This window comes from Schistocerca nitens, chromosome 4 (genome assembly GCF_023898315.1).
Source record: "Schistocerca nitens isolate TAMUIC-IGC-003100 chromosome 4, iqSchNite1.1, whole genome shotgun sequence".
In the NCBI taxonomy this organism is placed as follows: Eukaryota; Metazoa; Arthropoda; class Insecta; order Orthoptera; family Acrididae; genus Schistocerca; species Schistocerca nitens.
The window spans coordinates 108,034,878-108,165,738 of NC_064617.1; the positions used below are offsets into that span (position 1 = coordinate 108,034,878).

General features: G+C 41.3%; 1 protein-coding gene across 4 annotated transcripts; it reads right to left on the bottom strand.

Moving 5' to 3' along the window:
* Positions 1-572: 572 nt before the first annotated feature.
* Positions 573-100,672, bottom strand: LOC126251357 (trifunctional purine biosynthetic protein adenosine-3). Of its 4 annotated transcripts, none has more exons than XM_049951731.1 (18): positions 100,506-100,672; positions 99,908-100,012; positions 90,826-90,915; positions 88,039-88,286; positions 87,118-87,298; positions 81,301-81,514; positions 76,687-76,817; positions 76,441-76,564; positions 73,211-73,436; positions 51,666-51,888; positions 45,363-45,561; positions 44,212-44,463; positions 30,348-30,551; positions 23,326-23,478; positions 7,590-7,732; positions 5,696-5,818; positions 4,567-4,824; positions 573-956 (listed from the first exon to the last, which is right to left on the bottom strand). In XM_049951731.1, the coding sequence occupies exons 2-18, from the start codon at positions 99,983-99,985 to the stop codon at positions 771-773; spliced, it is 3,033 nt and encodes a 1,010-aa protein (XP_049807688.1). In that variant the 5' UTR covers positions 99,986-100,012; positions 100,506-100,672; the 3' UTR covers positions 573-770. The 4 variants fall into 4 exon arrangements, with proteins under 4 accessions (XP_049807688.1, XP_049807687.1, XP_049807689.1 ...); XM_049951730.1 differs by having other exon boundaries at positions 100,488-100,672; XM_049951732.1 differs by having other exon boundaries at positions 100,521-100,656.
* Between the last annotated feature and the right edge of the window lie 30,189 nt (positions 100,673-130,861).

The following is a 130,861-nucleotide window of genomic DNA, read 5'->3' on the forward strand; positions in this document are numbered from 1 at the left end:
ACGATCAAGCTTTTGGGGGATTCATATATAAGTTTCCTTATGTTCAAGAGACATATTTCTTCATTTTTAGGAAACATGTGGGCCAATGACAACGTATACATGTCAAACAATTGGGGAAAGGGTGGTGGTGGGGGGGGGGGGGGGGAGGAGGCTATGGTTATGATATGCTGTTCAAAGTGTGTTGAAAGAAAAAATTTAAAAAAAATAATGAAGATATATATTGTTGGCTTGGGGACGGGGGGGGGGGGGGGGGGAGGGGGGGGGGCCGTAATGAATATGGTTTATGGTTTTTGTATTACAGTTCAAAATTCACAAAGGTAAAAAGGACAACAACAAGCACAGAAATGTTTGGGTGCACATTTATGACGTGTATGTCTTTCAGCTGTGCTGCCCATCATATGTATGACAAGTATCATGATCTATGAACTGATTCAGAAATCACTTGACATTTTCGCATTCTTTGTGCTCATCACTTGTACTTTATGTTCCACAAAAAATTCCTTATATTTCAGATGTCTAGAGAGAAAAGGAATAGAAAAATGAACCACGGAACTTAGGAATAACAAAAAAGATTAGGCAAGAATAACAGAATTCTTTTTTAAATTTTCATTATTTTTTCAATTATTGAGATTCTTGTAAACAAGTTATTTCTTAAAAAAGTAAAAAGCTATTTCAGTCATGTTTGAGCATTGAGATTAATTCTCTCTCTCTCTCTCTCTCTCTCTCTCTCTCTCTCTCTCTCTCTCTCTCTCTCTAACTTTACTAAATTCTTAATGCTTCCAAACAATCTTCCCATTTTCATCCAAATGCACTTGTTCTGTGGCAACAAGTTTCAGAGCTTTAGGGAAAACTTTGTGTTCTACTAATTTAACTCGTTCTTGCAATGTTTCTTCAGTGTCATCTATCTCAATCTGTACTGCTTCTTGTGCTAATATAGCCCCAGCATCAATATCCTCCTGCAACAAAAAATATAATAATAAAAGATTATATCAATGACTAATCTATGATGTGTGTTTATAAATCATAAAGTAAGGTTAATAATTATTGAAAATATATTTTCTTAAGCCATCGAAAAGAGCCCTTACTACCCTGCAGAACCACATGCCCGATTTACGGTCATTGATGATTTACATTTACATGTATAGAACATAAAAATGGTGTACACAGTTGGCATCTTGTACGATAGCTAATCATTCCTTTTAGTGTTCCACTCACAAATGGGAGAAATGACTATCTGTATACCTCTATACGAGTCATAAGTTCTCTTATCTTGTCTTTGTGGTCCTTACACAAGATGTACATTGGTGACAGCAGGATTGTCTGGCATTCAGTTGCAAATCCCGGTTCTCCAAACTTTCTCGAGAGTGTTTCAGCAAAGAACCATCATCCTCTCCCCAAGAATTCCCATTTCCATAACACTCACATGTTGATTGAACCTGTTGGTAACAAATGTAGCAAATCGTCTCTGAACTACTTTGATGTTTTCCATTAAGTCAACGTATTGGGGATCCCATAAACTTGAGTAGGACTCAAGAATGGGCTGCATAGGTGTTCTATACTCAGTTCCCTTTATAGACAAGCTATAATTTCCCAGAATTCACCCAGTAAACCAAAGTTGTCAGCACTCTTACAACCAATGTTATGAGCTCATTTATGTCATGTTATTTTGCAACATTACACCAAGATATATTGATGTGACTGTGTCAAGCAGCACACCACTTATACTTTATTCTAACATTACAGGATCCTTTCTCCTATTCATCTGCATTGAAAATTTGAGCTAGCTGCTGTTCATCACAACATTTAAAAATTCTGTTCAAGTCATCCTGGGTGCTGTTACACTCACTTAAAGATGACACTGCCCTGTAAACTTTGGGTTAGTCAGCAAACAGCTGCAGTTTGCTGCTCACACTGTCTGTCAGATCATTTATGTGTGTAGTGGACAACAGCAGTCCTATCACCCTTCCCTGGGGCACTCCTGATGACACCTTTGCCTTCAGGAAGATTTGCTGTCACTGACAATGTACTGGATTCTATTACTTGCAGTGTCTTCAAGTCACCCACATACTTTTCCACATGCTACGACCTTCGTTAGCAATTCACAGAAGGGCACTCTCCATACACCTTGGCCTCATGGCATTTCTTCGGACTTTATCGCTGATCCATTTAGCTTTCTTTCCTTTGCTCAATAAGTCACCTTCCATGATTTTCCCTTCACCTCTCTAACAGCACCCTAAAATATCCAATCACATCTACACGGCCTCTGATTGCTGCCTACTTTCCCCTACCCACCCCCTCTGTGCCCTCTGTTCCTCAAATGCCAAAAATGTCACTCCTCTACAGTCTCAACTACTCAACAACCAAATTTCGTATGCCATATCTTCTAATTTCCTACACAAAGTATTATTTCCTTCATCTTCCAGGAACAACGAAACTTTAACATATCAACTACAATCCCTGTCAGGGCCTTGGCTACTTTTCTTGTTAAATAAGGGCTAGCCTTACCCCAAATCAAAATTGGTATTTTGCACATAATTATACAAGGATATTAATAACTTTATCTCTGCTTGATGTCTAATCTGCCACAAAGTGTAGCACTTACTTCATGCATCTGAATACTGATTCATACTTTTGGCTTAAAAGAGGCATTTTATTCACAATTGTAGGAAGAGAAATTCGAAAAAGCAGTAATATCATTGTATAACCACTCCTCATTTTTGGTGACATGACAATCAAACCAGCTGTTTAGCTGGATGAATGGCAACCAACAACCAAGATCAAAAATTTCGGAGCACATTACTCACCACAACAGAGTTGACCTCAGAAGCTGCTTTATTAATTACACCGATTATCCTCATCGAAATCAAAGAGTACTATACAGGACATGAGTGACTTTGAATGGGGGTAGAATGATTGATCTCCAGGAAATGGAACTATCATACTGTGACATTTCAGTTCCTACAGGAAATGTTACCCTGACCATAATAAATGTGTGGAACCACTGGATAGAAGAGGGTTTTTCATTAGCAATGAGTGAGTACTGGGACACACAGTGCAGTGAGACCATCATCTTGCTGCTGTAGCTGTAACAGGCTATACAGCTTGGTTCACAATACTGCAACAGGCATGGACCATTCAATATATGTCAATAGTACAAAACCATCAACTTTACACCAGGCCAATATCAACTGTGCTACTGTTTCTTATTTCCATTTTATAATAACCACAAGCACATTGGAGAATTTGAATGCCATCACTGTCTTTATGAGTGGCAAAATGTATTTTTAGGTATCTTCCTCTACTAACAATATTATATTGGTCCCCACATGTTCATTTACATTTTGAGAGAAAACTGAAAACAGATCTTACATAACGAAGGCATTTAAAAACCAGAGGTTCTGCTCCTCCCCCAGAAAACTCCATGTGCCATATTTCAGCTGGACAATGTCCACCCACAAGCAGTCAGATATGTGCAAGACAAAATGCTTCTACAGTGGATGGAACAGTTTGGTGGCAGACTATCAATCAAAGGTAGCTTAGGAAAGACACAATTAATCAACACATTTGACTGATACCAGATCATGGGCACAACATCTCCGAGGCCATATGGTCACTGGGCTTCTCAGAGCCACGAGTACCTTAATTTAGGTCCCTATGCTCACCATCCATCACCAGGTGCGGAGGACGCCATCACTGAACATTTGAATTGTGGAGAAAGGTTACTTAGACTGAGTTATAGCACACAATGGAACACACTACTGCCAGAGTACATGTATGTAAAAAACAACACAAGGCAATGCATCTCACTTACCATCAGGGCAACATTCAGTTAGGTAGTGGGGGTATTCACACATGGAGGACGTAATGGGGCTCTTTATATGACTGGCACTGTCTCTCGCTAAGAGTCAACACAGCTATCTATTGTCTGGTTGCACTGAACCATTTGTTTGCTATAACGCTCTGTTGGTGACCTGTGCCTTTAGCAAAACAGTGCACTATTCCATTCCTTCCGAAATGGTTCAGAATGGTTTGAGGAACATGCCACACATTTGATGTACTTGTGAAGGCCATCCCAAGGCACTTTGACCTTTAAAAACTATGGAGCAAATCTTGGATGCCACTGAGCAAGATGTGTTCACCTAGGACCCAACTGCAACCAATCACCAGGAGTAATGAGTGACATTTGAACAGACATGGCTCATAATCACACTCTAACATTTTCATTGTCTTGCACTGCCATCATCAAGACGGTAGCAGGTCTACATACTATATGGGAGGTATCTATAACTAAGCTGGTCACAAGTGTACATGGAATAGGTTTATTATTCCTAGAGAGAAACATATTCTGTGTCCAAAGAGACGTGTACTGATAAATAATTACACAATTGTTAATATCTGTCTTCCAATATAGGTACACTTTTGCTTAAGTTGCAAAAAATTTCATAAAGTACAGCTCAATCTGGTCTCAAATAAACTCTGAAAACTTGTATGTTGTATGTAAAAGTACGAAATGAGCACTGCCCATCAGGACACTGTTTAATTAGCAGCTTAAGACGAAATACATACCTCTACAAAGTGTGCAGTGCACCCAGTAACCCTTACACCAGCCTGTAGAGCCTGGCGGTGAGCATGAGTACCCTTGAATAATGGCAGCAGTGCCGGATGTATGTTTATCAGGCGTCCACGCCACAATCTGACAAAATCTCCTGTAAGTACTCGCATAAATCCCGCTAGACACACAATGTCGACACGAGCTTCTTTAAGAGCTGCATGCACTGCCATATCAAATTCTAATCTAGATCCATATGCTGTATGGGGTATCACCTGTAGAATATAAAATACAGAGAATAAAACTTCTGCCATTACTTTTTAAATGATATTTTTTTAGTCATCTGAATTTTTGTGATAGTTGTCCTGTGTCATATTACACCATTTCTCATGACACATTTCTTTCAGATTCAATGTTTGAGTGATAAAAATACCTTATATTTAACTAGAATAATATGAAACTTTAAATAATCACTGATTACTCAATTACTTACCAAACCAAAGAATGGCACTGAATGACTTCCATGTGTAGACCAGTTAAAGAATGTCAGACTTTCAAGAATCAAAAACTCCTTCGTTTATTGGAAAAGGGTAAATGGTCTAAGTGAAAAGAAACTTTGTAAAAAATTATACACCCAGCATTCTAAGCCTACAGACACTTAGTAGTGATGTGCAAGAGGAAATGAGCTATGGATTTGATTTTCTCCTTCCTCTCCTGTTGCATCATTATCTGTTTCTGCTTAGCTATTTCTTTTTCCCTGTCATTTCTTAGCAGGTTATCACTGTATTTTAATTAACTTCATTCATTATCACTGTTACTGCCATCTTTAAACTCGCTTTAATTGATTTTTTTTTTCATCCTGCATCCATTTTCTGATTTCCTTATATTTACATCTTACCGGTAGCAGTCTTTCAATTCTTTGTTAATGCAAGATCCACCAAAATGTTCAATTAATTTTGGACAGTTATGCAAGCACCTCACCAGTTTCCAGAAAACAGTGCCCCAAAACAGACAAAGCGTAAAACTGTAAATAAAATATGTCTATCTCCTTGTCTTCTCACCAACTTTAGCTTATTTTCTATGACAACTATTCTAACTAATTGCAAACTGAGTAATGAAATAATTACAATAATTTTTCAGCATTACCTTTGTGTGAATGTTTGCTCTTGTTGCTCTTTCAAGCCCTTGGACACCAGCCTTATTTGAAATAACGATCACAATTTCTGCCCCAACCCCTTGTGAACGATCCATGGTGGCGTCAATGAGGGACTGAATAAACAGAAAAAACATGAAACTAAGCTTACATACTTTTTGACATAAATATCAATGGCATGTGTATACACAACAAAAATTCTTCACAAAAAAACTTGGAGAATTCTTATAAGAGTTAGTGACGGATTAGAACATGACTCTGTGATCAGATACATTTTTCAGCACATTTTAAGGAACAAATGGATGAAACCAATGATTTTTTTCTCAAGATTTTCAATCTGATGAAACATTCTATGCTAGATGGTAACAGAGAGAACAACAACTTCATCCATGGGCATATATGCCATAGTAATTTACATAAAACCAAATCAATACCATTTAAAATAGCAGAAAATATGTAAATGAATTCATTCAATCTTTCTTATTTTCCTAAGGATGTCAATAAATGTACATATTATTAATATTTCAATAATTCTAGCCCTCTTACACTGCTGCAGTCCAATGAATTCAAACTGTCACCGAGCGAGGTGGCGCAGTGGTTAGCACACTGGACTCGCATTCGGGAGGACGACGGTTCAATCCCGTCTCCGGCCATCCTGATTTAGGTTTTCCGTGATTTCCCTAAATCGCTTCAGGCAAATGCCGGGATGGTTCCTTTGAAAGGGCACGGCCGATTTCCTTCCCCATCCTTTCCTCACCCGAGCTTGCGCTCCGTCTCTAATGACCTCATTGTCGACGGGACGTTAAACACTAATATCCTCCTCCTCCTCCTCCTCCTCCTCCTCAAACTGTCATTTTGCCTCACTAAGAAACAATCCAAAACTGGATAATCTAAAGTTATGCAACATAGAGTAACTAGTTCCATTTGATTCAAAACTAATCAAATCATGTTGGAAAGCGAGAGAATGATCCCATGAGATTTTTTCTAAAACCAATGACTGCCATGAATTGTGTCAGGTTCTGTGAAAATTGAGCAATTTATCCCAAAAATAATATAGAATGTAAGACTCAGCCTTGAAAGAAGGCCACTGTGACCCTTTTACTTCACAACTGCACGTGAAAACCCTTTTTCAACAACATAACATCAAAATACAGTAGCAAATCAAAACAACTCAATATAACTGTGTGTGTCCAGAAATGCCTTCCTTATGAATCCAACCCCATTTTCAGCAACAGTACATTACTAATTGTATTAAATTACAACCATTTTAAACAACAAGACAGCGTTTCTAGCCAAGTAAAAGAACTGATACATAAACCAGTATGATATCCAACAATAACATTTGTCCACTCTTCCCCATCATATTTTTATGTTCTTCTATTACAGAAAGCACTTGCACACTACAGTCAGTACATGTAAATACTACTTTGGTCATTATATGGTGTCCTATCTAACTGTGGCATTCACAAGAACTTCGTTTATTCTGCTCTTCAGACAAAAATTGATTAGTTTCAACAGCCCTGTTTACTTACATTACCAAATATTACTTTACTAAAATATAGTATAAAACATAATTGTCTGTGGTATTTTTAAAATGGGAGTACGGTAGTGTTTGTATCAGAACAGCATTCTGTGTGAGATAAACTCCATGCATTGGTAACTATTTTGTGGAGATTTTTGCAGCCATTTAAATGGTGTGTCACTTGGAAGTTTATCTCACTCCACATGGAAAATAGTGCTGCCGAGGCAAATGAAACATGACGTCCACAACAGTATTGATGGAGATTTGGTTCAACATATGACAAGATAGTGTAAGTGACTTATCACCACAAACAAAGCAGTAATTTTAACAGTTATGCATGCAGTATAAAATGGAGAGCAAGAAACCTGCAAGTTTGTTCCACTTCCAGAAATTAGAACTCCAACTCTTTTCCTTGGAGGTTCTTTGGCAGCAACCACTGATTCAACAAATGGTCTCATAATTCTTTCCATTTCAGGAACAAAGTTCTCTACATGTACACGTGGGACACCTGATGCAAAATGAAATGTAATGACAGTAACAAGAACAAATTATGCTTCATAACAAAAACACTACACAGTTCAGCAGCAGTATGTTTACGTTAAACAACATAAAAATGTAAGATGTTGACAAATGATAATGTTTACTTGCCTGCATATCAATACTTCTCAACAGTTAGTTCAAAGGATAAAGTGTTTTAAACAGCTTAAGCATTTCACTTTATGTATGAGGGCATTTCAAAAAGTGTCTGACTTTTATTTATAGAATAAATCTTCATTTAGATACAACTGTTTTTCCTAATGCTGCTGCACTGCTGGTATTGTGCGTAGCTGCTCCATCGAATTCTGCCTAGTATCTTTCCTATTTTGAAAGTTTCGGAATCTAGTCCATTTCAGAGTATTTTTCAGTTTGGGGAAAAACAGTGGAGCTAGATTGGGGGCACAGGCAGGCTGGCAAACCACAGCCATATCATGTTTGGCCAAAAAACTGTGAATTAATTGAGAATGATGAGCAGGTGCCTTATCGTGGTGAAGTGCCAAATGCCCACTGCCCAAAAGTCTGGCCATCTCACTGCTTCATGAAGGTGACACACAACCTCTTGGTAGTACTCCTTATTGACATTAGTGCCTTCTGGCGCATAGTGGCGATGGACCGTGCCATTGGAGTCAAAGAGGACAGCCAGAATAACTTTCACACCACTGTGGACCTGGCTCACTTTTTGGGTTTCAGGGATGATTGGTGCTTCCACTGCAATAACTGGAACTTCTTTTCTGGGTCTTGCCCATAAACCCAGGACTCATCACCAGTAATCACTGTGTAAATAAAGTTGGGATTACTGTTCACAGTATACAGCATGGCCTAGTGTGATCTCCGAATGAAGTTGCTTCTACTCATTTGGTAGCAACTTTGGCACAAATCCTCCTGAGGTGCAAATTTTATGTTAAAATGAAATGAATGGAGCCAATTTAATTTTTACCTCATCTGAAAGTTCTCTGAATGTGATCCGTCTAACCTGCATCATCAGGATTCTCATATGATCAATGGTTCAATCTTCACTGGCATGCGGCCATCTTCGAAATGGTGGAATCAGTGCTTTATCTGTGGGGTACCCTTTACTTCATCCCCTAACACTCATCGTACCTTGCGGATTGTTTCAACTTGAGACTCGCCAAGCTTAAAACAAAATTTGATGCAATAATGTTGTTCGACTTTTTCTGTCATTTTGCCCACAACACTAAATTCAATTATTACAACTTACACGTATTCATTTGTCAGCAACAGGTTGTTTCCACAGCTGTGGGAAAAAACAGGCATGCACATTATGTATGTCTACAACATACAGAGAGCATGTGTGCATCCCAATACCTTTCTTGGTTTCAACAATAACAAATAAGGTTTGTTTGCTAGTCATCTGCAAGCTCGAAATCACTAATCTGAAATAAGAAATACAGAGATAAAGGACAGGATGCCTTAGGAATGGAAGGTCTATGAATTATTACTAAACAAAGGGAGTGGGTATGTCAGGGCATTGAGTTATGGAAAATTCATGTGGTGAATTATGGTAGTCTGATAAGCAGCAGACTGGATATTTCTAGGAGAAGAAAGCCATTCAGATATTTGAAGAACTTACATATCAACCACTACTTTTTGCTAGCATTAAATACTAGGGAACTTGTCATAGCTGCGGATGAAGTTAGTTTGCACTGGATATGGTGGTATATTCTGTATTCATCCAACCACTAGGTCAGATATAGGTGATGTGATACTAAGGTTCCTGTGCCTTTCAGTGTGGTCACATTGGGACACATGTAGCTGACTGACAGTCAGTAAGCTAGGTGTCTTAGATAATGGTTCCATACCCAGACATGCCATGACAGCATTAGTGAAGATTCTTAATGGAGAAAATCAATTTAAGAATGAACAAAAGCACCTACATGAATATAAGTCAGTATCACATTAGTGTAGGAATAACCTGAGGAAAGAGAGAGTAGCTACATGCACAAAAAGTGGAATATAGTCCAGGCTGTAGACCTCTGTGAATACCGTATTGAACACCTATTAGGTGCCGTACTTCAGCAATAGACTTGCAACATACAAGACAACATTCCTGACAGCCTACAGAACCCTCTACAGGAAATGTTTTAAACTTCGTTAAGCAACTGGTGGGGGTACTAATAAGATTTAGTAGAAATAACTGGGAAGTGTTATACTTGAAGATTTCAAAGTAGATTTCATCTCTGGTAAGTCTTATCAAGGGCACAGAGAATTAATTATTTGCAGCCTCCATCTAACCCTCATAGTAACATTTCCACCAAGAATCGAAGACACAGTGCACCACAATCACGTCTAAGTAACGAAAAATAAATTTTTACAGAATTGTAAATGCTGATTCAGTTACACTTCTCAGAGAGAAGTTACAGGATGAAAAATGGGAAGAAGTTTACAAGGGACACATGGTAGATGAGAAACTTAATTCTTTCCCAAAAATATTCTTACAACATAATGAACCCACTTTTGTTTACAATGGGTCAGGGTCATTAATGGTGGAAGCTGATAAAAAGAATGGCTAACACCTGGGATCAAAAAATCTTATGCTAGGAAGGGAGAAGCTTTATTTAATGCAAAGAACTAGCTCTAATCAAGACTTAAAAATACACTAAAAGCAGAAGTGCAAAATTTTTGTGTCAGCAAAAAAGCAAAAAATATGTACTATGCACAAAAGATCAAATTTCCGGGAAGAAGACAGGGACAATTTGGGGCATTATTTGGCATGATGCAAAAACTATATACTATGCACAAAAGATACAAATTCCAGAAACAAGGCAAGGACAATTTGGGGCATTATCAGGTATGATGCAGATAAAATTTGGCAAAACAAATTATGTTGAATGTCAAGGTGGCTTGAGCACAAAAATAGGTGACATGAAATTAAAATCGATGGCTACTAATTTCAATAAATTCATTCTTTCTAACAGCAGCTGAAAAGATGGTGACAAAAAACCTCTCATCAAAAGCAGGTCCAATAGCCTTATTTAGAAAGGTAACAAGTATGAAACTTCCTGGCAGATTACAACTGTGTGCCGTACTGAGACTCGAACTCAGGACCTTTGCCTTTCACGGGCAAATGCTCTAGAGCACGTGCCCGCGAAAGGCAAAGGTCCCGAGTTCGAGTCTTGGTCCAGCACACAGTTTTAATCTGTGAGGAAGTTTGATATCAGCGCACAATCTGCTGCAGAGTGAAGATCTCATTATGGCAACATCCCCTAGGCTGTGGCTAAGCCACGTCTCCGCAATATCCTTTCTTTCAGGAGTGCTAGTTCTGCAAGGTTCACAGGAGAGCTTTTGTGAAGTTTGGAAGGTAGGAGATGAGGTACTGGCAGAAGTAAAGCTGTGAAGACAGGGTGTGAGTCGTGCTTGAGTAGCTCAGGCGGTAGAGCACTTGCCCACGAAAGGCAAAGGCGCCGAGTTCGAGTCTCGGTCCAGCACACAGTTTTAATGTGCCAGGAAGTTTCATATCAGTGCACACTCCGCTGCAGAGTAAAGATCTCATTCAGGTAACAAGTCCTCCATCACCAGACATCAGTTTTGCCAACTCATGTGATAGATAAATTACAAAAATCATTACATCACTGGCTATGAGGGCATCTCATCCAAAATGATAAAATCTTATGCTGACTTGGTATTGTCATCGCAGAGTACCTTTATAATCAGTACATTGAGGAGTAAATGCTGAAAGACTGAAAGTCTGTAGTGGTAACACCAGTATACAAAAGTGGAGATACGCAACTGACTTCTAATTACAGACTGATGTCCTTCATCCAGAGCTATACTCTGCAAATCACATCCCATTGTACCAGTTATTATAGTTTCTTCTCATTCCATTCATGTATGGAGTGCAGGAAGAATGATTGTTCGAATGCCTCTGTTCATGCTGCAATTATTCTAATTGTATCCTCACGATCCCTGTGTGAGCAAGATGTAGGGGGTTGTAGTATATTCCTACAGCCAGAATTTAAAGCCATTTCTTGAACCTTTGTTAGTAGACTTTCTCGGGATAGTTCACATCTGTCTTCAAGAGTCTGTCACTTCACCTTCTTCAGTATCTCTGTGGCACTTTCCCATAGATCAACAAATCTGTAACCATTCGTGGTTCCCAGTTAGTTCTACTTAGTAAACACTTGAGCGATATTCAAGAACCAGTCACTTGAGTGATTTGTAAGCAATCTCCTTTGTAGACTAATTGCACGTCCCCAATATTCTACCAGTAAGACAAAGTCTACCACCTGCTCTACCAACTGAGCCTGTGTGATCATTCCACTTCATATCCCTACAAAGTGTTACACTGTGGTATTTGTGTGAATTGGCCAATTCCAACAGTGACTCATTGATATTACAGTCACAGGATACTACAATTTTTTCATTTTGTGAAGTGTACAATTTTACATTTTTGAACATTTAAAGCAAGTTGCCAATCTTTTCACCACTTTGAAATTTTATCAAGATCTAAATGAATATTTATGCAGCTTCTTTTAGACAATACTTCATTATACATAACTGCATCATCTGCAAAAGTCTGAGGTTACAGTTGATATTGTCTGCAAGATCATTAACATACAACATGAACAGCAAAGCTCCCAACATACTTCCCTGGAGCACTTCTACTTCTGATGATGACTCTACATCTAAGATAACATGCTCAATCCAGTCACAAATTTCACTTGACATCCCAAATGATCGTACTTTGACAATAAGTGTAGGGGTGGTACTGAGTCAAATGCTTTTCAGAAATCAATAAATACTGCACCTACCTGACTGCCTTGACCCAAAGCTACAAAATGTCATGTGAGAAAAGTGCAAGTTAGGTTTACTCAATCAGCGTCTTCAGAATTCATGCTGGTTAGCATTTAGGAGGTCATTCTGTTCGAGACACCTCACTATGTTAGAGCTCAAAATATGTTTCAAGATTCAACAACAAACTGATGTCAAGGATATTGGATGGTAGTTTTGTTGATGACTTCTACTATCCTTCATGTAGACAGATGCGACCTCTGCTTTTTCCCAAGAACTGGGCACAGCTTTTTGTTCAAGGAATCTATGATGGATTATAGGTAGAAGAAGGGCTAATTCAGCTGCAAATTCAGTATAGAATCTGACAAGGAGTCCATCACGTCCTGGAGCTTTTTTCAATTTTAACAATTTCAGCTGTTTCTCAACACCACTGACACTAATACCTATTTTGCTCATCTTTTTAGTGGTACAAGGATTAAATTGGGGCAATTTTCCTGGGATTTCCTTTGTAAAGGAACATTTGAAAATGGAGTTAAGCATTTCAGCTTTCAGCTTTCGCTTTCCTACCCTCAATTTCAGTTCCTGTCTCGTTTCCTAGGGACCAGACACTAACTGTGATGCCACTAACAGCCTTAACATATGACCAGAATTTCTTTGGATTTTGTGAAAGATAGCCAAAAACATTTCATTCAGCATCTCTATGTCTACAGCCCTTAGCTTTTCTTTACACCTATTACGTAGTAATCGCTGTTTTTTTAGAAGTTTCTTTATAGTGACTGTATACCATGGAGGGTCCCTTCCATTATAAACTGTTCTACTAGGTACATACCTATCCAGTGCATGCTCAATTAGTCTTTTAAACTTGAGCCACTAGTTTACTGCAAGATATATATCTTTCTGCTTGTTTTAGTTGTCCTTTGTATTTTATTAATCATTCACAAGCACTTCGTGGCCACTGGTACCAGTTTCGATGTGGACATCCTCAAAAAGATCTGATCTATTTGTTACCGTTAGATCCAATATATTGCCATAATGAGTGGGGTTTTGTACTATATGTTCTAGATAGTTTTCAGATAAGGTGTTCAGTAATTTTTCACAGGATACCTTATCACATCCACCACTAACAAAACTGTAATATTCTCAATTGTTTGTTGGATGATTAAAGTCTCCACCGATGATTACAGCATGACTGGGGAACTTATGTACAAGTGAACTGACATTTTCTCTAAAGTTTCCTGTTACATCAGGAGATGAGTCTGGTGGGCGATAGAAGGAGCCAGTCATCATTTTATGGCCACCCTGATACTGAGTTTTTCCCAAAAACAATCACACGTGCAGCTTCAGTGTCTATCTCAGTGTATTTAAGTGTCTTGTCTACTGTGACAAAGACGTCACCTCCATCTCCCATTTGCCTATCCTTTTGATATACACTTAAATTTTCCTCAAAAATCTCACCACTATCAATTTCAGGATTCAACCCACTTTCTGTGCCTAGGTCCACTGCTTTTCATGAGTGCTTCAAACTCTGGCACTTTGTTGCAAATGCTTTGGCAGTTAACCATTAGGCTTTTAATATTATCACCTGTGGTAGTTATCTCTTTTGATCTTACACTGATACTTCTAGGTTGCCTACAGATATCACCACCTGGATTGGATGGAGAGTTGCCCAGTCTATGTATGCGCTCCACACAGTCAGTTACTTTAGTAGCAGTGTCTGATGTGTGGTGCACACCTGACCCATTTAAGGGGACTCTACAGTTCTCAAACCTACTGCACAAGTCCACGAAGTTGCAACCTAGCTTGTCTCTGTTTTCAAAGTCTCTGGTTCAGTCCTTCCACTTGACTCAGAACCGAAGGGCCATTATCAATTCTGGGGACAATGCTGCAAATTGTGAGCTAACTTCAAACTCCATGTGCAAGGCTGGTCTTCTCAACCTTTTCTGCCAGTCACTGGAATAACCAAAGTATGACCTCAGAGTCCAGACAACAGGTATCATTTGACCCAACGTGCACTACAATCAGCAGTTGCTTGAACATTGTTCCTGCAATGGCTGCCACAATAGCCTACACAACATGTTGAATGATGCCCCCAGGCACACACACTGAGTGCACCTGGTGTCCTTCCCTATCACTTGTTGCTATTTCCTAATGGGTACAATCATTTGTCACTGATTTCAACAACCAATGATTAATAGGTCCCCACAATTTTGTGTTTGCCTCCTCTTGACACAGGAAAAAAAAACAGGTTTCCCCAAAACAGGTGACACGAGTCCCATCCACCATGTACAGAACGCCTTGCTCTACAATGGAAATGCCATGCTCAGTCAAGTGGACGAGTAACGACGGATCCCGTACTTTCAGCATACGAGACAAGATAGACAGGAGTAGTACCTGAAGTACCTACAGTACCAGTACTACAGGTACAAGACTCTTGGGAGCTCTTTCAATACAACTCGCAGCAGCTGCCAATTGTTTGACAGTAGTCAGGGTGATTTCTAGGTGCTTAGGAATGTCAACCAACTCGTTCTGTGTTTGAGAACAGCATTCACAGTGGGGCTGTATTTTAGCTGGTGCGAAGTACAACAAAAAAGTGAACACATAACTTTAAATTAAGCCCACTGATCATAACTTAATCTCTTGAGCTATGAAGCTGCTAATGTTCTATAAGAATCTAAGCAAATGCATAAAATGAAATTTCTATTGTGGCAACAGAAAAACCTAAGGTAAAAATTACTAATTTCTGAAAACTTTTTTAGGTTAATCATAGATATTAGCAAGCTCGAAAATAGAGTTAATTTATGATAAATATATATAATATATCCTTCTCTTTAAGGGAAGACTAAATGTAACACAACATGTCAGTTGGAATATCTGCTACAGTAACTACACTACTGGCCATTAAAATTGCTACACCACGAAGGTGACGTGCTACAGACGCGAAACTTAACCGACAGGAAGAAGATGCTGTGATATGCAAATGATTAGCTTTTCAGAGCATTCACACAAGTTTGGCGCTGGTGGCGACACCTACAACATGCTGACATCAGGAAAGTTTCCAACCGATTTCTCATACACAAACAGCAGTTGACCGGCGTTGCCTGGGAAACATTGTTGTGATGCCTCGTCTAAGGAGGAGAAATGCGTACCATCACGTTTCCGACTTTGATAAAGGTCAGATTGTAGCCTATTGCGATTGCGGTTTATGGTATCGCGACATTACTGCTCACATTGCTCGAGATCCAATGACTGTTAGAAGAATATGGAATCTGTGGGTTCAGGAGGGTAATACGGAACACCATGCTGGATCCCAACAGCCACGTATCACTAGCAGTTGGGATGACAGGCATCTTATCTGCATGGCTGTAACACATCGTGCAGCCGCATCTCGATCCCTGAGTCAACAGATTGGGACATTTGCAAGACAACAACCATCTGCACGAACAGTTTGATGACATTTGCAGCAGCATGGACTATCAGCTCGGAGACCATGGCTGCGGTTACCCTTGACGCTGCACCACAGACAGGAACGCCTGCGATGGTGTACTCAATGATGAACCTGGGTACACGAATGGCAAAACGTCATTTTTTCGGATGAATCCAGGTTCTGTTTAGAGCATCATGATGGTCGCATCCGTGTTTGGCGACATCGCAGTGAACGCAAATTGGAAGCTTGTATTCGTCATCGCCATACTGGCGTATCACCTGGGGTGATGATATGGGGTGCCATTGGTTACACGTCTTGGTCACCTCTTGTTTGTATTGACGGCACTTTGAACAGTGGACGTTACATTTCAGATGTGTTACGACCTGTGGCTCTACCCTTCATTCGATCCCTGCGAAACCCTACATTTCAGCAGGATAATGCACGACCAAATGTTGCAGGTCCTGTACGGACCTTTCTGGATACAGAAAATGTTTGACTGCTGCCCTGGCCAGCACATTCTCCAGATCTCTTAGCAATTGAAAACATCTGGTCAATGGTGGCCGAGCAACTGGCTCGTCACAATACGCCAGTCACTGCTCTTAATGAACTGTGGTATGGTGTTGAAGCTGCCTGGGCAGCTGTACCTGTACACGCCATCCAAGTTCTGTTTGACTCAATGCCCAAGCGTATGAAGGCCGTTATTACGGCCAGAGGTGGTTGTTCTGGGTACTGATTTATCAGGATCTATGCACCCAAATTGCGTGAAAATGTAATCACATGTTAGTTCTAGTATAATATATTTTTCCAATGAATACCCATTTATCATCTAAATTTCTTCTTGGTGTAGCAATTTTAATGGCCAGTAATGTAAATAACAAATGCTGATTAACTAAAAATTAAGAAACTTCCTGGCAGATTAAAACTGTGTGCCCGACCGAGACTCGAACTCAGGACCTTTGCCTTTCGCGGGCAAGTGCTCTACCAACTGAGCTACCGAAGCACGACTCACGCCCGGTACTCACAGCTTTACTTCTGCCAGTCTCATTCTGGGAACTAAAAATTAGTTTATGCACAGGACAATGATAGCTTCTGAAAAGTCTCAAAATGGCACATGATACAATCAATGAAAGATTATTCAGAAGCAATGCGAACAGTAAAGTATATGAATCTAGAACTGCAAATCAGAACAACTTTTATACATAAATAATGTGCTAAATTACAAGGATTTTTTACTTAGCTGTTTCTGTGCCAACTCCTAGTCTGACATGCCAAAGAAGAACACTACAGTGCGAGTCTGTCTCAATCAAAATCACTAAGATGTGCAGCACCAACAAAGCATGTCTTCTGCCTGTTGCAGCTAACAATGATGCCTTCCCATTTTTTCCTAAATGTTTGAAAAAAATAGCTTACAACAGAATACTGAACCATCCTCCCGTGAATAATCTTTTAATAACTGCTCAGTTTGGCTTGTGTAAAGGTTTCTCTATTGAGAATGCAATATATGATCTCTCAGACTCAATTCGAGTAGAACAGCAAAAATTAGCGTATTCACATTTCCTGTGACCTGCCAAAGCCTTTGACAGTTACAATATATAACTGTGCCAGGGAAACCAGAAAACAAAGGGTCGCACTAGCAAAGGAGTAAGATTAATTCAGAGAGGGGAACATTAAATATGGTGTGGCACAAGTTTGGTGCTTGGCCCACTCCTATTTTTGGTCTAGATAAACGATTTACCAGGTAAATTTGAGGAATCTTCAAATACAGCCTTCCAAACAAATAAAAATGACTTACAGGTACCAGAAGTAGAGATCAATAGGCATAACTGGATGTTTGAAGTCTCTGGGTATCCAGATGGATAGCAGACTGAGATGGTACCAGCATGTGGACAAGTTTATCAAAAAGGTCAGTTCTCCCTGCTTTGCACTCAAAAATCACACATTTGGTGGACCTGTAGACAAGATTGCTAGCATACTTTCACTCAATTCTTTTCTGCGTCAAAATCTTCTGGAACATTGCAGCTACAGTGAAAAAAAGTGTTTGTTCAATAGAAGTGTCAAATAAGAAAATAGTGCAAAGTTGCTAAAAATTTACTCACCAAGTATTGGCAGGAGGAAACACTTATGAAGGTTAAAGAAACATGCAGACTTTTGTAGGCAGTGGCTCATTATTCTGGCAGAGAGGTTGAAGGGGAAGGAAGAAGGGCAAAGGAAAAGCCTTTCCTTCTCATCCCGCCTGGTAGGTCTCCCCTGACCCAGGTATCTGGGCGCCTTTTCCAAACTCTCCCCATTACGTAAACCTCACTGGTTCTTTTGCTTCATCCCTCTTCCTTCCTCTTCAACACTTCTGCCAGAAGAAGGAGACACTGGCTCCCAAGAGTGTCATTGTTCACTCTATGTTCTTAGTAGCAACCTACTCTGGATGCTGCTTAAACTGATTTAGTGTGGTGATACACACATGGGTAGATTGGTAATGTAACTTAATGCAATTAACACAAGGCTTTTTGATGTTTGTGATAACACACAAAGATTTTCAAAGCCTACATTATCAATAGAAGATGCTTATTAACAGTTCTCTAGAAAAGGACGTCTGTCAAGTGGAATTCAAATAACAAGATACTGCACACAAGGCAGACAATCATTTATGATTTTACATATGACACGTCAGACTGGCCGTCAGAAGAAACACCTTTCTAATTAACACATTTATAGAATGCCATACAGAGATAGTATCTTCTTTCAAAATAATTCTGTACATGAATCTAATATAAAAATATTACATATCATTGAATCACATAATCAAAGTTTCTAATGTAACTACAAGGTTTATCACTTGTGCACAGAATAATCCACAGCTAGCTTTCTGTTATCAGCTTTTAAATACCAGATATCCTTTTAACTAAAAAAACCAAAGATATTCATCCCTAATATTTGTAATATACTTCTGGAATTATATTCAAATATATCTATTTCCAGCTTCCACGGCCATTATATCTAAAGAAAACATTATAAGAGGGAGAGGTCATATTTATCCCACTGGTAGCAGCATAAATAATATTGCAAATAACTTGCTCCTGCTGCTAGCAGACAAATAGAGAAACAATTCATATCTGTCTCCAGTTGCCCAAAAATGTGGCCCTTGACTATCTAATCATAAATGATGTGATAAGCTCCATGCTATGCATTGTTAACAGCACCTGATCACAACACCACAGGACTTCAACAAAGCTGACTTTTGTGTGATTAGTGACTGCTATTTTGACCAGGTGTCAAATAATACTATAGTAGATGCCATTTTCCCCAGGCTGCTCCAACTACTGCCACATGATTGTATTTGCTTTTTGTCCTGGGCATTGAGTCAAACAGAACTTGTATGGCGTGTACAGGTACAGCTGCCCAGGCAGCTTCAACACGATACCACAGTTCATTAAGAGTAGTGCCTAGCGTATTGTGACGAGCCAGTTTCTCGGCCACCATTGACCAGATGTTTTCAATTGCTGAGAGATCTGGAGAATGTGCTGGCCAGGGCAGTCAGTTGCGTATCTCCACTTTTGTATATTGGTGTTACCACTACAGACATTCAGTCTTTCAGCATTTACTCCTCAATGTACTGATTATAAAGGTACTCAACGATGACAATACCAAGTCAGCATAAGATTTTATCATTTTGGATGAGATGCCCTCATAGCCAGTGATGTAATGATTTTTGTAATTTATCTATCACATGAGTTGGCAAAACTGATGTCTGGTGATGTTACCTGACTGAGATCTTTACTCTGCAGCGGAGTGTGCACTGATATGAAACTTCCTGGCACATTAAAGCTGTGTGCTGGACCGAGACTCGAACTCGGGACCTTTGCCTTTCGTGGGCAAGTGCTCTACCGCCTGAGCTACTCAAGCACAACTCACACCCTGTCTTCACAGCTTTACTTCTGCCAGTACCTCGTCTCCTACCTTCCAAACTTTACAAAAGCTCTCCTGTGAACCTTGCAGAACTAGCACTCCTGAAAGAAAGGATATTGCGGAGACATGGCTTGGCCACAGCCTAGGGGATGTTACCATAATGAGATCTTCACTCTGCAGCAGATTGTGCGCTGATATCAAACTTCCTCGCAGATTAAAACTGTGTGCTGGACCAAGACTCGAACTCGGGACCTTTGCCTTTTGCGGGCACGTGCTCTAGAGCATTTGCCCGTGAAAGGCAAAGGTCCTGAGTTCGAGTCTCAGTACGGCACACAGTTGTAATCTGCCAGGAAGTTTCATACTTGTTACCTTTCTAAATAAGGCTATTGGACCTGCTTTTGATGAGAGGTTTTTTGTCACCATCTTTTCAGCTGCTGTTAGAAAGAATGAATTTATTGAAATTAGTAGCCATCGATTTTAATTTCATGTCACCTATTTTTGTGCTCAAGCCACCTTGACGTTCAACATAATTTGTTTTGCCAAATTTTATCTGCATCATACCTGATAATGCCCCAAATTGTCCTTGCCTTGTTTCTGGAATTTGTATCTTTTGTGCATAGTATATAGTTTTTGCATCATGCCAAATAATGCCCCAAATTGTCCTTGTCTTCTTCCAGGAAATTTGATCTTTTGTGCATAGTACATATTTTTTGCTTTTTTGCTGACACAAAAATTTTGCACTTCTGCTTTTAGTGTATTTTTAAGTCTTGATTAGAGCTAGTTCTTTGCATTAAATAAAGCTTCTCCCTTCCTAGCATAAGATTTTTTGATCCCAGGTGTTAGCCATTCTTTTTATCAGCTTCCACCATTAATGACCCTGACTCATGGTAAACAAAAGTGGGTTCATTATGTTGTAAGAATATTTTTGGGAAAGAATTAAGTTTCATATCAGCACACACTCCGCTGCAGAGTGAAAATCTCATTCTGGAAACATCCCCCAGGCTGTGGCTAAGCCATGTCTCCGCAGTATCCTTTCTTTCAGGAGTGCTAGTTCTGCAAGGTTCGCAGGAGAGCTTCTGTAAAGTTTGGAAGGTAGGAGACGAGATACTGGCAGAAGTAAAGCTGTGAGTACTGGGCGTGAGTCGTGCTTCGGTAGCTCAGTTGGTAGAGCACTTGCCCGCGAAAGGCAAAGGTCCCGAGTTCGAGTCTTGGTCGGGCACACAGTTTTAATCTGCCAGGAAGTTTCATATCAGCGCACACTCCACTGCAGAGTGAAAATCTCATTCTAAGTATTCTGTTAGCAGGCTAAGACTGTCATTTACTATCACAAAACTTTAGACCTCGTACACAAAAAACTAATTTTTCCTGTAGCTGCTCATGCTACAGCCCTTCCGTGATTTATCATTTCTCAGAACTCTTTTTTACTATTGTTTTCTTCTCAACTCATCTACAAGGTCTCTAGCCTGTTCTGCAGCATTCTATGTTACTTTACGTGTGAGTTCATCCTCCTCTAGTTCACTTAATAGGTCAAATCTGTTGGTCAAATCATGTTTACTATCTTTTACCGTAGTCTTATCTCTCTTTCCCAAATTCTCCATCTATCTGATGGACATAAGTCATCTTCTCATTTAGCGATTTTTCTGTCCCCTTCTGTCATTATCTACATTGGATTGCGAGGTCTGTCTAGGTATTTTAAGAAATAGGAGAGAAAGGGGGGGGGGGGATGTTATAAATGACATTCACTTTGGTGTGAGGAGAATATTAGGTATTATGAACCTTGTTTCATGCTGTGAGTTCAGAAAATCAAAGATCTGCTGAAGAAGTTGTATAATGCATTGTAGAAGAAGATCATACTGGCTAATGGGACATAGACTACTTTATAGTTTGAGAGAAATCATCAGTACCAGAGATTTCTGAGATTGCCTAGGGCACCTGTTTCTGAACAGTATGACCTGTACACTGAAGAGTGTGCAGAAGAATCCCCACTCTCTCTACCCAGTCATATCACAAGGAGCACTTTCAGGCTGTTTCCCAATGTTATGCCAACCCTTCCATAGTGACAACATAGTGCTCAGATACATATGGGAGTGTTTACTCTCCACAAAATGCATTAACAGTATACGAAACACAGATATTAATAATAAACATAATTAGTGCAAAAAAAACATACCCAAACAGAATTAATGTCAATCACCACACACTAAACTTCTAGATAGGGAACTGACAGTTAGTGTGCCCTGTACAGCAGGTAAGGTGTTGCTGTGGGAGAGTGAAAAGTTCTTATCGCTCATCCAACTGCTCCAGTGGACCCAGCTCTCATTTACAGAAAAAAAAGAAATAAAGCGACAAAGGATTTTGGGGGGCAATGTAGAGGAGGGGAGGGAATAAGGGGAAAATATTTGCTCCTTCTACCTTCTTACAATGAATTCAAGGAACTAGACAGTTACTGTTGAATCAGAGCTGATGTACGAAAGTTAAGGCTGGGGTAAAACTAAGTGAAATACATGCATTTGAGTCCCTGAAGTGGTACATGAGATAATCTCTCTTCCCTCCTTTTGGGTGACAATTATAATGAAGGGCAGGAAAATTTCTGCATTTTTGCATTCAATGGTAATGATAACAATGTGCTACTCACCATGCCACGCTGTTCCAGCACAAGTGACTGGCCATGGGTAGTTGTGTACCCATGGTCAGAGATGGGCAGGACTGGACAAACAGCTGATATCTGGGTAATCAGGGAGCTGGGACATAGCTTGTGCTAGGTATTGAGAGCCCACAGGGAGGGATGGCCAAATGGCTTGTGCACACACAGAATACAAGAAACAGGTTGCCTGGTTGGTAGCCTACACTACCTTCGCATGCATATGGGTAAGCTGGTCGGTGCATACAGGTGTGAGACAGTGTTGGAATGGTCTGCACTACACTATGTCATTCCTCCCCTAATAATTACTGCAGTAAGCAGCACGCTCAGTATGTCATACCACTTTATAAAAAGATCAATAGTAATTTCACTGCAAGTTTAAAAAGCTATTTTCCATAACCAAAGCACACTTTACAGAGTGCTTGTGGAAATAGGAAATAATTTCATCAGACATGGAATCATATTTACCTGTAGATGTTTACTTCTAGGAAGTGACATAACTATTATGATACAAGACATGGAAACTTTTAGCATGAGAACTACAGTACTAACATTATATTGCTACAGTCACAGTTTGAATGAATCTTCTCATGGAAATCGCTTTTTAAGTAGCCATAAAATATCCCCAAACCAACAATCATTGTAAATAATCCAACCCTTACTGGGGACCAAACAACCCAGCAAAAGCTCCAATAGAGTTGATTGCAAATCTTCAATAAAAATGACAGTTAAAAAGACTTAATACCACTGCTAAGTAAAGCATGTTAATATACTGTGATAACTACTTAAGCACTGAAACAATTTTAGTTATTGATTATTTGTCTTCAACATTATATCATAAAAAAATTACCTGTGGAACTAAGTTTTTCTACTTGGCCAATGACTTTTGCATCTTCTTCAGTAATAAGTTTTTGCACATCTGCTACATCATTCGGATTCACTATTAAAACAACACCTATGCCACAATTGAAGGTTCTTAACATCTCTGTTTCACTTACTCCACCTGCAACAGCAATACAGTTTTCATTTCAGCCCAAGATCTATAGCATGACCTTAATAAGTATTGGGGCAATTGGTGTTCCCTACAAGAAAAGCAAAGGAGGAGGATTATAGTTTAGTTTCCCCATTACTGGTAATGATTGATGTAGTTATGCCTCAGGCTCAAAATAATTAATATAAGACAGAAGATATATTTGAAGCAGCTTAATTGAAAAGTTTGCATTTCAAGCATACTTGCCCCTAACTAGGACAACATTTTGTACTGAAATCAGTGGAAGCTCTAACTATACATTCAGATAATTTCACCAATTGCTTGTTTGTGGACCCATGTTTGCTTCAGTTATCACATACTTTTGCCTATGTCAGTTTTTTCTGTTATTTATTATATAGGATTAAAATTCAAGAGAAAGGATATCAATTATAAGATTTGCTGACAACATCGCTATCCTCCGTGAAAGTGAGGAAGTGTTACAGAACCTGTTGAACAAATTAAGAGCCTCAGAAATGAAATATGTGAAAAACTTTACATCGTCAAAACTGGAGGCAATGAAATAAATGAAATGAAGGATTTATAAAACCTTGGAAGCAAAGTCTGCATGATGGACACAACAACAAACTTAACATCAAATTTACGGACCACATAGTAAATGAAATCCAGAAAGATGTAAGAAGCAGATTACCACAGTCAATGAGAATATTCCTCACCAAAAGAATATAGGTTTCTGCTGCAACTACCAATTTTGTGTGTGCCGCTTCATAGTTCTTGCGTAAAGTGTGTGCTTGATTCAGCCTACTAATATGACAGCAGCCTGCCGACTGCACCCCCTGTTGAAACTAATGAATACAGGGGCTGGAGTGGTAAGTTCCACTAGCCACTTGTGTGTAGCTAATTGTATTGTACCTTATCTTCCATGTGTGTGTACTGCTCAAGCAATAAATTAGAGTGTTCAATACTTCCAATGTTGCCTGCATACCATGATGCACAAGAAAACTGGGACACTTACAAAAAATATCTGTGGTAACATTTCTAGGCATTTGGGGTAACAGATGTAAGCTTGTGCAATGCCCTTTTTTTGCCATGCATTTCACCTCATGGGTATCAGTTGTTGTGTCAGCTTGCCCCCCTTCGAAGACTCTCAAGTCTTTCTTTTGATCAGATGTTTGAGTTATGTTCTACCTATCACTGTAAACATACTTATATTTTTGCTGCTTGTGTGGAGTTTTACCATTGCCAAAGCAGTCATACAGGGCATGGGTAGCAGAACTACATGGACTTAGCTGTCATCATAATTTTGTGACAAATGTTCATAAGGAATCCGATGCAGATCAAATGGTTCAAGACACAATCATACATCTTTCTCCTAATAGGGAAGTTCAAGAGCAAGCTTTACAGTGTGCAACTCCTATGCTTACATAAGTATTAAACTTAGCTCCCACATTTGAAGTTTCATGAGCAGCAGGTAGTAAGATAGAGGCCTGGTGCAAAGCTTCAGAAATCAGTTCCTCCTACCCCTCCAAGCATTCAGTCAGTCTGCAATGAAATGGGGAAGCTTTTGTAACGGCACAACAGACATCTCAGCTCCATATAGGTAAACGGCATTTGTGACAACAAGAGTCCAGTCACAACAGTGACAGCTTCGTGCTCTGTTGCCTTCATTTAACCCGAATAGACCATGCGTCCCAAGCGATGGGCAACATGTAACAGGTGCTATAAGAAAGCAGACATTGCTTCTGTATGTAACTTCTCTCCAACAGTACGAGGTGCATTCAAGTTCTAAGGCCTCCGATTTTTTTTCTAATTAACTACTCACCCGAAATCGATGAAACTGGCGTTACTTCTTGACGTAATCGCCCTGCAGACGTACACATTTTTCACAACGCTGACACCATGATTCCATGGCAGCGGCGAAGGCTTCTTTAGGAGTCTGTTTTGACCACTGGAAAATCGCTGAGGCAATAGCAGCACGGCTGGTGAATGTGCGGCCACGGAGAGTGTCTTTCATTGTTGGAAAAAGCCAAAAGTCACTAGGAGCCAGGTCAGGTGAGTAGGGAGCATGAGGAATCACTTCAAAGTTGTTATCACGAAGAAACTGTTGCGTAACGTTAGCTCGATGTGCGGGTGCGTTGTCTTGGTGAAACAGCACACGCGCAGCCCTTCACGGACATTTTTATTGGAGTGCAGGAAGGAATTTGTTCTTCAAAACATTTTTGTAGGATGCACCTGTTACCGTAGTGCCCTTCGGAACGCAATGGGTAAGGATTACGCCCTCGCTGTCCCAGAACATAGACACCATCATTTTTTCAGCACTGGCGGTTACCCGAAATTTTTTTGGTGGCGGTGAATCTGTGTGCTTCCATTGAGCTGACTGGCGCTTTGTTTCTGGATTGAAAAACGGCATCCACGTCTCATCCGTTGTCACAACCGGCGAAAAGAAAGTCCCATTCATGCTGTCGTTGCGCGTCAACATTGCTTGGCAACATGCCACACGGGCTGCCATGTGGTCGTCCGTCAGCATTCGTGGCACCCACCTGGATGACACTTTTTGCATTTTCAGGTTGTCATGCAGGATTGTGTACACGGAACCCACAGAAATGCCAACTCTGGAGGCGATCTGTTCAACAGTCATTCAGCGATTCCCCAAAACAATTCTCTCCACTTTCTCGATCATGTCGTCAGACCGGCTTGTGCGAGCCCGAGGTTGTTTCGGTTTGTTGTCACACGATGTTCTGCCTTCATTAAACTGTCACACCCACGAACGCACTTTCGACACATCGATAACTCCATCACCACATGTCTCCTTCAACTGTCGATGAATTTCAATTGGTTTCACACCACGCAAATTCAGAAAACGAATGATTGCACGCTGTTCAAGTAAGGAAAACGTCGCCATTTTAAGTATTTAAAACAGTTCTCATTCTCGCCGCTGGCGGTAAAATTCCATCTGCCGTACGGTGCTGCCATCTCTGGGACGTATTGACAATGAACGCGGCCTCATTTTAAAACAATGCTCATGTTTCTATCTCTTTCCAGTCCGGAGAAAAAAAATCGGAGGCCTTAGAACTTGAATGCACCTCGTATGTCAGCAGTAATGGTGTCTCCAAGCAAGCTATACACTGAAGTGTGGCTGAGACTGCAGATGGACACAGGTGCAGCTGCTAAATTTGTGAATTCTTAGACTCATGTGGACTTGGGCTCTCCCCCTCTGACTCCTGTGTAATGGAGGCTGGTGAGTTATAACAAACAACAGATCCCAAATTCTTGGACAGTTTTTGCACATGCGACTCACAAGGCTGTGGTTCATTCATTAGCATCACTAGTTGTGAACAATGCTGACACTGGAAATTTGTTTCGTTTGGACATTTTTAAACTGTTTCAATTCTCCATCGATGATGAAGTGCTTTAGGTTTCTGATCAAGTTCCATAGCAACAGTCAGATGCTCTCTGTGCCAAATTTTCCTCTCTATTTTCTCCATGACAGGGTTGTGCAACACAATTTCAGGCTAACATTATCATGAAACAGCATGACCAACTACATTTTTCCTGGGCCCACTCGATACCGGTAACTTTACCGGATCAAGTAAAAGCAGAATTAGATTGTCTTTAATCCCTTGATGTTATCCATCCTCTTTCTCCAGTCAACGGTCAGCACCATTGGCGATAATCAAAAAACCTATCAGTAAATTATGCCTCTCCGGTGATTTTAAAAAACTATTAACACACAGTCAAGAACTGATACCTATATTTTGTCATGCCCTGATGAGTTGCTAGCAAAATTATTGGGGGCCATTATTTTTCAGGGACTGACTTGGCAGAGGCATATTTACAGCTACTGTTCGACAAGGAATCTAAATGCCTTCTAGTAATCAATGCCCCCTTTGGGCTTTATCAATACCAATCTTTGCCTTTTGGTGTGGCAAACGCCACCAGCTATTTTTCATTACTTTTCAGATCAACTTATTCCATCAGTTCCAGGCTGCATCAACTATGTACATGACATAGTAATGCCTGGTGCCTTACAGAACCTTCATGCTCTATTTTCTGTTTTACAGTCTGCAGGGTCAAAGTGTAATTCAATCAAGTCACAGTTTTTCAACCATCCATTACTTATTTGTGTTTCGAAGTGTCGCATGCTGAAATCAAACCATTGCACCAGCACAACGGTGCTATTGCCGCGCTGCAACAGCCCACGTCCATCAAGGAATTACAGGCATTTTTAGACAAAATTGCATACTAACACAAATTCATGCCTGATGCTGCTCCTGTGGCACAACCACTCCATGCAATATTATATAAAGATGTTCCTTTCCACTGGTCTCTGGCTTGTGTCTGGGCACTAAAGTTTTTGAAATTTAAGCTGTAGGTCACTTTTCAGCTGGGCCAGCACCTTGTGTTAGTGATAGACAGGTCTCAGTTTGCCATTGGCACTTTCCTTGCTCATAAGTACGTGGACAGCTCTGAACACCCTATTGCATATGGCTCTAAATCCTTAAATATAGTGCAACAGCGCTATTTTGAGATGGAGAAAGAGGCTTTGGCAATTGTGTATGTTCTAAAAACATTTCATATTTTTCTTTACGGGTCTAAGTTTTGCCTTCAGTCTTTGCCAGATAAAGCCGCACATCACTTACAGTGGTGGGCTCTTTTCCTTTCATGATATGATTATGAGATATATTTCAACCTACGGTGCAACATTAGGATGCAGACATGTTTTTGGACCAGGCAGTCAGCCCACAGTGTGCCACCAATAATGCAGCTTTTTGTGCTTCTTTGTCACAGTGGCCAGATCCATAGCCTTGAGAATGAGTTCATATAGATTTTGTGGGATCTTTCTTAAATTTCTACTCAGTTGTTGCAACTAATGCTTATTCTAAGTTTCCCTGTGTTGTATGTTGTCTGTCTACTTTTTCGGTGGCAATAATCTCTGCTTTGTCAAAAATTTTTGCAACGTATACATTAGTTTCTGAAAAAAAAAAAAAAAAGAAAGAAAGAAAGAAAGAAAAAAAGAAAGAAAAGATGCTATATCTGACACGACACAGCTTCTCCTTTCCACCTCAATTGAATGGGGAAGCAGAATGACTAGTACAAACATTTAAGACTCAGATTATAAAGTACGTTTTGGATGTGTCACCAGAAGTAGCTCTTGACTGGTTCCTCACTACTTACGAGTTCACACATGTTGGAGATAAGTGTCTGGAAGAGTTTTCGCATGGCCATCAGCCCCAGTCTCTGTTACATCTTCTTTGGCTGACACCAAGCTGTCTGCCAGTGCCGGCACCAGCACCACATTTCCAGCCTATCACAGCTGTTTGTGCTCACGGGTTTGGCCGCCGACCGAACAGGTGTCACCAGTAATTGAGAGTATTCGTGGATGATGCATCTGCATTGTTGGCACGGCTGAGGGATGGGTGTCAGGAATATCGACCTGCTACAACCTTGTGTGGGCAGCTGTGCATTGGGTGCACTTCTGCCTTCGCTGCATTCCCGTCTGCCCAGCCATCTCCTGAATCACAGCCGGTACCCTCACTTTCTCTGCTGCTGCTTCCGCCATTTCTGCAACTGTCTCCTCTGCTGTGAGTGCCCCCTTCAGCTGCTGGGGACCACAGCCACCTCAATCGCAGCCGGCACCGAATATTCCGCTGCCTTTGCCACAATCTCCTTCCCTGGGGTTGGACTCAGATGTGGAAGGGGATCCTGCACCAGTGTCGCCTGTTGTTCCATACAGCCTCTCACAAAGGGAGGGGAGGGAGAGGGTGGAGAGCAGGCACCGCACCCGACCCTACGCGGCGATGGCAATGCATTGAGTGGCTCAACAACCTACGCTGACCACACAAGAAATGCATGTGAGCACAGTGGTCACTTCTTCAGAAAGGAAAGGGAGTGCTGTAACTACCAATTCTGTGTGTGCACCACTTCACTGTTCGCATGTGAACTTTGTGCTTCACTCAGCGACTAGTGGCCACTCGGTCTGCTAATACGACAGCAGTTGCACATTCAGTTGTGCCCCCTGCTGGATCTAATGAATATATAGGCCAGAGTGCAAGCCTCCACCCGCCACTTGTGTATACCTAATTGTGTTGTACGTTGTCTTCCACATGTGTGTACTGTACGAGCAGTAAATTGCAGTGTTCTTGGGTTAGAACAGTTTCAACTTCGTGAAGATGTATTTGAGACTGTAGTCTGGAACACAGAATTGTGTGTAAGTGAATTATCGATTGTAGGAAAACCAGAAAAGGAAAGGTCAAACCATTTGAAATGTGGTATTACAGAAGTATGTTGAAAATTAAGTGGACTGATAAGGTAGGAAATGAGGTAGTTTTCCAAAGAACTTGCAAGAAAAGAAATATGTAGTAAACAAACTAAATGATGGTATAGGATTGCAGGACATGGATGATTAAGTATGACTACAATGAAAATGAAAGAGAGGTGGTTTGGACATGAATCCACATAAAAGAATGGCAAGCATACCAATGACATACTTTGCGATATCAAGAGACGAAAGAAGATTGAGATACCAACCTAGTGGAAAGTGGGTGATGACACCAGAAAACACACTGGAGCAACATGAATGCTTATAGCTGAAGACTAGATGAGGCCTTTTCATCCAGAACTGAATGTTGAATATATAGTTCAAACTAAGCCCACCAAAATTAATTGCAGTAGCCAGATATCAAGAAAAATATAAGCAGCCAATGAATGTTTTAAAAACAGAACCTATTAACTAATTTTACCAACAAATTACCTTATCATTTGATGAGCAAATTTCAACTCATTCATAATTATGAAACTATCAGTTTAAAAAAATGTAACAGCACAATTCCTAGGTAAATATAGTTTTGATTAATTGTGAAGTAAGACTGAAAATCACTGCCTACCTGCTGCTGCTATCCAACCGAAGACAGGAGGTATTTCCCAAGAAGCAGCATCCAATCTTACTCCAGTGCCATCAGGCAATACACGGGGTATATTTTCAATCAGCCCACCACCTGTTATATGAGCCAGAGCTTTGACTTTTCCACTCTGTAGTACTTTCAGCAAGCCCTTCACATAAATTTTTGTTGGTGTTAAGAATTCTTCACCTATAATGAGACAATGACATTCACTAAAATTTTCTGTCATACCTTGCTACCAGTTTGATATAGAACTGCAGTTGATCATTAAACATTGGAATGGGTTCTATCAAATATTACAAGTTTAAGTTAAGTCTTTCAGGGCAAGGCTACTGTTGTAACATTGTACAGACACAATATCAGAAGTAACACCAAACAAGTTTTATTCTGTTCCACATGGAGAGATTGATTGTAACACTGAACAAAGTATAGAACAGCACAAAGTATCATAACTATACATCACACCAATAAAAAGTCTCTTAGGTAAATCTGCAATAAGCAAGTAAACATAGGTGAGGCTGAGGGCCCAGGATGCCAGGCTTATACTGGGCTGTTGTGCACTTGGTATGGCACTTGCTGTGCCGCTTGTCCAGGTTGTGAGGCGACCTCTCAACACCAGCCGTTGAGGCACTTAGATCGCACACTATTTGGTTACATGAACTCACACTATAGGATTACAACAGCAACCAATTGTGTACTGTGGATTTGGATGAAATTTTTCACACGTCAGACCTTTGCTGCACCGAATGTTGTAAAAAAAAATGACCAACTTTAGTAGTTCTTCCACATAAAATGAATAAAATTATTTATATTAAAATGCTGATAGTTTTGTCAAAAGGATATTTTATCTAATGAAGGAAGTTTTCGCAAGATGAACAGATAGACTTAACCTTTCAGAGCATTGTGCACTCACCACTAGTCTATGAGACTAGATCACCAAGCAAGTGTAGTTATTGGGATTTATATACCACATAAAACTATATCAGTTTTCTTAAAAACTTTTGAGAGTTTAATCAAAAGCTGAAATACAGGTCTATTTTTTTAAAAAATGAAACAATGGAAAATCCAAGATGGAATAATGACAATATTACGAAAAGATAGTTGCTACTCACCATGTAACAGAGATGCTGAGTCACAGATAGGTACAACAAAAAGACTGTAAAACAAGTTAAATTTGTTAAATGATTAAAGCCTGTGCAAAATTTCATCCAAATCTGCAATTCACAGTTCGTATCCCTCCCTTGTCAGTTACAAATGAAGATAAAATGTGTAGAGTAAAAACAAAGAAATGGCAGCAGTTGAGTTTAAGATGTTGACAATTCAATTCATGCAGTCATACAACAATTGTTACCAGAAAAAAAACCATGAACGGGCATGACAACATGAGAAGAAGAGAGGCATACAGTTTAAAAACATTGCAAGAAGGAAACTCGCTACATTATTATTAAACACATTGAAGCATTTATGAGGAAGTAATGATACTAAAAGTAATCTCATGAAGAGACACACTGATTTGAGAAAATTTTAAAATAGCAGATAGACACAATGGCTGACCAGTACTTATCTCCAGGTGTTGCAGATAAACAAATTCAAATGTTGAGCAAACTGTAGCTAGATTTGAGAACTGTTAGTGCCTCTCTCTGGGAGGAAAGAAGTGTAGGTTTGTGAAGGAACAAACAATAAATCGGTTCCCTCTAACCCTGTGGTCTGTCTGATCCATTTTCCTTTCAAACCTTTCCTCATCTATCCCTCTTTCCTTACCAAGGAAGAAACTAATGATTGCGAAAGTCAGGTATAGTTACTTTTCCTGCTGAATACGTTTATGGCGTGTGTTATAACACAGAAAACGCCATTTACTTTCACTACGTAATATTTTATTGGCACACGATAAATCAAATAACAAAGAAATAGATTTTGACTATCACGGTAACAGTCATGACGAATATCTCACACCAACTAGTCAACAACCAAAGTAAGTAAAAACAAACTACAAAAAAGCAAAGATATTAATATTTTCTGGCAGTTCTGCCACAGAGCGTCCCCCCCCCCACCCCCACCCCCACCCCGAGGAGTGCGGAGCGCATAGGAGGAGTGATGAGGAGTAAGTGATAAAGGGAAGGTAAACATTTAAGGCATGACGTAATCTTGAAGTCTGAGAGGTGGCCGTACGGTGCGGCCAGCACGGGTGATGGCAATAGGGGTAGGAGGATTCGGGGAAGATGAAGGAGAAGGGGGGGTTACTCTTATAAATAAAACATTATTGGAGTCTACATAGGCTGAAATGTCATTTTGTGAAGTACCAGGAGCCACATTGAAGCGCTGTAATAGCTTAATGTCTTTCTGGTCAGATGGCACAGAATTGTTTTGAATTTCAAATAAAAAAAGAAAAGTGTCCACAAGTTGTATTTTTATAGAGTCCACATCATAGTCACTCAAGTTCACTTGAAACACTAGTTCATTACTGCTGGCACTCGGAGGCGTGAAGTACAGAAGAGGGGGGCCTTGACTTGCAGATAGTGTTTGATTAGCTTGTGGAGAAGGGTTAGGACAGGCCTCTGAAGTTTCTTGCAAAACAGATTCATTATCGTGTGTGTTGGTGTCGTTAAGGATCCTTGCTGGTTTCAATTGCTCAATGGACACGACAGATGGTTTGTTCTTAAAGAGGATCGTATAAGTATTTTCAAAGCGTGACAGGACCCGGTATGGGCCAGTGTAGGGTGGAGCAAGGGGTGGATGCACAGCGTCTTCTCTAAGCATCACAAGAACTGAGGTGTGGGTGAATGAAAACCGGAGGGGTAGCATGTGATCGAGGTTGCGGAAAATGTAACTTGGTGATATGCTGTCGAACCTGTCGTACCAACTCGGGAAGTTGATCCTCGGGAAGTAGAGGAGGATCATCAAGAAAATCCGCCGGAAGTGCGAGGTTTTCTCCGTATACCATCTCAGCAACTGACGCTTTAAGGTCTTCTTTGAAAACCGTCCTCAACCCTAAAAGGACCCAGGGGAGTGCCTTAGTCCAAGAGGAAGAATGACACATGAGAGCGACCTTCACGGTACAGTGCCATCGTTCTATTAGGCCGTTAGACTGCGGGTGATAGGCTGTAGTTCTGAATTTGTTGATGCCACACACTTGACAGAGGCGATTAAACAGATTAGATTCAAATTATCTCCCCTGGTCTGTGGTAAGTAAAGTAGGGCAACCAAAACGAGAAAGCCAATGGTGGACAAAAGCGTTAGCTACAGTGTCGGCCGTAATGTCCGCGATGGGGATAGGCTCAGCCCAACGTGTGGTACGATCTATCATGGTCAGTAAGTAACGGAAATTGTTAGATATTGGTAATGGACCTACAATGTCCAAGTGGACATGACGGAATCTACCTGAGGGCACAGTAAATTTGCCTAATGGGGGCTTAGTGTGTTTGTGTATTTTGGCTCTCTGGCAAGGTATGCATGCTCTCGCCCACCGAGTACAATCTCTTTTTACATAGGTCAAACGTATCTCTCTGTAATGAGGCGCGTAGTTGCGCGAATGCTCGGGTGAGCGAGATTGTGGATTGTGTCGAAAACATCTTTCCTAAGAGCTTTAGGGACTATAGGATGAGGATGACCTGTTTTAATGTCACAATACAAAGAGCAATCATCATTAGGGAAGGGAAGTAGGGCAATTTGTAAGGAAGTATCAGAGTCAGAGAGAAGGTGCTGTATCTCTGGGTCGGATAGCTGGAGCTCGTGTAAGCGGTGAGGATCAATAGCTGTCTTCAGGGAGGACAGGCGTGACAGGTAGTCTGCTGCAACATTGTCATTACCCCTGATATATTGAAAGTCTGAAACATATTGTAATACTAGAACCATAGGGCGGAACCTTCTGGGTAGTACATCTAATGCTGGTTTGCGGAGGGCCTCGACAAGGGGCTTGTGAACTGTGTAAACTGTCACAAGTCGGGCTTCAATATCTGTACGAAAGTACTTTACGGCCTCATAAATGGCGTAAAGTTCACGATCAAATGCGGACCACTTTCTTAGCATTTCGGTGAGCTTTTTTGAAAAGAAACGCAAGGGTGTAGTGCCTGTTGGTAGGGTCTGTTGCAAAACTGCACCAATGGCATTATCGCTAGCGTCTGTGGTTATTGTCAGGGGGGCGTCAGGGTGAGGGTGAAACAGGGTAATAGCGTTCACTAAGGCGTACTTAAGCGAGTCGAAGGCTAGCTGCATGGTCTGATCCCATTCTATGTGTCTGTCACCTGTGGTATTCTTTCCCTTTAAGGCCTCAGTGAGAGGGGCTTGAAGAGATGCCGCATGTGGAATGTGGAGTCTAAAAAAATTTACCATTCCGAGGTATCTACGTAACTCTTTATAGGTTTGAGGGAGGGGAAGGTCAAGTATTTGTTGTACTCTATCTGAGGTGGGACGAATGCCCTCATTATTGACCAAATGTCCCAGGAAAATAACCTCTGGCTTCTCCAGTTGGGATTTGTCATGATTAATCTCAACTCCGTGTCGTGCCAATCTATCAAAAACCTGTTGGAGGTGTTGTTTGTGTTCCTCTGCAGTTGTGGAGAAAATAATAATGTCGTCTAGGTAGGCATAGCAAAAATTAAGGCCACGTAGAATGGTGTCAATGAATCTTTGCCACGTCTGAGCGGCATTCTTCAATCCATAAGTAATAAACAAATATTCATATAGTCCAAATGGGGTGATGATAGCGGTTTTGGGGATATCTTCTGGGTGCATCGGAATCTGATGGTATGCCTTTTTGCAGTCTAACACAGAGAAAAAGTTGGCACCGAACGTGGATTGTGAAAAGTCGTGGAGGTGTGGGACAGGGTAGTTATCAAGTATTGTTCTAGCTTTAAAACGCCTATAGTCTCCACAGAGTCGAAAGGAATTGTCCTTTTTGGGAACGACATGTATTCGGGAAGACCACGCACTGTCCGAGGGGCGGACTATACCCAAGCGTAAAAGTTCATTAATACATTCTTTGGCAGCGGTAAGTTTTTTTGCATTGAGGCGACGGGGGCGAGAACGGACAGGCGGTCCCTCAGTTGTGTTAAGCCGGTGACAGACGCCCGTAGTAATGGCCTTGATTTTGTGAATAGGTGTGGCCGAAATACGTGGAGGGACGCAGGAAGGCGCGACGTTATCGTAGGTGCGCGGTAAGTATGAAAGGTAACTAACCTGAAACACATTATCATTGAACGGTAGTTCAGTGAAAGCTGCACTGTTGTCCGCGGAGCTGCGCAACAGCCGGCAGGGTTCCATTGACTATGGTGTCACTGCACGAAGGAATCATTGAGCGGCGTCGCCTGTAACAGCTGTCGCCTCTGTGTTTTGATGAGAGGCGGATGGTGAAACGCAGGGTGGGGGGTTGCTGGGTGGTTTGCCGTCTTCGTTGTCCGGGTCGTGGCAGGCGCTACTGTGGCTGCGTATAAATAGCGGTGCGGTATGCAGGTCCCGTGTAGTTTCATGCGTGTTATTACTTTTAATCTTGATCTCCTCTCTAAACCCACACAATTCATCAGTCAGGGCATCACAACGTTGAAGTAGCATTGCATTGTCTTCAGACAGTTGGTCGATTTCAAGGCGTTGCGTAACTAAGTTCACTACGGCAGTTTTTAACTCCTCAGATAGAATAGAAACTGTCTCTTTGTCTTGTTGACAGGATGTATTTGAGCTGCATTTTGTCGGCGTGGATGGGGAAAATCTCGCCGAAAATTTTTGTTTAAAATCCACTGAGCAGAGGGCAGGTGTAATTAAGTCCAAAGAAAACTTATGAGCAGTTAAGAAGTCCAATCCTAATACTGGCTAGTCGATTTCTACTACTGAAAATGTTCATTCATAATTATGTGTATCATCGAAGTAAATGCGAAGTTGCGTTATACCATAAACCTTTAATGAGGAATTGTTGGCTCCTCTGATTTGGTGAGGCGAATGCTTGATTGTAGAAGTGACCATTGAACGTGGAATGACGCTCACATCGGCACCAGTGTCAACTAAAAACCATTTCTGGGAAGCTATATCCTGGATATACAAATGTCCGAGAGAATAATTCGGAAGTACTAGCCTGCGATCTGTTAGGCGACTTGACGTCACAGTGTGGACCGGTTCACCTATAGCGGCCCGCCGTGCATGTTTGGGCGCATTGCACAAGGTGAGTGGCAATTCCTGGCCGTATTACCGTAAACGGAGTGATATCAGCAGAGAGGATAAACCTGCTGATCCTGTGTTGTTACCGGGTAAAGGATGTCACTTGAAGCTGTGGTATGGGATGGTGAAGGACGGTGTGGAATCTGGTGCTCAGCCAGTGTTCTCTGTCTGTTGTTTTGGAAAGATCAGCGTCTGCCACATGGGGGAGGCGTAATATCGAGGGGGACACACGTAGATAACTTTCTTCTGTTGATTATCTTATACGCGGCGTCGGCCAGCAATAATTTCACTTGTAGAGGTTCCCGGTCGTGTGATAGGAGCTGCAGTTGGATAGCTTGCGGCAGCTTTGCAACCCAGAAAGAAAGTAAAGCTTCATCTGGCATAGTTTTGCTATCGAAGACTGCTCTGATACGTCGCCACCGTTGTGAAGGAGTCGAGTCTTTGAGATGTACATCTCGCAATATGTATAAAACAGACTCTTGCGTAGCCTTAGCTAGACATTCGCAGATCTGTTGTTTTGCCAATGCGTAACGATTTGCGGGGACCGCCGACAGCACTAAGTCCTGTACCCGTCCAGCGTGGTCCTCTAGGGCATTAATAAGTGCAATAAATTTAGTACTGTCTGAATCAATGTTTAGGGCGGTGAATATAGTCTCTGCCAAAATAAACCACGTATGCGGATTGTCCATCGTGAACCTTGGTAATTTAGGAATATTCTCACTCTTGTGTTGTGGATGTAACAGATATGATAGCACAGCGGACGGGAGTGGCAGAGTGTTTATGAAGCTGTCACTCGCGGCGTTCGCGACAGCTGGTGTAAACAAGGCTGGCGTGGGAAGCGCGGCAGGCGCAGCCGGGGCTGTGGAAACAATCGGGGTGGGACGACTGTCCAACCAGTAATTGTTGTCACTGAAATTTGTACCCATCTGTTTTGGTAGTGAGAATGTGTCCAAAACCGATTTATCAGCAATATATGGGGAGTTCCAAGTGATCTGCGGGCTCGAAAAGTCTGTGAGGTTCATAGTGTTGGGGCACTGTTGCACACTACATGTCACAGGAGGTTGTAAATACGACGCACTGTGAGTCACAAATTTAGGCACAGCACTCATGATTGGTTTGTTATAGACGAACATAGAAAAAGATTTCATAGCAGGTGATATCACTGACAATGTTGAACGAGTCCACAACGGCATTGTTGATGACGGAGGAAACTCCACGGCGTTGTACTTATCTTCCAATTTTATCCCAGTTGTTGGTGGCGTTGTGTGTAGGAAACCGTGGAAAGGCAGTGAAGAGGCACCATTAGTATCATATTGTAGTCCGAAAGGAGCGGAAGGTGAGCAATGTGGAGATATCGAAGTAAACGGCCACATTGTCGAATGTTGCACGTCGGAGTCACCAGTATGGCGTGTGATAAACTTATAACACAGAAAACGCCATTTACTTTCACTACGTAATATTTTATTGGCACACGATAAATCAAAACACAAAGAAATAGATTTCGACAATCACGGTAACAGTCATGACGAATGTCTCACACCAACTAGTCAACAACCAAAGTAAGTAAAAACGAAGTACAAAAAAGCAAAGATATTAATATTTTCTGGAAGTTCTGCCACACATTTAACGTCAGTAATTGGAATTACACTTCCTGAAGGGATGTACTGGCCAGACATTGTTTCCTTGTAACAAATGCAATCTTACATAAAATTTAAAAAAATGATATTGAATGAAAAAGAAAAATATATGTCAACATCAGAAGAATGTAAAGTGTTAATATTCTGAAAATATCTTTAAAGAAACAATGGCCATTGACAAAAAGGTAAAGCTCAAACTACATCACTAAAAGAAAAGGCATTGACAGAACAATACAATAAAGGGGGAAAGTAACAAAATAATGAATGCAACAATCATAAAAATCTAGTTAGAGTTAGGAGCACAGATGGTTTAAAAGAAAGTGGAGATTGTAACTTTACTTTAACTTGAGACTATATGGAGAATGAATAATAAGAATGGAATACCGAGAGAAAATTTCTAAAAGTAAAAAAGGTATAAAGTAGGAATTCAAACTTTCTTCTGTATTGTCAACCCACATATCAAAGAAGCAAAAAAGGAAATAAAATAAAGATTTAGGAGATGGATTACAATTCAGGGTGAAAGGATATCATGACACAATTAACACAGAGTTGCAGGGCCTGTTTAACAGAACGAAGAGTCTAAGGAGCACAGAAAATGGATCAAGAATAAACTAAAGAATGACAATAATACTGAGGATCAAGAGGGATGAGAAATTGTTGGCCCATGGACACTTCACATACGAGGGTTGTTTTTTAAGTAAGGGCCGTTCGCGCGTATAGTCCCGTAGTTCGCGCGGACGCCGCAACAAGCCACTGCGCCACTTGCCGGCATCCTTCCTGTTCACACTAATGCAAGTTGCAGCTCTGTAGCTGACATGTACACATCGCTGTGCTACCTTATAATGTTTACGATTATTGAATCGCCCGCCGCGTGTGAGATACGGTCAGTGATACGTTTTTTGACCACGAGAAGCCTATCAGCTGCAGAAATTCATCGTCAGTTAACAGAAGTTTATGGCTTGAATGCAATGAGTGAAGGTAACGTGCGTCAATGGGTTAGAGAGTTTAAAAATGGCCGTCAAAACGTCCTGACGAAGAACGCTCAGGCCGGCCCTCTGTGATCACTGATGATTTGGTGGCTGCAGTCGAAACAAAGATTGGTGAGGACAGAAGATTCACAATTTCCACTCTTTCTTTGGAATTTCCACAAGTTTCAAGATAGGTTTTGTACAAAATTGTGTCTGAAAACCTAAACTTTAAGAAACTGTGTTCTCGGTGGGTACCCAGACTCCTCACAGAGGACCACAAAGGGAAGAGATTTGCCACTTCATTGGACTTTTTGATTTGTTACGAGGAAGAAGGGGTGACATGTTGAGTCAAATTGTCACTGGAGATGAAACATGGGTATCCCATATCACTCCTGAAAGCAAGCGACAATCGATGGAATGGCGACACACAACCTCACCCGTCAAGGTCAAAGCCAAACAGACGCTGTCAAAGCGCAAGATTATGGCAACTGTGTTCTGGGACCGGCGCGGTGTTTTGCTAGTGGACTTTATGGCACGAGGAACGACAATCAACTCAGATGCCTACTGTGCAACTCTAAAGAAGCTCCGCAGAGCAATTCGAAACAAAAGGCGCGGCATGCTGACAAAAGGAGTTTTGCTCCTGCTCGATAACACTAGGCCTCACACCTCTCAAAAGACTCGGGATTTGATTGATTCTTTTGCCTGGGAAGTTTTGGACCATGCACCATACAGCCCCGACCTTGCTCCTAGCGATTTTCACCTTTTCCAGTACCTGAAACACCATCTTGGCGGACAGCGCTTCAATGACGACGATGAAGTGAAAGCGGCCGTGAACTCTTGGCTGTCGGAGCAGGCGGCCGAATTCCTTGAAGAGGGAATTAAAAACTTAGTTGTACGGTATGACAAGTGCTTAAATAAACAAGGCAACTATGTAGAAAAATAGGTAAAAGTGTGTAGAATCGGAAAATAAAAGTTTTTTTACAAAAGTATTTGTATCTTTTTTAAAAAATAAAAACGGCCCCTACTTAAAAAACAACCCTCGTACAAAACTGTTCATAATGACCTCATTCTGTTCATCCAGACTTTCTATCCCCTTTCCAAATTATACATAAACAACAATCCCAATGTCCTACAGCAGCTGGCTTCAAGGTTTCTGCTGAACAAATCTCAGCCATGGTTGACCAGCACTTCCAATCCATCACACACAGCCCATAATTCACACAAAAGAAATCAACCACTTCCTGGAACATCTCAGTATCATTCTCAGCCCCCTTCCACATGGAACCCTTCTTAACACTATCGATGCGATCTCACTCTAGACAAATGTACTGCATACAAATGGCCTCTCAGTGCTAGAACACTATTGCTCCCAACATCCTCCTGAAAGTCTTCCAAAAACATTGTTTATTTTGAAATTAATTCACTTCATTCTTACCCATAAATACTTCACCTTTGAACTCACAAATGAATAAGGGGAGAAGCCTTTATGGGAACCGGTTTGCCAACCTTTTCAAGCACCACATGAAAGAGGCATTCCTCAAGACACAAAAGGTGGTGCTGCTGGGTCAGAAAAGATTTAATAACAATACATTTGCGGTCTGCATGCATGGTGAAGAACTCCACCACTTTGTGCAACAGCTTTATTGCTTTTCCCAACTCAAGTAATATGATCCTTTTCCAAATCCAAAGTCACCATTTTTGATGTTGACTTCCACCTTACAGCTGCCCACATCCAAACCTCCATCCACACAAAACTCGTCAATAAACTACAATACCTATACTTTGGCACTTGACACCCTTTCAATATCAAACACTTCCTTTCAGGCTCAGCACCCAAGACAGAGTTACCTGCTCCAACACTGAATCATTCAACACTCTCAAGATTGATGGAGTTTTACAGAAGCTCAAAATGTATCACAAATTTCAATGCAAGATGACTTTAATACTTTCCACAAAGAAACTCTGTCTCAAAATCTGGCAGAAAATCCAAAGAGATTCTGGCTGTATGTAAAGTACACCAATGGAAAGACACAGTCAATACCTTCACAGCACGAACAATGGTGATGATACTGATGACTGTGCCACTAAAGCAGAGTTACTAAATATGGTTTACAATTACGAATAACTTAACTTGGAAAGATGACATACTGTTGTGGGTAAAGCGAACGAAAAACTACGATTTATTGCCAGAACACAGAGAAAATGCAACAGTTCTACTGAAGAGACTGCCTAGACTACGCTCGTACATCCTCTTCTGGAGTATTGCTGTGCAGTGTGGGATCTGCATCAGATAGAATCGACAGAGGACATCAGAAAAGTTCAAAGAAGGGCAGCTCTTTTTGCACTATTACAAAATAGGGGAGTACTGCCATGGATATGATACACGAATTGGGAGTGGCAATCATTGAAACAAAAGTGTTTTTTATTATGGCAGGATCTTTTCATGAAATTTCGATCATCAACTTTCTCCTCAGAGTGTGAAAATATTTTGTTGGTGCCCACCTACACAGGAGGGGAGTGATCATCATCAGAAAATAAGAGAAATCAGAGCTCACACAGAAAGATTTAAGTGTTTGTTTTTCCCATGCACTCTTTGAGAGTGGCACACTAGAGAAATAGCTTGAAGGTGGTTTTATGAATTTTTTGCCAGGCACTTAATTGTGAACTGCAGAGTAATCACATAGATGTAGAACACTTTCACTTCCAAACTTTCCTCTCTCACAAACACCTCACAGATTTTATTTGTAAACTCACTCATCCTCTGATAATACAGTTCCTGCTTTTCTTTTTCTTTTTAAGAGATTCATGCCTCTTGATGTCATACCACACATGGCTTGAATGACTCAACTAAAACAAGGCTATGACTTCCTCACACCAAGTGCTCTCTCCCAGACCAATATCTCTACATCAAGGTTTCTACAACAACAACAACAACAAAAAACAGAGTTTTCAAGGTTTATATGCTTAGAAATGCTCCTGTTGTAAAATCTATATCATGTACTCATCCACCAACACTTACTCCAGCCCCACTACTGGTAAATCCTACAATATCGAATGTAAAGCAACTTGCAAAACCACAGTAATGTTTATTGACTAATGCATGTCCACTGCACAGTGTTTTAGAGAGAAAAGACCACTTTAAACTGGCTGAGATCAAGAGTGGGCATAGAAGAACTGTAAGGCTTGGGGACACCCAGCACATTGTTGCTGAACATACTCTACAGCATTAAAAGGGGTCTGAGTGCCTGGCATATCATAAGGGTATTTGGACTCTTTCACATGATATTAGTTTTGCTGAACTCCAGAGATGGGTACTTGACACCTAACATATCTTTGTTCCACAACAACCTCCTGAACATAAAATCCCCCCTCTTTTTCATCACCATCACCATCATCATAATAATATTTATTTGTTTTATATCTTATTTAATTATCTTTTATTTCTTTAATCCCATGTCCTTTTCTATCTACTTCTTAACTCCACTACTCTGTATGGACTGTATCCGGTGATGCCTAAGGGCTGAGAAATGACATGACTGCCTGTCAGTAACGTTGGGCCTTTAAGGCATGTTCAGATGGTTTTTGTCTTTGTATGGACTGCACCTGTGTGGAGGCAGCCTGTGTCAATGGTGTGAGAGGGAGGTGACAGAAGGGAGGTGAATTAAAACTAACTTTTCACCATATTCTGGCATTAGGGTGTACATTGTCCAGGCTGGACTCCAGGGGCTTCCACCAGTTTCAGTTTTCACGAAATACGGGACCAGGCAGAAGAGAGAAAGGTGATTCAATCTGAACTAGTTGGTGGCTGGTCAGAGACAGTAAACATGGAGACTGATAGCAGGAGGTCATTTGCCCTGTCAGAAAGTTAGACACCAAGAGTGCAACTTCACTTTCTTCTGCTCCCCAAGACACAACCAGTAGCAACCAAATGACTCCTTCCTCAGACCTCACTATTGGCTAGTCAGTGATGTGGGCACTTTAGTGCATTCAACAGGGCACTGAAAGCATAAGCTGTCAGTAGCTTTTACCACAAAGAACTGCTGCTTTCCTGAAAGGCAGGCATTTGTGTCACATAGGAAGTGCAATAACTCATGCTGGAAACCTATGTCTGTAGCTTCTTGCAGTTACACACATGAAAGAAAATTTTTAACTCTCAATAACGTGTTGATGAATTACTCCCGATAGCTCAAACTGGCTAGGTCCACTGTACAGTTCATTTCATTTTTTTTCCTTCTTAATCCATCTTCACTTTTCGCTCTTTCATCAACTTTGAACTGAAGCTAACACAGTGCTTTACTATTTTTGACTTTCTCCTGTCTCTGAAGCCTACCCCTTTCATCTTTGTCTGCCCTCATCCTCACTACAGGCGGGTCCCTCTCATTCTGGGACCAGAATAAATTAAATTTCCTTTCCAATGTTTCCCAAACTACCCCTTTCCCAAAATTAGGAACAAATACTTCTTAAAGTTACAATTATTTCTTGAACATTTATATTAATAATTTTGCCACCTGAGGTTAATTCTGTCCTCATAATTTTATAGTTTTATGAACTGAATTTTCTTCTGATAAAACCCTTATCTTCTGTAAGCATTTTATATTATAATTCTCACATTATTGATCATGTCTGCTCTATGCTCTATGATCCTGTAAGTCAACATCACTGTCACCAAAAACATGGCAGTTGCCATCTGCTTTATCTTTGTTTCACCTTTCTTCACTCAAACTGCAAATATTCTCTATCGAGTTACATTCCATCCTGGATTTTCCACTGTTTGATCTCTATCAAGTTTCATATCTGTAGCATCTCTTCCTTTTTTTATTTCTAGTTCTAAATGGCAAAGAAGTAGAATGCTATTTAATGACTCATATTTAACATTATTTTACTTCTATAGTTGTCCATAAGGCATCCTTCACGATATGTCAACAAGTTGAAGTGTTAAATCAAAATGAACATTGTGGAAGTGTTGACTCATAGTCACAATGTGAAACAAAAGACAAGATTTAAAAAATGAAAAAAAATCCTAAGTTAGTACAGAATTTTAGATTCTGAAAGAAAAGACACAAACAGGCATAAGACTTTCTATTTCACCATGACACATACCATAACTCTTCCCTGTCTTGCTGAATGGTGCTTTGCTACTATATTTCACACCAAATCTTTCAACAACTTTCCTCACAAGACTGAATCCATTGCTATGAATTCCACTGGATGACAATCCAAGAACAATGTCACCAGGAATAATGGAATCCATCACTGGTAACAACTTTTTACGTTCGACTGCTCCTACAGCAAAGCCTGCCAGGTCATAATCACCTTCAGCATAAAGCCCCGGCATTTCAGCTGTTTCACCACCTGTGGACAACAACCAATGAATTGCTAACTGAAAGCTATTATTTATTTATTTATTTATTAAAAAGTCCATAGAAAGAATGAATTCAGTACACAGTGGCAGTCCTGATTTTTTTAAAAAAATTACACAATTTATGGACAAACATATAAATTTTGTGAGCTGCTTTATGATTATAATCAAAGAGCAGCTCTGCTATAATTATACAAGTCTTCAGAGTCCAGAATGGTTACTAGACGAGGATCCTTGAGATTTTAATGTGTAACAATTGGTATGGGCATAGTGTGAGTTTATGAGATACATGAAAATATTATGAAAGTTAATGCAAATGGTCAAGTACAAAAATATGTAAATTGATGAGATACCTGTCATTCTTGTTCCACAGCAGCAGGAATATCGTAACTTCACATATTTTTGCACTTTGACCATTTTCTGTAATTTAACTTTCAAATAACAGGTCTATCATTCTCTTAAGGACCAAAGCTCCTACATATTAAAATCTTGATCAGTTCTCTATAATAATCACCATCAATCCTGAAGATGGAATATTCATATCAAAACAAGCATTTCACATAAAAAAAGCAATAATAAATTTTGATGGTAAAATTTTGCAAGTTGTTATGCTATTTTACATTCCTCTTCAAAACTCTACCATACTTGATGTTTTCGGTCCCAGCAGAGGGACCTAAACATTCAGTATTCAAGAATTCTGAAGAGGAGTATGACATGACCAAACAACTCTAAAGATTATGACAATGGCCGCTAAAGCTTGCAAACATATACAACAGATTTTATTGTTACATTCAATTTAAACAATTACATAAATATGGCAAAGATATGTATCATAATAATCTTAAGATCTTTGAAAACTTTGCAGTTGGAAAAAATATTTTCTATTAATTACCAATGAGAGCACAATTTGCAAGGCGACAACCTTCAGCTACACCAGAAACCACTTGCGAAGCTACATCAACGTTCAGATTACCAGTTGCAAAATAATCCAGAAAGAAAAGTGGTTCTGCTCCTTGTGCAAGAATGTCATTTACACACATTGCAACTAGATCAATTCCAACTGTTGAGTGGATGCCACACTGCTGAGCAACCTGCACATGTAGTGGTGAATCACATTTGTTAATATCAAGCAATGTAATACATCCAATACATGCAAGTAACAGACCGAGATCCATCTACTCTAGAATACAATAAACAATAATTTTTTATTAAGTAACTGTATATTTACAGCCATGGCTTGACTTTTAGCTTACAATAATCATTATTTAATGAAGTTGGATATAATTTACAATGTAAAATACTGTAATGGAAGTTTTGTGCAGGTCTTTTAAAAACCTGCCTCCATAGACGTGTGTTAGCAAATCACTTCCCAGATTTTGGGAGGCCCCACATCAAATCTGCCTAGCAGATTACACGCGAGGGGTGGAGTGTGATCAGCCTGGATATGGTTTTCATCTGGTTTCCTGCAATCCAGTTAGGTGAATATAGGGCAGGCACCCACGTCCCACACCAGCAACGCATTTCACCAAGATTTAGAAAACATTCAAACACTTTTACGTGGAATAACACTAGACACCGACAGCTGGAGTACATAAGGTCTGTCTTGGCGAAGGGGGTACCAACAGGAAGGCTATCTGGCAGCCTTCTAACTACAATTTCCAAGCCCAATAATTAACATGTTGACCCTGTGAAGATATGAGGCAAAGGCTATGGAAAAAAATTGTTCAAAATGTAAACAGTTAATTCATTTCTGGTGTTCAGTGTCACTTGGAACACTTTTCTTTATAAGATGATAAAGCTTTAGTATGATAGAGATATGCCATTTGAGTAACAGCTATTGAAGGGAATTGGCGTGTATTTATATCTAATGAAAATTTACATATTTCAATATTATTTGTTGAAAATATTATTTTTTAAATTTAGCATTGGAAAACTTTTTATGTAAAAATGTTTGTGTTTTCTGCTAACCATTTCTGTCATGTGTAAATCCATCTGCACAAGTTTTTGTTCACTGTAAATCAGATAAATATTGATTATAATAATACTGAAAATATGATGCATTGTCATTTATTTAAGAGCCTATGTTAGGGCAAAGAAGAGAGCTTTTTGCTATTGGTAAATCTGTTGTGGTTGTAGATAGTTGAAGGTACAATTATGTCAATTAATGAACCAATTATTTATGAATAAATGAATAATTTAATAAAATTTGATTGTAAAAAGATTATTTGTTAAACTAAAATCTCTGTGTTCCAGTAAGAATACGAAATAACCCAAAAAAATCACCACAGCTTCTACAGTGAATAAGAATGATGTACAAATATAACAAATTAATCAAAATTAACATCCTAAATAATTAGTTATGTACTGTTTCCTGCTTAAAACCTTTTATCATTTGCAAGAAGCACAATATTATGGTGTGGATATTACAAATTACTACTAAACTAAATTTTTGCATTGATTTTCATCCAAACTGTTAGAAGTAGTATTACAGGTACGTAACAAAGTGTGTATACAATTTTCACACTAGAATATGATAAAGTAATTATACAGGGTGTATCATAATTAATGTGAAAAATGCATACTGTTGAAAGTACATGATACTAGACACAAACATAGGTCTGCAAATGAACCGTTTGTGAAATAATTGCGACTTTGTGTTTACCATTCTGTGTAAACGTCATTCTGTGTACAAATCAAATGCTGCTCTATAGTGTGATCTTTGTTTACATTTTCAAGAGGTGGAGTTGTAAGCAGAATGAATATGACAGTAGAGTATACAGTCAGAGTATCACTCATGTCAGCTGTTTGCAGAGCATCAGTTGTGTTGGTAACATGGAACATTACAGAAATGAGGAGTACACCTTTGAGAAACTGGAAACTTTGCACATGCTGTTAGGTGCAGGAAGGTCTGCACAAATTATATTTGTGCTTGAAGATGTAATGCTGCAAACAGTCGAATACTCTCCAGGAATGTAGACATGCAGACTTGCAACATAATTTCCTGGAATGAGCCATAGTAGTGGTTGGAAAATAATGCATTGCAATGCAATCTACCTGTATCACCTCCAATTAGCTCAGGGTCTTACTGAGGTGGACTATGGTCCTAGATTAAATTCTGTCAGTGGATGTAACAACAAGCTGTAAGCAACCTTATGTTTGACAAACATTTTATTTACAGATGAAGCAGGGTTCACCTGTGATGGTGTGTTTAATTATCACATTTGTGATCATCCAGGCTCCAATCCACATGCTGTGCACGAGTGTCCACATCAGTGACCTTTCTCACTGAGTCGATGGCTAGGAGTACTAGATGATCATCTTATTGGGCCACGTATGTTACCAAACACACTCAATGGACAGAATTACTTTCAGTTTCTGCGGCATTATCTTGCAGGGTTGCTCGAGGAAGTTACTTTAGAGCAATACCAGAGGACACACCACATACAAGATGGAGCACTGGCAAATGTTGCTTCTATGGTGAGATGACATCTAATACGCTGATATGGACAAAAGATAAATTGGGCCAAGAGTACCTGTACCTGGCCTCAAAGATCATCTGATCTGAATCATAGGGATTTCTGTGTTTGAGGCCAATTTAAATGTGTAGTGTACGCCATTCCCGTTAACACATTTGATGAAATGAAACAGAGTCTTGTCACTGCTTATAAGACTTTTGAAATGCTCCGTGCATGTTTAAAAGGATTTGAAACTCATTGCAGTGATGGGTACAGGCCTGCATCGGGTACAAGGACAACACTTTGAACACCTCCTTTAACTATGAGTACAGTTGTGCACTGTTGTGTTAATTCAAAATACCTGCACTCCCATCAAGGCATCTATAATACCTTTTTTTAAATGGTGTACAGAATAGTTACCTTTTCATAACACAGAATCAAGTCAGTGGTGGCCGGTAACCACAAAGTCACAATTATTTTGGACACAGTTCATTAGCTAACGTATGTTTACTGAGATATATGCATTTATGCTAGTAGTCACGATACACACTGTTACATATGTACCTGAAAACAGAACTAAACATATGCAGATGTTACGTATATAAATTGCATAAAATTATAATTTGTATGTACAATATTTCTTCTCCTTTTCCCAAGGAGTAGACGATTCACAAAGAAGTTCATGGTAACATTTCCCTGATCTATATGTCATTTTTATCATTTGATCAAACTTGTTTTGGTACACATGTAAAGTATCTATTACTCAAAAAAGGAAACAAACAAACAAACTCTGATTTCTATTAAATGGAGTCAAACAGTGGAATACATGCAATAGTATGGAGGAAAGCCAAGTAATTTACACACAAAAGAAGCAATGGACAGTAGATATAAGTATAAATCATTTACCAATAGCTCAAAGACGCACAATGTTTGTAATATAGTCTCATTTATAGTCTTATTTACATTAAATGCATAATACAAGCTTTCTGTCTCTGTCAGCCAATATATTTCAGTTTGATTTACCAATGGTTCTACATTTTCCTAAATTGGAAACTAATATAATTTTCTTATATTTTTTTCTAACTTAATGTCTCTGATGTCTCCATTTGACATTTTTTCTCATGAAAATTATGTGAAACAAGGAGAAGTCTTAGACTCAGCTGTAGGTAGGATACGAAACTGCCTAAAATAAAGCTGTTATTGCAACAGCTAATCTCTGGGCAGTAAGACACCCTTTTCCTTGTGCTTTAGTTTACTATTCCCTTCTAATTTTTCAGGAACTCCAATAATACCATAACATGTCCTTTGGCCAGCAGCGTTGATAATTTAAAATTTGTACTGTTGTGTGCTATATAACAACCTATAGTGTAGCCTTCATAATGCGTCAATGGAAAAATTTCAATAGACTGGGCAACAGAAACATTTTAAGTGGAAAAATGAGTAGTGAGACAATACAGTAAGCAGAAAAAAACAGCACAAAAAAAGTTAAATTCAGAAGAATGATAAATAGTGCTTCATTCAAAGTATGCTCCATCATTATTACACATTTTCCCCATCTTTTGGGCATTTTGTGAATTCCACGCCAGTAAAATTTTCCCCCTTTGCTGCAAACCATTCAGCGAGCCATTTTCTCGCATCTCTGTGTGAACCGAAGCACTGCTCTGGCAAGTGCACAACCCATCGATGCAATCAAGTGGTAATCATAAGGAAATAAGACTGGTGAGTAAGCTGCATGGGGTAGAACTACCCAGCTGAGTCTTCCAACGCGTTGCAAACCTGTTTTGCTGTATGTGAAGGAGCAATGTCATGAAGAAAAATGACTTTGTGTTGCCTCTTTTGGTATTGTGGCCTTTCTTCAAGCAGCAAATAGTTCAAATCAGTTAATTCTTGTTGGTAACGATTAGTATTAACCATTTCCCCAGGTTTTAACAGCTCATAATAGACCATGCCCCCCTGGTCCCACCAAACACAGAGCATTGTCTTTCTGCCAAAGTGATTCAGTCTTACAGTCAATGTGGATGGTGTGGCTGGGTCTACTCATGATTTTTTGCACTTGGGATTCTCAAAATAAAATGACTTCCTTTTGTACATGGCAAGCAAAATCTCACGAGTTTTTGCACTTTTCCATTTGCCTGTCATTCAACTCATGTGGTACCCACCTACCGGTCTTATGAACTTTTTCCATCTCTTGTAGCCAATTGGAAACAGCTTGTTGTCTAGTGCCCAACTGCTTGGTGAGTTGTTTTTGTGTTTGCAAATCATCTTCATTCAACAATGCTTCCAATTCCACATCTTTGTATTTTTTTTATAGTTTTCCATGTTCGTTGTTTGCAACATGGAAGTCACCATTTTTGAAATGCTGAAACCATCATTCACACATATCTTGCGACAGAGTACGTTCACCATAAACTTCTCGAAGTAACTGGTATGATTCAGCAGCAGTTTTATTCGAATGAAAACAGATAATTAATGCTCCCTGTGAATGCTCTTTGTTCGGTATAAATTTTGACATATTGAACACAACAACACAACTCTATTCACACACTTTTCCAATTTATCACTTGTGGGCATTTGTAACTTGTTAATGACACAACAAAATGGTGCAGTGTCAAATCTTTATAGCGCAAACTGCATTGGTGCAACATCTGTTGTCTGAAATCTGCATTTCATACTTGTACACCGGGTAGCTGTAGTTTTTGTATGCATACATGTTAACACATGAAGATAGGAGCCAATTCCAGGAGCATGTATTTATTATACTGGGCAAGAAACCAGTCACATTAAAATGTTAAGTGTTATGTTTCACACTTTACAAACAACATTTAAAATTATAACACAACTGCTACTGTTCTGCATACCAAAATATGTAATGATGTCAATTAGCGTTCATTAGGAATACAAAAAGTGCGAACTACTATGCTACACAAGAAAATTTTCAGTTCAGAGTGCTTCGTTTTAGTCACTCATCTTAACTCAAATATTGTAAAAAAATTATTAAAATGAGTGAGATAGAAAGAGTGATGATATTTTCAACTAAGAGAGAGCCACAATATTAAAACTCAGCATAACATTGTCAATTACATCAAGATGACAAATCTCTAAGTGGTAATGTCACTACATGCAGGGAGTTAAAAAACAGAACTCACCCCACATTCACCAATGTATTTTCTGTGAAAAGAAGTAAATGGAAGAAATGAAAGTCCATAACTACTTGTATTTTATTTACAGTTAGAAAATTAGCAAAGCTACTAAATCTGTAATGGAAATTAAACAAACATGAGGAGCAGAAATATTTTTCTTATCATACAAGCAACGTACTTAGCAACAAACCACGCCACATACAATTAACTGAGATTTTTCTTGAAAATGCTGGAACTGTCTGACAAAAGACCACAGTTTTCAAATATCTAAGACAGTGGATAACTGCACCAAAGCTACCTTATAAGAATGATGACAAAAACAACTATATTGTGTTATACAATTTCTAAATATAATCAGATAATGGAAAACATCAATATGAATTAAGCTGGGTTGCTGTTTACCACACTGAGATGGCAGTGAGCAGCAGAGAGGCACGGTCTACTTTTAAATGTTACTGTCTGCTGCTTAACACCTCCTCTGTGTGGTGAGTTAGTTTCTAAATACAAAGTAGCATATGCTGAATCCTCATAATTACTGCTACACCATACTGTACAAACGATGAATATTTAAGAAAAAAGATACATTGGTGATGAAATTACCTTTAATTTTGTGCCAACTCCATCAGTACCAGACACAAGAAGAGGATCACTATAACCAGTAGCAGGAACATCAAAAACACCTCCAAATCCTCCAATGGAGCCTAGGACACCAGTCCTGTTGGTTTTTTTTACATACAATTTTATTTGATTTACTAGTGAGTCCCCTGCATTGATATCAACACCACTTTCTTTATATGTGAGGAGACCTTTCTGCAACAATGATCTGTACAGAAAACAAATACCAATTTAGTTGATCTGTTGGCCGAAGTACACATTAAGACAACCACCAATCACTCTCTCTCTCTCTCTCTCTCTCTCTCTCTCTCTCTCTGTGTGTGTGTGTGTGTGTGTGTGTGTGTGTGTGTGTGTGTTTTTGTTTCTGACAATACTTGTGACTGTGAAACAGTCACATGTTTACTGAACACCCCTAATTACATATTTACTGTCCCCCACCATCATTCAAGACAGGCAAATGCTCATCAACACACAATAACAGCACTTCCAGACAAACACATGAGTGATTTTGCTTTTTAGGTGATGAAAGGCATAAATTTCACTAAACAGCTCAGACACTAAGTCATTGACAACAATCAAAATTTGACAATAAGATGTAATTGAATGGATAAGAACTCTTCACACCAAGCAACAGCACAGCACGCACATAAAAGAAGGTTATTATTACGCATGCTTTCAAAGTCAGCGACTCCTTCTACCGACAGAAGGGTTGAAGGGGAAGGAAGAGGAGTCAAGGAAAAGGACTAGAGAGGTCTAGAAAAAGGGGTAGACTTTGGGAAAGGCACCCAGAACTGTGGGTCAGGGGAGACTTACCAGATGGGATGAGAAGGAAAGACTGATTGTTGGGGACTGCACCAAACTATATTTCAAAACCTGAGAGCTTAAAGATGGAAGACGGGGAATATGCAAGACAGAGATTACTGGGCATTGTACATAACAGAGGAAGGGTGGGGAGGGGGGGGGCCGCAAAAATGCGGGTAAAAAATGATAGATATAGAAAACTAAAATGGAGTGAAGAAAGGAGTAATTCCTGTGAAGAAAGGAGTAGTTATTGTGAAGAAATGCTGAGGCAAAAGAAATGAACATAAATTAAGGTCAGATGAATGGCGAAAACCAAGGACATGTAGTAACACTAGCTCCCACTTGCGGAGTTCTGAGAAACTGATATCTGGGCGAAGAATCCAGATGGCGCGTGTGGTGAAACAGCACTGAGGACACAATTGTCACATTGTAGAGCTCTTGTAGAGCTCAGTAACAGGATATTGCATGTTGCCAGTACTCACCCTCTGCCTATGTCCATTCATCCTAACTCATAATTTGGTTGTAGGCATGCCAATGTAGAAGGCTGAATATTGTGTACATAACAGTTGGTATATGATGTGTCGTTTCACATGAGGCTCTACGTTTGATAGTACAGGGCTATTACAAATGATTGGAGCGATTTCATAAATTCACTGTAGCTCCATTCATTGACATATGGTCACAACACACTACAGATACATAGAAAAACTCATAAAGTTTTGTTCGGCTGAAGCCGCACTTCAGGTTTCTGCCGCCAGAGCGCTCGAGAGCGAAGTGAGACAAAATGGTGACAGGAGACGAGAAAGCGTATGTCGTGCTTGAAATGCACTCACATCCGTCAGTCATAACAGTGAAACGACACTTCAGGACGAAGTTCAACAAAGATCCACCAACTTCTAACTCCATTCGGCGATGGTATGCGCAGTTTAAAGCTTCTGGATGCCTCTGTAAGGGGAAATCAACGGGTCGGCCTGCAGTGAGCGAAGAAACGGTTGAACGCGTGCGGGCAAGTTTCACGCGTAGCCTGCGGAAGTCAACGAATAAAGCAAGCAGGGAGCTAAACGTACCACAGCCGATGGTTTGGAAAATCTTACGGAAAAGGCTAAAGCAGAAGCCTTACCGTTTACAATTGCTACAAGCCCTGACACCCGATGACAAAGTCAAACGCTTTGAATTTTCGGCGCGGTTGCAACAGCTCATGGAAGAGGATGTGTTCAGTGCGAAACTTGTTTTCAGTGATGAAGCAACATTTTTGCTTAATGGTGAAGTGAACAGACACAATGTGCGAATCTGGGCGGTAGAGAATTCTCACGCATTCGTGCAGAAAATTCGCAATTCACCAAAAGTTAACGTGTTTTGTGCAATCTCATGGTTTAAAGTTTACGGGCACTTTTTCTTCTGCAAAAAAAAACGTTACAGGACACGTGTATCTGGACATGCTGGAAAATTGGCTCATGCCACAACTGGAGACCGACAGCGCCGACTTCATCTTTCAACAGGATGGTGCTCCACCACACTTCCATCATGATGTTCGGCATTTCTTAAACAGGAGATTGGAAAACTGATGGATCAGTCGTGGTGGAGATCATGAGCAGCAATTCATGTCAGGGCCTCCACACTCTCCCGACTTAAACCCATGCGATTTCTTTCTGTGCGGTTATGTGAAAGATTCAGTGTTTAAACCTCCTCTACCAAGAAACGTGCCAGAACTGCGAGCTCGCATCAACGATGCTTTCGAACTCATTGATGGGGACATGCTGCGCCAAGTGTGGGAGGAACTTGATTATCGGCTTGATGTCTGCCGAATCACTAAAGGGGCACATATCGAACATTTGTGAATGCCTAAAAAACCTTTTTGAGTTTTTGTATGTGTGTGCAAAGCATTGTGAAAATATCTCAAATAATAAAGTTATTGTAGAGCTGTGAAATCGCTTCAGTCATTTGTAATAACCCTGTATATGTATTGCCAGTTACAGGGCTGGTATAGGTGGTGGTGGGAGGCTGCATACGACAAATCTTGCAGTGGGGACAGTCACAGGGGTAGGAGCCATAGGGTAGGGAGATGGGTGCAAAATGAGCATAGGAGCTGACAAGAATATTACGGAGATTGGGAGGGCGACAAAAAGCTGTTCTAGGTGTGGTGAGCAAAATCTCAGACAGAATGGATCTCATTTCAGGGCATGATTTTAGGGTTGGGTTGCTTGGGGGAGGAGACCAAACAGCGAGGTCATCTGTCTCATTAGATTGAGGAAGGATGGGGAAGGAAGTTAGCCGTGCCCTTTCAAAGGAACCATCTGCCTGGAGCGATTCAGGTAAATCACGGAAAACCTAAATCAGGATGGCCGGACACGGGATTGAACCGTCGTTCTCCCGAATGAGAGTCCAGTGTGCTAACCACTGTGCCACCTCGCTCGGTCATGATTTTAGGAAGTCATGGCCCTGTCAGAGTAACTGATTAACACATTACAGACCAGGATAATATTGAGTGACAAGTGGTGTGCTCATAAGTTATTTTTTGGAGGGATCAGCAGTACCAGGATTGGATGTGATGGACTGGAAAATATACTTTTGAACTAGACTGGTGGAGTAATTATGCGCAGTGAAGACTGAGGTGAGAATGGTGGTGTATTTCTGCAAGAGGTCTGCATCCAAACAAATATGTCTGCCTTGAATGTCAAAGCTGTATGGGAGGGAACGTCTGACGTGGGACAGATGGCAACTGTCAGAAAGTAAGTAGTGTTGTTTGATAGTAGGTTTAATGTGAAGTGAAGTGTGTAGCCGGCTTTCGATGAGAATGAGATCAACATCGAGGAAGATGGCATGGGATTTGGAATAGGACTATGTGAATTTCAATTGAGAAAAGGTATTTAGAGATTGCAGGAATTTTAACAGGTCAGTCTCACCACGAGTCCATATGGCAAAGATGTCATCAACATATCTAAACCAAACCAGGGGCCGAAGACTTATGGACTCCGGGAAAGCCCCCTCCAAGTGACCCATGAAAAGTTTGGCATAGGAAGGAGCCATCCTGGTTCCCATGGTCGTACCCCTGATCGCTTTGTATATCTGCCCCTCAAAGATCAAGTCAGTGACAGGTGCTTAAACAAGTGTGGGAACATTGCTAACTTTTGGATGAGTCGTCCCTCCTTCACAGCTATAGAGCACGCGCACGCCCCCCCCCCCCCCCCTCCCACAAACACAAACACACACACATGCATGGCTACAGGATCCCAGCACCCCAGCTGACTACTTTTATGCTGGCTGCTGGAACTGCAGCTCAACTGGGATGAGAAGTTGTGTAGGGAGGAGAGCAGTAGGGGAGAAATGGGAGAAAAGACATGGGGAGTGAAAAATATGGTTGGGCAAGGGTGGCTGGTTCCTGGGACAGAGAGGCAGTGGGCCTACAGGATAGGGTACACTGGTGAGATCATTCTAGCCACAGAGTGGATTGGACACAGTGTACAATGAAGTAGATAGAACAAGTTAAAAGAGTGACTCCATGTAGGAGGCTGTGAATATAGAATGTATGAAACTAGGGGTGCGCAAGAGCAGAAGTGAGTGTGGGTGAGAGTACCAGCCAGAAGATTGAGGCCAAGAGAATTATTGGATCGAAGTATTGTTGTGTTATAAGTTCAGTTCCCAGCTATGTAATTCACAGGAGCTGGTTTCGAATGGAAGGATCCAGATGTCAGAGCTGTGAAGCAGCCACTGAAATCAAACATGTTGCGCTCAGCAGAATGTTCTGTCAATGGGTTGCCAACTCTGCTATTGACCACAGTTTGGCAATGGCCATTTATTCCGCTGGTGGTTATATCCACATAAAAAGATGTGCAGAAGTTATAGCAGAACTGGTATATATTTATGCCCTTCATTGGACCACTCTAGTCCTCTATACAAAGGTTTAAACAAAGAGTTATTATTATTCAGTAACACAAAGCAATTAAAAAAAACAATGATTATACAAAGGATTATTACAATTTAACTAGTATATAAAAGGTTTTTTGCACCATGTCTGCCCAGTATTGTTTCATTCTTTCAGAAACGTTTTTTTCTTTCTTCACTTGACATCACCTTTCCTGTATCTCCTTTATTGATCTTTGTTTGTCATGTGGTTTGTGTGTCTTTCAGTATTTGGGTTTCACTTGTTTGTTTCTTAATGTCATCTACTGTCGCTTGCAGTTATCTTACATTTTCCTTAATCTCTATAAGCCGTTCAGTGTTGCTCTTAATATTCCACAGTTTTTCTATTATTCTCTTACTAATTCTAATTATTAACAATGAAAACAACCAATTATTGACAGAATTATTTAATTGGATAGATAAATAATCTACTCACCAAGCAGTGGCAGACCACACACATAAAAGACGGTTCCAGTTATAATTGGCAAGCCTTTGGAGCCAGTGGCTCCTTCTTCAGACAGAAGGGTTGAGGGGGAAGGAAGAAGGGTGAAGCAAAAGGAGTGTAGAGGTCTAGGAAAAGGGGAAGATGAGAAGGAAAGACTGATTGTTGGGGACTGCACCAGACGAGATTTGAAAACCTAAGAGCTGAAAGGTGGATGACAGGGTAATATTAAGACAGAGAGTACTGTTTAAACATCATGCATGAGTTAATTAGAGTGAAAAGTTAAGTGCATTGTATGTAACAGAGGTGGGAGGAAAGACAGAGTGAAATATAGATGGGAAAGACAATGAAAGATGTAGAAAATTGAAATGGAATTAAGCAAGGAGTAGTTACAGTGAAGAAATGCTGAGACAGAAGAAATTAATGTAAATTAAGGCCAGGTGGGTGGCGAGAACTGTTCTTAACTCCTCTGAAGATTTTTCATTTAGACATCTCATTTCCCACGCCTCATATGTACCTTGTGAACTGTGCATTTTCAGTATTTCAATTGTCTAGCAAAGATGATCAGAGAGGTGAGGTTTTGTTACATCAATTCTACAGTTAATGTAAAAGTGATCTTTCAGCTTGAGGAACCTTGACTTACTCTGGTTGGCCCATCAACTCTGTCTGACAAATTATAACTACACAGAATAGCATTTATGTTTTTACTATCTTTAGTGTACTTTCAGGAATCTATGTTAAAATCACCAGCTAAAACAATACCAATATTCTTGCACTTCTTACATACAATGTCAATCATTTTTTCCATGTTTTGTATGCAGTCATCAACTATGCTACTAGAAGATCCCTACAGCACTATAACACTCAGGGGAACTTTGTTTACCACTAACTTTATTGCTGAAATTTCATGTCATTTCCACTCTAAGTTCTGTGATCAAATCCAGGTTTTGGACCTGTAGCTGGTCTTTACAATATATGGCAGCTTTTATGTTCTAATCTACTGAAATTACGGGACAGAATCTTCTGTCGGTTCTTGGTAGAACAACATTATAATAAATGAAAAGCACCAGTTTGCTTTTGTTCTACAGAGTATAGCTGTTTAAATTAGTCATAGTAATTAAATTATTGGGCAAACCATGTTCTGTAAGAATGATCACACCAACATTCTCCCACTCAGCGCTTGCTTTAATTTTATACATTTGTTGCTTAGGTACTGCATGTTTTGATGTAGCACTTTGAGATCTGTTTTGATTTTTTGTCTTTTCAGCTTTTCTGTGATATATTAGGCTTCGATGCTACAGAAATGTTAACATTTTTCATTTACTATATTGTTTACCCCGCCCATTAGGCTATTTTAGTGTCCATTATTTGTGATTTTGCAGACATCTGATTTCACTTAAAGTTGCAGAGCCTAGCCTATTCAAATGAAAACCATCCCTCCCCAAATCAATTGTGATTTAAAAATTCATTCTGATTGATGAAAATTGCTCCAAGCCTGTTGCGTTGATTTCTCGCACCACTGTTTATTTCGCAGATGTACTTTTCACGTAGCGACCTCCTACTTATGAAGGCCCTAATAATTAATTTAAATGATGACTAAACACTTTTTACTAAATGAATCAAGTTTCTAGCTGCATTGATAAGTTCTTCCTCGCTGCTGTTTCATACAGAATTTGTCCTAACACGGATGATTACTCCTTTGCGATCTCATATGGATTCCACTGCATTTGCTGCCACATCCTTTTTTGATGTCAAAATGTTTTTAATATGTTTACCGAGTTGATTAGTTCTAACTCCGGAAGAACATCGATTTTGCTGTCTAGAACTATTACATTTGTTAACAGAGACTTGCCCATTATCAAATATTTCTTGGGTAACATGATTTCACCATATAGTTTTCTCTCTTCATTATCAACCGTGTTTTTATTTTTATTATACTTCACTGTCTTCCATTTGTATTTCAAAACTGATTTCCCAAGTACTTTATTTGTTGTATCTTCGGTGGATACACAGTCTACCATTCGTTTGTCATCATAAGCACACGAGTTTGGTTCTAGTTTTTAACAAACACACAACTAATTCAGTTACTAGCTTAGCATTTTTTTCTTGAGTGCCAATATTTGGATTTTTAGTGTCGCTATGTTACTCCGCAGTAATTTAAAAACTCTGTCTTTTGAATTCGGTGCACTTCGTAATTCTGCTATTGCTATATGTAAATAGTCACGGTATATTCAAAGGACAGTTGTCGACTATGACTTCAGTGTCATTTCTACACATTTGTCATGTAGTCAAAAATTACAGTTAACACAAGATGCCTTTGGTAAAATGTTTGTTGCATTTCTTACACAACAGACTGCTGACCTTTTGATATGTGCATGAGAGCACTGTGTCGTTGCACTGTTTCCTTGATGCCATTTTCCACTGTGCCAGTACTGCAACTCAGCTGGGTTGAGGGATTGAGATGGGTAGAATATGTGAGAGGAGAAACAGGCAGTGTACATTAGGGAGAATAGGGGAAGGATAGCTGATACTAAGGTGGGAGAGGCAGCAGCAAGTGCATACGGTAAGAATGTGGTGCCAACACAATTTTTGTGTGTGTGTGTGTGTGTGTGTGTGTGTGTGTGTGTGTGTGTGTGTGTGTGTGTGTGTGTGTGTGCGGGCACGAGGGGGAAAGGGAGGGGGGAAAGGGAGGGGGGAACGGGAGGGGGGGAAAGAGAGGGGGAAAGAGAAGGGAAGGGGGAGGGGGTGTGGGGAAAGGGGAGGGGAAGGGAGAGGGAGCGTAGGAGGGGGGCAGAGGAGGAGGTAAGGGGGAGAGGAGAGGGAGAGGGGGTGGTAAGGGGGGAGAGGAGAGGGAGAGGGGGAGGTAGGGAGAGGGGGAGGTAAGGAGAGGGAGGGGAGGGAGAGGGGATGTAAGGAGAGGGAGGGGAGAGGGAGAGGGGAGGTAAGGAGATGAAGGGGAGAGGGGGAGGTAAGGAGAGGGAGCGGAGAGGGGGAGGGGGGAGGGGGGAGGGGAGAGAGAGAGAGGGAGGAGAGATTGGTAGGGTGAGACAGGGGGAGGGGGGAGAGGGGTTAGGGGAAATGGGGAGGGGGAGGGGGTAGGGTGGGGGGAGTGAGAGAGGGGTATGTGCAGGAGAGAGAGTGAGAGAGGGTGGGGGAGTGAGAGAGGGGTGTGTGGTGGAGAGGGATGGGCGTGTGGGAGAGGGAGTTAGGGCGGAGAGGGAGTTAGGGCAGAGAGGGAGTTAGGGCAGAGAGGCAGTTAGGGCGGAGAGGCAGTCAGGGCAGAGAGGCAGTTAGGGCGGAGAGGCAGTCAGGGCGGAGAGGCAGTCAGGGCGGAGAGGCAGGCAGGGCGGAGAGGCAGGCAGGGCGGAGAGGCAGGCAGGGCGGAGAGGCAGGCAGGGCGGAGAGGCAGGCAGGGCGGAGAGGCAGGCAGGGCGGAGAGGCAGGCAGGGCGGAGAGGCAGGCAGGGCGGAGAGGCAGGCAGGGCGGAGAGGCAGGCAGGGCGGAGAGGCAGGCAGGGCGGAGAGGCAGGCAGGGCGGAGAGGCAGGCAGGGCGGAGAGGCAGGCAGGGCGGAGAGGCAGGCAGGGCGGAGAGGCAGGCAGGGCGGAGAGGCAGGCAGGGCGGAGAGGCAGGCAGGGCGGAGAGGCAGGCAGGGCGGAGAGGCAGGCAGGGCGGAGAGGCAGGCAGGGCGGAGAGGCAGGCAGGGCGGAGAGGCAGGCAGGGCGGAGAGGCAGGCAGGGCGGAGAGGCAGGCAGGGCGGAGAGGCAGGCAGGGCGGAGAGGCAGGCAGGGCGGAGAGGCAGGCAGGGCGGAGAGGCAGGCAGGGCGGAGAGGCAGGCAGGGCGGAGAGGCAGGCAGGGCGGAGAGGCAGGCAGGGCGGAGAGGCAGGCAGGGCGGAGAGGCAGGCAGGGCGGAGAGGCAGGCAGGGCGGAGAGGCAGGCAGGGCGGAGAGGCAGGCAGGGCGGAGAGGCAGGCAGGGCGGAGAGGCAGGCAGGGCGGAGAGGCAGGCAGGGCGGAGAGGCAGGCAGGGCGGAGAGGCAGGCAGGGCGGAGAGGCAGGCAGGGCGGAGAGGCAGGCAGGGCGGAGAGGCAGGCAGGGCGGAGAGGCAGGCAGGGCGGAGAGGCAGGCAGGGCGGAGAGGCAGGCAGGGCGGAGAGGCAGGCAGGGCGGAGAGGCAGGCAGGGCGGAGAGGCAGGCAGGGCGGAGAGGCAGGCAGGGCGGAGAGGCAGGCAGGGCGGAGAGGCAGGCAGGGCGGAGAGGCAGGCAGGGCGGAGAGGCAGGCAGGGCGGAGAGGCAGGCAGGGCGGAGAGGCAGGCAGGGCGGAGAGGCAGGCAGGGCGGAGAGGCAGGCAGGGCGGAGAGGCAGGCAGGGCGGAGAGGCAGGCAGGGCGGAGAGGCAGGCAGGGCGGAGAGGCAGGCAGGGCGGAGAGGCAGGCAGGGCGGAGAGGCAGGCAGGGCGGAGAGGCAGGCAGGGCGGAGAGGCAGGCAGGGCGGAGAGGCAGGCAGGGCGGAGAGGCAGGCAGGGCGGAGAGGCAGGCAGGGCGGAGAGGCAGGCAGGGCGGAGAGGCAGGCAGGGCGGAGAGGCAGGCAGGGCGGAGAGGCAGGCAGGGCGGAGAGGCAGGCAGGGCGGAGAGGCAGGCAGGGCGGAGAGGCAGGCAGGGCGGAGAGGCAGGCAGGGCGGAGAGGCAGGCAGGGCGGAGAGGCAGGCAGGGCGGAGAGGCAGGCAGGGCGGAGAGGCAGGCAGGGCGGAGAGGCAGGCAGGGCGGAGAGGCAGGCAGGGCGGAGAGGCAGGCAGGGCGGAGAGGCAGGCAGGGCGGAGAGGCAGGCAGGGCGGAGAGGCAGGCAGGGCGGAGAGGCAGGCAGGGCGGAGAGGCAGGCAGGGCGGAGAGGCAGGCAGGGCGGAGAGGCAGGCAGGGCGGAGAGGCAGGCAGGGCGGAGAGGCAGGCAGGGCGGAGAGGCAGGCAGGGCGGAGAGGCAGGCAGGGCGGAGAGGCAGGCAGGGCGGAGAGGCAGGCAGGGCGGAGAGGCAGGCAGGGCGGAGAGGCAGGCAGGGCGGAGAGGCAGGCAGGGCGGAGAGGCAGGCAGGGCGGAGAGGCAGGCAGGGCGGAGAGGCAGGCAGGGCGGAGAGGCAGGCAGGGCGGAGAGGCAGGCAGGGCGGAGAGGCAGGCAGGGCGGAGAGGCAGGCAGGGCGGAGAGGCAGGCAGGGCGGAGAGGCAGGCAGGGCGGAGAGGCAGGCAGGGCGGAGAGGCAGGCAGGGCGGAGAGGCAGGCAGGGCGGAGAGGCAGGCAGGGCGGAGAGGCAGGCAGGGCGGAGAGGCAGGCAGGGCGGAGAGGCAGGCAGGGCGGAGAGGCAGGCAGGGCGGAGAGGCAGGCAGGGCGGAGAGGCAGGCAGGGCGGAGAGGCAGGCAGGGCGGAGAGGCAGGCAGGGCGGAGAGGCAGGCAGGGCGGAGAGGCAGGCAGGGCGGAGAGGCAGGCAGGGCGGAGAGGCAGGCAGGGCGGAGAGGCAGGCAGGGCGGAGAGGCAGGCAGGGCGGAGAGGCAGGCAGGGCGGAGAGGCAGGCAGGGCGGAGAGGCAGGCAGGGCGGAGAGGCAGGCAGGGCGGAGAGGCAGGCAGGGCGGAGAGGCAGGCAGGGCGGAGAGGCAGGCAGGGCGGAGAGGCAGGCAGGGCGGAGAGGCAGGCAGGGCGGAGAGGCAGGCAGGGCGGAGAGGCAGGCAGGGCGGAGAGGCAGGCAGGGCGGAGAGGCAGGCAGGGCGGAGAGGCAGGCAGGGCGGAGAGGCAGGCAGGGCGGAGAGGCAGGCAGGGCGGAGAGGCAGGCAGGGCGGAGAGGCAGGCAGGGCGGAGAGGCAGGCAGGGCGGAGAGGCAGGCAGGGCGGAGAGGCAGGCAGGGCGGAGAGGCAGGCAGGGCGGAGAGGCAGGCAGGGCGGAGAGGCAGGCAGGGCGGAGAGGCAGGCAGGGCGGAGAGGCAGGCAGGGCGGAGAGGCAGGCAGGGCGGAGAGGCAGGCAGGGCGGAGAGGCAGGCAGGGCGGAGAGGCAGGCAGGGCGGAGAGGCAGGCAGGGCGGAGAGGCAGGCAGGGCGGAGAGGCAGGCAGGGCGGAGAGGCAGGCAGGGCGGAGAGGCAGGCAGGGCGGAGAGGCAGGCAGGGCGGAGAGGCAGGCAGGGCGGAGAGGCAGGCAGGGCGGAGAGGCAGGCAGGGCGGAGAGGCAGGCAGGGCGGAGAGGCAGGCAGGGCGGAGAGGCAGGCAGGGCGGAGAGGCAGGCAGGGCGGAGAGGCAGGCAGGGCGGAGAGGCAGGCAGGGCGGAGAGGCAGGCAGGGCGGAGAGGCAGGCAGGGCGGAGAGGCAGGCAGGGCGGAGAGGCAGGCAGGGCGGAGAGGCAGGCAGGGCGGAGAGGCAGGCAGGGCGGAGAGGCAGGCAGGGCGGAGAGGCAGGCAGGGCGGAGAGGCAGGCAGGGCGGAGAGGCAGGCAGGGCGGAGAGGCAGGCAGGGCGGAGAGGCAGGCAGGGCGGAGAGGCAGGCAGGGCGGAGAGGCAGGCAGGGCGGAGAGGCAGGCAGGGCGGAGAGGCAGGCAGGGCGGAGAGGCAGGCAGGGCGGAGAGGCAGGCAGGGCGGAGAGGCAGGCAGGGCGGAGAGGCAGGCAGGGCGGAGAGGCAGGCAGGGCGGAGAGGCAGGCAGGGCGGAGAGGCAGGCAGGGCGGAGAGGCAGGCAGGGCGGAGAGGCAGGCAGGGCGGAGAGGCAGGCAGGGCGGAGAGGCAGGCAGGGCGGAGAGGCAGGCAGGGCGGAGAGGCAGGCAGGGCGGAGAGGCAGGCAGGGCGGAGAGGCAGGCAGGGCGGAGAGGCAGGCAGGGCGGAGAGGCAGGCAGGGCGGAGAGGCAGGCAGGGCGGAGAGGCAGGCAGGGCGGAGAGGCAGGCAGGGCGGAGAGGGAGGCAGGGCGGAGAGGGAGGCAGGGCGGAGAGGGAGGCAGGGCGGAGAGGGAGTGAGGGCGGAGAGGGAGTGAGGGCGGAGAGGGAGTGAGGGCGGAGAGGGAGTTAGGGCGGAGAGGGAGTTAGGGCGGAGAGGGAGTTAGGGCGGAGAGGGAGTTAGGGCGGAGAGGGAGTTAGGGCGGAGAGGGAGTTAGGGCGGAGAGGGAGTTAGGGCGGAGAGGGAGTTAGGGCGGAGAGGGAGTTAGGGCGGAGAGGGAGTTAGGGCGGAGAGGGAGTTAGGGCGGAGAGGGAGTTAGGGCGGAGAGGGAGTTAGGGCGGAGAGGGAGTTAGGGCGGAGAGGGAGTTAGGGCGGAGAGGGAGTTAGGGCGGAGAGGGAGTTAGGGCGGAGAGGGAGTTAGGGCGGAGAGGGAGTTAGGGCGGAGAGGGAGTTAGGGCGGAGAGGGAGTTAGGGCGGAGAGGGAGTTAGGGCGGAGAGGGAGTTAGGGCGGAGAGGGAGTTAGGGCGGAGAGGGAGTTAGGGCGGAGAGGGAGTTAGGGCGGAGAGGGAGTTAGGGCGGAGAGGGAGTTAGGGCGGAGAGGGAGTTAGGGCGGAGAGGGAGTTAGGGCGGAGAGGGAGTTAGGGCGGAGAGGGAGTTAGGGCGGAGAGGGAGTTAGGGCGGAGAGGGAGTTAGGGCGGAGAGGGAGTTAGGGCGGAGAGGGAGTTAGGGCGGAGAGGGAGTTAGGGCGGAGAGGGAGTTAGGGCGGAGAGGGAGTTAGGGCGGAGAGGGAGTTAGGGCGGAGAGGGAGTTAGGGCGGAGAGGGAGTTAGGGCGGAGAGGGAGTTAGGGCGGAGAGGGAGTTAGGGCGGAGAGGGAGTTAGGGCGGAGAGGGAGTTAGGGCGGAGAGGGAGTTAGGGCGGAGAGGGAGTTAGGGCGGAGAGGGAGTTAGGGCGGAGAGGGAGTTAGGGCGGAGAGGGAGTTAGGGCGGAGAGGGAGTTAGGGCGGAGAGGGAGTTAGGGCGGAGAGGGAGTTAGGGCGGAGAGGGAGTTAGGGCGGAGAGGGAGTTAGGGCGGAGAGGGAGTTAGGGCGGAGAGGGAGTTAGGGCGGAGAGGGAGTTAGGGCGGAGAGGGAGTTAGGGCGGAGAGGGAGTTAGGGCGGAGAGGGAGTTAGGGCGGAGAGGGAGTTAGGGCGGAGAGGGAGTTAGGGCGGAGAGGGAGTTAGGGCGGAGAGGGAGTTAGGGCGGAGAGGGAGTTAGGGCGGAGAGGGAGTTAGGGCGGAGAGGGAGTTAGGGCGGAGAGGGAGTTAGGGCGGAGAGGGAGTTAGGGCGGAGAGGGAGTTAGGGCGGAGAGGGAGTTAGGGCGGAGAGGGAGTTAGGGCGGAGAGGGAGTTAGGGCGGAGAGGGAGTTAGGGCGGAGAGGGAGTTAGGGCGGAGAGGGAGTTAGGGCGGAGAGGGAGTTAGGGCGGAGAGGGAGTTAGGGCGGAGAGGGAGTTAGGGCGGAGAGGGAGGTAGGGAGGAGAGGGAGGTAGGGCGGAGAGGGAGGTAGGGAGGAGAGGGAGGTAGGGAGGAGAGGGAGGTAGGGAAGGAGAGGGAGGTAGGGAGGAGAGGGAGTTACGGAGGAGAGGGAGGAGAGGGAAGAAGGGAGGAGAGGGAGGTAGGGAGGAGAGGGAGGTAGGGAGGAGAGGGAGGTAGGGAGGAGAGGGAGGTAGGGAGGAGAGGGAGGTAGGGAGGAGAGGGAGGTAGGGAGGAGAGGGAGGTAGGGAGGAGAGGGAGGTAGGGAGGAGAGGGAGGTAGGGAGGAGAGTGAGTTATGGAGGAGAGGGAGTTATGGAGGAGAGGGAGTTATGGAGGAGAGGGAGTTATGGAGGAGAGGGAGTTATGGAGGAGAGGGAGTTATGGAGGAGAGGGAGGAAGGGAGGAGAGGGAGGTAGATAGGAGAGGGAGGTAGATAGGAGAGGGAGGTAGATAGGAGAGGGAGGTAGGGAGGAGAGAGAGGTAGGGAGGAGAGAGAGGTAGGGAGGAGAGAGAGGTAGGGAGGAGAGAGAGGTAGGGAGGAGAGAGAGGTAGGGAGGAGAGAGAGGTAGGGAGGAGAGAGAGGTAGGGAGGAGAGAGAGGTAGGGAGGAGAGAGAGGTAGGGAGGAGAGAGAGGTAGGGAGGAGAGAGAGGTAGGGAGGAGAGAGAGGTAGGGAGGAGAGAGAGGTAGGGAGGAGAGAGAGGTAGGGAGGAGAGAGAGGCAGGGAGGAGAGAGAGGCAGGGAGGAGAGAGAGGCAGGGAGGAGAGAGAGGCAGGGAGGAGAGAGAGGCAGGGAGGAGAGAGAGGCAGGGAGGAGAGAGAGGCAGGGAGGAGAGAGAGGTAGGGAGGAGAGAGAGGTAGGGAGGAGAGAGAGGTAGGGAGGAGAGAGAGGTAGGGAGGAGAGAGAGGTAGGGAGGAGAGAGAGGTAGGGAGGAGAGAGAGGTAGGGAGGAGAGAGAGGTAGGGAGGAGAGAGAGGTAGGGAGGAGAGAGAGGTAGGGAGGAGAGAGAGGCAGGGAGGAGAGAGAGGCAGGGAGGAGAGAGAGGCAGGGAGGAGAGAGAGGCAGGGAGGAGAGAGAGGTAGGGAGGAGAGAGAGGCAGGGAGGAGAGAGAGGCAGGGAGGAGAGAGAGGCAGGGAGGAGAGAGAGGCAGGGAGGAGAGAGAGGCAGGGAGGAGAGAGAGGCAGGGAGGAGAGAGAGGTAGGGAGGAGAGAGAGGTAGGGAGGAGAGAGAGGTAGGGAGGAGAGAGAGATAGGGAGGAGAGAGAGGTAGGGAGGAGAGAGAGGTAGGGAGGAGAGAGAGGTAGGGAGGAGAGAGAGGTAGGGAGGAGAGAGAGGTAGGGAGGAGAGAGAGGTAGGGAGGAGAGAGAGGTAGGGAGGAGAGAGAGGTAGGGAGGAGAGAGAGGTAGGGAGGAGAGAGAGGTAGGGAGGAGAGAGAGGCAGGGAGGAGAGAGAGGCAGGGAGGAGAGAGAGGTAGGGAGGAGAGAGAGGTAGGGAGGAGAGGGAGGTAGGGAGGAGAGAGAGGTAGGGAGGAGAGAGAGGTAGGGAGGAGAGAGAGATAGGGAGGAGAGAGAGGTAGGGAGGAGAGAGAGGTAGGGAGGAGAGAGAGGTAGGGAGGAGAGAGAGGTAGGGAGGAGAGAGAGGTAGGGAGGAGAGAGAGGTAGGGAGGAGAGAGAGGTAGGGAGGAGAGAGAGGTAGGGAGGAGAGAGAGGTAGGGAGGTGGGAGGGGTAGGGAGGTGGGATGGGTAGGGAGGTGGGAGGGGTAGGGAGGTGGGAGGGGTAGGGAGGTGGGAGGGGGAGGGTTGGGAGGTGGAGAGAGATGGAGGATGGGAGGGGGAGAGAGAGAGGGAGGGTGGGTGGGAGAGAGAGAGGGAGGGTGGGAGGGGGGAGAGAGGGAGGGGGGAGTGACGGAAGGTGGGAGGGAGGGAGGGGAGGGAGGGGGCAGGAGAGGGGAGGGGCAGAGAGGGAGTGGTGGGGAAGAGAAGGGGAGGGGAGGGGAGTCGGGGGAGAGTGAGAGATGGGGGAGAGAGAGGGGGGAGGGGGGTGTACATACATACATACACACACACACACACACACACACACACACACACACACACACACACACACACACACACACTTGCATGTGCATGTACGTGCTATACAAGGTGTCCCAGTGGGATATAACAGAAAAATCTAGTAAATATGGGTTCTAAAATGCGTACCTTAACAGCTATGAGCACTTGTACATCACTGCTACTGTGAAACCTCTCTCTTCAAATGAAGAAGTGGTCATAGCTCTTAAGGTATGCATTTTAGAGTCCTTGTTTACTACACTCTTTTGCTTCAAATGATTGTTCTTATCATGTCCCTGAATACTCATCCTCAGACACCCTGTACAGCTAGGAAGAAGGAATAGTACAAACGTTCTTAATGTTGTTTACATGCCTTTCGTTCACTCAATTACTTGATGAGCTATTACCTTCACTCCTTCCATTATTTATATTCCACCAAAGACTTTCTGCTACTGCTCGGATTTAGCCATTTCTGGTTCTCTCCTCTTTTCTTATCACCTGATTTATTTTTGCTCAAGGACACAATTGTTGCTTGACGCAGGATCTCTTTAAATATTATGTTGCTGTTTTTGAAATAATGCTGATCTTCATTTTCTGTTCTTGAATGTAATATCTGTTTCCAAACATGATTCTTATTTGCAGTCTCCCGTAAACCTGCTTTTACACATACATGATATTATCAGGAATAGAAAGAAGTCTGGAAAGTCTCATAATTGGATTTCAAAGTTGTATAGTATAGAAAACATTATAAATATAGTACGAAATGCAGTGACTCTGCTACTGACAGTTAAAAGTTAACTCTTGGCTGCAGTATTTTAAATTTGGGATACAGTGTTCACTTATTTCAAGTTTTTTGTATTGTACTGGTTCTATTTTTTGTTCTCTAAGTGAGCCTATGTTTCACCTGTTGTATTTGTATTATCAAATTAATTAACAATAAATGAAAATATAACTTTTGCTAAGGGTAAAATGGATGTTCCACTTGTGGACATCAAGGCCATTACAGCCTGCAGACTGTAAAATGCATAATTTTATGAATTTATTTACATCCCTCATCCACTGAATATAATCAACTGTCACAGAGAAGGAAACAAGAGAAAAGAGAAGCTGTGGTACTGTCATGCTGGGAACTGTACAGTAAATCACGTACAGTAAATCAAATCCTATGGGCAAATATTTAGGCAATATAAGATATGTGATAAAAAATAAAAAGGAAGAAAAGAAGTGCATATTCTAAAGCAGCAAGTCATCTGGAACACTGAATCTATTGGACTTGTCAGGTGCACTAGCAAGCAATTTGTGACAATGGATTGTTAGTCGTTATCATGAGCACACGAAAAGCTGTCATATTTAGCAGATGTATGAAATGTTTGTCAAGCCTGACAATGAAAAAAATACTTTTATGAGAACAACAAATGTGGGATATTGTTGAGAATTTGGGAGGAAAGGAAGAGTAGTTTATTTCTAACATCTCATTTGCCATAAAATCATTAGAGGGAAGCAGCAAAGCAACTGGACAAGGATTTGGAGGAAGACAAGGTTTGCTGCAGGAACCATTTTCATAACTACCAGAAGCAATTTAAGGAAATCACAGAAAAAGAAATGTTTCTGGATGGATAGGGATTTGTACAGAATAAAACAGTCCAATGTTTAACCACAGCACCACCTCAATGAGTGGAGAAAAAAAAAACTGCAGGATCATTTCAGCTTCTTACCTGTGTACACAGACACGATGGTCAGACCCATACACAGAGATATGGATGGCTCAGACATTCAAATAGCGTAAATACAAGTTGATCAAGATGATGATCTATATTAGTGTTCAGCCACCATAGTAAATTTGTGTACCTACCAAATACATTGACTTAGTGTGATAGTCACTTTTCTAATACCCCACCACTCCAGGGTTATGGAAAACACTAGTGAGAGTGGTGACAATATTATTTGTGTGGCAAATAGTTCAGCTTTCAGCTGCAGTGACTCCAAGTGTTGCAGTTAACACAGCTGTTATTTTGCTTTTCTGGACCTGGGATTTGGTTTGGGATTCTGAGTGATTTTGTGTTATTGTGTAAGACTATTCTGCCCTGTCTATTAGTGCTGATTTAAGCTCATGTTACTTGCAGTCATAACATACACTCTATACTTTGGTTTGGCCATCAGCTTGGCATTAATCTCAATTTACACATGCAATATGGTTCATGGCAGTGCACTGCTTAGTTTGTATCCAGCAGCAACACAAAAACTTTAAAAAATGACTCATCTGAGTTAACACAGACCTGCAGTTGTTTCTTCCTCAGTTCAAAAAAGTTCTCCATATTACTGCTCATGAGGCAGCACAGCAGCTCAACCATTCTTTCCTACCAACAGAGTGTAAGGACACATCTGCAATAAATTGCTCATCCAGTCCCTCCAAATTGATTATTTAGTATCTCACTGAGTATGAAAGAGTATAGTTGTAGCAAAAGTCTGTGTCGCACACAGTAAAATTGCAATCAGGTGGGCATCCTTGATGACACCAGACAGAAGCCTCGAGAAACGTCTTTGTCCAATCTGTGAGCCTGGTCAAATCCAACATCATGAGCCAAAATGTCATGTATTCACCATAACTATTCCAAAATGTATCTAAAGAATAGAGCGACAGACTAGTCTGGTGCGTTAAAAAACAGCTTTGTGACAGTAAGCAAACTGCTTGTCCATAGCTGCACAATTCTACTTCAACCATCCAGGTGCACTTACAGCTTTGCAAATCAGATATGTTTACACAACACCCTTGAACAGCTTGTAAACAAATGTTGTAACTTTGTACTCTAACACAGTACATGCTACTTCTGCTGATATTGTCTTCTGGTGGTGATACAAGACTGACTATAATGAAGCTTGGTATAAGGGAAGAAAAAAATTCTAGGTCAAAACATAGTTCTGCAGCAACACATCGTGAGAAATAGTGCTTTAGTAATGCAAAGTGTTTCATTTCTATATTTATTTTTTACTTTTTTTTTACTGCATTCTGCACTACTTATCCTTTACATTTCATAGTCATTCAATATTTTTCTGATCGTCATTCAATATTTTTCTGAATCTAATACACACACACACACACACACACACACACACACACACACAAACAAAAAAGGAGTTGCAGTTTTAGGTGCTTGCATCACCTCCTTTTATGTAATGAACAAAAAAATATGTGATTATGTTTATCACAGATGATGGTTCATACATACGTGGGCCAGCACACTGTTGTACTTTCTCTGTGTACGAATGCACATATCCAAATTCCCCTTTCCATCACCTCTTTCCCACCCATCATTTTTTTACTCTATAGCTGTCAAATCAAACTGTCAAAGCTTCAAATTATAGATAATTAGTTCTACTTTCATTTACATCCTTTCACACAGCTTATACTTTTCTTATAAAATTCCACGAGGCAGAATGTTTGGCCAGTATTTTTTGCCTTCAGGCAGTGAAATTGCAAGTATTTGTCAACCACAATATTATTGCACCTGGGAGTGAGGGTGCTTTGGTCAGCTTATTGTAAGTTTTTATCATGATATTTCATGAGAACATGCTGAATCACTTGATAGTACATGCACAACTCTCCTGAAATAATTAACAATGTGATGTGTTTTTTTTTAGCCACCACTGTACTTGTTTACTGTAATGTCACCACATATTTCCAATAACAGCCATGAGAGGCCAAGTGCAATAATATTGTGGTCAGGTAATACTGATGACAGACACATATAAAACTAGAAAACACTGATTCAGCTTTCAGAACTGTTAGTGCTTTTCTCAAGGAGGAAAAGGAGTAGGTTGGTAAAGGTTGGAATGAAGGACAGGTCACTCACACCCAAGTCTGATAATGAGGGAAGACAAAGATAAAGGGGAAGGCATCAGAGAGAGTTGGAGATCAGAGTTCCATATTCATTATGCACCATACAACTGATTGTATAATGTAAATGGATATATAAAAAAATCTACTCACCAAGGAGCAGCTTATCTATCTATTTTTGATCTATCCATTTGTCTAGCCATTATCAATAATTGATTATTTTCATTGTTATACAACTGATTGTGTCACATAGCCGAGTGAGATTCTAGCCTTAGAAGCTTTCCATCCTTAGTTTTTGTTCTCCAGAATTTTGTTTTGACATAGAGACTGTAGGCTACATTCAACTGGTCATAATAGTAAATATAATATCTAGTGTGGCTTTAAAAATATTTCTGGTATGAGAATAACAATAGTAATTCGAATAATGAAAACTATAGATGTCTTCCACGCTTAAGCTCTCTGTAAGGAAACATAGTTAATAAAGATGAATAGAACCAAACTGCACACAAATATAATCACATAATGGGCCAGCAGATTACAAGAAAAGCAGACAAGAAATGTGAGAAATGACATATAAACAGTAAAGAGACACTGCTTGCATTTACGAGGCATGTTTTTCAAGTAAGTACCGTTTTGAAATTTAAAAAAGGTATGCTAATATATCTCAATAATTTCATTTTTACATGAAAGCCTGTACCTTAATCTACTCTTATACATAATTTCCGTCAATATTGAGGCACTTGTCATAACGTTGTACCAGTTTTTGAAACCCTCCTCGTAGAAGTCTGCCGACTTGTTAACCACTGTAGCATCACTGTTTTGACTTCGTCATCATCTTGAAGACGCTGATCACCCAGGTGTTTCATCAAGTGCAGGAACAGATGTTAGTCACTGGGCACAAGATCAGGGCTGTAAGGAGGATGATATAGAGTTTCCCCTCGAAAAGATGTGATGCGATCTTTGTATTGATTCGCCACATGCAGGCGGGCATTGTCTTGCAGCAAAATGATGCCCTTGCTCAACTTCCATGGACTGTTGCTTTGATTCTGGTGTGACGTAGGCCACCCACATTTCATCACCCATAACAATTTGGCTTAAGAAATCATCACCATTGTTGTGGTACCGCTCAAGGAAAGTCAATGCACTGTCTAAAAATTTGGTTTTGTGCACATCTGTCAACATTTTCGGTACCTAATGTGCGTACAATTTTCAGTAATTCAAGTGCTTGGTCACAATGTCATACAAAACACTATGAGAAACATTAGGAAAGTCATCCCGCAAGGAGGAATTTGTAAAGCGTCTGTTTTCTCTCACCTTATTTTCCACTTCCTGCACCAAACTTTCATTGACGACCGAAGGACGCCCACTTTGTTCTTCATCATGCACATTTGTGCGGCCATCTTTAAATGCTCTCACCCACTTTCTTACCATTCCATCACTCATAATGTTTTCTCCGTAAACTGCACAGCTCACACGATGAATATCGATCGCTTTTAGTCCTTTAGCACTAAGAACTCTTATAACAGCCCATACTTCACAGTAAGTGGGACTCATGATTATCGGTGGCATCTTAAACACTCAGTACACAATGTAAACAAGGAAGAAGCAGACTGTAATGGCATCAGTGCATAGATTAAGGTACAGGCTTTCACGTAAAAATAAAATTATTAAGATATCTTAGCACATCCTTTTTTTATTTCAAAATGGTACTTACTTAAAAAACACGATTCGTACAAGGACTCTTTTAATACAGGCTTGTTAAAGAAGGCAAAAATAAGCACATGAGCCAATCTGGAGAATTGACAGGTGAAAGCACTGTAAATAATGGATACAGATGTCTCAAACTACAGTCATGATATTTCTAAATTAAAGCTGATCTTATTTCTTCGCCAACTAATAAGAAACATCAAAAGATAGGAAGAAAATTTTAATTTTGCTGGATGAATAACGAAGTCTAGAAATGTTTTCTAGTCAAACCAAAATAGTATATAACTCTTATGTATTAAGAAATTAATTTATTCATAACATATTCATCCACCATGAGTGAAATGTTACACACATAAGCATTGTACAGATTTCTGAGACAAACTAAATTATGTGCTACATTACCTTGCTATTCCTTTGTGAGCTATGTCTGTGCGGTACTGTGCACCATCAAATTTTATAGTGCTAACACACATCTTCCTTGCCCTTGCTGCAGCAACAGTTAAGTCATGAGCTAGAGCAACTGATATTAGCACTCGACCCCCATTAGTGACAAGCTCGCCTGATGCATTTTGTGCTGTACCACTGTGAAACACGAGATTATTGGGTATTTGCGTTGCTTCCTCAATCCCTGAAACAGATTTCAAGGTTTACATTTAGTTATATTGTTCCCATCAATACCAAATTGACAGAAATGAAAAATTCTGTAAGAAGTAATAAGTGTATAAAACTCAATCACACCCAAAGCTACATGACTGGGATACAACATTACATTTCTGAAATGAATGGGAAAAATGCTGATCCAGTATGTGCAATGTCTCACACCTAAGGACAGTACATTTTTGTGTTGTTTTAAATGGACAATCTTTTCTCTTAAAGAGCCAGTAAAACTTAGATCTTCTTCACCTACTGTCAACAAACAGAACTGGCAAGGATGTTGAGAAGTCATAGGTTCAGGCCGTACAATACACCAATGATTAAGTATAAGACTAAAAAGATGATTTTGTACATAAAAGATCACTACACTGAATTAAAAATATTATATCTTTTGTTTAAGGATTATGTCTGGAAAATGGAATCAACTTGTGCGAAGAGTGGTGAGCAATATTGCACCCACAACTGAGGGCACCTATGGTTCGTTAAACATATGTATGGAGAAAAGGGTCCAAACATGTAATAAAACAATTCTGTCAAAATTTTCAATTATTATTTACTAGTTTTCAAGCATAAACAGGTGCAGATATACTTATACAGCTTTCAACGTGGCAGATCACCTGGCCACAGGGAACTGGTGCAAGAATATAAAGGCTATCTATGTATTGGCTGTTTTGAGAGAACAATAGCCAATAAATAGGAAATTGTTCATGATTCACAGGGAGACTACGATAATGTAAAAGAGGGTAACAGTGACCTGAAATCAATCCTCAATAATTAGGATTCCCAAACATTATAGAGGAGAGCCACAAACAACCACCTGGATAATGCAACAATTATGACACCACTCAACTATCATCTCATACAATCAAAAATAATCAGTTATTGATAATATAATGTAAATGGATAAATAAAATTAGATTTTTTTATCTATCATTTTACATTATATTATCTCATACAATCAGTTTCTGTCAGGAGCTGTACAGATTAAATCCCTACAATCTGGTGAGAATTTCCTAATCTTCAGCTGCTGTCACAGCAAATTAGCACAATGCATATGTTGTCAAGTCCATGCAACAAGTTTCTAAACTGCCTGAGAATAGAAGCATCTAAAAGGGGAAAAGGAAGTAAAATGAAATTTGTGTTGGGAGGGTATGTAATGTTATTTCAGTGATCATGGTATAGAGTCAAATTTTCAAAGAACTTTGATGTACTAGTTCACTTATCAGTATGGAATTGCAGCTCCTCTGGCCTGGATGCTTACAATAATTTGGTTCAAAAGGGTGTCATAAAGCCGATGTACCCTTCTGAGGTAAGATGGCCCACAACTGTTGTAATTAGTCCTTGAGGATACTGGCACTGCGAAGGAGTTGACATCCCATGCATGTTCTGTTAAGAACATATTTGGGCTGGCCATTGTAGTCTCACTGTCATGCAAACAGTTCATAGATGTGTAGATGCACGCGGTAAGTGTGGATGAGAATTGTTCAGCTGAAAAAAGGCACCACAATACTGCTGCACAAGAGGTAACACATGAGGACGCAGGATGCCTCTATGGTTGTACAATTAAGTGCTCCCTCAATCACTACCATCAGTTAACTGAAGTCGTACATGAGGGCTCCCCATACCTTGAGTCAGGAGTAACACTGCTGTTCCTCTCCAAAACATTGGAAGAATGCGATCTCTCCCCAAGTCACCACTGTAAAGAATCGTGTTTCATTGCTGAACTCAATACAATGCCATTCATCAATGGTCTATGCTTCCTGGTCACAGCACCACTTCAAATGCAGCCACTTCTGAAGTGGTATTAATGACAGCACACACACGGGATGTTAATTCCCTAGTCCGGCTATTGCTAGTCTTTGATCAATGGCACAGGATGACACACAATGTTACTTGTTCTTGGATGGCTGGTCCAGATACAAAGGTGTTACAATGTGCTCGGTCACAATCAGATGTGGTCGACTGGAACCTCGATGATGAGTACCCCCGTCCTCACATTCCCCTGTAGTCCAGCATCAGGCAGCTATCATGTCCGAATGCTCCACCAGTCTGGATAGTGCACAATTCAACCAGCTGGCCAAGTAGAGACCTACAATGAGGCCCCTTTCAAACCCTGTGAGGGGCCGATAATGCACTCTAAGAAGAGTTCACAGCATCTACATGTACTTCACAGTGATCACTAAACATCTGACTTGGTTCACACTCCCAATATACCCCCACGGGACCTTGTAATAATACTGAATACCTACAACACTAATGCGCTATGGTGGCCGTTATACCTGTCACAGAGAAATTTAACTATCAATCATTTACACACCCATCAATGGTGTGTACATGCACAAAGTTACACTGAATTTCGACCTTGTCTTCTGTGTGCTTCACTTGTTTTGTCAGGCAGTGTATAGTGACTGAAATGAGGCATGCTTCAACTTGTTTCCAAAAAGATGGGTTATGTCTGGCAGGAGCACAGTGTGCTAATATACAGTTGCTGTAAACTAAGAAGATCAGTAAAGATCATAATACCCCATTTACATTCATTGATTTAAACATTTTGAAAACTCTTGCAGTAAATACAATCAAATGATCTGAACATTACCAATCAATGGTGGAAAATTTTTAGATGGGAGGATCCTATGCAAATCTACTGCTTTATTATTGCTGATAGAACTGAGTGTTGTGCATTCCAAATAGAAAATTCCTGACATAACAATTAATTAGTTGTAAAACATATTAGATTGCAGTGATATGACAAGTCAAAGGTAGTAAAACACTATATCCATTACGTTCATTCATTGTTTTGGTAATATGCTGCAAACTGTTCATTTAGTTAAATAACATCCTTGGCTCTTGTTACATACAGACTGCAGTAACTTGTTTACCTAATATTATGAATGTGTAAATACATCACCATATGCAAAGAAAATTAGTATATTGCATCCTTACGTATAAGAATAATAAGTAGTGCATTGAATAATTACCAGTAATAACTTTGCCTTTGGTAGATGACTCAGGATATTTCTGACTTGCCATTACAACTCCAACTGCATAGAAATCTCTTTTCCATTTCAGATTCACATTTGCCAGCAAATTACTGCAGCATGCCTGTATGAAACACATTAAAAAAAATTAATATTCCTGTCATCATCCAATTCTTAACACTCCAAAAATAATAGTTTTCAGTGAAAAACGTTGCAGTAACTGCAGTTCATAATTATGGTACATACCCTCATGACCTGATACAGGTCTGAGTCAAGCAGAGGAAGAATCACTTGAGTTTCCGGATCACCAAATCGACAATTGAATTCCAGTACCTTAGGGCCATCGTTTGTAAGCATCAGTCCAGCATATAACACACCTGGAAAAAATCATATACCAGAGGAGAGGAGTTAAGTTGTGCAGAACCCTTACTTAAGTGAGATACTGACTGTGCATACAAGAAGTTTGATAACCAAATAAAAAAGAGTGACAGTGTCAAATTTTTCAGTCATAGTGTCCTTGTCACTGACCATATAAGAAAGTATTCACCTACTGATGTATTATTTTCTGGAGCACCACCCACGTAAAACTAAAAAAATAAAAATAAAATCTCTCAGAGTTGTATATGATAACTCAGTTACAATATTCAGAAAGAATTTACAGAGTGAAAAATGGGAAGAAGTTTACCAAGAACATACGAGGAATTTTAATTTTTTTCATAATAATACTCTTACAACATAACAAATCCAGTTTTCCTTTGCAACCCATCAATGAAATTTACAGTGGAAGCTGAGAAAAACTGGCAACTATCTGGAATCAGAAAATCTAGTGCTGAGAAGAGGGAGCTTTATTTTTTCAGGGAAGTCATTGTTCTGCATTTAGTTTTGAAATATGGGTCCACAGCTCATCCAAATTTCTCTGTAGAAGTTATTGTCCTACATAGGCTGTTTTTATTTTTGAAATAAACACTTTAGTTTATGATTTTGCAACATTAAATATTTTTTCTCTGTTGGGCATTTTCAAGATACCTCCATCACAGTGAAAAACTACAATCACATATCTTACTTTCCACACATTAATGTGGAGAAAGCTCCTTCTAATGATTTTTAAGGTTACCTATAATAAAGGTTGCTTTTGAATGTGGTGGTAATGAGCACAACTTCCACAAATGTCAATTCCATATGTAGAATAGTAAAAGTCAGCCCTTATGTGAGTCTTTTTCACTATGCCAGCATCAGCCGCACTAAATCTATTGGTTCACATTTAAAATTAAATTGCAAATGATGTGCTTAACATTTTAACGTAAATGTGAACCAACGGATTCAATGTAGCTAACACTGGCACAATGACAAAGGACATAAGGGTTGCATTTTATATTTTAAATACAGAATTGACATGTGTGTGAGTTGTGTCCATTACCACCATGTTCATAAGCAACCTTTATTAGAGGTACCATTAGATGGAGCTTCCTCCACACAAATGAGTTTAAAATAAGACATGAGTAAACTTTTTCACTGTGATGGAGATAGTTTGAGAATGCCCAAGGGGGTGAAATTAGCTAATAGAGCAAAATCATGAAATAAAGTATTTATTTCAAAAACAAAAACAGCCTATACAGGACAATGACTTCCGTGAAGAAATTTGCAGCTGCAGTTGATATATACAGAAGACCACTGAGAGCTTTATTTAATGCAAAGGAATAACTCTAGTCAAGACTTAAAAACACACCACAAGCAGTATTGCAAAATTCTTCAATGTGTCATCAAAAAGGCAAAAACCATGTACTATGCACAAAAAACTCAATATTCCATGAACTAGGCAAGAGCAATTTGGAGCATTATTAAGCATGAAGTGAATAAAGTCAGCAAGGCAAATATATTGAACTCCCAGATGACATTGGCATCAAGGCAGCTAATACAAATTTCTGCTTGTGTCTGTGTATGTGCGGATGGATATGTGTGTGTGTGTGTGAGTGTATACCTGTCCTTTTTTCCTTTTTTCCCCCTAAGGTAAGTCTGTCCGCTGGGATTGGAATGACTCCTTACCCTCTCCCTAGGGTTGCCATAATCTCGGAATCCAAAACCAGGACAAACCTTACGGTCACCGTAGCCGATCGAAGGAGATAAGAGGAATAAGGAGTCCTCATGCCCATAAGCTAAGGGAAATGTGCATTTAATTAATGATCCAGAGTTTAGGAAGGACTGCTTCATTAAGAAAGCATTTATTACAAAAAATAAGAATATGCATTACATTATTCAGTACACGAAGTTCTATTGTTATCATTTGAGCTTTTCTTATACCAATCGTATTTCTCAGAACCTTGATTAGAGCCTGACTGCCCATTGTTTCCATATCTCGAAAGCTGTTCTGTTCTGTTTGGATTTTATATAATGTGAAGGCAAAGAGATAACATATTGATGCTTCTTTGACAGCAATTTTTGAAATTACCGGAAGTTGACTTCAAATCCAGCAAATATCGCGGACATTTGCCTTTTCGGCCCGGACGTTTTCATTTACCCTAAAATCGCGGACTGTCTGTGAAATCCGTGGCGTATGGCAACCCTACCTCTCCCTTAAAACCCACATCCTTTCGTCTTTCCCTCTCCTTCCCTCTTTCCTGATGAGGCAACAGTTTGTTGCGAAAGCTTGAATTTTGTGTGTATGTTTGTGTTTGTTTGTGTGTCTATCGACCTGCCAGCGCTTTCGTTCGGTAAGTCACATCGTCTTTGTTTTTAGATATATAAGTAACTTTTTGGCTACAATGGTATCTCAGCCAACATACTAATCTCTTTTGCTGACTTTATAGTGTCACTCATACATTATCTTCATGATCAGGTGATAAGTAATGGAGTATTTCCTGAGGGAGGAAGCATGCAGTGGCAACACCTATATACAAAAGTTGAGATACGCAACTGATGTCTAATTGTAGACCAATCTCCTTCCTTCCCATGTTCTCAAAAATATTTGAGAAAACAGCTTACAACAGAATACCCAACCAACTTTCTGAGAATAACCATTTAACAGTCTCTCAGTTTGACTTCCGTAAAGGCTTCTCTACTAAGAATGCAATCTTCCATTTCACAAACTCAGTTCCGGCAGAACTAAACAACGAAAATTGCCCTGCTGGTGTTTTATGTGATCCTGCCAAGACGTATGACTGTAGATACCATAAAATTCTGCTACGGAAACTGGCATGGTATGGCAATTAAGGCCTTCCCCTCACTTTAATGAAGTCATATGTTAACAACAGAAAACAGTGTCATATTAATAATGATACAACATGTAAATTCTGCATAACTCTAATATTTGTCCTTAGACTTTGTTTTGCCTAGTACAGAGGTAGTTGGATGTGGACTTGACTAGTGTGTTGCATCCATAAGTAGTTTTACACTAGCAATTTGAGGTTATGTTGTCTGTTGTTGCCTGAGTGAATAGAATGTACAGAACAGTATTTTTTTTCTCCAGCATAATGGTAACACAGCCATAATTACGGTGATATTTGTGATTTGTTTGTGGAACATTTCCCAAACATCCAACCTCCATCTTGATGAGGTATCTGCAAATTAAATTTAAGATTTGAAGAGACTGGCTTGATAGCAGATCATCTTTATTCAGGTGGGCCAAAGCCTGTTGTTACAGAAGAGAGTCTTAATGTTGATGTGCAATGTTCTGTGCAATCACCAACTAAATCTCAATGAAAAATGTTCTAGGAGAATGAACTAGCAAGAACAAGCCTACATAAGATCCAAAAGAAGCGAAATTGAGATCACAGAGACATGCTTTACTTCAAGGCCTCAATGAAGATGATCCAGGCAGGCATCTGGAATTCTTTGAGACGCACACAGTTCAATAAGCAGCTGATCCCAAGTTTTACAAAAGCATTCTTTGAAGCGATGTAGCAACTTTTATGGTGAATGGCAGAGTCTCTAATGAGATTATACGAATCCCTATGTGGCGATGAAGACAGAGTTAAATGTTCCTGGTATGATGGGCTTATCGGACCTTATTTTTGCTAAGGATAATATCAGTTCTGTAAATTATCTTGATATGCTTCAAGAAGTGTTGTTAGAAACAGAAAATAGCCCACACCACTTTTTTTTTTTTTTTTTTTTAACATCTGCAGCTGCCTAAGGAAAAGATTATATGGCAACAAGATGGAGCACTCCTGCACTAAGGAGTTATTGAGACTTCCTGAATGAAAACTTTGATGAATGGATTGGCAGATGGGGTTAATGAATGGCCTCCAAGGTCCAAGGTATCACACACATAGATTTTTCAGTGTAGGAAATGCAAAAAAAATTAGGTCTATTCCGTCAAGATTTGTAATCTTGAGTATCTGAAGGAACAAATCCAATCAGAACTGGATAACCTACAGTCACGAAAGACTTGTGACAATATTTGTAAATCAGTGTTGAAAAGATGCAATGTTTGCTAAGAATAGTGTGACAACCACTTTAAGCATCTTTTGCACGTTCACTGAACTCTTCATATATTTCTGTGATGATGATAAATTTGTATTTTCATTTCTTTAGAACTATTGCACCAAATGCACTCTTGGCAACTAACTTATGGTCTACTTGAATACATTAGCACCTGTCATAACTTCTTGTTAGCATACTTTAGAAAAGTACCCAGCAGTGGTTGCCTCTGTCTGTTAACATATAACTTGTCTCTCCACATCCCTGAAGATTCTCCTTGGTGATATATGAATGAATGAATGCCATTGCTAATCTCAAATCTTATTGCATTGTTACTCTGTCACAATTTAATATCTTAATTAGAGTAATTACTGAGGCAACTCTTTTTTCAAGTGTCATCAGGATGAATATCTATGCGTACTGACCACTTAAGTCTGAACATACCTACAAAAGGTGTATTCTCCTTTCGCAGCGCGTCAACTGCTCTCTGCAATACTTTCTCTTCAACCATCTGCAGCTCCTTTGCTGATATTAGAGGACATGGACAATATGCACCCATTCCACCTGTGTTAGGACCTTCATCATTATTTTTTAATCTTTTGTGATCTTGGGAAGGTAACATGGCTCGTACTGTGTTACCATCTGAAAATGCTAATACCTGTTAAGTGGGAAGAAAGAAATATTTGAAAATTTTTTTCGCCTGCAAAGTGTGTCTACATACAAAAATAATAACTTTAATGTCTTAAAATGTTCAAAGTCAATGGTGCTCTTGAAACAATATATATGACTAATAAAGATATATCCAGTACTTTCAAGATTTTTTGTTCTATAGCTTTGTAATATCAAATATGTTTAAAATGTAGCAATTAAATATGATGTCATTCTTCAAATATTTAAAATGTCATATGTAGCAGAAAAATGAAAGTAATGTAAGCTTATAAACTATTGATGATAGATGTACTAATTATGGTACATTCAGCAGATCTTACTGGAGCTATATTCTGCTTAGATAATGTTTGACTCTTCTTCATGTAGCATTCATGTTCATTTTTAAGTGTAATTACTTGATGTACATGGCCGTGAAGAAGTGTTTAAGGAATGTGGTCTTATATTCATCTTGTTTATATTTCTGAGAAAAGGAAATGAGTTAAAGATGTAGGGTTATCTACTTTGTATGGTATTTTTACAACTCACTTTTGCTGAAAGAATATCATATTTACTACAGTGGCATTGATCAGAAGATATCTTAAGAGAATGGAGTGGAAGTTCCCAAAATAAGCTGATACATTTGTCTTTAAATCAACATAATGAGATATACCTGTAACAGTAACACATACTGAAATGAGTTTCTTGATTAGCATACCTGTGTGTTGCCTCCAGTTTAGCTTGCAATCCAGCTAGACTCCAAGGTCTTTTTCAGATAGTGCTTTATTTATTGAAGGAGTGTTAATGCCTATTTCTGGCACCAGCAAGTAATTTTTGTAAAAGTCATCATATTTACGCCAGTGACTGTAACACATTCTTTATTTCATGATTGCAATTTTGGCCTTAGGCCATTATCAAGTGAAGATGTTATGGCTAAAAGGGCATGTCAACCTAAAATGAACTGACACATTTATATGTCGTTGTCATTACTATTAAATACACAGGCGACGCCGTTACATGGTGCAAGCATCATAGCCTAATAGCCATAACATCTTCACTTGATAATGGCCTAAGGCCAAAATTGCAATCGTGAAATAAGATGATGATGATGATTATTAGTGTTTTAGGGCGCACAACAGCGAGGTTATCAGCGCCCGTTCCCAAAAGTTCAATTCAGAGCCGAATTGTGAGAGAATTGACAATCGTGAAATAAAGAAAGTGTTACAGTCACTGGCATAAATATAATTAAGTTCTACATGACTGTGAATCCCAGGTATAAAAAGTTAAGTAATTTTTGTTTTTTATTTTTCTAAATTGCGTAATATGACTCTTTGTGAGAGTAAAATTTTAACTGTTTGCTGTGCTGTTCCACTACAATTTGGACTGATTGTGGGGCTGTTGGCCCTTGATTAGTATGCTGTGTCATTGATAAATGTTTAACAGGTCTTTAAAGCTATTGGAAAATCAGTAATATAGGTTCAGAACAGGAGTGGGCCCAGTACTGAACTATATTTGGCATTTTATATACTCCGATTCTGATTTTCAGTTTACTAGTGCATTGCAGCTTGCCTCTTAAGAATGTTCAGTTTCCTTTCATGCAAGTAGGATGGCCAGAGCAGGAACAGTTTACCATACAATATTTTGTGGATTGCACAATAAAGTAACTTGGAAAGGTTAGAAAACACACCAACACAATAATTTTTCTTGTTTAACTCTGCCAGGACTTTGAGAGATCATGTCATTTCTGTTGGAGTTTTGTTTTACAGTATTCACTGTTGATAATATAATGTAAATGTATAGATAAAAATGTCTATTCACCAAGCGGCGGCAGGGGAACACATACACAGAAAAGGATTTAACTTTTACAAGCCACTGGCTCCTTTTTCTCGCAGAAGCATTGAAGGGGAAGGAAGGGGGGGGGGGGGGAGGAAAAGCACTGGAGAGGTTTAGGGAAAGGGGTACCGTTCAAAAACATTACATAGAACCCTGAGTCAGAGGTATTCACTGTTGGTGTTGTAATTGTCTGCTGGAGGAGGTCCAGTGCACCCATATTTTGCTGTTTATTAGCAAGCACAAAGTATGTTTAGATAAATTTGGTGACTAATGATTGCAATGTGCATTCATTTTTCACACACTCATTACCTGTGATCTCAATTTCAATCACTTCACTGATTTTATTTATTTATTTATATGTTTTTTGTTTAATAATGTGCAGACTGTAAAGGTTTTTTTTGTGTGTGTGGGGGGGGGGGCGGTGGGGGGGGGGGGAAGTTCCTACTTTTGTGCATAGTACATGTGTGTTGATGTGTTTGATAAAGGAGTACATGATAATACAATTTTTACAATTATGGAGTATCAACACTCGGCTACAGACTCCAATGAATTGGCTACACGGGATCCTTTACTATAGTGCTACAGACAGAAACATATAAAAGTAAAACACTACTTAGTTTTTGTAACTAACAGTTCATTTCTCGGGAAGATGAAAGCGATATAATGGAAAAGTTAAAAAGGAAGAGAAGGTTACTCAACAACCATGTTAAGAGAGACCACCTGCAGTGAGGATCGAAGTAGACAAGAGAAGAATCTACATCTATAAAACACCTGTGATGTGGATGGCATTGGGTTTCTTTTTCCAACTGTTTTTGCAAATGGAGTGCAGAAAGAATTACTGCTTGAATGCCTGCGTGCACACTGCAATTAGTCTGATCTTGCCTCTATGATCCCAGCAAGAGCAACACATAAGAGACTGAAGTATATTCCTAGATTCTTAATACTTGTCCTAGAATCTTTGGAGGTAATCTTCCACAGTTTAATTGGCACATCTGTTCCAATATATCTAACAGTTCAGGTTTTTCAGCATTTGCTTGATTCTGTCCTCTAACTGAAACAAGCCTGAGATCACTCATGCTGCCCTTCTTTGTATACATTCAATATCCCCTTTTAGTCCTATTTTTTTATTGTTCCCACACATTACAAAAATATTCTAAGAAGGGACCACATGTACGTATATTGTATGCAGTCCCCCTGACTGCATTTTCCCAATATCCCACCAATGAACTGACATTGCCACCTGCTTTACTATGATTGATCCCATGCGATTACTCCATTTGATATCCATACAAACTGTTACATCCAAGTATTTGTATGAGTTGACTGGTTCTACCTGAGAATCATTGCTATTACAATCATAGGATCCTACTTTCCTGTGTTTTGTGAAATATAGTGTTTTATAGCTATGGGCATTTAAAGCAAATTCCCAATATTCACACCACTTTGATATCAAATCAAGATCTGACTGGATATCTGTGCAGTTCTCTTTGGGTAGCACTTCATTATACACAACTGCAAATCTGCAAAACATGTGAGGTTACAATAAACATTGTCAGTCAGATCATTACTATACAACATGAAGTGTTACATTAAGCTTTCCAGGCACATGCCTAAAGTTACTTCTACTTCAGTTGATACTCCATCCAAGGTAAGCCCAATGGTCAGTGGATTGTCCAACCATGATGATCAAATGTTAAGAATAAAATTTGCTGGTGAGTTTGGTTAAGATCTTAGAAGAAAAGAAATGCACCACAGACTCATAAACAATGACTCCATCACAGTGTTTAAGGCTAAGGAGAAATTTGTAAGACAGACATTGTTAATGTAAAATTTAACTCTTTCCTTAAACATATTCCTGGAACACAGAGAGACTTGTCACTCCTTAAAATAAATAAGGGCACATATCAACAAACGCAAGGATAAGGGGTAGATAACTCGTGGAATTAAAGTTATCTTATGCTAGGAAGAAAGAGCACAATGTAATTCAGATAATAAGCAGTAGTCCAGATTTGAATTCCATCAACTCCACTGTCATTAGTATTATACAATCCTCCATTCTGACATTTAAAAAAAAATGAAACTCATGTACTATGCTTAAAAAATAAAATACTCCGAGAACAAGGCACAAACTATTTGAAACATTATTAAATAACAAACAAAACTTGTAATGCAAATGAAATCGAGACTCCAGAAATCAGCTCTGCCAGAAATGGTGACATGTGGAAAACACTGGCCACCAAATTCAATGATTACCTCCTCACTGTGGCTGCAAACACTGATTCACTAATAAACAACCAAGTACACATGTGTTAGATGTGCTTGGGCTGGCACTCTGTGCATCAACCACATACAACCCAATGGAGATTACAGAATTCATTATGTCACTAAAAAGTGGTAATTCCACTGGCTAAGGTGGAGTTTCTAGCAGAATATTGAAATCTTGTACTGACATATTAGGATTACCATTAAGGTATTTTTGTAATCAATCAATGACGTGAAGCATATTTCCTGATGCTTGAATGAACTACATTAACACTCCTCCACAAAACTGGAGATAAGCAAACCACATCTAATTACAGATCCATAACACTCCTTCCTGTCTTTCTAAAAGTACTTCAGGAGGTAGCCTATGAGAGAATAATAACTCATTTAACTGAGAAGAACTTATTAACAGTCTCTTAGTTTGGCTTTCCTAAAGGATCCTCCATGCAGAAAGCAAAATGAGATCTCAGAAATGAAGTCATGGCAGAGCTAAACAAGAAAAAAAATTCTGATGGTATATTCTATGACCTGTCCAGAGCCTTCGATTGTGTGGATCACAAAATTCTACTTAGCAAACTAAAGTGTTAGGACATTAATGACATCCCTCTTGTATGGATGAAATCTCACCTCCATGATAAACTATCTCATTAACTGACTGTATCTCTGGCATCAAAAGAAACTCGGAATGGAGACACATAACATGCAATGAACTGGACACACTCTGGTTTCTAACCCACATAAATGACTGTATGGCTTTAAAGAGCATTTCAAAAACTGTAACGTTTGTTGATGACATAAGGATACTAATCAAGTCTTCAAACTCAATCCTAGCAGTCACATCTCAGATGAGAAATGAACAGGCCTTCCAATGGTTCACAGCTAACAGTGTAAGTTTTAGTCTCACAAAGGTTCATATTATGCAATTTCAAAGATGTAAGAATGACGTTTTAGGACCAGGAGTAGACATTTATGATCATATGATGGATGAAGCACAGAGAGTAAATTTCCTTGAGGTTCAGCTTGATAAGTTCAAATGGAGTCAACACGTGCGTAAACTAATCAAGAAGCTCAATTCATCATATTATTACTTTACATCCAATTGTTTTGATCTAAAGACACGAGTGCTGGTTTATTTTGCGTATTTTCACTCCGCCTTTTCTTGTGGAGTTATCTTCTGTGTCATGTACCTAAACAATAGTGTAAAATGGATAATCTTACATCTTGCAGCGGATGTCTTTTTCATCATCTTAGAATTCTTACACATTCTTTCCAACTGATTTACTCCTTTCAAAATTTGCAGCACAAGTACACACAATTTCACTAATAAATTAACATGTTTGGCCATCACCCTCTATTCGTTACATGAAATGAAACTTGACAACTGAGCAAAAGCAGTGGAAGGGAGGCAGGACGTCTGACAACAACTATGACTTAACAACAGCTACAAAAGCAACATATAGCAATTTACCATAGTGGTTTATCAAATGAGTGCGATTAAGCGTTGTCAACAAAAATACATACTGAAACTTCCTCTCCAATAAGCAGTTCTTCTACAACAATTTTGTTTCCAGCATCACCAAAGCAACGATCATTAAGCATATTGTCAACAGTTTGACAGGCATGTTCCTGTGACTTTGCCACAACAACTCCTTTCCCTGCAGCAAGTCCACTAGCCTTCACCACAAGAGCAGGGAAAGTTGCACTGAGAACAAGCAACAGAAATAGCACATAAAGATTATACACATAAGTCATTTGCTGAATTTGTATGGCATATTATTAGTGCTAAAAATTGAGTTAAGGGATTTATTGAAGATAACAGAGAGAAACTTCAAGAAGCATTAAAACAAAATCAACTACTTTAAGACAGATTAATTTAAAATAGTAGTCTAAGAAGAGAGTTTTAATGTCATACTGAAAGGTTCATATGGATGTGAATAATATGTGATAAGTGATTTTGAAATTAAATTCTGTTGATGAATGCATACACATGCCATGCAAAGGTTGCTATGACAAACAATACACACCATTTGCTGCTAGATGAGAGCTTTATATGAGTAGAAAAAAAAGTGTTTGCAAAGATGAAAATTTTTAGAAGTCATTAAAATCTTTTATGCATTTACAATGACTACAGACAATGTAAAATCTATGAGATTTACAAGATCACTCACACAAATGATATGGCAAACTCATCACTAGTTCCATTCTGATTCACAATATTCCCTAATAGCAGTCGTGTGTGTGCGGTGTGCATTTCTCTTTTCCGAAGAAGACTTTGGCCAAAAGCTTATAAGTAACAGTCTTTTCATAGTGCCTATCTACAACTCAATGGTCATCTTTACGGTGAGCAGCAATCTAACCATTTCATAATATTATTGATATTCCAACCTGGACTTTCCATTGTTTGAAACATTAGTATAACACTTTCTGTAACTATGGAAATACCTCTTTATGAATTTTTTTGCTTCTTGGGCATCAGAGAAGGCACCCCACTGAGCTGTTGGTATTTCATGTCGCTTCATGAATTCTTTTGCCCAACTTTTATCAGACTCAATCCGAGATGCTTCCCGAGATGGTCCAAAGCAAGGGATACCAGCTGACAGCAGCTCGTTTGCAATGCCTCCAGCCAATGGATCCTCTGGGCCCACCACAACAAGCCCAACATTGTTCTGCTGGCACCATTTGGAAACCACCTGCAACAGTGAATAAAATAATCAGGGTAAGCGGATAAAGAAGTTACCTAATGAACATTCACATTTGTAAAAAACTGTTCCAAAGAAATACTATAGATACTACAGAACATGTTCTTAGTTTTTCATTTCCTTTGCAAATCCAGCTTTCTCATTTCCTGATTCTTTCTGTCAGTAATTCCATAAAAATAGTTAAATCGCTGACAAACAGAATTCTTCCTGGTTACGAAAGTGTATCAAGCAAAGTATGTAAAGCCTGTCCAGATTTTCATCTATCTTTATTAGTCAATACCATTGTGTGGGCAGAGGGCGGCAAGGGGTGGGGAGCATATACTCTGTAAAGGTGGGAGGGGGGGGGGGGGTAGCCCATCACACAAATTCTGAAAAACCTGAATTGGTAGATATCTAAAAACAAAGATGATGTGACTTACCGAACGAAAATGCTGGCAGGTCGATAGACACACAAACAAACACAAACATACACACGAAATTCAAGCTTTCGCAACAAACTGTTGCTTCATCAGGAAAGAGGGAAGGAGAGGGAAAGACGAAAGGATGTGGGTTTTAAGGGAGAGGGTAAGGAGTCATTCCAATCCCGGGAGCGGAAAGATTGAGATGCCCAAACTCTTTGCCTTTACAAATGTCTGCTTGTGTCTGTGTATGTGCGGATGGACATGTGTGTGTGTGCGCGAGTGTATACCTGTCCCTTTTTCCCCCAAGGTAAGTCTTTCCGCTCCCAGGATTGGAATGACTCCTTACCCTCTCTCTTAAAACCCACATCCTTTCATCTTTCCCTCTCCTTCCCTCTTTCCTGATGAAGCAACAGTTTGTTGCGAAAGCTTGAATTTCGTGTGTATGTTTGTGTTTGTTTGTGTGTCTATCGACCTGCCAGCATTTTCGTTCGGTAAGTCACATCATCTTTGTTTTTAGATATATTTTTCCCACGTGGAATGTTTCCCTCTATTATATTTGAATTGGTAGAAACTTAGAGATAAATGCCTACTGTTCCACAAAAGCCTACTTAAAAAGTTTCAGCAAACACTATTAAGAAAGGGACTCCCCTATGTATAGCTCCCATGCAGAATGCACAGACAAGATTATTACAGTGTGCATAGAGGTTAGCAAGGAATCATTGTTCCACCATGCTCTATACCTGTATGGACTGGGAAGAAGCCCTGATAAGTGATACTGAGGGAAGTATGATATGCTATGTACTTCACAGTTGTCTCCAGAGCATAGATATAGATGTACATGTCAACTCATTTACTACTTTGCATTATTTGTTACTTATAACTAAAGCCTGTTTTAATTTATCTCTTATGTACACGGCAAAAACAAATGGCTTTAAAATATTTTCAACATTATCTGAGTATTCAGGATTTGAGTGAAGTTCTGTATTCTGCTAAAACTTTCTTCTTTAGAAATGAATTGGGAAGCCCTGCAAGTTCAAGAAAGTGTACCTTGTTAGCTTTTGGTTTTACCAATTACCTTGAATCCCTAAATCTGAGAAAATTCTTACTATATGTGATAGTCAAATGAAAACGAGACAGATAGGAAAAAGAAAGTAAACTGTTCATCATTTCAAAAGTAATCGATGTAACTGTAAATATATTTATGCCACTGTGATACAAAACAGTCAATGTCTTCATAGAAAAATGTTTATGGTTGCCTAAGGAACTGTACCCAAACATGCACATCCTCATCCGAAGCAAATCATTGCCCACAAACATCATTATTCAAGGTGCCAAAAATATGGACACTACATAAGGAAAATCAGGACTGTACAGTGGGTGTGTCAGGGCTCCCCAGTGAAATTTCTGCTATGTATTCAAAACAACCTCTGCAACATGTGAGCCCACCGAAATGGCTCCATAGGCAACCACCAACATTTTCCCATGATGCTGTTGATCATCTCATCTCAGAGGGGGATAAATGTATTAACAGTTAAAGTGGTGACTTTTGAAATAATAAAAGTTTACTTACTTTCCACATGTCTTGCTTTCATTCAACTGCTCATTATATTTCTGAGGCAAATAATGTTTGAAATAACATCATATGTATCACATATAAGAATACAAAATAACATGCTAGCTTTTGTAAATATTACTTCCTTCCCTGGGGAGGAGATGGGGTATAGGGTTGGTGTAGGTTAAAGGTAAGGGAAGGTCGCTCACAACCCCAGGACGAGAGATCCACCTGGATGAAAGACCTATTTTCACGAGTGTAATCAGGATATCACACTGCTTTAATTGCATGAGAGATCTCTAAGTTTACATGGAGGATGATGGATTTGAACAAAGCAATGCTGTGTGACAACTATACATCAGCAAGCAGTGATGCTCATAAAATTGTCATTTACTCATAATTAATAATCCTTTTCCAAGACGTGGATGTTACTGCACCTTAAAGAATAGTAATTATTGTATTGTAGCATTGGCAAAGTAATAGGAGATCACTGAAAGCTGACACATATGTCTTTCCAACACACAGCAATTAGTTAAAAATCTACTACAACACAAATAATATAAATAAATAAACTCACCTTGTAGTCTTTTATGTTGATATCAACTACTTTAACTTTGGTTACTTGTTGTATGCCAACATTTCCGGGAACTACATATATCTCCTTCACCTGCAAAAATAGTAGGTGTAATGATGAGTGAAAATTTCCATTTGATTATGTTTCCACCTTATTTCCTGTTATGGCAGAAAAAAAAAACATCTAAACAGTTTGTGCTCAGAGCTCATACTTTATTTATTTGGCCTGTAATATGGCTTTACAAATGTGTTTCAGTAGTACTCCAAGGTCTGGCAGCACGGATGCAGATTAAATGGTGGGACATACAACATTACTTGTACTTCAATCCAGCACCATTCCTTGTTCTGCATGCCCTTATTATAAAATAATGTGAGCAGCATTATTTGTTAAATATTTCCTCTTTGTTAATAAAAAGAACATGGGCATTAAAAAATTAAGAGTATGTACAGCAATACAACTAATTTTTGGCTTCTAATATAATATACATAATTTTTATCACTTCATAACTAACAACCTGCCTCTGTAGCCAAGGCTGCTAATGTGCAATAGTGTGGCGACACTCAACTCGGGGGTCAGTAGGTTTGAATCGTGGTGGATAAAATTTTCCTGCCAGTGTTCGCTCAGCAAGGGGAGGAAAGGCGGTGATGTAAGGCTCCTGATCCTCAGGCTTTGCAACAATATCCTGGATTCAACTTGAGACCTCTCCGCAATGTCTCATAATGTGAGGGCTAATATATCTCAGCCAAGCACCTACTTGCACCAGCCACCTGCATGAACAGATCCATCAGGTGGGTCCTGGACTGAGCAGGGGCAGCCTGTTGGCCACTAAGCAGAGTTCGGGTCACACCGGCAGCCAGCAGGAGCCATCAGATAAGCCGCTAGAGGTCACAACATACACAGATTAGTTTATTGCACACGGACACATTACTGAAAACAGTGTACATGGTACTCTGCTGTGGGCAGCCTATTTATGGCCATGCACAGACCACAGAAGTCAGTCTTTGCTAGAGTAAGCCAAGGGACCAGGTGCCAAGAGCAACCAGTCTTCCACAATCAGGAGCTTACTTCAGTGTATCTGAGAAGACCCATCACAGTCCACTGCTGCTGTGTTGCCAAGTCATCTTCCCACAAAAACCACTACGCTCCGAATCATTAACAACTGCCGCATGGCCTTCGGTGTCATCTCAACAGTCTGGATCTGTAAATTATTCTGGTTGTTGACTTTTTCTGCACCAGACTATACAATCCCTCACCTACTGTGGACAATGACTATCAGTGAGTGACTAACTCCAGAAAACACAACTTGTTTATTTTCTTAATTATATTGACAGGCTAATTCAAACCGGTTTAAGTACTTTTCAATACCGGCCTTCCGCCAGACTGGTCAGAAGATGTATTAACTGTTGTTCTATTTGAAATGGTCTTCTTCAAGAGTTTTTAGTTATCTGGGTATTTAGCCAGAAATTAACTGCTACAATTGTAATTCGGCCATCAGCCAATTACTGTTTCTTATTTTGGCCTCCAACCATGGTCACCATTACTAAAAAGGGATTTGTGTTTACTGGCAGGAAATAAACTTTGTTTCTTTACATCCTGAGAATGTTCTTGTCCACGGACCATCGGTATAGCAAGAGCATATGAGAATGTTCATAATGATCTGTCTGTCGGATGACAACATTAAGCCGGTGGCCCCTTCAGTGCTATTTGCAAGGTGTAGGCTATGTGCCAGCACCAGGTTTCATGCTCTCCCTTCTTTTCATACATAACAACACAAACCAAACACTACACTGTCCAAACCACTCATCACAGTCCGACACGCCAGTTACACTCTTAACACTTCATACTGTATCAGGTTGAAGGAAGGCAATGGCAAACCATTGCCACTAGGACCTTGCCATGAGAAGTGGTGCAGGGTTGCTGCATCTGCTCTCCTATGCTCATATCCTGAGTATGGGAATTCACATTGCAATCATCAGCAGGTGAGAATTAATTATACTCAACACTGACATCATCCATATGGGTGAAGAAAAATTAAATAGATCTGATGGTTGGTACAAATGACAAGTACATGTTCCACATACTACTGTGAGCAAGAAAGTGCATTTTTCACTTGGTGGAAATATTAATGCACATTAGTGACAGCTGTACTATGTCATGATGCAAATTACTAACTCATGTCACTGAAAAATGTAACTATTGCAGTAAACATTTTTTCTTTATTATTATAATGTACTCAATATCATTTTGTGCATTTTGTGAAAACTGTATTTGATTTTTAAGTTTTCCTGCCAATTTTGGATCACTCAGCACATCACATTTGTGTTTCAACAGATAACATAAAGTACAATCACACCTACAGGTTTTTCCGAAGTAGCAGCTTTCTTATTAATTTACATGATTAAGTTTAAGTGGTTAAGTGTAAATAGCATTAAACAGCATAATGATCCTTGTTTTGTAAATAAAACTGCCTTTTCCTGCTGCTAGTATAATGATATTTCATTAGTCAAAGCTATGTAGTCATGAAACAAGTCAGCACACAGTTGATGGAGTAACAATTATAAAATTTATAAACAAACAATTAAAGAATTACAAAAACACAAAAACATTGATGAAATGAATAAATAACAAAATTGAATAAATGGTTATATAACACATTACACCGAAAAGTTCTCAACTACAGTAAGAAACTCCTCTGCAGAATAGAAGGAGTGTGCTGTAAGGAATCCTTTCAACTTGGATTTGAATACTTAGGATTTATTACCCAATTTTTTCAGTTTGGCTGAGAACTTATTTATTAAAACCCTGCCACACTCTCTTCTCGACAACCATCCACTTCATGTCCTTTGATTCATATAACTGCAGTCTGATTTCTGTACAAAATGAAGAAAACCTTCCAGTCAATATATTTTGTCCCTAGTAACTTCACAATTTCAATGCATGTATTCCAGTCAACATTTTCAAAAGCTTTTTCTAAATCTACAAATTCTGTAATAAAACATTTGCCTTTTTTGAAACATATCTTGCAAGTTGTAGACTGAATAATATACTGTTTTGTGTTTCTACATTTTTGAGAACCCAAACTAATCTTCCCCCAGGTAAGCTTCTACAAATCTTTCCATTCTTCTTTATAAACTCTGTGTTACAATTTTGCTATGATGACTTATTAAATTAATAGTTCACTAATGTACATGTCAGCACCTGCCTTCACTGGTATTCAGATTGTGATATGCTTCTTGAAGTCTGAGAGTATTTTGTCTGTCTCATATAGCTCGCGTACTGAAGGGAACAGTTTTGTCATGGTCAATTTTCCTGAGTATCTTAATAATTCTGAGAAAATGTTGTCTACTTCAGATGCCTCATTTCAGTGCAGGTCTTTAAGTGCCCTGTCAAATTCTTATCACAGTATGGCAACCCTGGCCTCATATTTCTCCATTTCAGATTTCATGGAAATTATTCACATTTATGTACAATAAGCTCATACTCTCAGGAATACATGTGGTGGGTTGGTGCTACTTACAACTCCACTGTCACTTTGTATCATGGGGTTGCAAGTTGGCACATTTTATGGTGACAACCTTCTGAGCTATGTCTGAAAGCATGTGTATGAGAACTGTTCGCAAAGCTGAGAAGGTACGTGCATTATTTGATCTTAGCTACAAAGTTGGGTAACAGATAAATGGACATCTGTTAAGAGATGATACTGCAGACCATTCTGAAAGAGAAATATCTGTTACCAATTTCTACAACACAGTTACTCAAATTATTACTCAAATTACCATGTATACAAAAAGTGCAGATTTTAGAAACTTAATAGACTGTCACTTTTCAAGTGTTGTTGTCAGTTTATTTTTGGACTTATCTTAACAAGTGACTTTGGATAACAACATCAGCAAATTGTGTAATCTCGCCTACTTTCAAAGCTGACCTACAAGTTTGTGTAGGGGAGAATCATAGTGGTGTCAAGTGGCATCTTGTAATATAGTGTGCTCTGTTACTCCTTGTTGCTGCTGCAATAGCTGAGGGGATGTTACCTACAGATCAGATCAGATCAGGTGCCATCTCATCTTGTGCCACACATCTCAATGCAGGCCAAGTCTGGCACTCATGTAGACAAAGAGTGTAAATGAACATAACTGAGAGGTCAAAGCATGGTCACATCTAATGACATGCTTCCAGGAATTCAGTCAAGTTGTTTCCATTTTATGCATTATACTTGTTTTTGATCAACAACCAAGATACCTTCATCATGTGCTGCAAGTTATGGTGTTACATGCATTCACTGCTTCATTGGAGTCCAGGCAGTAAGTGCACCCAACAGCACAACTCAACAGCATCTGAAGTAGACAACTAAGTCAACAGTCAATATATTGAGCATTTAAATAAAACATAGACAAATAAGTTGATTATCAAAATATTGAGCATTAAAAAGAAAACAAAAACTCATTTGAACAACTGGAGGCATACCGTTAATAAGTCATGTTGAGAAAACCTGATACCACATAATCACACCTCCCTGAAACTGTAAAAATCACAACAAAATGGGGTGGATGAGACTAAGAGTGTATTTTACACTGTTCTGAATTTTCTACTGCAACAAACAGAGATGTATCACTATTTGAGGCTAAGGTTTCCCACTCCATGACATCCAGAGACATCCTGTGTGCTGCTGCCTAATATGTTCTGGTAGTTGAGACTATTCCAATTTATTTATTACCATGTCAGAAGTACGAAGTATATAATCAACACAGGGAAATTCATTGTTGGCATCAGTTTCTGCATCGGTTGACCAAAACTTGGCCACATCGAGTGCATTTGGTGACCACTGGTCTCCCATGGTGCATATGGCTAGAGACAAAGAGCACTTTAGTAGATGGTTGTTAGTCTGCACAGCACTACACATGCAAAAAACTGACTTCACAGGAAGATCCCACTTCTGCAGGTTGGTCTTGCATTTCGCAGAAGTAGAGTATAGTATGTTCACAGCCTTTCACGTTATTTGCTTCTCTGAATCACCAAGAAGGAACTCTTCTTTCAGAAATATCCATTTCTCCAAAAGTTGACATTTTGTCTGCCACTTTGAGATTTTTGCTTGTTGTGGTGTTCCTCTAAGAGCTTCAGTAGTTGTCAAGAAGCTCTTTCTTGATTTCAGCCAGGGATATGTTGGCTGATGGTCACATAAAGAGTGCACTTCCATTGTGATAGCCTTGCTTTTCTTACACCTAGCAGCTATCCCACTTCTAATTTCTGGAGGTGCTATATGAAGCCAATATCTACTCTCATCATTAGACTGAACATTGTGCAGTTCATTTCACCACTGGAATGCTTTACCAGGCCATCAGAGATGCATAGTGAGTTGTAGAAGGATGTCTGGCAAGTTGTAGCATTGCTCAGCCCAGCTATTAGCAAACTGATAATAATGATGCTAACTGACATTCCTCATTTATGCTGCAGGTGGTGTGATACCAGCAGTGACTGGTTGTCCAATGTGGCAGTCAGAGAATGAATCTGTACACGACTGCTAACAGAAACCGAGCTGAAAAGACTGCACTTTCTTTGTTTAGGTAGCACTAACAATGACATACAGCTGACATGTCTAATGTGTTGGCTAGTTCTCCAGGAACACTCCCCAGCTTTCTGAAGGTTCTAAACATGGCCTCAATGATAATAAATTAACTGTATGAACTATGATAGCCAATTATATCCTGGCATGTCTACAATATTAGCAAACCAAGTATGATGTTGTTGTTGTGGTCTCCAGCCCTGAGACTGGTTTGATGCAGCTCTCCATGCTACTCTATCCTGTGCCAGCTTCTTCATCTCCCAGTACCTACTGCAACCTACATCCTTCTGAATCTGCTTAGTGTATTCATCTCTTGGTCTCCCTCTACGATTTTTACCCTCCACGCTGCCCTCCAATGCTAAATTTGTGATCCCTTGATGCCTCAAAACATGTCCTACCAACCGATCCCTTCTTCTAGTCAAGTTGTGCCACAAACTTCTCTTCTCCCCAATCCTATTCAATACCTCCTCATTAGTTACGTGATCTACCCATCTAATCTTCAGCATTCTTCTGTAGGACCACATTTCAAAAGCTTCTATTCTATTCTTGTCCAAACTAGTTATCGTCCATGTTTCACTTCCATACATGGCTACACTCCATACAAATACTTTCAGAAACGACTTCCTGACACTTAAATCTATACTCGATGTTAACAAATTTCTCTTCTTCAGAAACGATTTCCTTGCCATTGCCAGTCTACATTTTATATCCTCTCTACTTCGACCATCATCAGTTATTTTACTCCCTAAATAGCAAAACTCCTTTACTACTTTAAGTGTCTCATTTTCTAATCTAATTCCCTCAGCATCACCCGATTTAATTTGACTACATTCCATTATCCTCGTTTTGCTTTTGTTGATGTTCATCTTATATCCTCCTTTCAAGACACTGTCCATTCCGTTCAACTGCTCTTCCAAGTCCTTTGCTGTCTCTGACAGAATTACAATGTCACCGGCGAACCTCAAAGTTTTTACTCCTTCTCCATGAATTTTAATACCTACTCCGAATTTTCCTTTTGTTTCCTTTACTGCTTGCTCAATATACAGATTGAATAACATCGGGGAGAGGCTACAACCCTGTTACACTCCCTTCTCAACCACTACTTCCCTTTCATGTCCCTTGACTCTTATAACTGCCATCTGGTTTCTGTACAAATTGTAAATAGCCTTTCGGTCCCTGTATTTTACCCCTGCCACCTTTAGAATGTGAAAGAGAGTATTCCAGTCAACATTGTCAAAAGCTTTCTCTAAGTCTATGATATTGACCAAAATGGGAAAAACGGAAGCGTCCAATCCCGCCTGTCTGCTTTGACCCATGACATCACAAATATGGCGGAAACGACCATAAACCACGATTCCAATATGGCACATATAAAGTCGTTACATACACATTATGAGGACGAAAATACATCAAAAAACAAACACACACACTTTCCACAAAAAGCCTAATGGCACTAACGGGACAAGCACGGGAAATAGGGGGTTTTTGGGTGGGGAAAAACTAAATATAAACAAATTTAGACACCCACCCCCATACAAAACCATGCAAAACGACGAAAAAAAAACGATATCACATAACTCCCCAAATACCACTAAACACAATATCATCTGGAATCGGACACTTCCCTTGACCTATATAGCTCAACAGCAGCTCCCGATCCCGTAAATTAGGACCTAACACTTCCCTTGACCTATATAGCTCAAAAACATCTCCTGATACCAATACCAACATTCACAGCCACACATTGGGATCGAACACTTCCCTTGACCTGTTATCCTTATGACATCTCCACATACAGCCATCCATGGTTCGAGACGCCGGAACTTTAAGTAAGCCTCATTTCTTCATGACATACTGAACACTTCACGACTTCATCCAAAAATCCGAATAGTTGAAGAAATTTTATTAGAGACAACTCACTGTCCCTCATCATAGCCGACAACCGAAAACTGCTGACCCTTTCAGCCATATCCATACCTACCAAAGACATAACAAAAGCAATTTACCAAAATTCACACATGACGCCACACTCGGAAACTAAACCAAAAACATCACCTAACACACCACCAGAGAGCACCACCGATCGCATCAAAACGACACCTACAAATACGCCACTCTCACAAACTAAATTCCGCGCCGTCATGATGTCATACACCACAACAGCCTTACATCATGGGTCAAAGCTGACGGGTGGGATCGGACGCTTCGGTCAACCCACAAAATGGTCTACTATCTCAGCAATTCAAACCCAATTGCATGAGAATCCACAGTTTAAGGTTCAGTAGTGCTCCCTGCTCTGTTCACAGCAGGAAGTTTGAATCAATGCCTTTATTGCCCTTTTTCAGAATTCAAAACAAATATGCTGTTTCCCTATCATATTTTTAGAGGTGTTCAATTACTCATCAGTGCAGGTTAATTGACCTAGTAATAAACAACCAGTGTTAACATTTCACTCCTCCAGAAAGGTATACAGAATAAAGCATCATGTTTCCATTTTCCTGTGATTTACTTTCAACTTATTCATAACAGAAAATGGAGCACAGCTCAACAATATGAAACTTTTACAGCATCTGAAATCGTTTTCCAATACCACAGTAGCAATATTATTGTTCTTAAAATTATTATTCAACTGTATGTCTAATAATATGCATCACATTATTTGGATTAACTGAAGTATTCGATACAGCTTCACCAACTTACCTCACATGTTCCAACCTAACCTAGACCTCCAGCAACACTACAGATCAGTCTGTCACCACATAGGCCTACACAATTTTGGATTCACATTCATTGGCTTAATCAATTCAAAACCAAACTTTTACCTTCGATCCTATCCTAGATCCCAGTATATGCTACAGAACAGCACATCACCACAACCTACATTCCAAAAATTAATATAGACACAAGAGGAAATATTGTCAAAGTTCTGTTGTCTTCGTGTTTCCATGCATGACGTGTCACATCATCACCACTGTGTTACACACTGAAGCTGATATCCAACATCAGTAGGTTCAGTTGAGCCTGTTAACTTGCTCATAGATTATAAGTTTTGTCTCATTCTATGTTGTAAAATAAAAATAAGTTATGATAGAAGGTTGGTTCCAAAACAAAATTAACTTTGCCCTTGTGCAAAGGTAGCTCTGCAGTTTTCCCTCAGTCCTATAGAAACTAGCAATTAATAAACTGTTCATAACATAGCAAGTTTCACTGATGGCAGGGAAGGGGGGGGGGGCGGAATTGCAATGTGAGTGATATAAATAAATAAATGTGGTCGAATGTGACGAGGGGGCGGAATTGCAATGTGATATAAATAAATGTGGCCGAACGTGACGAAATGTACTAAGTTACTACCTTAGATCCAAAAATAAAACGTTTCCAAACTGCGAGAAAAATAATAATTTTGTAAGAAAAATGAAGTCGAAAAACAAATATAGAGAACAAAAAGTCGCTATTGATTACATTGGGCAGACACGTTATCAAACAGTGAAAATAAGGAAGGAATGACTTCTTACGACATTAACTTACGTCTGGTGATTGATCCAGTTTCCAGCATAAAGCGTGTTCTCGTCCGCCGCTCCCGATGACAAGTACATTGGCTGTCATTTCAAATGACAAAATTTGGCGATTCTCCTGCAATTATAAAATCACGAGTCAATGGCAAATTTATACTGTCGATCAAGAAGATGCCGCTTACTCTAATTGTGAAATGCTGTTAATTCGTCCATTCTGTGAAATCTGTTTTGTAAGTTCATAAATCATGAAAACGAAGAAAACGTCTTGTACGCTAGGCCGGTAACAACACTTCCTAATTACGTTACTGATGAACTAACACACTTAACGAATGGCATATTGTATTCTGGCAACGTTTTTGGTTTTTGTTTCCAATTTCTTAAAACTAAAGCAACGGTATAATCACTATATGGTTAGTTTTCCCTCCCTTAACATGCGATTAACCTTGCAGTTATTAGCAACAGGTGGTTATGTAACGCATTACAAAAATGTTCTTGCAATGAAAATATTTAGGTATACCGACTAAGTATGTTTGTCAGAATCTATCCGAAATCTATACATTAATTATTCGCTATCTATTTCTACATTACGTTACCTAGGAGTGATTTAATACCTCGAACACACGCACTTTGATCACAAAAAAACAGTTCGGCTAGCTGTTTATTAATGTAGGTATTCTTTTGCCACGCGGTCTTTCAAGTCGGTAGCTAATACTGATACCTACATGAACTACAGGCCTATCGTAGTCAAACGGCGCGGGTAGCCGCAGTGTACAACGTAAAACTCCAAGTTACGAAGAAAAGCTTCTGTATTATCTGCTTTGATGCAAGAGGTCGTAACCTTTACTGACGGCATGAAAGTTTATCGTTTTGTTCCATTCTTTCCTCAGATATGATTCTCCGTGGGGGGGTTGGCTAGAAGTCCAAAACATACAAATAAACTTCCCAACTATTAAAAAGTTACTTCTCAATAATGCAGTTACGCGAAATCAGAAACTGCTTTACCTGAAACAGAGTACGGTAACTGTAATGAAATTGTCATTACATTCCAGGCTGAAATACGTTCTACTCCTGCTGAGAGATTTAGCGGGTATCTTGCTGGACAGCTATAGTGATTATGAAATTTTTGTCGTTCCTTTGGAGGATAAACAATCCTGAAGGGCAAAGTCTCCTAATAGAGTAACGAAATCAATTCATATACAACTTGAAATCCAATATGCAAGTTCAGTCAAAGGCAATTGAGTTAACAAAACATGAATAAAACATAACCAAAATACTTATGATGACAGGCCAACTTTTTACATTATTTGGAAAATTTAAATAGTTGATATACAAATGATGAATGTTAATCACATAATCATTTGAAATCATACCAACATAACCTTGTCTTTCGTGGACAATGCTCTTGCTGACAAAGTTGCCTAGGTCTCCTCATAGCTGCAGTTCTGCCATTTCCTCTCTATTTCCTTCACAAATGTCTCCTGTATGCCTATTTAGGACTAGAACTGCTGAGAGGAACAGTATCACATTTTGACACACAGTTCTAATCTACCAGAAAGTTTCAAAAGCAGCACACAGTCCACTGCAGAGTGAAAAATTCAGTCATAAACTAGCACCTTGATTGTGGCAAACTATTTCTGTCCAATATCTTCTATTTCCAGGCGACCTAGTCAAACAAGCTTCTGTAAGGGAGACAAACTTGCAGAATGTAAGCTATGGGGATGGTTCAGGAGACGTCACTGGATTGCACTGTTGGAAGGAATATCGGCTTTGAATGGTTAATGTGTCAGAAAGCTACAAAAATAGCACACACTTCACTGCAAAGTGGAAAATCCCCTATGGAAACTGACTTCTGGATCACGACTAAGGCATGTCTCTGAGATATCCTTTCATTTGTGAGTGTTAGTGCAGCAGGATATGCAGAACAGAAAGAGAGCGTTATTGATGAAACTGAAGCTGCAGGGACAGGTCATAAGTCCTGTCCAGATAGCTCAATGAGTAAGAGCACTTCTAGCAAAAAGTAATATTCTGGGTTCAAGTCACAATCTGGCACATACAAAGTTACAGATCATTTACTAGCATAAAAACAGCACACATTCGGAGTAAGCAATTACTGTTACATATTAAGAGTGCTTAAAGATTGCTGCAATACCGAAACCTTGTTAAGTGCTTATTACGTATACATGCACAGTCTACTGAAGTATGGAATAGTGTTCTGGGGAAATACCTCTTTTGCAAAGCAATCTTTTAAGCTCCAAAAGAAAGCTTTAAGATTAATAAGTGATGTTGCTTACAGAGCACTATGTAGAGGTACCTTTAAGGAATTAAAAATCGTGACTTTACCATCTGTATTTATATTTGAAAGCATGTGCTTAATTAAGAACCATCAAGTTTCATCTTTGAATAGTGAGATCCACCATTATCAAACAAGGAACAGGGATGACAATCATAGGGATGTGCACAGAAAATCAATACATCAGGACAGTGCTGTTTACAAAACAAAAATACCAAACAGTAATACAATGAAAAAAGAACTAAAAAATCTACTAATAAACAACAGCTTCTACAGCATTAACGCATACCGGGACTTTTGCTCGAATCTGTAGATCTACTTCATAACTCTCTAAACAAAATTTCATAATTATCAACTGTACCTAGATAAAACCAAACTTCTTTCATCCATGTATGTATGTAATTATGCACCTAGCTTTTGTGCTGTATGTTACTATGCCTAGTTAACTAAAGTACTGGTATTTAATACTTTTAGTAAAATCAACCAAGGGGGTTTCGCAAGCTTTTCTTCTATCTGTATGCACATATGCAGAATAATGTTTTTGTTATAAAGATGTGTTGATACCAATGATAAGATTTTGTACATTATGTAAATATGTAATATTATGTACTGTTCTGTACTTTGAAAAGTCCAATATCATGAATGTGATAATACTGGTACTAAATAAATAAACAAATAAATGTTTATCTCACCATATTTTGAGTCACAAACATTTCGAAGCTTTCGGAATTAGCTGTGGAGACCGCTAATCCAAGAATAGTCTGCAGCTAAGCATCCACAGAACCAAGTGTGTTGGAGTTTTCAGCTAAACTGCTGATTCCTTCATATCCAGAGCTTGATACCTGTGGCACACACGACATTAAAACTCCTACAGGTGAGTTGCTGCTATCAGAAATGAAATAGACATTAAGGTTCACACATTACATTAAAAACTATATGTAAAATTCCTTTATCGTCCAGCTGGTTGATATTTTAAAGCAGAGTCAACACATGGAAAAACTAGTAAAAAAGCTTAGTTTGGTATGATTTGCACTTAGAAGTCTTCCATATAGTGTTAGCTTCAAAGGAAGGATGCTGGCTTACTTCGCATATTTTATGCCTTTTATGTTTTGCAAAATTAAATTTCAGGGGAAAGGAGCTAAAGCAAATTTATTCAGCATAAGTGGTCAGCAAGAATATTGTGGGAAGAGGGCCACCAAGAGAGTGGGATCAGGCAGATGTGAATGGGTTCTAATAGAAATTTTGGCTTGGGAGATACAATGGATGTGGTGGGCAGGCAGTTCAGAAGTACAGGCGCTTGGTGCAGGTTTCAAATGGCATGGGCGAGAATTGCTGGTTGCAAATTTAGGTAACTATGGCCTAAAAAATACACACAAGGATGTAACTATTAAGCTGCCAGTATCCACTCATTCACACAACCACTGCTGCAGCTACTTCTGTAACGTATACTGACAACAAATTACTACTTATACTAATAACTATTGGAATTATTTCTAAATTATCAGAATAAATTTTCATTCTGCAGTGGAGTGTGTGCTGATTCGAAAGGTGCTATCAGGTTAAAACTGTGTGCCGGATTGGGACTTGAACCTAGAACCATTGCCTTTAATGAGCAAATGCTCTGACTGAGCTTCTCTGAACTTCAAGAAGTTTTAATCTGCAGGAAGTTTCACTTCTAAATTACTTTTCAATACATGAACTGAATAGTGACAATATTATGGAAAGGATAGGTCGCTACTCACCATGTAGATGAAATGTTGGGTCGCAGATAGGCACAACAAAAAGGTTGCTACACATTTGAGATTTCAGCCAAAAGGCCTCCTTCTAAAGTAGAAAGCACACACACATTCATGCAAGCACAACTCACACACATGTGACCACTGCCTCTGACCACTGTGGCTGGACAGTGAGCAACTGTGCCTGATGGGAGAAGCAATCCATGGGTGATGAGGGTACAGGGAGACTGGGGTGTAGAGTGTAAAAGGAGAGGAGGGGAAAAAGACTATTAGATGTGTTGGTAGAATAGAAGGCTATGTACTGCTGGAATGGGGTCAGGGAAGGGGACAGGTGGGTGAAGGACAGGTACAAGCAAAATTTGAGGCCAGTGGGGTTGCAGGAATGTCAGCTATACTGCTGGGAGAGTTCACATCTGAGCAGTTCAGATGGTAGGAAGAATCCAGATGGCATGGGCTGTGAGCAGTAATTTAAGTGAAGCTCGTTGTGTTGCACAGCACGTTCAGCACCTGGGTGGTCCAATGGTCTCTTGACCACAGTTTGTTGGTGGCCATTAATGTGGACAGATGCACACATAGGAAGCAGCACAGTGGTTGCAGCTTAGTTTGTAGACCACAAGACTACTTTCACAGGTAGACCTCCCCTTGATGGAATAGGTGATGCCTGTAACCAGACTGGAGTAGGTGGTAGTGGAAGGATGTATGGGACAGTTCTGGCATCTAGGTCTATTGCAGGGATATGAGCCATGAGGCAAAGGGGCAGGGGGGGAGTAGGGATGGCCAAGGACACTGTGTAGGTTTGGTGGACAGCAGAATACCACTGTGGGAAGGGTGAAAAGGATAGTGGGTAGGATATTCCTCATTTCAGTACAGGATGAGAGGTAACCGAAACCCTGATGGAGAATGTGATTCAGTATCTTCAGGTCAGTGAGTCAAGAGGGGAGTGCTCCTTTGTATGTTGGAGGTGATGGGTGACCGGAGAGACAAGGCATGAAGATACGTTTCTGTATCAGGTTGGAAGGGGATGGGGAGATTAATTTCAGTCTGTGAAGGCCTCAATGACACCCTGGGTATATTTGAGAGGGACTGCTCATCATTAGAGATGTGGCAGTCACAGGTGGCTAGGCTGCAGTGTAGGGACTTCTTGGTATGGAATGGGTGGCAGTTGTTGAAGCGGAGGCATTGCTGGTGGTTGGTAGATTTGATGTAGATGGAGGTACTGATGTAGCCATTTTTGAGGTGTATGTCAACATCAAGGAGAGTGGCATCTTGGATTGAGAAGGACCAGGTGAAGCAAATGAGAGAGGAGGTCTTGAGGTTCTGGAGGAATATGGACAGGGTGTCCTCACTCTCAGTCCAGATCATGGAGATGTCAACAATGAATCTGAACCAGGTGAGGCATCTGGGATTCTGGTTGGTTAGGAAGGATTTCTCTATGTGGCCCATGAACAGATTGGCATAGGATGGTGCCATGTGGGTGCCTGTTGTCATATCACAGATTTTTTTGTAGATGTAACATTCAAAGGTGAAGAACTGGTAGTTGATGATATAGTTGAGCACGGTGACCAGGAGGGAGATTGTAGGTCTGGAATCTTTTGGGCATTGGGAAAGGTAGTGTTCAATGGCAGCAAGGACATGGGTATTAGGGATGTTAGTGAAGAGGGAGATGGCACCAATAATGATGAGCAGTAGTCATGTGTAAAGAGTTGGCAGAGAAAATAGTTGGTGTCTTTCATATAGGAGAGTAGGTTACGGATAACAGGCTGAAGGTGTAGACCCATGAGAGCAGAGGTTCTTTCACTGGGGCATAGTATAGGGCTACAATGGGGCATCCTGGGTGGCTAGGCTTATGGACTTAGGAAGCATGTAGAAGTTAGGAGTGCGGGAAGTGGTAGGGTTGAGGAGAGAGATAGACTCAGGGAAGAGGTTCTGGAAAGGACTAAGGATTTGAGGAGGGACTGGAGATCCTGTTGGATTTCACTGGGGTCACTGTAGCAGGGTTTGTAAGTGGGTAAACCTGACAGCTGGGAGGGAGGGGGGAGTCCTTAAACCAGGTAATACCTGCGGTTCAAAATTACACTTTTGTATAGTATGCTTTTAAAACTTCTCAAAACTCCTCTGTTACACAGCATATGCCACAAGTCAGAATTTTCTCTATTTCCGCTGTTCTCCTTGCTCAGTTTTCATTCTATTCTGTTTGCTAAAAATGCTTCCTAAATACTTAAATATGTCGAATCTTTTAAAAGTGACTTCATCAACTGTCAATTGGTTATCATCATTGGGTGCCTGGCTTGCAACCATGTACTAAGTTTGCTCTTTGTTAATTTGTAATCCTTTCCTTGCAATATTTCTGTAAGAACTTGTCATGTGCTGCAAGTCTTCTTTGTTATCACTTATTAGAACAACATTGTTCACATATGCAAGTGGATTTATTGCATCATTACCAGTCTTACTCAAGCTAGGTCTAATATTTTTTTTCTTTGGGTGTCTTTTCTAAAATTAAATTTAAAAGTATTGGAGTAGATTATAACAACATAATATTTTTTTTTAAATTCAGTCAATAGTTAGATAAATACTGAAAATCATATTTCTGCTGTCCCTGCAAGCTGTTAGATAGACATCCTGCAATTGAGACCATGCTTCAGAAACCAAATTAGTCATTTAGTAATATGGACAGTACAGCAGAGCACGGGAGTTTGATTCATTTGGGTGTGAGTTTTAATATGTGCTATTACTAAGTGCATCCTCTACGTGAATCAGAATGATAATGTTACTAAATGTCATATTTCAATCTGATGTGTTTTTCATTCATTAAAAAAGGTCTGATGCAAAGAATGCATAATATGTGCTTCACAGTTTGCCAATGATGGGCTTAAAAATTAATATTTTTTTATTATTATTGCAGTTTAATACATTAGTGTCATTTTTCATGTGCTAGTTTTGAAGTCTCCTATCTTTCCAGTCATTACATTTGGCCGTATCTCTTCTGACTCCCTCTTCCCCTGTGGTTTTCAAGCATCTTCTTCTTCATCATCTTCTGTCAGTTGGAATCCATTCCATCATCATCTTATGCCCACTGTCCTTAGCCAAATGGCATACATGCCTATACCATCTCAATCATTTTGCTTTGATTGTATCCATCACAATTGTGCCCAGGTTCATTCTCTTACACATGTCTTCATTTTTAATTTTATTCTGTAGTGTCAACCTTCAGCAACAATTCCAGAATCCCATCTCCATTGACAATAAATTCCTCCTTATTATTTCAGTTATTTCCCATGTTTCTACTCTGTACATTGCTACACATTCTACAATAATTTTAACTATCATAATCTTCATTTCTGATCTAATATGTGTGCCCCATAAAACTCCATTCACTTGTGGGGTGTTTGCATACTTGGGGCAATGTGGTTCTTAATTTTACTTTTACTGGAACCAAAATATTTTTAAGAGTGAATGTTTGAGTGTATATTTCTGCATATATCTGGAAGACCTTGTTAGATATAGTATATATTATCTAGACAAAAATACCAGCACTGTGAGAATAAGACTATCATGCAATACTGAGGCATGGTGGTGACATTACAAAGAGGAAAATGACTGATATTAATCCACAGTTTTAGGGGTCACAAGGCACACAGACAACATGCCTGAAGTCATTCATCTCGAATTGAGACAACTGCAACTCTGTATGAACAACCTGGAAATTTTTAAAAACAACAGAATTCTCTGCAGTCTTCAATAAGGAACTGAAATGTAATATATTGTTTTTCCATGCTGTTATTTTATAAGAAACTGTTCATCTTTTATATACATACACAAACCTTCAGCTATATATGGGTTTTGGTGGGGAAGAGAGAGAGAAAGAGAGAGAGAGAGGGGGGGGGGGAGGAAGGGTGGGAGAGGGCAGGAGGGAGCCTACTGCACTCATTCTTCTCAATTCCTCTAAAGCTAATGACATACTAAACAATTTTTTTGTTTAGATGTTAAATGATTTTTGCTGCATCAGGTATATAACTATCTGATCCAGATGGGAGGTTCCACACTGGACTGCAAGTGTTGCATTGTGAAGATACTGCTCACAACCATCACTGTGGAATGGGCCAAAGCCTATCCCTTTTTTTTTTTTTTTTTTTTTTAGCTCAGATTGACATTGCTGCCACACTTAAGACTGCATCACACAGGGCTATTTTTGTCACTGCTGCTTGAATAGCAGTGAGTAATAACTTATTAAAAAACTAGTGATGACTCTTCAATTCTAGTGCCAGAATGTGGCGCTCATGTTAGCTAGTTGCTGATACATAGCACTGTTGTCACCTCGTCTGATAGCTCCGTCGCTAGTTATGCTGTTGTGATCACATGAGGAATTCAACTGTTTTTGGTTTGTTCACTGGTTTTGTTTTGTTTATGTTTCTTTGTCGCCATCATGGAAAACCTGGAAGGAAGTATGTGTAAGTAGTCAGGCAAGGACATGTTGAAATTTTTGGATGTTTATTGGAAATATGAAGGACTGTGGGGCACTAATAACAATAACTATGTGAAGAAGAATGCACAGCAAAAGAGCTGTAGAAAGTTACTTGTAGAAGTGGATGAAACTGGAGAAAAATGTGTGGCAAAATAGTTGTAGAAAGTTACTTCTGGAACTGAATGAAACTGGATTGAACATTCCCTCTGAAGAACATCTGAAAGGAAAAATTAATAATATTAAGAAGAATGCATACAGAAATGTGGCAAGGAAGTTGAAGGCATCTATAAACTGTAGTTACTTTGGTTCAGTGAGGCAGATTCTTTTTTGAGGAATTTCATGAGGTTTGTCAATCTAGCTCAAATATGGTAACTTCTGCATTATACAAATAATTATATATTATAGATGCCACACTTTTAATTGCCCGATTGCAACTACAAACTGATTGTCACATGAGGGAACCAGTCGGAACACTTTGAGTAAACTGCTTTCCTTGCCCCATTTCTATTAATGTCAGTGATATCACAGTTGTGCCATTATTAATTGCCTGGCCTTACAACAGTCTTATTTTAATTTCATTCCTCGCTACAAACAAGTGTCACTTTTGAAGATGACCATTAGTACAATGCGCATTCACAAAACCATCTTGCTTACACGTGTAGTTTTTAATATGGTAGTTGATTGGTAAGAGGTGCATGTGCCTGTAAGTTGTCCCCCCTGTGTGTGTGTGGAGAGCGGGGGGGGGGGGGGGGGGGGGGGCGTGCGCACGTGTGTGTGCAGCTAGATATTCCGCAAGCCATCAAACGGCTTGTGGTGGAGGGTACCCTGCACCACTAATACTCTTTCCATTTTCTGTTCCACTTGTAAACACAGGGAGGGAAAAATGACTGTCTGTATGCCTCCATATGAGCTCTAATTTCTCATATTTTACCTTCATGGTACTTATGTGCAATATATGTTGGCAGCAGTATACCATAATTGTTCTGCAGTCAGCTTCAAATATTGGTTCCCTAAATTTTACCAATAGTGTTCCTTGAAAAGAACATCTCCTTTCCTCTAGGGATTCTCATTTGAGTTCTCACAGCATCTCTGTGACACTTGCATATTGTTTGAACCTAACAGTAACAAGTGTAACCAAGTGCTTCTGAATTTCTTTGATGTCTTCCTTCAATCTGTGCTGGTGTGGATCCCAAACACTTGAACAGCACTCAACAATGGGTCGCACTAGTGTTCTATATGTGGTCTCCTTTACAGATGAACCACACTTCCCTAAAATTCTCCCAATAAACTGAAGTTGATCATTTGCCATCTTTACCACAGTTCTCACATGCTCGTTCCATTTCATATTGCTTCGCAGCATTGCACCCTGATATTGAAACAATGTGACTGTGTCAAGCAGAACACTACTAATGCTGTATCCGAACGTTACGGGTTTGTTTTTCCTACTCATCTGCATTAATTTACATTTTTCTATGTTCAGATTTGCTCCATTCATCACACTAACTAGAAATTTTGTCTAAGTCATCTTGTATCCTCCTACAGTCACTCAACTTCAACACCTTACTGTACACCATAGCATCATCAGCAAACACAGATTGCTACCCATCTTGTACCACTAAATTATTTATGTACATAGAGACCAACAGCATTCCTGACACATTTCGCTGGGCTTCTCCTGATGATCTCCTTGTCTCTGGTGAACACTTGCCATTGAGGACTACATACAGGGTTCTATAACTTAAAAAGTGTGTGAGCCACTCACATGTCTGTGAACCTACTCCATATGCTTACAATAGGGCACCAAGTCAAATGCTTTTCAGGAGTCTAGAAATATGGAATCTGCCTGTTGCTCTTCATCCATAATTCACAGTATATAATTTGAGAAAAGGGCAAGCTGAATTTCAAATGAGCAATGCTTTCTAAAACCATGCTGATTCATGAATATAAGCATATTGCTCTCAAGAAAATTTATTATATTCAAACTGAAAATATGTCGAAGGTTTCTGCAGCAAACAGAAATTATGGATATTGGTCTGTAATTTTGCAGGTCCATTCTTTTATCCTTCTTAAATACAGGAGTCATCTGTGAATTTTTTCAGTCGCTTCAGACTTTACACTTGGTGAGAGAGCAAGCTAGGTAAGGAGCCAATGTGATAGGGTACTCATTGTAAAAGTGAATTGGAATTCCATCCAGAACTGGTGACTTATTTGCTTTCAACTCTTTCGGTTGTTTTTATGTGCCAGGGATGCCTATTACTATGTTGTCAATATGGGAGTCTGTTCTATGGTCAAATGACGGTATGTTTGTATGATTCTTCTGCATGTGAACAATTTCTTGAATGTGCAATTTTAAACTTCAGCTTTTGTTTTGCTATCTTCAACTGTCACACCAGACTGGTCAACAAGTGACAGGACCTGCTTAGTGATTTTACAAAGGACCAGAATTTTTTCAGGTTCTCTGCCATATCTTTTGATAAGGTATGGTGGTGGTAGTCATATGCTTCACACATAGATCTCTTCATAGATGCATGAATCGATTAACATTTCCTCTATTGCATCCCCTCACCACACAGCAGCCACGTTATTTTTCTTCTGTGCCCTGCACACTCCCCTGGAATTGGCCAACTAAAAGTGCAGCACCTATATTTTATATATCTCAGGTACTTTTTTGGATATTATTATTGACAAGACAATGTTCCATATTTCATTAAATATGAACTAACAATTGTGTTAACAATTTTGCCCTGAATTCAGTTGCCATGGCACAGATAATGCAGTTGTGAAAGCCATAGCATAACTTTTTCTCACTGAGTATGCATTGTGGAATAGTGGTGAGATAAATATCCTGCAACAGTCCAAGTAATTGATGAACATTAGTTTATCAACTCATGCTTTCCCCAAGCATTTTTGTTGTCTCAGCTTTCAGATCAATTGGGCTTTGAAAGGTATGAAATTGTGAATCCAGGATTCTGAAGCCATTTTCACTGACTCATAATTAAAAATTTGTTCTTCCAATGAAAATTTCCTGAGGCTGTATGGCTTTAGTAAATTTGTTTGAAGCGGAAAAGTATCATATCCCTCACAAAGTCTATCATCAGGCCAATTGAACTAATACTTCTCAAGTGCAATATTCAACTTAAGACATTTGGAATATGGTGCTGTTGGAAACTCTTTCATCACTTCCAATATCTGTGTGTCTCAAGCAGTGCTCAGCATTGACCACTGCAAACAGCACAATGCTGTAAAAGCCTTCATAATTGTAAAATGTGGAACTGCTAATCCTGAGACACATTATGGCAGTTATACTTCCCATCTAAAATACCACAGTAGTTAGAAAAATTCCATTTTGTTCCAAATGACCTTTGGATGGTTTGCCGTTCTTCAGCTGTGTCAGGAACATGGAACAAATAGAAGATAATACTTGAGCTATTCATCATCCTGTTTGTTCATCTTGCATACCTATACATACAATTTACAACAATGATGTAATATTTCACTCAACTATACATTATTTATGGTGATGTTTTTAACTGGCACAAGGTACCATATACTTTAATGCTACTTCTTTCTCAACTGATTACTAACATTTTGATTGATAATTGTAAATGTGCTTCTATACTGCTACGTTGTTATCTAGGACGATGTGTGTGTGATCACGGTGTCAGCAGAGACGAAGATCCTGTCAATTAGATTCCTCTACCTGCTACTGTCTCCTCATGGAAAGATTGTGGTTCAAATTTCTGAGTTGGCTTCTTCTTCAACAGTGAACAGTGATCTCCACCAATGCTGTTTCTCCACATGAATATGCACACACAGCTCCATCTTCCTTTACTCATTTGTCATCACCATGCAGTCCGTTCAGTGGTTGCCCATTACCTGTCCCCACTTGGCACCCTGTCCCCTCTGGTCATTATGAAGTTGACCAGGGGAATACTGGTGAGAGTACTGTTCTCAATGTAGGTGAACACACACAATCCAGTCAAACAGCCACACTATCCTACAGATGATCCTGAACATTTTATTTATACCTGTTATTCATTTCTTAATATAGATCATAAAATTTTTTAACTTTTAAAAATTTAAATAACAGCAAGAAAGTTTTGTTGTGATTCTTGAGTTTCTCCCGGCGTATTTGATAATCAAAATATCCACGGGTGTACTGCCGGTCTACAGTGTCCAACGGGCACAATATTTCGGTGATCATACATGTCGCCATCATCAGGTGAACTGACGGACTGAGCTCCTGTGAACGTGCCGGCACGGAGATCCGTACACTATGGCTGCTCAGGTGGAACTGGGTTCGGTCGCGGTGGCGGCGGATTTAATTACCCTCCGCCCGCGGCGCGCTCACTCCGCCGTCCGCGCCCCGCGCCACGGTTGCGTGGTGGAACAGATTGCGACGGCGTCTGAGATGACGTCGGTGTGATGGCTCCGTCCGCCGTGGTTGTCACAACTATACATTTGCTTGTTTTACTCTTGATTAACCCAGTCGCTGGTTCCCAAGCCTTGCTAAGATTATAGCCACAGTCACGATTTATGAGGTCATCATTGGTGCGAATTTCGATGGCCTCTCTAACAACGCTGTCCCAGTATCTCGACGTCTGTACCAGAATCCTCGTGCGTTCATACTCCATAGCGTGATTTTCCGACAAACAATGTTCAGCGATGGCGACTTGCTCGGATACATCAGTCGAGTGTGCCTCTGGTGTTCACGGCATCGATCCTCGACGGTACGCATTGTCTGACCAATATACGACTTGCAACATTGACACGGAATCTGGTACACGCCGGCCTTCCTCAAACCGAGGTCATCTTTGGCGCTCCCCACCAGTGCACGAGTTTTATTCGGAGGACAAAACACCGTTCCGACCCGGTGTTTCTTCAAAATGCGGGCGATCTTTCCCGAGAGTGCGCCTGTATATGGGATAAACGCAGTGCCTACCTCCTCCCTCGTGATTTCATCCATATCCACAGGTTGTGCTGTAGGGGTTGGGTGGAGAGCACGTTGAATCTGCCACTCTGAGTACCCATTTTTTCGAAATACAGTTCTCAGATGTTCCAATTCCTGGGGTAGACTCTCTGCGTCAGAGATAGTGCGCGCCCTATGTACTAGAGTTTTAAGTACCCCATTCCTCTGTGAAGGGTGGTGGCAGCTGTCTGCGTGCAAATACAGATCAGTGTGCGTTGTCTTCCGATACACCCCATGACCTAGGGTGCCGTCAGGCCTTCTCTTGACCAAGACGTCAAGGAAAGGTAGTTTACCCTCCGTTTCAGTCTCCATAGTGAATTTGATGTTGGGGTGTATGGAGTTTAGATGTGTAAGGAAGTCAAGGAGTTTATCCATACCATGTGGCCAGATGACGAAAGTGTCGTCCACGTAACGGAAAAAGCAAGTAGGTTTCCATTCGGACGACGACAGGGCTTCCTCCTCGAAGTTCTCCATGTACAAATTCGCTACCACCGGTGAGAGTGGGCTACCCATGGCGACTCCCTCCGTCTGTTCGTAGTATTCTCCATTAAAAAGAAAATACGTGGAAGTCAAGACATGCCTAAAAAGTTCAGTGGTCTTCTCGTCAAACTTCTGACTAATCAATTCTAGTGACTCTCGCAGGGGTACCCTCGTGAACAAGGAAACGACGTCAAAACTCACCATGGTGAGTGCAATTCACCCGCCGGAGCCTTGAGTTTATCTCACAGGAATTACTCAAACTACATTTGCAACTGGCTAGTAATTTCACTTCTTTTTCCTGGGATTGGATTGATGGTGTCACCTGGGTTGCAGCTGATTCCGCCCATAAGAAGGCAACGGGACGTCAAACAGCTAAGTTCTCACGTCTCCTTGACAAACCATCTCTGCAGGTTCCGGGCAAGACTGTCATCAATTTGAGTGGCATGGTGTTGAGTGATGATGCGGTCTCGGTTTTGCAGAAAGGTCTCAACTTCGCTCCCACCCCCAAGTTCACTCGGGTCGCAGAAATTGTTAGTGCTGTTGAACAGGTTGCAGCTCGACTTCCGCCTGAATCAGCTGAGGAAATACGTCGTGAAACTTGTCGTGCGTTGACGAAATCCAAGCCGATGAAGTCAAATATCACTAGTAAAGAGTGGGCGGCCATTCGTGATCTGAGGGAGCGCTCTGAAATTGTTGTCTTACCGGCTGACAAAGGCAATGCTACAGTTGTTGTCTCCCATAAGGACTACACTGATAAGATGCAGAGCCTGCTAAATGACGATTCCTACCGGAAGATCAGCATTGACCCTACAAAGAAGGTGGACAACAAGACGAGGTCGCTTCTCAAGGACGCAGAATTACCGGAGGGTGACGCTAAGAAATTGTTACCCCAAGGTCCGGTACCGCCTAGACTATATGGACTCCCGAAGGTTCACAAAGAGGGGGTACCATTACGCCCCATTGTCAGCAACATCAGGGCACCTACACATTTGTTGGCCAAATACCTGACGGGAATATTAAGTCCTTACATGGGTAAATGCCCTCATCACATCCGTAATTCCGTGGATTTTGTTAAACGCCTTGATAGCTTCACGTTGGGTGAGTCAGATATCATGGTGAGTTTTGACGTCGTTTCCTTGTTCAAGAGGGTACCCCTGCGAGAGTCACTAGAATTGATTAGTCAGAAGTTTGACGAGAAGACCACTGAACTTTTTAGGCATGTCTTGACTTCCACGTATTTTCTTTTTAATGGAGAATACTACGAACAGACGGAGGGAGTCGCCATGGGTAGCCCACTCTCACCGGTGGTAGCGAATTTGTACATGGAGAACTTCGAGGAGGAAGCCCTGTCGTCATCCGAATGGAAACCTACTTGCTTTTTCCGTTACGTGGACGACACTTTCGTCATCTGGCCACATGGTATGGATAAACTCCTTGACTTCCTTACACATCTAAACTCCATACACCCCAACATCAAATTCACTATGGAGACTGAAACGGAGGGTAAACTGCCTTTCCTTGACGTCTTGGTCAAGAGAAGGCCTGACGGCACCCTAGGTCATGGGGTGTATCGGAAGACAACGCACACTGATCTGTATTTGCACGCAGACAGCTGCCACCACCCTTCACAGAGGAATGGGGTACTTAAAACTCTAGTACATAGGGCGCGCACTATCTCTGACGCAGAGAGTCTACCCCAGGAATTGGAACATCTGAGAACTGTATTTCGAAAAAATGGGTACTCAGAGTGGCAGATTCAACGTGCTCTCCGCCCAACCCCTACAGCACAACCTGTGGATATGGATGAAATCACGAGGGAGGAGGTAGGCACTGCATTTATCCCATATACAGGCGCACTCTCGGGAAAGATCGCCCGCATTTTGAAGAAACACCGGGTCGGAACGGTGTTTTGTCCTCCGAATAAAACTCGTGCACTGGTGGGGAGCGCCAAAGATGACCTCGGTTTGAGGAAGGCCGGCGTGTACCAGATTCTGTGTCAATGTGGCAAGTCGTATATTGGTCAGACGATGCGTACCGTCGAGGATTGATGCCGTGAACACCAGAGACACACTCGACTGATGTATCCGAGCAAGTCGGCGGTCGCTGAACATTGTTTGTCGGAAAATCACGCTATGGAGTATGAACGCACGAGGATTCTGGTACAGACGTCGAGATACTGGGACAGCGTTGTTAGAGAGGCCATCGAAATTCGCACCAATGACGACCTCATAAATCGTGACTGTGGCTATAATCTTAGCAAGGCTTGGGAACCAGCGATTGGGTTAATCAAGAGTAAATTGAGCAAATGTATAGTTGTGACGACCACGGCGGACGGAGCCATCACACTGACGTCATCTCAGACGCCGTCGCAATCTGTTCGAACGCGCGACCGTGGCGCGGGGCGCGGACGGCGGAGTGAGCGCGCCGCGGGCAGAGGGTATTTAAATCCGCCGCCGCCGCGACCGAACCCAGTTCCACCTGAGCAGCCATAGTGTACGGATCTCCGTGCTGGCACGTTCACAGGAGCTCAGTCCGTCAGTTCACCTGATGATGGCGACATGTATGATCGCCGAAATATTGTGCCCGTTGGACACTGTAGACCGGCAGTACACCCGTGGATATTTTGATTAAGAAAGTTTTGTATTCAAATGTATGTCTTCACTTCACATAGACTAATATAACTAGAATAAATAAGGTAAACAACTTGATAAATAGTACCAAGGTAGATACTCTGTTGTGAGAAGCTTTGAATAAATTCTGCAAAGATTTCAGGCTATCACCACTTGCCCAGTAATGCAAGGGGACTTCTAGTTTGGTCCTATGTGGAATCACACTTCTCATCAGTGCATCTTTTTTCAAAAGTTGGTGTGCAACCAAATCAAGTAATTCATCAAATTTTCCTTGAGTCCTTGAGTTAAGCCCTAAATATTTCTGCAGGCAAGTGGATCCTCCGAAGCTAGTTTTTTTTAAAAAAAAGGCGAAAACAACCACCTTTTACTGTCAACTAATCTAGTCGAGAAACCATCATTTATTTTTTGTTTTCTTTTCTTTTTTTGACGTCCTTGTATTTAACTTAACAAATGTCTACCCAACTCAGCATGAGCCTTATCTTATGAATCAATCATTTCAAAACTATATGAATGGGTTTGTTTGACATTACAAATAAGGAATGAGGTTTGTATGACACTCCACTAGCTGTTACCCACTCCTACAAAACAACAGCTCAGTGTAACTATCTAGCAGTTGCTGTAGGGTTATGTTTAACTTCATAACCTACAGTTCTGTAAATAATATTATGAAAAGGAAAGTTGCTACTCACCACATAGCAGAGATGCTGAGTCATAGATAGGCACTACAAAAGGGTCTCTCTCTCTCTCACACACACACACACACACACACACACACACACACACACACATACACACAAATGCAACTCAGACAAATGACTGCATATGTGCACTGTAAATGTTCATTGCAAATTTTTGACATCTTCGGAAGTGTCATTTTTGACTTTGTTATGTTGTTTTGAAAATGGGTCTTGGCATGTAACTAGTCATTGAATGAATAAAAAGTAAAAAATTTGCAACTTGGACTGGTTTTTTGTTCTATTGATTAATAGATTTTTACCTGTTAAGCAAGATACAAATAAAAATTATAAAGAGAAAGTCAAGATTTAGGTGTCCAATGTCACCATGGCAGAAGCTGATGGTTTGCGTAAGGTTTGTCTACATGGGCCGTTTTGCTGAACTAAACAAAACAAATATGGAGACGCTACTTGCTGGCAGCAACAGGGAAATATTACATGACTCCTTCAATAGCCTGTTGAAACATTCTTCCCGAGAAACCTTGACATGACGCTCACATGACATGATGTGTCAATGACGTTATGTTGGCAGATTGTGTGAATGCTACCTTTTGAACTACAGAGGAGAATCTTTTGACATTACGGATGTGATGGTGATGTTCCATCAAGTATGAATCCACCTTTACGCTTGGAGAAATTAAGCATGATGTTAAACACTATATTGTAACGAGCAGTGGCCCACCAGTGCATTCAAAAGCCCACACATTACATCCACATAAACTAAAGTTGGCTAAACAAGAATTACAGTTCATAATGACCATTTGGCCATCTAAATATCAGTGGGTTAATCTAGTGCACATGGTAGAAAAGCCAGATGGTCAGTGACATGTTTGTGGAGACTATCAACTTCTTAATGACCAGACTCTTCCTGACCACTGTCTAGTTCCTCATATAAATGAAGTAAATTCCATCCTTGTGAGCAAGTAAATACAGAGTGTGTCACAAAAGATGCCTGGCAGGGGTCCATGGGTTGCATGGCTAGGCCACTGGCCACTGTCACCGCATCCACTGGTTGTTACTGCGCTTCACTCTCTGACACTAATCTTCTGGTAGTCAGCTGCATGCGTGCTTCCCCTGAGCTAAGCATAAACAATGTTGCACTGCCATCTGATTAATTTAAGCTTACCTTTATTTACAGTAGGTGCTCAAAATGATGTCCCTCTTTGGTAAGAGCAGCTCGACATCTCCAGAACACATTAGCAAATACTCGTTGAATTTTGGCTGCCAAAATCTCAGAAATGACTAGCTGAACTCTGCCTTCCATGTCTGCAAGAGCGTGGGGATTAGTGGCACACACCTTGTCTTTTAACATTCCTCAAAAATAAAAATTACACGGATTTAGAATTGGAGAACAAGGAAGCCAGTCAATTATCCTATCATCAAAAACATTTCATGTTGCTGTCACAGAAGCATTGGCAATGTGTGGTCTTGCATTGTTGGCATGAAATAACCATACATTTTTTCATTAGATGTTATATCTTGAAAGAAAAGATGCAGTATATTTTTCACATACCTATCAGAGTGTATTGTTTCATGGAAAAAGATTGCTCCAGTAACTCGTCTTGCACTAATTGCACATCACACTCCTGTTTTCACATCATGCAGATGTTACTGATGTAATTCACGAAGATTTTAGGAGCTCCAACGTTGATTGTTATGAGACTTATGTACCCTGATGAATGTGGCCATGCTTCATCAGATAATCAACTTCCCCATCATGCACAGACTGTAACAGCCAGTTGCAATAACAACATCGAGCAGCTGTATCTGGGTTCCTCAGTTGATGCACTACTGTTATTTTGTATGGTTTCAATTTAAGTTTGTGCACAGCCCTGCGAGCAGATGCTCTTGACACACCAGTCTGAATTGTGAAACAGTGCAGAGATTTTATCAGACTTCTTTCCAAGGCCTCCCCTATCTCGCCTAATTTATTTTCGGTTAAAACACTAGGTTCTCTAGGCCTTCATTTGTGTAACACAGATCCAATCTCCTGAAATTTCTTCACAAAGCTGTGTATCATCATATCATTGGGAACACACACACTGTGAAACTTTCATATGAATTCAAGCTGATATTCCACATACGATTCTGTTTTTGTGTAGTTCAACACAAGAAACACTCATTGATCATTCATGTATACCATACAGAATGTAAATTCAGCTGAATGTAAATTCAGCAGAAATCTCAAAACAAAATACCTGTACACTCAGCCATGCAGTATAGAAGACACATGCTCAGTTTTTCGGTCTGAGACTGCGCCCAGCGACATACAGGCAGGGAAAGCCCCGGACTCGCCGCATTTGCAGCAATGATGCCTAGCAACAATATTTGAAGTGATCAAACTAGACAAAAAAACCTCAAAAGAAAACTCCAGTACACTCAGTCACACAGTGCAGGGAGCATGCACAAAGCATTGGTGTCCAAGAACTACGTATAGCAACAACCGGCAGATGGAGTGGCAACAGCTGGCAAATGAGCCACGCAACCTGCGGACCCCTCCTGGGCATCTTTCGTGAGACACCCTGTATTTTCTAACATCGGTCTTATAAAGGCATATTACCAAATCCCACTAGCTGAAAGTAATAAGGAAAATAGTGCTGTGATCACACCTTTTCAACTTTATGAATTCAATTTCAGGCTGCTTGGCCTCAGGAATGGACCCAGTACCTTCCAGAGATTTATTAATGGCATTTTGAGAGCTTTGGATTTCTGTTTTGCATGTTTAGATGATGTACTGATAGCTTCTAGCTCTCCAGAAGATCATACTCAACATTTTGCTGTCCTGTTTGAATGACTGAACAAATTTGGTTTGAGGATTGATGTTGGAAAATCTGTATTTGGAGTTCAAGAAATAAATTTTTTAAGTCATGTGATTACTCTGGAAGACATCAAACCGTACTCAAAACGAGTACAAGTGATAACTGATTTCAAACTAGCAGGAACTGTGTCAGAATTACGTCATTTCCTTGGCATACTGAATTTTTACTGAAAGCATTTGGGACATGACACAGAACATCAAGCTATTCCAAGTGATTACTTGAAGAATACCATGAAAATGACAGAATGTGCATGCTGTGGACAGAAGAGGCAATAAAACCATTTGAGAAGTGCAAACTGGATCTCACAAATTCAGCTCTTTTAACATTCCCGAATGTAAACAATGATGCTGCATTATTTGTAAACACTTCAGATTTCGCATCCACTGCAGTGCTGCAACAAAAAGAAAAAGGAATATGGAAACCAACTGATTTCTACTCCAAAAATTTCTCCACATCCCTGAAGAAATATTCAACAGATGATAAGGAACTCATCAGCATGCACATGGCAATAAGATATTTTAAGTACCTCCTTGAAGGACGTTCATTTGCAGTGTGTACTGACCATGCTCCTTTGACACATGCTTTTAAAGAACGAAATGATAAAGCAACCTCTATGCAGTTGCATCACCTATAAATCATATCACAATTTACAACAAATATCAGACACATTTCTGGAAAAGAAAATAGTGTGGCTGACGACCTATCCAGACTGGAAGAAATAGAACCAATTTATTACAAGAAGATAGAAGATGCCCAAGTGAATGATGAAGAACTAAAGAAATTTCAATCTAGTCTTCATATCTCAAAGAAATTTAAACAACAAAAAACTCCTGGTGGAAGACTATTATGGTATGATGTATCAACAAGTAACAATCATTCTTATATTCATCAATAATTCAGAGATTCTGTTTTTCACCATTATCACAGTATGACACATCCTGGTATTAATTCTTCTATCAAATTGCTCAAGCACAGATTTATTTGGTCAAACATAAAACGAGATATCCAAATCTGTGTGAAATTGTGCATAGAATGCCAAAGAACAGATTGACTATACTAAATCTGCTATTGGCTAGTTTCTTCTAAGTACAGATGGATGATTTAAGATGGTACACATTGATCTAATTGGCCCTCTGTGTCCCTCAGATGATTTAATATACTGTTTAACATACATCAATCGATTTAATAACTGGACAGAAATCATTCCATTACATGATGTACGAGCAGAAACCAAAGCATGAACATGTTGTAACTCTTGGATCACTAGATTTGGAGCACCTAACCAAATGGTGACTGACCAAGGAGCACAGTTCCAATCAGAGCTGTTTCATGCATTAGTTAAGATTTGTGTCTCTAAATTAGGTCAGACTACGGCACACAACCCAAAATTAAATGAGGAAATAGAGAGATTCCATCGAACATTGAAGGGGGCCGTATGAGCACGTTGTAAAAATAAAAGAAGTGACGTCATACCAAGAGTTCTCCTAGGACTGTGTTGCTGTATGAGAGAAGAAAATAATTCAACAGCTGTGAATATGCTGTAAGGCGCAACTCTAATATTGCCTCGTTACCCAATTTCGTCGTGTTGTGAAATTTCCCGAAAAGTTCAAGTTATTGACTTACAAACTGAGGGGATGATTATGTAAAGTTATATTTATGTTCATAACCTACAGTGCTGTAAATAATCATTCTTTGTGTTAACTTTCTTTTTCTTTTCAAAACAAATGACATTTTGAAATTCACAGAATAGGAGATCTAGAGTTCAGTTGTTTTGTTGTTGCAGTGTGATATCAGTACTGGTACAAAAATGACGTTTCCAAATAATAATTTTGAATCTAAAATACTGTGTTTTGTGATTAATTGTACAAGAAGACCAACAGTTGCTACATGAAATGGCGACCAGTCACTGTGAGTAGAAGCAATGACAAATATTGCATTATGTGACACAGGCTTTAACTATGTTATTTTTATCACCAGTTGCATAGCAGGTATGAGATTTACTGTACTCTGTTTTGTGTGTGTATGGTAATTTTTGAAAACTGTATAGCAGTTGTTATATAAAAAATATTAAAAATGGCTAAGCAAGGAACAAGAATTTGTAACATAAACTTGTTAATTACAACCTAGTTTATGTCAATGTTAAGTTCATGTTAACACATTACTTACTCTTCCTTACTGCCTCTCCAATATTTTCTGCATTTATTGTGCAAAAGAAGTGCAGTCAGGACATACAAAAGCTCTTTTTCAAGTTAACATTCTTCGGGAGCCAAGGGTAGCATTCCATTTACTGTACCCATTTCTCTACGTTATTCTTCAGAGGAACGACAACTGGAGAATATACAAAAAAAAAAAAAAAAAAAAAAAGGTTCAAATGGCTCTGAGCACTATGGGACTTAACATCTGAGGTCATCAGTCCCCTAGAACGTAGAACTACTTAAACCTAACTAACCTAAGGACATCACACACATCCATGCCCCAGGCAGGATTCGAACCTGCGACCGTAGCGGTCACGCGGTTCCTGACTGAACCACCTAGAACCACACGGCCACACCGGCCGTCGGAGAATATACATTCAGTGTCTTTGTCTTCAGATTGTGCATCTGAAGCACTGTTCTCCATTAAATTTGTATTGGACGCCAGATGACTGGAAGATTATGTTTTCTGTTTATTATTTTTTATTTTTTTTAAGCTTTTGCTACTGTCTTCTTTCATCCCACTACAGCTTCATTCTCTCTGCATTTTATCAGTTGTCCCCGGTATGGAGATGAGGTTAGCCATTTAGCAGATGCACAACATGCTAAATTTACTAGAACTGTTGGCTCTTAATGTGACTTGCTGATTTTGGGAGCTGAAGATATAATTTAGAGTCACATTTCCTCTGTTGTTTGCAATTTGTATGTGAAACTCCTTTCATGTTATAACATACCTTCTCTAAGTATATCTCTTTTATGTGGGGAGAGTCCCACTTTCTGGAGACCATTTATAGCATTATCCATTGTTGATATTCTCAAGTAGGCTGCTCCAAATAATTTGTAATATAAAATGACATTACTACTTGACCTGGGTTATTTGCCCTCCAGGTTTCTATTTATTGGGGATAATGCAATTTAAATGGCTCCAGAATTCCTCATCAGAAGCTGCATTTTATGCATGAAATGGGGTTATAAACAGATGATGCAGACACAGTTTTCCCTTGCTTTTTGTATCATACAAATGTGATATGATGTCCATTAAGTATTAGTGCAGCAGGATCACTGCCAGCTGGTTTCACAAAGTTTACAAAATCTTGAAACAACTTTTAAAAATATGAGTCTGAATCCATGTACTAGGGTGGCAAGCTGAAGCTATCCTAATATGAGATAGTGTGTCTAACATGTCATATTGTTGTGTATTAGGATACCTATGGTACTGCCTATCAGAAATGTGACATCTTATGTTAGAAACATAGCCTCATAGTTATACTGCTTGGTCTGAAGCACAATTCATTATAGCTAATGAAAAAGTGCTTAAAGAAGAATATAACAATATGAGTATTGTTGCAACAGTTACAAACTTCTGACGTTAAAACTTTACAAGCACATACACTAAAAAATCTTGAAATTCAACACTATCAAAATCAAGGAGCTTTGACAATGTCAAGTTCTGTGATGGTCTTATTGTCACTGATATACACCTCAGTTGGTGTGAGAACAAAGTTCTGACACCTTCCAACAGGGCTAAGCACTTAACTTTCTAGCTGTCTCACATTAGCGAACTCTCCCATAATGGACACCTTTCCTCTATATTCAAAATTATTATCAATATCTTTTGGGTAAATTAAAAGAAGCCTTTGCCAAATGAGGACATAAATACTCATTTTCTCAAATTAAGTTCTAATTGCAATTCTGTTACCTGGTGTGTGTAGTTTGATACCTGCAGACCACTGAAATCATTGAGTGCTATTTTCCCTGAAAATTAGGGAGAAACGAACCATAGCTTCCATTGGAAAACCATGTTCTATGCTTGCCCTGTCAATTCAAGGTCGTACAGTTTCATACCTGCTTATCTCTTTTGTATCATTATACATGTCCAGCCAGATTTTAATAATATTGTCGGACAGATTTTAAACATCTTATTCACATCCAATATGCTGAATAGTTGAACATAATTTTTCCTTCCATATTTTACTTCAATACCAAAATTTATTCTCTCTTATTCAATTTCATCTTGATTATTTTTCTGCTGCATCTGATTTCCCATTCTGTCTGTTTCTTCTGTGAATAGTTATATTCATACACACAAGACATCCTCTTCAGCAACCTAATTTAGACCTGATTGTTTTCAAAATTGAGAGTGATAGTGATTTTTAATGTTCCCAAATAAAAAGGCAATAGGAACACTGTTGAACTTGGTGCTTACATTTGAGTGCTTAATTTGAAGTCCACATCAAACCCACCAACAAACAACAGTACCTCCATTATGACAGCTGCTACCCATTCCACATCAAACGGTCCCTTCCCTACAGCCTAGGTCTTTGTGGCAAACGAATCTGCTCCAGTCCGGAATCCCTGAACCTTTACACCAACAACCTGAAAACAGCTTTCTCATCCCACAACTACCCTCCCGACCTGGTACAGAAGCAAATAACCAGAGCCACTTCCTCATCCCCTCAAACCCAGAACCTCCCACAGAAGAACCCCAAAAGTGCCCCACTTGTGACTGGATACTTTCCGGGACTGAATCAGACTCTGAATGTGGCTCTCCAGCAGGGATACGACTTCCTCATATCCTCCCCTGAAATGAGATCCATCCTTCATGAAATCCTCCCCACTCCACCAAGAGTGTCTTTCCGCCGTCCACCTAACCTTCGTAACCTTTTAGTTCATCCCTATGAAACACCCAAACCACCTCCCCTACCCTCTGGCTCCTACCCTTGTAACCGCCCCCGGTGTAAAACCTGTCCCATGCACCCTCCCACCACCACCTACTCCAGTCCTGTAACCCGGAAGGTGTACACGATCAAAGGCAGAGGCACGTGTGAAAGCACCCACATGATTTACCAACTGACCTGCCTACACTGTGAAGCTTTCTATGTGGGAATGACCAGCAACAAACTGTCCATTCACATGAATGGACACAGGCAGACAGTGTTTGTTGGTAATGAGGATCACCCTGTGGCTAAACATGCCTTGGTGCACGGCCAGCACATCTTGGCACAGTGTTACATCGTCCGGGTTATCTGGATACTTCCCACTAACACCAACCTGTCAGAACTCCGGAGATGGGAACTTGCCCTTCAGTATATCCTCTCTTCACGTTATCCGCCAGGCCTCAACCTCCGCTAATTTCAAGTTGCCGCCGCTCATACCTCACCTGTCATTCAACAACATCTTTGCCTCTGTACTTCCGCCTCGACTGACATCTCTGCCCAAACTCTTTGCCTTTACAAATGTCTGCTTGTGTCTTTGTATGTGCGGATGGATATGTGTGTGTATGCGAGTGTATACCTGTCCTTCTTTCTCCCTAAGGTAAGTCTTTCCGCTCCCCACATCCTTTCGTCTTTCCCTCTCCTTCCCTCTTTCCTGATGAAGCAACCGTTGGTTGCGAAAGCTTGAATTTTGTGTGTATGTTTGTGTGTCTATCAACCTGCCAGCACTTTCGTTTGGTAAGTCACATCTTCTTTGTTTTTAAAAGTATATCTACAGTTTAACATGCGACAAAGAATAATTATTTGATTAGTTTCTCTCCCCTACATTTGAAATATGAGCTTCATAAAACATAAAATTTTGCTAAAGTCTGACTGATATAAAATCACTTACTCCTCCAAATAATAATATTATCACTTCTACAAAATGAATGTTTTTAATCTACAAAATGAATGTTTTTAAAGTAACTTGGATGATTTTTGTTCACAATCTTAAGAGTTCTGTGATACAGATTTTGTTAGCTCTTATTAAAATAGTTCTCTTAAAGATTACAGACAATGTGCACCAGTGTTGAACTCATCAAGACAAGAGATGTCAGAAACACTGTTGGCACCTACAATGACAGGGGTGTAAAAGATATTGGCCAGATGATGGAACCGAACTATGATCAACAAGTGATGACCAAGCACTTTGACCATGAGCTAATGGCAAAGTGTGCTAACATCATCCTTGGACCAGTGTGAAATCACTGCATATTTTGCAATTGTTGTCAGTATCCCGCACCTCCGTGTATAATGTTTCATTGCTATTCATTTCCAATGTTGTGTCTAGTGTGTCTCACTGCTATGATAATATGTCGCCTCAATAAACCAACATTAGCATTAACAGGCTGATAGTGTTGCTCTAATTTGTGACATGGCTGTATATGCCAAGGATGCCTGATATGAGAGTTAGCTGTTTTCCATGTCAACAGTTTTGTTTTGATGACTGTATATAATATGCATACAGATACTTGTCTGAGAATTGTCCTCACCTAATATACGTAATCCATTTTACTTATGAGATTTCGTTTTTCGAAAAGTGTGTTAAATGTGGCACGAATGTAAACATTGGCTACAGTTTGGTTCACTCTGTTGCCACAACGTTTACTTGAAATTCACATCCATTGGCTTTGCCAACTCACAACCAAATTATCACCTTTCAAATAAAACCTATATCATGGGCAATGCTACACATCAATCTGTCATCACAACCAAGATCTCTCGGTTGGGGGTGTCCAACAGCACACTCTAGACTAAGTTTGTTGTAATGCAAAGCAGTAAAACTGAATATGTACCTAAGATTCTTGTGCCAGTTGGTAACAGGTAAAATGTGGCTTGATAAAATAACATTGAACATGTTTTTCAACCATTTAAAAATGCATACAATTTTAAAGCAAAGATTTATTATGTCAAGTGCTTTACAAATTAGCTTAGACAGTCAGCAGTTTTATTATTTTCAATTCAGAACTGCTAATGGTTAATTCCTCCCTCCCCCCCCCCCACACCCACCCCCACCCCCCCAAAAAAAGAAAAGCTGAACAGGAAGATGGAAGATGCAGGACCTGTAGCATTTGCTAGATGCTTGAACTGTGCTTAAATGTAGCCTCTATCAAGGACTGGTCATCTCTCAGTAAAAAGTACTGCCTTTGTTGAACTAGAATAATTAAGATTTTGTTTGCCATTGTCCACCTCTGTTTTGGAGTGATTCATCAAAGTGCCAAACCATTTTCTCCTTTTCATCAAGAACACATTATTCTTTTTCTTATTTCTGTTTTGTAGCACAGAATCTACGATCAGTTAGAAAGTTGAATGGCTTATATTCTTAAATTTATCAAAAGCATATGTTTCACAGGCTCTGCAGTGCAGTTGTGAAGTTATGCCACAGTGGACAAAAAGTCGACCAATGAGCCAAACATTATGACTGCTGCCAAGCACAAAATTGAATGCAGTGGAGTGTGCCCTGATATGAAACTTCCTGGCAGATTAAAACTGTGGGCCAGATCGAGACTTGAACTCAAGACCTTTGCCTTTCATGGGCACGTGTTCTACTGACTGAGCTACCAAAGTACGACTCACGCCCTGTCCTTACAGCTTTACTTCTGCCCATACCTCATCTCCTACCTTTGAAACTTCACAGAAGCTCTCCTTTCTTCCAGGGATGCTAGTCTTGCAACATTCACATGAGAGCTTCTGTGAAATTTGGAAAGTAAGAGATGGGGTATTGGTGGAAGTAAAGGTGTGAGGTCGGGGTATGTGTAATGCTTGGGTAGCTCAGCCAACAGAGAACTTGCACATGAAAGGCAAAGGTCTTGAGTTCGACTCTCAGTTCATCACATAGTTTCAATGTGCCAGGAAGTTTCATATCAGCATACACTCCAGTGCAAAGTGAAAATTCCATTTTGGAAACATACCCCAGGCTGTGGTTAAGCCATGTCTCCACAATTTTCTTTCTTCCAGGAGTGCTAGTCTTGTAAGTTTTGCAGGAGAGCTTGTATGAAGTATGGGAAGTACGAGATGAAGTACTGTGTAAGATTACAGATATAGTTTTTCTTTGAGATTGATATCTGTATGTTACACATAGCAGCCTAGTGAAGCACCACTGCTGCTGGGGTAACCCCCAATGATCGAGAAGCTTGCTTTGGTGTCTACCATTATGGGTGGCGCAGAAGGCAAGGAATAGTAGAAAGTCATGACTGGAGGTCAGATGTGGTTGGACAACACATGTTCGCATGCTGTGAGAAGTTTAATAAATCCATTAAACGTTGCAGTGTTCATGGATGGGATTGAAAACTCATCAATATTATAAGCGAGTTGATAGCAAATATTGGTAGAAGCAATGGTTACCGCAGAAATGTAATAATAAACCGAATTCTATTAGAACCAACTGAGAGTGAAGATTTTTAATGGAAAGTAGGTGATTTTAATAGAACATGAACCGATAGGCACACAGTCCCATTTTTAGTCTTCGGGTCCATGTAAGGTGCCCACTCCAAGCAGTGCAGCATAAACATTGTCCAGTCTGTAGTTACAGCAACATAACTGGTTTTAGAGAGAAACTTGTCTGTGATAGATACAAATAAGGGAGTAGGCTTCTTGCAACTGGCAGAAGTAAAGCTGTGAGGACAGGGCAAGAGCCACACTTCGGTACTCAGTCAGTAGAGCATTGTCCGTGAAAGGCAAAGGTCCTGAGTTCGAATCTCAGTCTGGCCCACAGTTTTAATCTGCCAGTAAGTTTTCTAAGCTAGAGTGCACTTGCACTGTGCAAGATTTTTCAATAGCCTCTCGTTCTCTCAACATCACCAGTTTAATTGGCTATTTCATTAACATTATTAATTTAAACTTTCCCATGATGACAATGAAAGAAAAATGACTTTTGTAAAAGTTATGAAAAATTTGACCTAAACTTAACCCTTACAAACAGAGTAGTTTCTTACAAGGGCAGACGAACAAAATTATCTGTTAATTTTATAACGTTAAAATTCACAAAATTTTGAGGTAAAATTTGTACACACATCAGTTACACATTTGATAAGTGCAAGAACAAGGGTTTTTTTAGTATTCAAGGTCAATTTTAATAAAAATATAATGTGACGCACATGTGCTGTAGCTCAGATGGCTTTTGTGGGCCAATTTGAGGTTGTTTTAAGGCGAGATGGACTGCAGGTGTCCTAAATCATTTTTTTTTGTCTATAGTTCATCTATACCTCTGTGGTATGTTGCAAACAGTTATTGTTTACATCCTGTGCACCTGAGTGCAAATGTAATCTGGCTTGGGTTTGTTGAAGCATACTGACAACAACAGTGCATTACAAACATGAAATCATATTGTCACATCGAGACCACAATCAAGCACAAAACCAAAGGCTGGGTGATCAATAAAATACAGCAGATATCACTAAAAGCATGTTTATTGCTGACACAAACATACAGTGAGAATAGAACTGAACTCCTGCACGGAGAGTGCAGCCATTTACAAACACTGAATACTTCAGAATGTACAAATATTACAAACATAAGCTTTTACAAGACCCTTCAAAAATGATTAATATTAAACAGCAAATAAGTGCTGGTCATTTGTTTTGAAATGGTGACCCACAGCATGCCAGCCAGCTATACCAATCATGATGCAGTACTGCTTGCACCACAACTTGAGGCAATATATACCAGGAAATCACAGTATAATCAGCTTGAACAACAATTTAGAATTATTTTACAACGCACACATAGGTACAATACTTACTGCTAAATAATCTTGACACATCAACTATACGCAAAACACAATATAAAAAAGAAGTCAACAGACAGAGAATAATACAAGTGGGGTGTTTAAACAACCACAGATAGTACACCAAATTTCACGCACACATGCTACTGTCTCACGTAAAATAAAAAAAAAAGTGCTTTATATATCTGAGGGACTTGATGATACAATGAAACAGGAGCAGTTGTTGGAAGAGGTACCTTCTCAGTTTCAAAACTTTAGAGGTAATGGCTTTGCTGTGCTTTGAAGAAACTGCAGGATACCAGCAAGTGGTTTACATCTCTTTCTTCTGGCAACTACACAAAGTTTAATCCTTAATGCCTCTCCGATATCAGGGGGAAGGAGTTGAACCATGGTTGGTAAGCATTTGTACTACGGTGGTTATCAGCTTCCTGCTTGCCTGAAATTTTCGAAATCAATGGAACCTTCTCTTTACTGGTTGGATCACAGTGTAGTATTGACCTGTATGGCAAATGGAGATATACCAACCCTCTGCCAGTTTCTGTATCACAGGATGCTGGAATAAAGTTCATTTTTAGATTTTTTTTATCATCTTTGTTTTCATTGTCTTGATGCAGCCCATCTTGAGTTTCTCCCCTGTGCTAAACTCTTCATTTAATAGTAGCACTTGAACCCAACATCTTCAATTAATTGTTGGGTGTACTCCAATCAGCATGTTCCTTCTTGTCAGTGTTCTCGATTTGTTCCTTTATTCATTGATTCTGTAGAGAACCTCCTCATTCATTATCAGTTCACTTAATTTTCAATATCCTTCTACAGCACCACATCTCAGACACTGATTCTTTTCTTTCCCTGTTTTCCCACAGTCCATGAGTCACTACCATAAGACTCTGTGCTCCAAAGATACATTCTTCGAAAGATCTTCCACAAATTAATGCCAATATTTGACAGCAGAAGATTTTATTTTTGGCCGGGAATGTTCTTTTTGCCTGTGCCAATACGCTTTTTGTGTTCTCATTGCTTTGTCTCATTCACCATTTTTGTTTCAAGGGAGCAGAATTCCCGTACTTAATCTACTCCTTGGTCCTCAACTTTCATGTTTACTTTACCAATAAGCTCATTGCTGCTACTCCTCATTACTTTCATCTGTTTGATTTACCCTGAATCCATATTCTGTAT

What these genes read in the sequence shown, in the direction of transcription:
- LOC126251357 (XM_049951731.1), bottom strand. Translation starts at nt 99,985, where the DNA reads ATGACAGCCAATGTACTTGTCATCGGGAGCGGCGGACGAGAACACGCT. An exon ending in GAGTTGGCACAAAATTAAAG is followed by an intron (nt 45,562 to 51,665) that starts GTAATTTCATCA and finishes CTACATGTGCAG; the next exon opens with GTTGCTCAGCAGTGTGGCAT. An exon ending in CGGTTGGATAGCAGCAGCAG is followed by an intron (nt 23,479 to 30,347) that starts GTAGGCAGTGAT and finishes TTGCTGTTGCAG; the next exon opens with GTGGAGTAAGTGAAACAGAG.